The 144,179-nt window shown below is 43.1% G+C and overlaps 1 pseudogene; it reads right to left on the bottom strand.

Moving 5' to 3' along the window:
• Window positions 1-122,771: 122,771 nt before the first annotated feature.
• LOC118570200 lies at window positions 122,772-123,147 on the bottom strand (annotated as a pseudogene).
• Between the last annotated feature and the right edge of the window lie 21,032 nt (window positions 123,148-144,179).

Raw genomic sequence — 144,179 nt, 5'->3', positions numbered from 1 at the left:
AAGGAACAGCCCACATAGGGCCTTGAAGACTACCACAGGGTTGGGCTTTACCTGGAAGGTTTTGAGGGGTGGCATCATTTGAACTGCACTAGAGAAGATCACTGTAGTAGCTGTGGAAGAAGCTATGGAGTCCAAGAGCAAATGTACGAGGACCAGCCATGCTAATGTTGAAAGGAATTTAGAGAGCAAAGTTGAGGCTAAGCCTGAACCACTGGCAGACCAGGTTTCCAGAGGGTGGCATGAGGAAGCAAGCAGAAGGGGGTTGGCGAATGGGGGAGTTGAGATAACTGCTAATTTAGGCACAGTGTCAGAACTGGGGCCAGAGATCCAGGGAGCCAGGCTGAAGGCCTTTCAACACCCCAGGGCTGTCCCGGGGAAGTCCCCACGGCCACTTCTGCCATGGCTGTAGCTATCAGGCAGAGACAGCTCAGGCCCAAATCCAGATGCTGGACACCAGATACTGGATCCTTAGTCCATCTGTCAAAAGCTTCAGCTATCACTGTCACCCTCGATGGGAAAAATATATAAATAAATAAAGGATTCCCCTGAGCTCTGGATTTTCACTTGTGTCTTCCAGTGTGAGGCACTGACAGCCAGAGGCTGAATGCTGGCTATTGGAGAACCCAGAGAAAGTGCAAGAGCCCAAGCATGCTATTCAAAGAGACCTTGACCACAGCAAGGAGGCAAAGCTTCAGAGAGAGGCCTGAGACTCTTCTTTGCTTGTTTCTAAAGCAGTTAACAAACAAGTTGCTATTTTTTAAAGGATTTCATGTTTCCCCTGTTTCCAACTCTGGGCTAGGTTTCTTATGTATCCAGATTTATCATAGATGGGGTGAAGGCCTGAAATGAGGTGATGAAAACTATTTCCTTGTTTGAGAAATAGTTCTTGGGGAGAATGATATGTTTGGAACCTGAGCCATTTAGGCCTATAATCCAAGTGCCTTGGAGGTGAGGCAGAAGGATCAAGAGTTCAAGGCAAACTGAGCTACCTGAGGCCTTGATGATAAACACAACAAAACTCCAAAAGAATCAGCAATTGCCTCAAAGCATAGAGAATAATTGCCAAGTCCTATGTGGCTTTGGATTTGACCTGACTAGGGGTGTTGAGAGAATGAAGAAAGAATGGACACACAGACACACAGACATATGCATGGAAAAGCTCCATTAGACAGGTTATGCTCACTCTAGTGGAATCACTCAACTATTTAACAGCAACCAAGAACCCCAGTACTTTAATTATATACAGCACAGAACTGAAGAGTTAGCCCATCTTGATGAGAGTGTCTTTTTGTATGCTGTGAAAATATGTTGCTCTGACAGGTTGATAAATAAAGCTGTTTGGCCAATGGTGAGGCAGAACAGGGTTTGGCAGGACATTCTAAGGAGAGGAGGAAGGAGAGAGGCAGAACAGATAGGACGATGCCAGTTGCCACCATGAGAAGCAAGATGTAAATATACCAGTAAGCCAAGAGCCACGTGGCAAAGTATAGATTTATAGAAATGGGTTAATTTCAGATGTAAGATCTAGCTAGCAAGAAGCCTGAGCCATTAGGCCATACAGTTTTAATTAATATAAGCCTCTGTATGTTTATTTGGGTCTGAGCAGCTGCAGGCCCAGGCAGGACTAGAGAAGAGTCCGGCTACACCATCTGAGTAGGTGTCTGTAGTAGAGCAGTCCCAGGCTGTAGACATCCAGGAAGGAGAAACTGCAGTTGCTAGCTCTTGCACACACTTGTCCATCATTTGCAACCACTTGTACACACTGTTCACACTTACCCTTGGACCAGAGGAAGGCTTTGCCATTCTTATGAACCTTCCCCCAGGGAAGGGTTTTGGCACTCCCATGGGCCTGAGGCCTTAGGGTTCTTAACATGGCTGTGCTCATGTAAAATAGTACACATTCACTCAAGACTTTCTTATGCTCTTTATCCATTCATTCAGGGCATCCTTGGCTCCTCACAATAATGCAGACAAATGAAGGATAAATGAATAACTAAATTTTCTTACATCAATGTTTTAAGAACCTGGACATTTAAAAAATTATTATTTAGTGTTCCTTGAGAATAAACATTATTACCAGACAACCTCCATAAGAAATCCCTAACTATCTGTTGATTATCTATTGAGAGTTATCAGTTGCAATAGACTGAGTATTCATCCCCATCTCCCAACATTTGTATGTTCAAATCCTAACCCTAAGGTGATGATGTCAGGATGTGAAGCCTTGGCAGAAGATTAGGTCATGAGGACAGAGCCCTCTGGGCTGAGATCAGTGTCCTCATAAAAGGATGGTGACCAGAGAAACCTGTCATCCTTTAGCCACGTCAGGACACAGTAAGAAGGTGTCCATGCTGGGAGAGGGCAGTCACCAAACCCAGAGTCTGCCAGCACCTTGATCTTGGACTTGCCAGCCTCTAGAACTTCCCCAAACAGATAGTTATCATTTCTCAAGTCATTAAGTTTGAGTATTTTTATCCTAGCATGCCAATGAAGGAAGAGGCCAGTGCTAAGTGCTATTGCCTTGATTCCCCACCAGTCAGGACTAGCCTGGAGAATCAAAACAGCAGTAGTGATGGAGCTCCAGTGTCCTAAGCTCTTAGCTACTGAGTGTTATGTCCCAATTTAACCTCTAATGAGACATAAAATTCTAGCTGGAGAAATAGCTCAGCAGTTAAGAACCTTTGTGACTTTTGTTCAAGACCCAGCACACACATCCAGTGCCCTCCTCTGGCCTCCATGGGCACCTGCACACAGGTGGTATACACACATACACATAAAATAAAGTAAATGAAAACTGATCTTTTTTAAGAGATGAATTGTTAAGAAAGGAGAGGGAGGACCCAGCCAATCCACAGCTGATAGTCTGCCCTGAAGAGTCTCACTAAACATGTGTCCTAACTTTGACATACTAACGGACCTGCTTAGTCTTTGGTGCTAGCAACTGATTCTTACTTACATGCAAATTCACACAAAGGTATGTTTTCTAACTCTCTTTTTTAAGAAGGAAAAAAAAACAAACCAGGAAATTGAATGTCATCAATTAGAAGTTTATCAATACATCATGAAATTTTGTCTAATAGAATACCACCTGTCCTTTAAACATACAGGAATAGCTTCAAGACAGATTTTTTTTTTTTTAAGTTACAAATGTCTACGTGGAAGCCAGGTATACTCACCCGGGCCATCAATCCCAGCACTCAGGAGACCGAAGCTGGAGGGTTACAAGTTTGATGCTAGCCTGGGCTCCATGGGGTTACCCTGTCTTGAAAACAAACAAACAAAGGGAAAACTAGATGGAAGTGAGTGACTAGAGTGTGAGATTCCATTTGCAAAATGAACACATGTTCCTGAACGCATCTATCCATTCACAATTCCAGAAGGACACAAGAAGGAGGAGACGGACTGCTCCAAGGTGCAACGTTCCTTTTCAGTTTGTGTCTTTCTGTACTCTCTCAATTTTTCATGCTGCATACGGGTAACTTCTATATCTCTACACAATGGATGTTTTCAAACAGCTCCATCTGCGCAGTATCATTGACCCTTTTGATATGAAGTTTCTTGAGGCATTTCTACACGTGACTTTTAAATTATGAGGCTGTGTGGAACTTTGGTTTCATTGCTAGGTGCTTTTGGTACTGGATGCTGAATCTGTGCCCTTGTAAACTGTCACAATTTTTTATTTGATTAAGAAGCCCACAGAGCTGGTGCTCCATTGCATGAATTGTTGGATGGGAATTTAATCTCATAGCTGAGACTTATTTGATGCCTCCTCAGTGACAGCCTCCATGAAAAGCCCATCAAGAATGTAGTGGGTCTGTTCGTTTGTTTGTTTGTTTTGTTTTGTTTTGTCCCCCCCCCCCAAAAAAAAAAAACATTGTGGCTCTCTGCCCTTGGTAGTTGCCTTGATATTTTATAGAGAACTCCAAGAAAGAACAGATTTGCTCGGGGGCATGTGGCTGGCTAGAAGTGGAAGCAGAGGACCCATATGTTAGACATTATTCTTCACGCTCTCTCTAACTCAAATAACCTTGACCACTGGAAAATATTACTGTGATGATTCCAGAGAAATTTAACTTGCAGAGGCATTTGAGACTTAAGAACATTTAGCACTCCACAGTGGTGCATAGCCCAACTGTCAAGCAGTTGAGACAGGAGGATTGCTATAAATTTGAGGTGAGCCTGGGCTACAGAGTGAGATGTCATCCCAAAAGAACAATAGTAATAAAATGTCTAAAGATTATCTAGAGCTTATAGCACATTCTTGTAACCCCAACACTTAGGGGAGGAAACAGGGAGATTGGGCATTTGAGGTCATCCTCAGCTATATAGAGTCTGAAGCTGGACTGGATTTCTCGAGATTCTGTCTTTAAAACAAAACAAAACAAAACAAAAAAATGACAGGATGTAGGGATTTTAAGGCTGAGGAGCAGTTCCCCTTATCTGTGGAGGTTGTTACAAATCTCCTCAGTCGATGCTTAAACATGAGTTAGCACCCACCCTATCTGTCTTCACTGCTGACAATATTTTTGAAGTAGATACTAGTAGACTAATAAGGAAATCTCCTTTTGATGTAAGGATTTGTTTTGTTTTTGAGACAGGGTCTTGGTATGTGGCAAGGGCTGGCCTGTGAATCCACAACTCCAGCAAATGTCTCACTTCAGCCTCCCAGGGAGCTGGGACTGCAGGCACTCAGTACCACACCCAGCTTGATGACAGAGTCTCTTACGGGAACATTATAGTTAATCATTACTGCCCCAAATTCCTTGCATGGAATTTATATTGAACCTTCTGTATCCTGGAAATGTTCTGTTTTAAATCTAACTCATCAATATGGGTCTGTTTTAGACAATTTCCCCCATGCTTTCTAAAAAGTGGAATTTTCAGGGCAGTTTTGACTGACTGAATTCTAGTTAACAAGCTCTGGTGACATGCTGATGTTTTAACCAATTTGGCAAAAGCTTGCTTGGTGAATTGCTGGGCTTGGGTATGGAAGCTAAAGGCATTGCCCTCAAAGAAGGTGCTGGGCCTCTATAAAATGCATGGATCCAACAAATCCCAGCCCCTTCTGCCTGCCATCCAGGTCCTCTGCAAGCATACTTTTGGTCTTCCTGTTTATGATCATTCATTAGAGTGGGAGCAGTCTGGGACAAAAGAGGATCCTCATGCCAGAGATGCAGTCAAGTAGTTTGCCTCAAGCTGCTGGTGCCTTTTCTCAGCTTTCCTCAGAGACAAGCCCTCAGTCTGAGTGTTAGTTCTTTTTACTATACTGAATTCCTCATGTCACTCACTATATGTTCCTACCTCTGTCCATGTGAATCGCCACAATCATTCTGCAACCAAAATAGTCCGTTCTGGCACCTGGAGCAAGTCAATTTGTGAACACTCTTTCTTTGGTGAGCCGACATCTCAACTTAGGACCTTTCCTTACCCAGTCAGTGGATTATTTAGTACAACGACAGGTTGTTTAAATCTCCTTGATGCCTTTGGACAAAATAGCTCTTGAAATGTGTCCCCTTACATCCCAGACTAAATTCATACTTAACATGAACAGAAGGCATGCATTTCCATTATAAAATTGAAGGTAAGAATGATCTTCCCCCTCCCCCATCTCCTATATTCTGAGCCACAAACCAGGTCTGAAGGGAATGGTGCCCCTCCTCCTTGGTGCCTGGTAGACCCAAATCCTCTGCTCACAGGAGGAGTAAATGAAGACTGAATTATAATAATATAGACAGGGTGATCTGCGCATGGAGAGACAGCAGGGCGACAGGAGCCCGGGCATCACACACAGGTAAAATTGACATAATCAGGTCCCAGGATTGCTTTATTCATGAAATGTGTCTGAATCATTTGGTGATTTGAGGTGTGAGTTGCCAAATGCTCACCTCTCCGCTCTGCTGGGTATTATTATCCAGCCGGTTGGGCAGGAATGTTTTATTATTTTGCCCCTGATGCAATTTGCTTTCTGAGCTTGCTGAATAAACAGGTTAGGGAGGCATCCTAGGAAGAGCCCGGCTGGTGATCTTTGGAGAAGAAAAGAGATCTCTTCCAAGAAATGATGATTGTGTTTGTAATATCTGATGAGAAGAGAGTCTTTGATATCCACTTATCCCCAAGGCACAGGAAGCACCCCTCCCCCTCCTAGGAATGTGAGGCAGTTTCTCCTAGTGAACTTCTGCATTGAACACTTCCCAGGTGCTCACCTCCCTGGTGGACCTCTTCTTAACACGGGTGGAGATAGGGTAGAAATCTCAGGGAAGATCTTTGCTGTAAAGGTATCTGTTAAACTGAAGTCTGTCTGTCCATCTCCACTCCTACGCAAAGCCACATCTATGGTAAAGACTTTACAAGGCCGATGGCCTGATCAAAAATCTATTTGTGGCCAGTTGGACGATTACATATGCAGAACCCAATCATCTTGAGCTATCTTTACCCCATCACCCTCCATCCGCCGTTCATCTCGCACCTTGGTGTCTGACCTAACATCCCTTTGACTATCATATAAAACTCTTAGAATGTATTAACAGAACACTAGCTTCCACCAAACTGAAAGCTGAGAATGTCATCAGAGCCCACTCACAGCGTAGCAGCCTGTCCTGTGTTCCTGCAGCCAGCCCATCTGCAGGATATTGGGTTTCTTTACTTATAACTTCCTTTACTTTTATGACTATGAATGTTCATGAAATTGCCTCCATGTGGAATGTGTTATTCAGAACAATCGGAAGGCATGTTCCCAGGCCATAGCCACTCAGAATAAATGACTTCCTGTTCCTTCTGAAGTGAGAAGATTTGGAATGTTGAATTTGTGGGCAGAGAAATGAAGGAACATGATTGCCTTATGGGAAAACATCAGCTTGTCACACCTCGAATCAACTCCTCCTGGCTCTGTGGTCATTAGGTCCATGACCCCAGATTCTCTCTGTATCACAGTCTTGAACTGTCAAAGACAATCATAAGATGTACTAGCTTACAGAGACTTCTAGAGGAATGACAACTGATGTGGTCTCTGAACTGTGGCCCAGGACCAGCAGGACCAGCATCCCATAGAAGTTCATTACACATGCAGACTGCAGCCCCATCATAGACCCAGAGAATCAGGATGTGGAGAGGAGGAGGCAGGAGGTGGCAGCCTATCTTTAGGCTGTCAGTGGTTCTGATGCACAGAAGGAAGCGAGGACCGCTGTCCTGGGCACATGACCATCTCAGTAACTACAGTTGTTACAGTCTATTAGCAAAGAAGTGTGTCACTTATGAATTCCCTTTTCCATTCCCAATACCATTCACTTTGTTCAGGTTTGAAATTTCTTTGGCCCGGTGACTAGGGTGTGCAGAATGGAATCGGAGATGTCCAGTGAGATGGATTTGAAGGTTTGCTTGCTGGTGTAACACTAGCTTCATAAACTGGCCCATCTATCAGTACAACTTAGCAAGGGGCAGTGACTGAAAAATCATATTTTAGATGGGTGGTAACAAGCCCTGAAAAGCATTTTGGGCTGAGTCACCTCACGTACTTCCAAAAGTTCCTATCTGAGATTTTTGAATTGGGATCTCCAAGAGTAAGAGGCCTTCGAGGCTTTATTTTCCAAGTGAGCTACATGCATGCAAAAGCTTTAACGTAACATTTTTAATTCATAACAGCAAGAGTATCTGTGGTATTTCATGGGCTTGATAAAAATGTTTGGAAGTGATGCACATGTGCAGTATCTCATATATGTACCATAGCCATGTATGTAAGACCAAATTGCATGTGCTACCACACTGAGGGCCGGTAGCTGGGGCTCAAGAAGGTAATCCTGATGTTCACTCAATTGCTTATCTTCTAAACTTTCACCTTATTGGCCATGCTTGACTTTTCTGTGAGAAAAGCAACCCTGTTTCAAAACTCAGAGAATAGTTTTGAATGACGTGGATGAATTTAGGGAGTACAGATTTCATATAACAAAAGCTAGAAAATGGTGATCCAAGGTCCAGGGAGATGGGTCAGTGACTGAAAGTGCTTGCTTTATGAGCATGAGGGCTTGAGTTCAAACCCCCAGCACTCATGTAAAAAGCCGGGTCTGGCCATATACACCCGGAATCTCAGCAGTGAGAGGAGTTAGGGACAGGCCCCTCCCTGAGGTTTGCTTACTGCCAGCCTAGACTAGCTCTGAGTTTGCTGAGAGATCCTGTCTCAAGAGAATGAAGCAGAGGATCATAGAGTTGGATATCTGATATCTACTTCTGTCCTCCATAGGCATGCACACAGGGACGTGCTTGATAGTAAGCTTTCTCCCCTGACTTTCCTTTCAGCCTCCAGCCCCAAATTATGACATGGAGACTTATAATTAATTATGAAAGCTCAGCCTTAGCTGAGGCTCTTTCCCAACTAGCTCTTATAACTTAAATTAACCTGTTTTTATTAATCTATGTTTTGCCATGTGGCTCAGTTACCTCTCCTCTGTGCCATATGTCCGACTTCTTCGATATCTCACTGGCGTCTTCTGTGCACCTAGATTCATTCTGAGTTCCTCTTTTTGCCCAGAAGTCCCGCCTATTCTCTCCTGCCTAGCTATTGGCCATTCAGCCCTTTATTAAACCAATCACAGTGACACGTCTTCACCCAGTGTAAACAAATATTCCACAACAGTGTATCTTCACACACATGTGTGCACCAACACATATGTATATGTATATAAATAAATAAACAAACAAACAAACAAATGGAAAGGAAGAAAATACTGATACAGACAGATGTCAACAGGAAATAGAAAATAACAAATAGAATAAGGGAGTGAGTGAGCAGGAAAACAAATACAGCTGTGTCTCTAAAAGGGTTGTACTTCAGTTGGTTTGTGAAATTGGGGCCAGTATGAATTCAAGAGTAGGCTGGGAATATGATTCTTCACTCCCCTTCTTCAGCTTTGCTGTGTTGTTACAGAGATGGAGTCAGCCGTCTGGTGGGCGACACAGGTAACTGGGTATGCTGCTACCCCAGTGTCCCCTGTGGTCATCAAGGACAGAAAGGAAGGAAACAGAGTCATCAGTATTGCTCATAGCACAGAAGTGATGGAGCCTTTGGTGAATGTCATCCACCTCTCAGGAGTGAGGTTTAGGCAAATGAATGTCATGGCCGGCCTTCCACTTCCCATACTGTGTAAGCTGCCAGTGAGTAATAGGGAAAATGGTTCCTCACACAAATGGACTAGAACAAGTTGAATCCAAAACAATTTGAGTTAAAGAACTGCCCTCCCAGCTAGGGAGGTGATGTGCATCAGTCATCTTAGCACTTTGGGATTAGCAGCAGGAGAATCAGAGTTCAAGGCCAGCCTTGGCTACATAATGAGTTCAAGGCCATCCAGGGTTACCTGAGACCCTTGTTGAGAGAGGGGGCATGGAGGAGTAAGGTCAAGAAACTGCCTCCAGGAAATGTGCGTTTGCCATCCTCACCCTCAACTGGGTTTTTTAGAAGTTATAGGGAGTGAAGCCAGACCAGTAGCACCAGCATACCCAATACACTCAAGCTCCAGAATGGCTGTGCTTGGAACCCCATACTCTGTAGTTGCCGAATTACATTCTTTGTAATTTGATCTTTGAATTAATGTTTTGGTAAATAAAGGCCAAAGGGACACCAGAGCATGGAGTATGTGTGTATGTGTGTGTGTGGGGGGGGGGGGTACTTGCTCATATACCCCCAAGAGGCTATCAGCTTTCTGTTCCCTTTTAAAGACTACGGTTGTTTCACCAGGTGGGAGGCTGCCTGGACAGGGGTGCAGGGAGAGGCAAAGACTGGTGCTCACAGTTCATTCACCAGTGCCCTGGGCAGGAATGGAAGGTCAGAGTCTATACTCACCTTTCAAATGCTCTTGTACCCAAGGGAGCATGGCATTAAATCACAAATGAAAAAAAAAAAAAATGGAAACACAATGAGAGAGAGAGAAAGGCGTGAGGCGGGGGGGGGGGGTGGTGGTGGTGGTGGTGGTGGTGGTGGTGACCCTGTCCTGCTTTTGAACAAGGGATCATATAGGATCTCATGTTCTGAGCTCTGTAGATGAGGGACCAGGTCCAGATGAGGATGCTTATAAAGGAGAAGGGAAGACCTGTGAGAAGAGATGATTGCCTTGATGATTATTGTGGGTCTGTCTGAGAAGCTAATCCTTCCCAAAAGGGTGCACACACACCTCACCCCCAGACAATGCTCTGTAGCAGAGAGTATGGCTGAAGCAGAGCATTCTCATAGGAGAGACTCTAGTGAGTACAGACCATGGCACAGATGTGCTTAAAAGCCACGAGGCACAAACTATTATCCCAAACACACTTTTCCAACACATATATGTGAGTCCAGGGCCAATCCAAGAAAGTTTTAGGGGCAGCAGAAACAAATTCTTTCCTTTGCTCAGCAGTTCTCAATCTATGGGGTACAACTCTTTCATGGGGGCCACCTAAGACCATCAGGTATATCAGATATTTACGTTATGGTCCATAACAGTAGAAATACTACAGTTATGAAGTAGCGATGGAGATAATTTTATGGTTGGGGGTCACCACAACATGAGGAACTGTAGTAAAGGGTCACAGCACTAGGGAGATTGAGAACCACTGCTTTTGCCAAACAATGTTGCAGGAGAGAAATACTATGAAGAAATGATCTTTTGACCAACTTTCTTTTGTTCCCATTTTTGAAAAGAGTTCATTTTACTAATAGGAGAAAGAGTTTTGCTTTTTTAGAAAATGTCAGCACTTTGCTCCACAGAGACCTGGAAAGCACACACACACACACACACACACACACACACACACACACACACACCACCAAATTACAATATGAATGATTATTAGTGCAAAGCACACTACGGGCATGTTTATAAAAATCAATTACATTTCACAATGATTTCTAAATTATCCCCACAGAATTAAAAACTATTTTAGGATTTTAATGGATAAAAACTCATTTCATTGCTTAATAAAAATGAAAATAAAATCCATTAAGCTCCTGAGTCCCGCTGAGTGTTTTGGCGAGAGCCTGTAGGCGATTAGTAATGACTCAAGTGTGGAAGAAGGGAAATCGTATGCTGGAATGGGCCCTTTCAAGACCTGAATCTCAACCATGCTCACACCAAATCTCATTGACTTCTTGTCTTCCATATGGAAGAGAATTAGTCAGGATCCTCTGGTGTATTTGCACGCACACTAGAAAGCTGTGAGGCATGTGCCCTATGTTGCAGAGAAAGGGGTGTGGGATTTGGAAGAGCTTAAGACAGCTCTATTTCCTGTCAATTGAGACCTACCTCCATGCCTGGGCCTGCCAGAAAGGCTGGTGGCCCAAGATCTGCACACACAGTCCTTCCCACAGACCCAGAAAATGGTGCCGGGGCCTAAGTCCTGTGCTTTAGTTTGAGAGGAGAAAAATCACACAAGAAGCCAAAAAGCCTTCCCTCCTGGAACCCTCTGGCTCATGCTTTGGGTGTTTAGAACTCGTTCATTCTCGGTTTTCCCAGCTTGCTTCCAAGTTCCTAGAACTGGCTACTCTTCCAGGCCAAGCTTGATTGCTCTATGCTGTCCTAGGTGGAGGGGCCTGACAGGCATTGCTTTGAAAAGCCTCGTGTTTGCTGCGATGTCTACAAACTTAAGAATGTTCATGAGAGTCTTTAAATTATAGGGCAGTGCAGCTGTTTTTTTTTTTTTTTTTTTTTTTTTTTTTTTAAAAAAGACAAGCCATGAAGGGGGGTAAGTGGAGGTGCTCTTGCCCCTGTCTGTGACTGTCAGAACTGGACTGGCTAACAGAAAATCTGGTGTACATGCATCTACATAGACTCCTAGGTAGAACACGTTTTAAAGGAAGAAGTATGGAAGAGAAGGCTAACAGGACAATGGTTCCTCATTCTCCAGCTAGAGGAATGTGTGAGAAAACTGCATAGGATCTGCCCTTTAAATTTATCATTCATCAACTGGCAAGATGACTCCACCAAGTCCAATAACTGAGTTTCATCACTACTACCCACATGGGAAATGGTCCTCTGAGCCCCATGTGCGTGTTGCATCTGTACACATATGTGTGTATATGTGTGTATTGGGGGGATGATAAAAATGTAATTAAACATTTTTTGAAGGCTGGGGGTACAACCTGTGGTAGAGTGTTTGCCTAGCATGTGTAAGGACCTGGGTTTGGTTTCCAATACCAAAAATGTTTTTAGCACCGAGGAGACGTAGGCGGGTAGATGTCTGTGAGTTCAAGACTAGCCTGGTCTATACAGCAAGTTCTAGGACAGCGGGGACTGCATAGTGAGACCCTGTCTAGATATATGTATTGAGATCATTCATTGAAACTGGACAGGTGACTTAACTGGCTGCTCTTGCAGAGGACCTGTGTTTGGTTCCTAGCACGTGGCAGCTCACAAGCATCTACAATTCCAGTTTCAGGGGATCTGATGCCCTCCTCTAGATCCCCAGGGCACCAGACATGTGTGTGGTACCCATATATACATGCAAGCAAATACTTATATACATAAATAAAATTCATCTTTAAAAATTTACCATCTATGATTCTAAAACTTCTTGAATGACATTTTATTTGACATAGGAAAGGTTCCCAGAACTATCTGAAGTTTCTTGCACTTTTACATATAATTCAACTTCCTGGAGATAGCTTCTAACGGAACATGAGATGACCAACCATGTAAGATGGCAAACCGAGGCTGCTAGATACTCCGGAAGCAATGCTAAGTACTAAGAATGTGTCTTTCTCTTTGTCCCTTTGAACTTTCACTAATAGGCTCAAAGTGTCTGCTGCAGATCTGAGGCTAGCTCTCAGCTCCCTAGCCTGAGGACTCACCTTTGCAGATCTAAGAGGTTATTGTTTGGGCTCCATTGATAGCAGCTGAAATAGGAGATGGCTGAAAGCAGAGTCATTCTCAGAGGCAGTGGGATGCTAGCAGAGGCATGGAGAGCAGTGGATTTCCGAAGGTCACTCAAACTGAAGTTTAGGAAAACCCAGAAATGAGACAGATAGCACTCATTCAGCAGGCTCCCTCCATAGCTACGCCCTCTGTAGACCCTGTGATCTATGTACAGCATCTTATTTCACTTCTGGGTTTTTGAGGTAGGGTTTCACTATATAATCCAGGCTGGCCTGGAATTCACTATGTAGCCCAGGATAGCCTCAAACTCTCAATTCTCCTGCTCAGCCTCCTAAAGTCTAGTACTGTAGGTATTTACCAGTTCTGCTGTGTTGCTGTTTTTGTTTGTTTTTTGGAGATAGGGTCTCTTGCAGCTCAGGCTAGCCTTGAACTCCTGATCATCCTTACTCCCTTAAAATGTTAGAAACACAGCTGTGTACCCCCACATCCGGCACCACTACTGATTTTTTTTAAAAAGATTTCTTTATTTTACTTTATCTGACTATACATATGTCTGTGTGTTGCCCTCAGGGGCCAGAAGAAGGTATCAGGTAACCTGGAACTACAAACAGTTTTGAGCTACCATGTGGGTTCTGGGAATCAAATCTGAGTCCTCCAAGAGAGTTGCAAGTGCTCTTAGCTGCTGAGCCGTCTTTTCAGCTCCTTTTTGACTCTTTCTTTAGAAAAAGAATTCACATGTGTAAAACTCATGGCTCAGAGATATGCAAGTCTACAGATTAAGTAGATCCACCAAGTTGTGTAACTGCAATTACTATGTCTAATTCTGGAAAATGTATCATCTCATAAGAAAAAATCCTGTTATTGCTAAGCCTTCCCTGTCCATCCCCCATCTCCTCTCAGCCACTGGGCCATGCTTCTATTTTCTGTCTCCAGGCACTTATCAAATCTGGATGTCGTCTATAAGTGGCATCATACAGCATGTGGCCTTCTGTGCTGTGCATGCTCAGCATTGTGGTGGAAGTCAGCTTCTCTTCATTACACCCCATGATATTCCACTGGATGGATACACTTCATCACTAATCTATCAACTGATGGATATTTGGATTGTTGCCATAGTGCCACTGTCATGAATATGCTACTATGAATATTCATATGGGTTTGTGTGGGAATATGTTTTTAATTATCCTGGTTATACGCCTACCACTGAGATTTCTGGGTCATATTTATATCTTTTTGTGCTTCATTTTATTTTGATACTCTGAGGTAGGGTCTCTTACAGCCCATCCTGGCTTTGAATTTACTGTGCAGATTAACTGCTTTGTTCTGCTAAATGGATATGTTGTCAAAATATTTTTGTTTATACACGGTTTCCCTGTGTAACCCTGACAGTCCGGGAACTAGCTCTGTAGACCAGGCTGGCCTTGAAATCAGAGATCTGCTTGCCTGTGTCCAGCATGTTGGGATTAAAGGTGTGTGTCACCACCACCCAATGATGAGTGCTGCTCTCCACTGTAGCTAGAGAAGCCTCTTTCTCCCTGGGTAGCAATGACAGAACCTCGGCTCTGGTTCAAGTGCTGAGACTAAGTGACTACAGAGTGTGCTTAGTCCTAAATGGCATGTTTATGTCAGTGCTCCCAAGGCTCGGGGAACATTGTAGAAGAGAGGGTAGAAAAATACAGACAGACAGACAGACAGATGGGGGGGGAGAGAACAAAACAAAACAAAACGTAAGAGCTGGAGGATGAGGAAGAGCACTGTGAATTCCATCTTCTGAACATGAACAACCATTGTCCTCATGAACTTGCCCAAGCTATGGTTACCTGCACAGGGTCAAGCCAGCGGGATCGGTCAACATTCTAGCAGGTAGCACTAACTGGACTCTCTGCAGGTGATGGGGAGGACATGAGAATGGGAAGCAAGGAGTCAGGGGGCTATCCAGGAGGAGTTGGAGATGTAGGGGGTAGGTATGACCAAGACATATTGTAGAGATGTAGGAAATCATCAAAGAATAAATAAAAGACAATCTAAGAAGAAGAAGAAAAAGGAGGATCCTTCAAAATTTCTGAATTGAACAAAAAGAATGCTAAGTGTGGTAGTACATACCTTTAACCCTAGTATTTGGTAAACAGAGGCAAGAGGATCACCACAAAGCCAGCCTAGCCTAACTGGCAAGTTTTGAGGCAGCTGGAACTCTGTATCAAAAAAAAAAATTAATAAGTGGGAAAACATAAGCTACATAATATTGTATTTTTTATTTTTATCCATGGAAACAGCTGACCTGATTATATATCAAGTATCTGGAAGTAAAGAGTTAAGTCACGCCTACCATTAAGCATTAGTTCATTTCAAGAAAAGAATCCAGTACTCTTTGGGGTAGAGTTTTCTCCCCCGAGACTCACACTGTTTGTAGACACAGCTACCATCTGAAGAACAGAACGCATCCTTTGCAATGTGCCGCACTGATAAATTATGCCATGAAGACAGACGTGGAGTACATTTTTTACTTCCGTTTGACTGTTGTAACTTGCGTTTCTCACTTTTCCCCAGTGTCGCCAATGCTTTTCTGCTCGGTAGGTTTTCCAAATCTCTCTCCCCAAGCCTTCCTTGTTTATTCACTTTTGACCCCTGACTTCCTGAATCACCATTTCACCATTTGGGACTGTTTTCAAACTAATGCATTTCACACATACGGTTCAGGACTTCATCCATCAGGAGCAATCCACGAGAGTCAGTAAAAATCGTCTCTCTGATTTGTTAATGCATGTCTGAAAAAGATAGAAAGTGCCAGATGAGTGCAAAAATAACTTGAAACAGAAGGCTGGGGAGCAGCGAGGGGAGAAATACACATAATAACTAGTTTGTAGTTCTTTCCCTCATAAAGCAGCCCACATGTTGCTGCCTGTGATGGCCCTGCTGGTGCCAGAATTCAACACCCATCACAGGGGTTTCAGGCCATCAACTCCCACGATTCCTGCCTGTCTGTCTGTCTGGGTTCATGCCTGTCATACCTGCAGCATGTTACTTTCCTGGCAACTATGCCGGAAATGTCATAGCTCTCTCTCTCTCTCTCTCTCTCTCTCTTCTAATCACAAGCCCTTGGGAAAATATTTCGGACACTGTCTAAATGACTCTATTAATTTTTCAAAAGAGTTCACTGAAACCCACGGGGCCCACAACTGTGATTTCCATTCATGGCCCGGGGTGATTTGTTTGAACACCGAGCTTCTAAAGAGGCAGAAAGGGCTCGCTGCATACAGCGTGAAGGACACTAGAGCTGGGGGTGCATTTGGGCTGCACAGAGAACACTGAACATGCTGCTCAGCAGAGTCAAGAATAGCGACACAGTCTATAGTTTTAGCAGCTATGACTAGAATAGCATCATTCTGCTTTGGAGGAGGCACAAGAAAAACTCGTCTTGAGAAGCAGAGAGATAAGCGATGAAGAAGTGGGCCCACGATAGAGCTCTGGAGACGTGGACTCCTTCTGCGGTGGTGTGAACTGTGCACACGAATGACTAGAAATAAGGAGCATCACTGTGCTAAAGTAACCGGGCAGGACTTCCCTGTGAGGTTAACACTAAGCAGATCATGGAGGATCTGCAGTCTAGTGAAGTCCGGGGGACTCATCCCTGAGCTGAAGAGGATAGAAAGCTAAAAGCTCGGAAGGGTGGTCAGTCATGTGACTCATTCTGGCTAACCAGTCAGTGGAGGTCAGCTGGTCACTCAGGGTAAAGAGAGTCACTCTCAGGGCCTGCTGTGACTTGCCCTCATGTCTGCATTGAAGGTTTTCTCTGAAAGTGCAGCCATCTCCAATCTGAGGGAAAGACTGGACGCAAGGACAGCGCTCTTCCGTCCACCTCCGAGTCCTTTTCTTTCACTTGGAGTGAGGGTAGTGCTAACTGGTAGTGATGGGTCCACTGCATGAACTCTTGATTATTTGTTCCTAAGTAATACAGTCCCCAGATTTCTATCATATTAGATAGTGTAAGTAATCTAGAGATGACTCAAAGACTACTGGAGTATAAGCTTAAGTAATATGCAAATTCTATACTATCTTAGACAAGAGACGTGAGCACCCCCAGATTTGGGCCCTGGAACTAGTTCTTCACAGATGTCCAGGAATGGCTGTATTTGGTAAGGCATATATTTTTTTAAATAAAAATTCACACGATCGTAGAATTGTTTCATAAGAAAGTGATTTATAGCTTGCAAATGTATTCACTTGAAGAGAAATGCTTAAATAACTATTTCATAATTCGTAGCTAAAAGTACATTTCTTGATCTTCAGTCCTAGTTGGCACATTAAGCATCCCTGTCTCAGACCCTCACACCAGCCTCTCTACATGGCCACAGATTCAGGTCCAGCTGAGCTTTCAAAGGACACACACATTTACAATGTCATTTACTTCCCTTTGACTTCTCTTCCAGCCCTATAGTATAATCAATCTTCGCTAGTACTCTTTTTTTATATTTACAAGATTGTTGTACTCACTCCAAAAATCTAAGCTTTCAGAGTACCTTCTGGATGCCATGAAATAAAGATGGTTGAAAATCCATCATTCCCAGCCCCTCAAGAACTGCATTTCTGCCAACTTTAGCAACTGCCAGTAGAGTAATTGGGAAAGAATAAATATAGCGAAACTTTTCCTTTCTGAGCAGGGTCTCTGTGTGTCCCAGCCTGGCCTTGAACTCACAGTTATCCTGCATTAACCCCCCACACACTGGAATTCTAGGTATGTGGCACCAGATGCAGCTAGGGAGGCTTGTTTTGAAGGATGGGAACTTTGGTCAAGAAACCACAGATAGGAAGACAGTGTCGAAGCTAATGGATCCTATCACTGCTTAGTCCACAAAAACCTCTTGGGGCTCCTGAAAAATGAACAACTGAGAGGCATCCTCAGAACTCCTGACAGCCTGGCTGGAGAGATGGCTCAGCAGTCAAGGGCACTGGCTTCTCTTCCACTGGACTGACTGGATTCGATTCTAGCCCCCATGTGGCAGCTTGTAACCATCTATAACTCCAGTCTTAGCAAATTTCATGTTCTCTTCTGGTTTCTGTGGGCATCAGGCTCATAAATGGTGGATAGACGTACATGAAAGCAAAATATGCATACATGTAAAATAATAGAAATAATAGATAAATAAATAAAAAGGGAAGAAATACTGGCCCAGTGGATCCAAGAACTGTTTTTAAATCTTCCCAAGTGTCATATTCAGTCAGATTTGGTAACTACTAAGCTAATCTAATGATTATCCAACTGTGTACACGAAGCAGTTAGAGACCATGTTAAGATACAGATCCTGTCTCAGTAGACCTCAGGCTGTACTGAGACCCTGCTTCTTTAACAAGCTCCCAGGGGAGGCCCATGGCTACAGTTTCTGAACCACATTCTGAGTGATGAAGGTCTAAGTTACTCCCCCACCCCTGTTCCCCATGCCCTTGGACCACAGATAAGAACATGGAGACTGAGGGGTTACATGCACTGTCCATTTCATCTTCTCATGCAGAGATGACACTGTGACCAGCATCCATGTGCTCTGATGCCCACACAGAGCTGCTCTGTGATATTGTCCCCTTGACCTGCTAGTAAGAAGGATTGGAGGAGAGGATTCTCCTATGGTTCACTCCCCTTGATTGACAGAACATCAGTAGTTCAGGGTGTCAGTCTCTACCTCTCTTTAACTTTTCCTTTCCCATCCTGTCTGGTCATTGATGGACTGGTAAATGCCCCAATCCCTGTTCACTGAAGAAAAAACATCCTGCTTCGTAACAGTTGCTTTCTGTGAAACATCCTGCTTTATAACAGTTCCTTTTTGTGGATATTCCTGCTGTGACCCATTTCCAGCTACAGACACTATGGTCTGTTTTGCTTTGTTTGATTTTTTTTTTCTTTTTGAGATGGGGGCCCTGCCTCAGCCCCCCCCATGCTATGACTGTCTGCCATGCTAGGCTCCAACCTCACTTTTTTGTTTTTTTTTTTTTAAAGCACAGTCTGCTCTTGTGAACTGGTAGAAGCCAGGACACTGCCACCACACCACACCCCCACCTGCCACCACCCCAAGGAACTGAAGCCTAAAAATCAGAGCACAAGCCATGATGCCAGCTAGGCTGTAAGACACACCGTCCATTTGGAAGAAATAACAGTATCGCATTTTCATCAAGCCGCTCTCTGGTGTAACTGGTAAGAGACACAGGTTGCCTGTGTCTTAGAGAAGCTAATAGGAAGGAAGAAAGGTCATGGATAAAGTTTCTGATGAAGCTGAAAACAAGTAAAGGAAAAAAAAAAAAAACTGACTAATCCCAAAGAGAGCAAGTATAGATTGATGCAGCCAATACATAACCAAAAGCATTGGAGCAATTTGCTGATTTGGTCAACAGTATTGAGTGAGTCCCCTGAGCTAGGCTCTGACAGCATAGATATAGATACTGATCTTTTGTGACCTGTCTACCCTCTCTCCTCCTCCTTCTCTCCCCTCCCTCTTCCTCTCTCTTTCCTTCTCCCTCCTCTCTCCCTACCCTCCGTGTGTGTGTGTGTGTGTGTGTGTGTGTGTGTGTGTGTGTGTGTGTGTTTTCCTCTTCCTTGTACTAGGTTACACCTTCTACAGGGCTCAGAAGGAAAGACAAAACAAGACCAGTGGCACCCTATGCCAGTGTAGAAATAATTGCTTTCCATTCCAGACAAGCCACCAGGGGATCATTATTTCTTGAAGGAAAGGTTCTCCATTTTAAAAAGATTTATTATTTTGAGACAACAATATAGTTTTAGAGACAGACTTCACACAGGCCCCCAGAACAGATAGGGTTCAACTGAGCAATAGCTCCAGTCTAGAAAACAAAAACTATGCTCTGTGAAGCCATGCCATGTGAAATAGAGTAAACATATGACTCTTCTCCATGAAAAATCATTATAAATTGCATAGCAGTGTTATTTTCCCATATAATTAAGAAATAGTGAAAATAATGTATAAGGTGAAGAAAAAGTGATAAATGTACAATCCAACATGGAGAAAAATCCATATTTTATACTTAAGTTCTATCAAAAATGTTGTTTGTGATGATATGTGTGTATGAAAATATCATAAGTAAATCAAGTATTTTGTACATTTGCTTATAAAAATAAACTATTTTAAAATGAATCTGCTGTATTTTTTTCTGAAATTCATGTTCTCATCTGGTTTCTTACCCTAATAAAAATTCCTTTTACTATCAAACCTATTTTCCTGGTCATACTCCTAAACAATGTCACCACCCACTCACCCTCCTGAAGGAGAAGCGTCACTGTCTCTATCATGTTGAGTAAATGCCACTTATGATCAGAAATACCTGTGATTGAGTTGATTACTTTTCTTTTGTGAATAAGCCCTGCTGTTCTGGGTAATAAGCCAAAGGGGTAAATATAAATCCAAAGAGAAATTGTGCTTCAACTACAGTTAGTTAAAATGAAGCCAAAAAGGGTTAGAAGCAAAAGACCATTATGGAAATAACTTCAGCTATGCAAAACACATACACAGAAACAAACGTGAGTGAGTCCACATATCTTCACCTAAGATGATCTAGACAGCAAATTATTTGAAGGTTGCTCTCAGTTTCTGAGCACACATCCTACACAAAGGGCAGACGGAGTATCTGTCTGTCTGGAACTTTCTCTGTACTCATTTATGCCTACAGGGTTTCTTTCTTTTTTTAAGGTATACTTTACTTATTGGAGGGGAGGGGATGTGTGTGTGTCCTGCAGTTACAGGACAATTTGCAGGAGTGGGAGTTTGGGGGATCAAGCTCATGTCTTTTGGGCTTAGTGGTAGACACACTTATCTACTGAACTGTTTCATGGTCCATGTGCTAGGTTTATTATGAAGAGCAAAGTAAGTTAACATAAGGAAAATCTCCACCCTCTGAGCATCTTACAGGCATAACGTAGAGCAATTACTATCCTACATAGGGCTTTTTTAATTTGGCTAGGTTTGGTTGGTTTTGGAGAGAAGGTCTCTCTCTATGTAACCCAGGCTGGCTCCAAATAAGTTTCTATGTAACAATAGCCTCAGAGTCAACTTCTGAGACGCTCACACAACAGACATGTGTATTTTTCCTCCCAGAAAACGTCAAAATTGTTCAATATATGAAATTTTAATTTCCCACTGTTAATCTGAATGAGTAATAATGTCCCTCCATGATATAGGTTATAATTTCCTTTCATTCCTAGAGTCCCTCTGTTTGCCTTGATTCCTTGTTTCCCTCTACTCCAGTGTCTTCTGTGGACCTCTATTGCTTTGAAGAAATATCCTCCCAGCCACAGAAATGATGATGATAACAATACCATCTTTACCGTGGTGTCATATCTGGAAGGGACTGAACCTTGATTTCAACCAGTCATCTCTTCATGTTCAAATTGTTGCAGTCTTAGTGAGAAAGTTAGAGACCACCATGCATACGGGAGTAAAAAGAGCCCTTTGTTAGCTAGTGACTAAGAGCAGGCTCTTGCCACAAAGACCACTTGATATTGATAGTCCTCAAGGGTACAGAGTATATAAATGCATACTGTACAAAATCCACAATGACATCACTGTCAGGTATAGGTCAGGAGAACCTGGTAGCATTCGTTTTGGCCAAACACATTAATTGTTTTGGTTATGCATCTGGTTATAATGGTCAGGGGCATGGAACATCTCAAATGTGTTGCCAACGTGAATGTTACTGTTTAGGGGATTAGGGACTTGGAAAAAGTACCCAAGCAAACACAAAATGGAGTCAGGATAAAATCAGGACAAGATGGTGTTACTGCGGTCACTTTGCAAATGAAGATCCTGATGCAACATTCAACCATGAGGTAGATATATGAAGGAAATAAAATCATTATCTGAAAGAAATGTCTTAACTTTCACATTATTGCTGTATGGTTTATAGCAGCTAAAATATGAAACCAATATACCTATACACACCATGCACATACCCCTATACCTACACACACCATATATATAGATATATAGATACACGGATACAAAGATAGATGCATGGTACATAGATAGGTCCACAGATACATAGACAGATGTAAACAATTAACATTTTTCAAAGGGTACAGTATAATAAGAGGAACAAGTTCCAGAAGTCTATCACAGCTTGGCAGCTGTAGTTAATTACAATAAGCACAAACAAATGAAAGCCCTGAGGTCCACAGGTGTCCATGTCCATCTGAAACAGTACAGGAGGAGACAAAGCTCAGATTCCTAATTCCTCTAGTCTGTTTTCTCTGGAATGCTTGGCCCAAGAGAAAAGAAATGACAAGCTTTGGGTTCATGGAAGACAAGTACATTAATACAAGACGAAAATAATATGAATTATGTATTGAGTATTATTTATAATTTAGAAAGACCCTATAGTGAGAGGCGCACGAATAAAGTTTCTGTGCCAACTTTGAAACATACACTGTGTTTTGTATTAATAACATAATGGGGGTCACATGTTATTTGGCTAAAAACCCAATACAATTAATCTTCCATATCCACAGATTCCACAGTCATGGGTTTAACTGGCTGCAAATGGAAATTGTATCTGTATTGAACTCATACAGACATTTTTCTTATCATTATTCTCTTAAAAAATATAGCAACTCTCTGCCAAGCTATCTACTGTGTCAGGCACTGCATGGAACAGAGAGATGGTTCAAAGGATACACAAGAAGCTGGACACTATGGCACATGCCTGTGATGCCAGCACTCTGAAGGCTGTGACAAGAGGATGGCACGTTCCTTGCCAGGCTGGACTACCTACCAAGATCTTGTCTCAAATCAACAAATGACAATGACAACATATGAAAGTATGTATATGAGTTACACCAAACACTCCATCATTTTACAAGAAAGACTTGAGTATCTTCAGATCTTAGTATCCTTAGGAAACCTTGGAACAAATCCCTTATGGATACCAAGAAATGTAACAACTGTATTTCTCACTGACATTTTCCCCATGTTGCATCATTTAAGTGTCTCCCCAATCAAACCTGGAAAACTCCTGTATACTCACCAACCATTTACTAACTTCAGGTATTAAAATGTCAGATTATAAAGTTTACACTCTATTCTCTTAGGTAGCTCTTTGCCAAAAATTTTAATTGAGTCTTTTAATTCTTTAAGTATGTTCAGTATGACACTTCAGAATAAACATTGTGCTGGTGCATTATCCAGATTCATGGAGGTCTATCTGTCCTCAGGGAATGTCATTTATTTGGGGTTTGGGCTTTACTATCTGATTTCTGGTTTTAAGTGAATATTGGGCATTGCATATGAAGAGCTTTAGAACTAAATTTAAACTTCTGAATGGCATCCTCTTTCTCTAAGTCTGATGTCCTCTTGTTTCTAGGAGTAGCTAGGCCTGAGGTACCAGCCCTCTGATGTCCCTGAAAGCCAATGACAGATGTGGTGTGCAGAGCTGGAGTTGAGTCTCTCTAAGACCTCACATGGTTGGAAATGGTAGTCATCTCAGGCTTGAGTCACTATCTTCCTTCTGATCTTTGTACACAGTAACTTACCACATTGACATTGTTCCAGAGTAGAACCAAAACAATTGTGAAAATCTTCCAGATGCCCATAATTTCGTGTGCAGTCATGCATTGCTTAATGATGAGGATGTATTCTGGAAAGGCATCATGAGGAGTGTGTTAGAGAATGTGTCATCAGGAGATTTCATCATTTAAGCATACTTTCACAAGCTAAGGCAGCTATGACACTATTATATAATCTTATGGGACCATTGTCATGCATGCGGCCTGTCATTGACTTAAACATCATTATACGACCCATGACTACACTTAATGTACCATATGCCTAAGTATACATGACCTCTTACTTGAAGAGATTTAAGGTAATTTTTCTCAACATTATGAGCCATGGAGCCATGCAGCCAAAGGCTCATTTTATAAAGATCATAGTTTTCCTCTTTTCTCCCCCTAATAGTTTTCAACAATATTACATCTAAGACTTTTTAAGGTAGCCTTGTCCACAGGGGACCTCCTAAGATCTGTTCATTTGCTAGCCTGACTTTGTCTCCACTGCCCTCCATGCTCTTCTCTCTTGCCCAGCTCTTAGTTACAATTCTGTTAAGGTAGCATATTGAACCCAGACAAGGCTAATTCCCTGGATCTTTTAGGATGCAATTACCATGATACAATTATCATTCTCAAATGTAACTGCATTTTGTGCTACACTACAGGCTTTCTACAGGAAGGTCAAAGAGCAAATCCTAAAGTACAAATCAGAAGGCAGACAACATGCTTCTTCTACTCTTAGGAAAATACCAACGCAGAAGTAACAACATCTCACTGCATTGGCGATGCAAGACAGACCTCTGGGTTTTCTTTCAAGAAAATCTCTGGGTTCTTTGTTTGGAGAGAAACAATTAAGAAGTTGACTGAATATGCACATCTCCCTTTTTCCAGCTTTTTTTTTTTTTTTTTTTTTTTGTCTCTTTGTGCCAGTTTCTCTGGTGACTGACTTGTCCTATTTTTTTTTTTTTTCACACTTTCACTTTGTGGCTTGCTAGACAGTATCTGCATGAGGCCAAAAGGCAGAAATGTCAGCTTCCCTCTATGTCCCAAAGCCTTCCAGCAGAGCCTGGCAGCACCTTCAGCAATACGGGGAGAAGACACATTTCCTTGCTGAGTAAGTATCTGACCTCTTTTGATTGTAGTTTGTAATAGGACCATTACAAAGTCGCTCCAAAGATCCCTTTAAATGGGAATAATTGTGGTCTGTATTATTTTTTATTCATATATTTCTTTACAACAATGTGGATTCTCTAGTATTCTTTACCCATTCTCTCCGTCCTTGCTTTTGCAATCTAGGTACTCAAATTATAAGGTACCTCATATAGTCAAAGCCATTATAAGTAAGGAAAATTTCCTCAACATATTCCCCTCATTCTGGAGTGCACAGTGATGATGAGATGTTATTACAGCTGACAAATACCATGCATGTGTCTATAGGAGAAAAGCAAAGCCACAGGGCAGTAACACATATAGAGAAAGACCCACAAGGCGGAAGATTCCTAGTGTTCACACCACCCACAGCAGTGTGGAATGTAGAGGGGACACAGTGTCTGTCATATCTCACCAGTAAATGCCAGCTGTACTGCGGGTTCCAAAGTCACTCCATTCATAGCTAAGTGTGTGCCTGTTCTACTGATGTAAATAAAACTGTGTGGTGGACAGTATACCTTAGAGAGATGGGAAAGGAGCTAACAGGGCTAAATGCCAGCCTCCTCCTTCTTCCCAACTGCAGAGGTTCTTTGTAAACAGTACAAGGACATGGACTTCCTTCCCAGTAAATGCAAACACCCAAGATTACCAAATGCACTGACCTCAAGGAGTTTAAGTGGTTTAAAGAAACTCACAATCTCACAGTGACTAGGAGGTGTTTATATAACCCTGGAAAAGGACCTATCTCCATTACAGAAAGCAAGAATGTATCTAAACTCCAGAGAGTAATTAAAACCCTGCACCACTTTGCAATAGTTTTATGATTTGGAGTCAGCGTACAACGCATTAAAGCCTTAAATGTTAACACGTGGGGTCTTGAATTTCATTAAATCCATCATAAATGTTGTCACATTGACCCTTTCAGACACAGTATTTCATATATATATATATATATAATGTTTGATTAAAGAGAAAGAGGAAGATGTAGAGAAGAAATATTCACTCTAGTTGCCATCTGTTTTACATATAGTCAATCCTACAGGTACAATTAATGATTATGTCTGTTCTATCTGGCTTGGACGGTGAGGAGGGACTGCTTTTTGTTCATTATTTGTAATTTGAGTTTCTAGGGAATTGCTTCTCTTTCAGGCTCATGTTTACAACTAACAAATGTCACCCCTGCAACAGAAGGATAAGAGATATTTCAAAGGCAAGATTGTTATCTGAGGATGGGTGGAGCCTCCTTGCAAAGACATATTGGTTGGAAGCTCATTCTAGGGGAGTGCTGGGGAGGGTTAGTGTCCAGAGCTACTTAGGTGGACTGGAGCAGGGTGTAGACACTGTCACTGAGCACCAAGGGAAGAACGGCTAGGTGGAACAATGAATTCCTGTCTTTAAAACATCTCTGTGCTCTCAGAACTTGCCCAAGCAAAAGATTCAGCATAGTCTTCCCAGGCTGTTGTATCCAAGCCTGTGCTGCTCTTTAAATCAAGCCATTGCTGGCCCCTACCTCTGAGCAATGTGGAACTTACTGGAAAGGGCCTCATGTTTAGTCATAAGGCTAGCCCTCTCTGAATGTGCATTTCAGGGGTGTGTCTGCAGAAGATGGGCTGCTGAGTCACCACAGTCCCCACACTCTGAGCAATCGGCATAGGCTTGCTGGGAAGATGACAGTATCTCTCTTTGTGGTGGTACTCAGGGATGAGTAAACACTGAGATCTTGTTGTAGTTACAAATAAAAAGAAATGATTGCCATTTCTTCCTCTCCTTGAAGGTGTGTGTAAAAGGAGATTAAATCCTTGCCTCAACCCTGATAAAGACACACACACACACACACACACACTTAAGAAGGCTCAATGGAGCTTCCCTCTTCAGGTCTAAGAAGGAAAATCTAGCAGTTGCTAGACAACGTTCATCACCAAGGAAACAAAGGTGAAGTGTGTGAAAATCTGCCTTTGCTAATGATTTTGTGTGACTCTTAGTTGGCTCATTCCAATCAGAGGATGGCCATTAGCCTTGTGACCCTCTTCAATGATTCCGTGTAATTTTCTATGATACTGAAATGACAATGATATGTTAAAGAAGAAGAAGGAGGAGGACGAGAACGAGGAGGAGGAGGAGGAGGAGGAGGAGGAGAAGAAGAAGAAGAAGAAGAAGAAGAAGAAGAAGAAGAAGAAGAAGAAGAAGAAGAAGAAGAAGAAGAGAACCTGTATGGGATTTCCTGTTCAGAGGGTCATATACCCTCTTCCACTTCATCCTGTCACTCACTGCTATGTCTGCCAGTGTGAGCACGTGGATAACAATTTTTCCTTATAATCCAATAGAGCATCACTTGTGTCCTCTCTCAGGTTGCCTCAGTTCCTGCTATCGAAAGCATTTTCGGCTCCCTCCTGGATCCCTTTGACATCTTCACACCAGGGTCAGGGCAGTGTTCTTTGTTGCTGGGAGTACCTCTACATCCTGTAAGATGCTACAGAATCATCCTGTTCATTTCTGGCCTCAGTCCTAAAATTGGCTATTTCTCCAAATAGTGTCTGTTCTTTTTACTGGACAATGATATCAGAAATCAAGGAAACACATTCAAGAATTACATACACTTATCCACTAATACTGCCATATGCGTTTTGTTTGTGTCTATTTTAAACCAACCATGACAACATTGTGCTGTCTCCAACTCTAACCCAGTACCACCAGTATTGATCTAGCATTTGCCTTTTTGTGGTCTACAACCTTCCACTCCAATAGTGAAAACTGGCTTTAAATATCCCCCAGCAATTTGATTACTTTTCCAGTTCCAATATATATGTACAATGGCCTCAAAATCAAGCTGCACTCCTAAGGGATCTAATTACATCCACAGGGGTACAGTACTCCCTTGTCCTTTTAATCTTTTATTTTACATGCATATCCATGGTTATTAGGTTATTGACTTTCCCCCTACTCCTTTCCATAAAATTTTATAATGCATTTAGAGCATATTTAATAGCCTAGACTCCATCCTGAGATACCCAAATTAGTGATTAAAAAAAACAACAACAGCAAAATCTGTGTACATTAAGGTTTACAAAAATTCTCTCTCTCTCTCTCTCTCTCTCTCTCTCTCTCTCTCTCTCTCTCTCTGTCTGTGTGTGTGTGTGTGTGTGTGTGTGTGTGTGTGTGTGTGTGTGCTGTAAGTTTCTACACTCTGCTCAAGGAGCTGTAGGGAAACTCCTTTCAGAAAGCATAGCACATAGGGACTTGCTTCCAAAGAGTATAGTATGAAAGAAGCAGGAAGAACAGTAACTTTATGGTAGAGGAAGCAGGCAATTGATGGAGGCATCGGTCATGTTTGGCTTAATATAGATGCAAAGAAATACATATAGGCAAACTCTGCCTCATCCAGGAGATGGAGGGTCAGCACCCCAGCTGGGTCATACTCATAACAAGGAAGTTGCTATGGTGACAACTCTGTATCCTGCTCTCTGTCTCCCAAACCCATAACCCCAGAATAACCAGAAGAAAAGCACTACTCAAGAATTGCTCCCTGCCCCTCCCTGCACGCCCCCAAGGAACTTTCTACAATATACCTGACTGGTATTTTTTTTTAAGTGTCAAAGTTGCCAAAAACCAACCACCAATAAAGAACAAAAGATGCTAGCTAAGTCCGAGAAACGATCCCAGGCTAAGGGAGCCAAAGCAGACGAGATCACAAAATGTAAAGTAGCATCTTGAAGAAGACCCTGGAATAGAAAAGGGACAATAAGTTAAATCCGTGTGCATTTGGATACAGGCTAGTCTTGTGTTAACACTGTGATCAGTGTAACATGCTAGGAACAAGAGAAAAACCTGGACATGTGATCCATGGGGACTTCTATTGTTCTTACTTCTCTGTAAGTTTCAAGTTTCTCTAGAATAGTTTATTTAAAAAAAAAAAAAACAACTGAAAAATTGGATTTGATGCTTGAAGGGAAAAAAACTGGCAAACTTAAAAAGAAATTGGGGATTTTGCTCCATTTGAATTATAAGACATATTTTTCCTATTAAGACATCTTGTAGGGACTTTTGACTTTTTTTTTTTTTTTTTTTAATTTAAAAGTAGGGCACTTCCTAAGAATCTAGCAAGCAGAAAGGGCCCAGAGGAACTGTCTTTAACTATGTGTGTAGACTGGTTTTTTACATCAAGGATGGGATGTTGGCCCCAAAACCTTATTTTAAAGGTTATTGAGTATTCATGCAGCTGAAAACTGTTATATTCTGGAATACAGTTTGGGTTTCCTAACCAGTAACTAGAGTATGAGTTCACACCTATTTGTCTTGTTTTTGTTGTTTGTTTGTTTGTTTGTTTTTAATCTCTTTGGAATGTATTAGCCATAGCTGAAGGGAAAAATCTGTGGATTGTGTTCAAAACCTCGACAAAAAATTTCACTATTATGATTTTGTACAGTGTGTTGTACACATACGTAAATCATAAAACATGTGTATATATTGCATAAAATTTATGATTGGAACTATTTGCAGTGGCATTAAGTACACTTACAAGTGAACAGCCATCCCTGTAGAAAGTATAGGTATTCGCCTCTTGCATATGTACTGACAGATGGAGGTATTGTTTCTTATTTTTGACTACCCTACCCATTAGGTTTCCTAGGTGTGATTGTTTTAAGAAGAGAAAAATACATTGAACGTCCCTGGAGTTCACACTTGAGTTTGCTACCACTAGCCTCAGTGCCTGTCATTCAGCAAGCATATTAGAAATGAGTCAGGGAACTTTGTGGCTCTGGAGGTCCCAGATCTCCCAGAGAGGTGTGCTTGAGGTTTTTTGTTTGTTTGTTTGTTTGTGTTTGTGCAACTCTTTCAAATGTTATTCTCATGTCGTCGTCTTCTCCTTTCACCTATTGTTAGGGCTTTGTTCTCACTAATGAATTCTGGTAATTGGTATGTCGAATGACTTACGTTCATGATGCATGCCAGTCACTATCACAGTGCAGAAGTTCTGCTAGCTGACAAAATGAACCAAGCTGTATATGATAGGAATATGAGTTTGAGGAGTTGTGATTGGTGAACTTTCCTTGTTGCTGTGGTTAAAAAGCAACTTAAGGGGAAAGGGGCTTGGCTTGGCTTATGACTTTAGGCAATACAGTCCATCATGGTGTGGAAGGAGAATTGAAGATGCTGGTCACATTGTATATGCAATCAGGAAGCCGAGAGCCAACAGGGAATGGGGTCTTCTTTAAAACTTCCAGCCCTACTCCCACTAACTCACTTCCTCCAGCAAGGCCACACCTCCTATCCTCCCCAAACAGCACAAGAGCTGAGAACTAGTGTCCAAACACATGAACCTATGAGACACCTCACATTCAAACCATAACAGTAAGTATGGTAGCTCCATTTCTTCCCCTCAAGGGCTAAACTAGATTTTCTCCCTTACGTGGAATTTCTTTTCTTTTGATTTTTTTTTTAATTTTATGAACTTTATTATTAAAAAATTGTAAATAAATAAAAACATCATATACAAAATTGACCAGACCCAAAGTGTACATAACTCAACAAATTTCTATACAGCTAGAATAGACATTAGGGACTCAAGTTGTGGAATACCACACTAAATTATACACTTTCAGTAATGAATGTACTTTATGCACCAACCAAAAAAAAAAAAATATGACCAAGTTAGAACTAGAAAAAATACTTAGCTTATTATCCTCTTGCATAACTATGTCTGTTACCTGCATTCAGTCTTCTACATTCCCTTTATATTTATCCTCTCTTGTTATCTTTGCTTAATGTTTACTGTACCCATACTCTTCTCTTTCATATTTAAAATCTAGCCAAGAATACATGTATCTATGCAAACAAGTATACATGTGGTCATATGTAAGATATCACTTTTCATCTGATCACCTAAGATAAGCCTCAAGGAATCATTCTTGCCTACTTGCTCTTTTGCGCACCATTATGAGTCCCACATGTTTTGACTGTGTAAATATTTTCCACAATGTCAGCTTCTCTCTACTCTTCCACCCCCGCCTTCATAGCCATAACAGAACCCTTGTCATTCCTTGCAATAATTAGTAATTCCTGGAGTTTCATCTTCTTTCCCTGTGTTGATATGCTACAGTGGGAACTATGAATCACAAATACATACACACAAACATCTTTGGAAGGGCACCTGGATTTTCATGTCATTCAGGATCTGGTGTTCAATGGTGGAACAGCCAACCATGACACCAACCATTATCTACTCTCCTGACTGACATTGTTCAAGTCCTAGGAAAACACATTTCTGCATCTCTCCTATTGGGTCCCCGGAGCAAAAGGCAATTCTCTGAATGGTTAGTAATGGTTGGAAAGGCCACAGGTTGTCTCATTATGCATGCAAGAGTAAGTCTGCATCTTTACACTGTAGAGAAATATCAGTGTTGTGTGAAAGCAGATAAATCAATAAGCTTGCTCTATAACCCTCAATACCTTGGTATATGACTGTATTTGGAAAAATTTAAGTGAAGGGTAATGGTCATTGTAGAGGTGATGAAATTAGAGTGAGTTCATTAGGGAAGACCCTTATCCAAAAATGGTATCTGTTAAAGAGGACATCTTGGCATAGTCACATAGTGGGAAGACCGTGTGGAGGTCTACCAGGAGGGCAGCCATTCACAAACTAAGGAGAGAAGTCTCAGGAGACACCAACCCAGTTGACACCCTGATCTTGCTCTTCCAGTAGCAAGGAGGGAATATATCCTTGTTGTTTCAGCAGCCTGGTAATGAAAGGATTTTCCTGTCATCATAATACAGCATTGGCTCCCAATGATTGCACTTCCTGCTTCACATTGAATTCCCAGCAACACCTGGTCTCCTGCTAAAACAAGGTCTACTCTGCTCCTTATTTGCCATCATCATGTGATCCCTCACATGCTTCAGATTACAGGGGGTCGTAGCCCCAGCCCTCAACCCTGATGTCCACATCTAAATAGCCCTTGGTCCTGTGTTCATTCCTCCTCTCAATCATTCCTCTTCAACATACCCTATGGTACCACCATGCACATCCTTTAGCCTACAGGATGGCCCAGATGGATAGCCATGTGCTGGGTATATAGACATAGCTTGGACAGGTTGACTAAGAATGTCCACATGTAAATATGCAAGATTCCAAATGATGGGGTGGAGTTACAGGTGGTAAGAGAAGTGGGCAAAGTTTGGGACTTGTTTTATGCTCATTGTAATTTCTAAATTATAAATGTGAATCTGACCGTCTAAGTCTTCAAGAAGCTACATTCCAGCATCCCAGCACTGACATGTCGTTCAATCATAAAGTGTTTACTAAGTACTCACAGTGCCCTGAGTTTGATCCCCAGTACCACCAGAAGGTATATTCCTCGAGATGAGTTAATAAAACTTGTTTACTTTATGGATTGTTAATATGACAGATTTTGTTTGTTTGTTTTTTGTTGTGAGACAGGCTCTCACTATGTAGCCCAGGCTAACCTGGAACTCACTATGTAGACCAGGCCAGCCTTGAACTTACAGAGGTTGAGATTAAAGGCATGAACCACCACATCCACTTTACAGCTTTTACATATAATCATCCCTCAGTACAATGGGAAGGTGGTCCTACCACCTTCTTCAGATATGAAAATCTCATCCTTCGCAAGGCCTTTATACAAAGTGGTATGGTATTCACATATGACTCATACACATCCTCTGTGGTGCTTTAAATCCTCTCTAGATTATTTATGTAGTGCTATATGAATGCTACACACAAAATTATACTGTATTGTTTAGGAAAACATGTTCATGGTGAACAGATGAAATTACTGTTCTTGCCATCTGTAGTTGGCTGCATCCTAACGTAGAAGCTGTCAGTGTGGAAAGATGACCCTGTTTCAACATAGAGTATATGGGTCTTCTGTGCCTCTGGCCCACACACTAGGAGGAAGCTTTTTGGGTCCACAGAAAATTGTGACATACAACAGTATTTTCCATGGTTGCATGCTATTCTTAAATTTTCAGATGATCAAGATCTGGACATAATCATTTTTAATCTCAGTAAAACAAGGCAGATGTTAAAATTACAATTGAAAATAGACATTTTATTAACATTTAGTATGATTTCACTAAAGTTGCCAAGACAGAAATTTTGCTTTGCCTAAGCAATTTTGATTTAAATTTTTATTGTATTTCAGTTACAACTTGCAGTTTGCCTTTAATTTTGATAGATTATTTTAAATAAAGGCAAAAGTACTTCTTAAAGTATAGATAAAATTTAACTCTACTGGTTGTTTATATTTTTATCAAAAAAAATGTTATCTTAAAGAAATCACACTTTGGTTATAACTACATTTTCCTTTACAATAATCAAAAACTGAGATTATGATAGGCATAGAGAATGCCACAGTAGAACAGAGGAGATACAAAAGGAGGAGAAATAGGAAGTCCCTTCAGAGTCCCCCTAAATAAAAAAATTTTAAAAAACTGGAAATGGTCAAATTACACAGGTTTTTATCAAGCATGTCCCACATAAAACTTTCTAATTAAATGTTACAAATTCTTAAACCAATGAGGAATTAAAGATTGATCAAAAAGTTTAATTACTGAGCAAACATTCCCTTCCCATCTGCAGGTTGGGCTAGTCCAGGTGAAATCCCCGTTCACATTCTCACAAAGTGAAGACTTAATTACTACTGAGAACTGAAAGGCCGCCAAGCCCCTCCTTGCCATTGTTTCCTCACAAGCCCTGCTTTTCTTTTTCTCCAAGTAGTACAGACAATCTGACCCCTGAGCCTGGAAAGGGCCACCGTGACTGGCCACCGTGTGAAACTGAGTTACGGTGGGAGGTGGGTATGAGGAGCACCAGCCAGGCTCATGTGCTTAATCGTACCTAGCACAATAGATTCTGCAGTGACATGGTGTGCACTATGGGCCATGCAGCCCTCCCTTTTCTGGAAAGCTAATATAGCAATGCCTTTTATCATTCTGCAGGAGGGTTTCAAACTAGGCAGACCTCCCAGGCATTTCCACTGGGCAATTCCTAGAATTAGCATTCTTGAACAGGCCATCAAGCACTTGAAATGTGGCTGGTATGAACAGAGACATGTTCTAAGCATCAAGCATCCAAAGACAGGACAAAAAAGATGGCGGAGTCCAACATCATAATTTTATACTGAATACATGTTAAACTGAACTTATTTTGGATGTATTAGTATAACTAAAGGGAAATATTAATTTTACCTGTTTTCTGTAGTGGATAGCCATCCCAGCATTGGCCTGGAAGTTCCAACCCCCATTGAGGCTTCAGTAATGATCACGCCCACAAGGCGGGGCAGAAGACGGAGGATGAAGAGGAGGTGGCCCTCTTGGTTCTGGGACCCTGGACGCGGGAGGTAGACCGAGCAGACTTCTCCAGAGAACACCACCGGAATGCGTTATACCTTTGCCAGACCCTGCAATCTATCCCTTCATTTGTAAGTTAGCCCACAAAATAAACCTCCCTTTTAACTACGTGGAGTGGCCTTAATAATTTCACCAATAGTTTTCCTTTACTCTTTCATCTTTTTTTCATTATTATTGTTGTTGTTATTATTATTAATTTTGTCTTTTTGAGACAGGGTCACTATGTAGTCTGGTCTCAAATTTGAAATCTTTCTGCCTCAGATGTCCGACTGCTGAAATTACCCTGTCAATTTTTGCTCTATCGATGAAGCTACTAGTAAATTTAAAATTCCAACTGTAGTTTGCATTGTATTTCTGTTAGTCAGAAATAGAGCACAGAGTGGGACTTAAGAGCACCCCTGGCCTGGCATCCCATGATTGCTCAGTCCTTGTCTCAATGGCATATCACCTTAGGCTCCAGTCTCCCCAGACTCTTTAGAGACCACTTCCCTTACTGTGGTTAACCTTGTTTGTCAAAGTGACATGATTTAGAATCACCATGGAAATGAACCTCTGGGTGTATCTGTAAGGAATGTTCCAGATTAGGTTAACTGAGGTAGGAGGAATCATCCTAGATGTCAATGGCACCATTCCATTGGCTGGGGATCCAGGCTGAATAAAAAGGAGAAAGTGAGCTGAAAATGAGAATTCATCACACGTTGTTTCTTGATTTTTGCCAATGCTACGTGACAATCCAGCTTTCCACTCATGCCTGCATGCCCTCCTTGTCATGGTGAATGCATGCTTTTGAACTATAAAGTCAAATAAAACCACCCCCCCTCCCTCTCTGCCTTTCTTCCTTCCTTCCAGTACCTCTTCTTAGGAATGTGGTGGTATTGTGTTCCCCATAATATTGTGCACCCTAATAAATTTATCTGGGGTCAGAGAACAGACAGCCACTAGAAGAGAGCCAGAAATGGTGGCTAGAAAATGGGTAAGAGGAAGCCATAGCAGAAGTTGGGCGGTGGTGGTGAACGCCTTTAATCCCAGCACTTGGGAGGCAGAGACAGCCAGATCTCTGAGTTCAAGGCCACTTTAGAAACAGCTAGGCAAGGTGACATAGCCTTTAATCCCAGAAATCCAGCCTTTAATCCCAGGGAGTGATAGCAGAAAGCAGAAAGATATATAAGGCCTGAGGACCAGCAACTAAGTTAGTTAAGCATTTTGGCTGGATAAGCTTTTAGGCTTTGGAACAACACAGTTCAGCTGAGACCCATTCTGGATGAGGACTCAGAAGCTTTCAGTCTGAGGCAACAAGACCAGCTGAGGAACTGGTGAGGTGAGGTAGCTGTGGTCTGTTCTGCTTTTCTGATCTTCCAGCATTCACCCCAATAACTGGCCTCAGATTTGATTTTATTAATAAGAACTTTTAAGATTCCTGCTACACAGGAATTTTATCACCTACCCCCTCAACCACCAGCAGCAACAGCTTGATTTTTCCATTAGCTTTCCAACCCCTGGAATGACCTAAGTCAACCCTTTATGTATCAATCACCTATTGCAACAGGAAGATTATGGGCAAATCCAGACACACCCATTGCTTGACCAGGTTAGGTGACCTTCCTCCTCATACCTGAAATTTCCCTGTACCCCTGTAACTTGAATCATAACACACAGTTTAACAGGCATATGCTATCCAACTCTCTTTTGACATGTGAACACCTTGAAGACCTCTTACTCTTATGAACATAGCAGCACCTGGCCCATTAGGCCCTTAATAAACATTTTGTGAATGAGTAGATGCTTTCAGGACGAAGCAGACACAGTTTCTAATATAAGGCCAAGTAAGATGATGCCTGACTGAGCCATGGAGACAGAAGACAGGCCCTCAACACGAAGAACCAATGGGGTATGATGATCCTTAGGATGTGGGAGAGGAAAGAAGAAATCTGACTCAAAGATGCTCCAGATCCTAGTGAGGCAACGTGTTTTCAACACGTCGATTATTCTCTTCACGTCCTGTCTTCCACCATAGCACAAACTCCTAAATAATTAATTTTACTCTGAGCTATTGCACTGCTCAAAAAGAACCTCTGTTTCATCTCTAGAACTTCACTGCTTCTTATATCATCATCTGTGCCAGCATCTGAGCGAACGGGCTGGCTTTGCACTTTGGCTGTTATTGGGCAGACTGCAGGGAGCCTCTCTTCCGGAGGTGAGGTGAATACCCAGCAGGTGCCTCCTGCTCCTCACTTAACATCTCACAAGAGCATCTGCCAGGGCAATCAGTCGGCCTTATTTGGAGACAGGAAAACGATGAGTCATCCAGAGTCAAAGAAAATCCATAGAGAAGAAGAGATTCATTGCCAAGTTCTCTGACTTCATAGTCTATATTCCTTCCATGAGATGATGTTCGCCTCCAGGGACTGAACAGAGGAAAGCTGAACAAAGAGATTAGCTTCTCCTACTTTTTTTCTGAGCTCTCTGCCTTTGCCTATCATTTTTAGGACCTAAAGATGGCTGAAAAGAATAGCAGCAGTAAACACCGTGAGTAGGAGAGAGGATAACAGCAGGGTGGAAGGGCATAGTCATCAAATGATGACTGGAGAAGACACGGGGCAGGCTGACATTAATGGGGTGATGACGAAATCATCCACGATGAGTATATCATTTTGATCTCTCCCATCATGTCACCTTTGCCTGTTTTCTTGTCTTCATCTTTATGCCTCTTCATAGCATCATCTAAGATTATTCTGGTGATTCAGAAAGTATTGTTATAGAGTAACAACATCATCTAGTTCCTGTGTGAGATTATCAACTCCTTTGAAGCAAGGACCTTATAGAGAAAGGTCAGAAACACATTGGTATATAGTCACCACTAAGTATTCAACGAGTTAATGATGTCATTTTAAAAGCCAGACATCCAGAGGAACATAACTTTTTCACTAAATAGTATATATTTAAAGAAAAAATAAATGTAATTGCATTCATTAATTTTGACCCTGGAAGTCTGTATATAGCTAATACTTCAAGGGTAATTTTGCCATTTACTTTTTTTTACCGATAATGCCAAGACTCCTCATGAAAGGACACCTTGATGAGCCCTGAGACATACGTAACTAATTGTAGGGATGAAAAGAAGGATTATTGCATCTAAGACACTAACAAGGAGCCACATCAAGCCCCATTATTCTGTACTATCAGAGCAATGGTAAATGAATTATCTGGAGAATTCTTAAAGTGTGTATATGAGAACTCTCTCTCTCTCTCTCTCTCTCTCTCTCTCTCTCTCTCTCTCTCTCTTTTTTAAAGAATATCCTAACCATTAGGGCCAGCAAGATGGCTCAGTGGGCAAAGGAGCTTGCCACTAAGTCTGATGACCTGAGTTCAAGCCCTGGAACCAACTTGGTAGAAGGAAAAAACAGACTCCCACAAATTGTTGTCTGACCTCTATACACATGTGCCCATACACTCATATATGCATACACATACAATTAATTAAAGTACTGACCACTAATGCATTTTTTTCACCCCAAATTCAAGATTCTGTTAGTCAAATGGCAAACAAGACTACCTTTGTTTAAGGACAGGGAGCACCCCTCACTGACTCTCCAGTCTTTTATATATTTATGTATTTATTATCATGCAATTCTTACCAATTCATACACATCTCTTCTCCCTCTCCCACCCCAGACTGAATTAGTCACTCTCCTGCACTGAACTGAATGCATCACAGAATTAGGAAAGGACAGACTTGTGCCTTTTACATGCTAGACTTTTAAAAGAAAGGACAAGTGATGTGAATAAATGAATTGCCTCCAGCTGACAAAGAGGTTTGTGAGAGTGTCGCACAGTATGAACGGGGAACTGTCTGCGTCCACGGTGAGTGCACAGTGTCCAGTAAACAGTGTCTCTCAGCACACTCCAGCTGTCCGCCCAGCCATCAGTGTGTCCTTTCTGCTTCTTAGGAATTCCTTCTCACACTTACGTATTCACAAATTCCCTTGCTGGAGTCTCCAAGCAAATAAACGGCTATTATCTATCATAATTATCAAGGTCTTTTATTTTTCATAAGTTCTACTTTGTAGTTTAATAAAAACAGCCATTCTCTACCATGAAAATTGTCTTCTGAAACTATTTCCCTGGGGGGTTATTAAATGTCGACTATCAACCCTCTGCAACTTCGCACATCCATTTTGCATCACCTTTCACTTGTACAATACAGTCATCAGAAGAAGAACTATCAGTACAGGAACTGGGTGTGCAAGCCAACCTGGTTTCTTCCCCTTCTGCTCACCAGCATCACCCCTGCAGGTCTCCGCTGTAAACTTTAACCGCTTTTTCTCAGGGCCCCTTTCCTGTGCCTTCCCAACACCAGGATCGATAGCTCCACAGAAAAATACCAATCCCATTCCATCTTAGTTTCCCTGAGTCTGACACAGACAGCTGGACAACTGTCTCATCAAGTGAGTCACCTCACAGAATAGGTGCTAGCCGGTAAGTGTCGTAATCTAATTTATAGACCATGGAACATTCTGTCCATCTGGTCGGAGATATGACTAATTTGTTGGATACTTTTTTTTTCCTATAAAAGCAAACATTCTGTCTTGTTCATTCTGGAATGGAATGTGAAGCCTCAGCTGCCGAGAACTTTCGCCATGGCAGTGGAGGGAGTTTGCATCCGGTAAGACATTGAGGTCATGATGAAGAAGTGTTTAGCCATGGTTACTTGCATTTCTATGTTGTGTTTATAGCATTTGGAGGGTGACTCTCCTTGGGCTGGAACTGCTTTGAATTCCAAGCGTAAATGAGAAAGGAGATCAAAATCATAGGTAAAGATCTGGTTTTTCTTCAACCAATAATAACAATGAATAAGGAGGTAGAAGTTAAAGAAAAAAATACATTTTCCCTGAAAAAAAAATCACTGTCTGCTTTTATTGACATTATAGGACAGATTTATTAACCGTTGTTGTAACAAATAAAATCGGAGAATAAAAACAGATTAGTTTCACATTGTTTTAAAATTTCTATTTTTGCCCGGCAATGGTGGCACACACCTTTAATCCCCGCACTGGGGAGGCAGAGGCAGACTGATCTTTATGAGTTCGAGGCCAGCCTGGGCTACAGACTGAGTTCCAGGAAAGGTGTGAAGCTACACAGAGAAACCCTGTCTTGAAAAACCAAAAATAAATAAATAATAAATAAATGAATTAATGAGTGAATGAATAAACAAATAAGTAAAATTTCCATTTTAAGAGATTTTATTTTTATTATTTTTAATTATATATATGTATGTCTTGAGCATGGGTTTTACAATGCCCACAGAGGCCAGAAGAAAGTGTTGGATCCCCGGGAACTGGAGATGCAGATGACTGTGAGCTATCTGACATGGGTGCTGGGAATTGAACTTAGGTCCTCCACAAGAGGACTATGTGCTCTTTACCATTGAATTGTCTCCTCAGCCCTAGAAATTCCATTCTTTTAATCAAGAGCAAAGTTATATTATCACCTCATTCTGGCTAATCAACTGCTTTGATTTTTCCTGGTTGAATCTTGGACCTCTTTTCTATTGTTATAATATGGAAGAAATATATATCTGCATTTTATTTTTCTCTCCTTCTCTGGACCCTTCTATTTTAGGACAGCATAGCTTGTAAGCATTGAAAAGATCTAGGAGTACCATCATCACAAGACACCTGTCAATCACCTCTCCTCCTCCCCCACCCCCAACCAAATACCCTGTGAGGTACACTGAGGGCTACAAGGACCCCTGCCCATCAGAGCAGCACAAATGCATGAAAAACAAACTGTCAACAAGAGCATCCCTCGACACACCCACACTGAAATCACAGGTGATGTAAGTAACATGAAGGCAAAACCCCACACACCGTCTTTAGATCCGAGTTATTTGCTGATGCCAAGGGAGACACACTGTCTGTGCAGCTGTACTGATGGCGGCAGGGTTTGACTCTGAAAGGGGTGCAGGTATCTTCTCAAGGAGTAAATCTTTTCCTTGGGACACTTCTGGCCCTTTGTCCTACTACAGATTAGAAGAAAAATTCCAGAAAATGAGAGGCTTGAAGGCCAGTGGAAACTCATCAGAAGCAGCCAGTGACAGGCAAATCAGATGAGCAGCTGTAACCTATTAGCCCTGCCATACACAGGATCATGAGGATACAACACAGATGCAGGCTGAGCTCTCTTCATCCAAAATGTGCCAGAAGCTAGAAGTTTTTGAGCCCTGATGTGACTTTGCAAGTAGAACATTCCACACGTGACTTCATGTGACAGGTTGCAATCTAAACACAGGTGCACTGTATTTAATAGGACCTTCAGGCTTTGTGTAGAAGGTATATATGAAACACAAGGGGATTTCATGTTTAGAGGTATGTCCTATTGCCAAGATATTTCATATGCACATGCAAATAAGTATGAAACATTTCTGTTCCCAGTGATTTTGGATACAGGCTGTTCGACTTGAATCATCACTGAAATCCCTATCAACCCTGGGAGAAACGTGTTATACCTATTTCATGGATAGGAGAACAAAAGACTAGAGGCATTAAACTGTGGCTAGGAAGGATTTGAATCCAAGCCTGTTCAGCTAAAAGACCCATCACTTTTTATTCTGTAACCATAAATGAGCTGATCATCCATTTCTCAGTGATGGAGGAGAGTTGACTTATGATTTATGCTTTATGCTTTATATAAGCAGAGAAGGAAGGGAGAGTGGGAAGGGAAGAGGGGGGAGGGGAGAGGGGGAAAGGGAGAGGGGGGAAGTTTGTGAAGATTGAGAAAGATTTTCCAGGACTGAGTCACTAATCCATTCATTTGCCAAGCATAAGCTTATACTGAGTGCCAAAAATTGATGCTCCCTTGGTACACAAGTCACACAATGGAAAGGGTGCACCATGCTGCCCCCAGGAGTTCCCAGTCTCCTGGGAAAGACAGTCCAGTGGGACAGATAAGGAAGGAAACGGGGAGACAAGATGGGCAAGAATGAGGAGGAGTGGCCTCTTTGGAATATCATGATCACTAGTTACCTTCTGGCTTTCTCAAGCAATATGTCAGCCTAGCATGAAAAACAGGGAGCAACAGATGGGATGGGGAGCAGAGGACAGACAAGACTGATGGAGGAAGCTAACCAGAGGCCTTGCTGGCCCCAGGCTGATGGCATCACCAACCAGCTAGACCAGAGGCAGCAGGTTAGCAAGCATCTCTAGACCTTCTCCAAGGGCAACACCCTACCTACTGACCTTAGCCAAAGTCTGGCACAGAGCCTTGGTGCTTCAAGAGCCCATCATAGCCATGAAATGCAGGTCCACGTCGCTGATATTTTTTGATTGGGAAAAAGGACCTTTTTTGGTGGGAAAAGTGCCACTTTTGGGGGCTGCATCTCTGTGTTAGGAAGCAATTCTCTGTCTCCATAGCCATTGTTCCTGCTCCTTCCATAAAATAAGAGTAGTTGTGCAATGCCTTTGTTTTTTCCTTGAGAGTATAGCTGACATCTCTATGTACTCACTCAGTCATGCACACACAAGACTTTGCAACGTGGCCCTGCTGAGATTAACCTTCCATCTACTTACCGGCTGTGACCTGGGGTGAATCGCTAACTACTCTATGCCTCAGTTTAATCATTTGTCCGATGTTTTCCACTCTCAGTTTGCTGAAGAAATTCTTTCCATGAGGGGATGAGGGAAGAGGGAAGAGGGAGGGGGAGAGGATCAATTTAGAAAATTGATAGTCTCTAGCAACTTCAAAATGTTCATTATTAGCTGAATGTGGTAGCACAGGCCTATAATTCCCAGCACTCAGAAGGCAGGGGGATCTCCAGTGTAAGAGCAGCCTGGGCTGTATGCTGAAATCTTGCCTCAAAGAATCAAAATGAACACCAAAGGGGGAAAAAAATCTATTATTGTTATCACGTTGTAATTGTTTATACTTATTTACCCTAGGCTGTGGTATACTAAGACAAATCAGTATGTATGTAAAGGAAGAGGTAGACAGAGGCACGGGCTACCCTACAGAGTGAGAACAAAATTATATACCCAGGAAAATCCAACCCAAGTCTCTAACTACAGGAGAGATGTTGGACTGCCCTCCAGTTGGTCCAAATCAACATGAGGAATGCAAAGTAAAAGGGTATATGATGCGATGGAACCTGCACTAACTTCTGCAGGAGTTAAAAGGAGGGAAGGTAGAGGCAGAGAAAGCTTTCCAGGCATCTGTGTGCCCTACGTGAGGTAGGATGATGGGGGGAGTGGGGTAGGGCAGTGAGTTGGCGGGGGAGCACTATCATGGCGAAAGGGAAAGTTCAAGGGGAAATGGTATCAATAATCCTACATCAGAGTCATCTCTGGTCACCCAATCAGGGTCATTCCCACAAAGTGAAGAGAGCTACAGATCTCTATGCATAAAGAAATGGGGGGTGCTCTGAGGCTGGAGCAGGTGTCTGCAGCAATGGAAGAGTGGGATAACTCACTGGCAGGACCTCAGACAGTGGCTACTAAGTGAGAACTCAGTTCAGCTCTGTAACTGAGCTCAGCCTGGGGAGGACTCCATTGTGTGCATCACTGTTTCTATTGGGGGAAAATATATTACTTTTAATTTCAAAAAGACTTCAGGCAGGCAATCTTTTGAGAAACTTGTTGATAAAATGAGGTTTTTCCTGCAGTGCGTGAGGCTGTGAGCTTCTGAATTCTGGTGAAGAAAAAAAAAATAACAACAGAAACCCAAATCTAGAGGATTGAGAAGGTTGAAACGCAGCAAATTCAACTTCCTCTGGAAGGATTGGAAGATCAGTCAGAAAACTTGCCTCCAAATCTGCCCCATTAGGTTCATTGCTGCTCATCACCCTTAAGTAGTGAAAGTGGCATTCATTCATTCATTCTGAGAGCTATCTGTGCATGTTGGCTGTGCTCCTGAGCCAAGCACCACACAAGTTCCTCATGTATGGTATTTGGTCTTGACAACTCTTCCAAAAAGGTATCGCCACCCTCCCTCAGGTAAGGACACTGAGGCACAGGAGGCAGAGGTCAGCCCAACGCATCAGTGATACACAGCTGGCCACAGCAGAATCAGAAGCATTCCAAAACCAGGTCACATAGCCATTTCCCTAGATGCCTGGATGGATCAATGGACACTTAAGCCACTTAGACTCAGCCTTTAAAAACACATCTCTTAATGGAGCAGCAGCTGGTTCAGGTAGCAGGTGCACTTAATCTGTGCTGTTTGTCCACACACACCCCTCCCCTGAACACTGGTCTTGTTCAAGTACTGGAACACGGCAATATTTTCTGCATGCTTTTCAAGTGTATCATTTTACACGGCTGAAATCTCACAATACCAACACATCCATAAGTCAATATTTACACTCATTAGTTATAGGTTGATAAACGGAGCTGAAAACAGGATGAATGGTCAGCCCTGGCGTGGAGCAGGGGTGGGACGTACCTCAGTAAAACAGCCACTAGAGCCCATAAAAGTTGTACAGAGCTGTGAGTCAACAGGAAGACATTTCCTACATGCTGGTGGCAACCAGGATCCTGAGACCTCAAGAGGCTTGCCTGACTTCAGCTCTTCGCTACCTAGTTTTGCCACATGAATCACAAACGGATAAACTAGTCATATTTATGAGTCGTCGTCATCCCTTCCTGGGACTCCTCTGGAAACAAACACAGAACCATGAACAATGTGTTTTCGAAGTCAGAACACTACCCAATTAGCCTCAGCTAAGTTCCAGTCAGAATTCCATCCAGGCTGACTCAGGACTTCGCCTTGGTGACACCAAAGCAAATAGGGACCCTGGAGAGAGTGTGAACAACCCTGGTGAGGGGGCAGGTTGCATCCTTGGATGTTTTCCTGAATTCCTAGCCTAAGGTGCAGCCTTAGCAGTCAGCCCTGGAGAAGGCCTCAGGAGGTGGCGTGCTTGTCCTGGTACAGAACCACCACAATGAGGTATCATTTAAAGGAAAAAAGGACCACTTAAGTCATATCGACCCACACACATGGCAAATGGAAGCAGCCCTGGATTCCTTGCTATATGGCATTTTTTTCCCACATTCATTTTCAAGAAATTCATATCCTTCTGTCATATTTCCTGAACAGTTCAAATTGACCACACACTAATTTTATGTATGCATACATGTATATCCATATACAATGTGAGTGAAATAATTGCGGACAAAGATGTACAGTCTAACAGCATTCATCAGACATTGCCCTAAGTGCTAGAAACAGGCTAAACCTCAGAACTACATACTGGGATGCCTGCAGTCCATGGTCCCATTTTACGCATGAGGCTAATGAGGCAGAGGTGAGTTGCCCAAGGGCAGGCAGGAAATGGCAGGCATGGATTGAGTCTGACTCACTCTCATGGTGGTAGTTTCTGTGGAAAACACTGTTAAAATCTCTCTGCTGTAAAGGGAAGACTGACCTATGGTGTCAGCTGCCTTTATTGCCCAGGTTAGACCACTTCTGTGTCCTCTACAACTGCTTCTCCACAGACAGCACCATAGAGTGGAATACAGCAGGATAGACGTTTCCAGAGACACACTTCTCTACCTCCATGATCTTCAGTTTATCTACTGTCCAAATTCTACTGCTGCAATCCTTGTTCTATCTCTCTTTTTTTTCCTTTCCTTTAATTCTTTCTTTCTTTCTTTCTTTTTTTTTCTCTTTTTGTTGTTGTTGTTTTGGCTTGGTTTGGTTTGATTTTGGTTTTTGGTTTTTTGAGACAGGGTTTCTCTGAGTAACAACTCTGGCTGTCCTGGAACTCTCTTTGTAGACCAGGCTGGCCTCAAACTCACAGAGATCCACCTGCCTCTGCCTCTCATGTGTGCTAGAATTAAAGGCCTGCACCATCATGCCCGGCCCCTTGTATCTCAAGTCTTCCCTTTTTACCGAATAATACCAGAGACTACGTGTTACATAACTGATATCAAGTAAGTGCTAATGAAAGATCATGTGAGAAAAAAAAAATCTATCTTCCAACTATTTATCTGAAAATAAATGGCAATGCCTGGGGGAAAGCTAGTACCTTAGGGGCAATACACACTTTTTTTCATTTGTTTCTGCTTCTGCAATTGTTTCTGTCCTCTCTCTTCTTCAGAAGATTCCCCAGGCATCCAGCATTCCTAACTTTTCCACTCCTCCCCTTCTTCAAGGGTCTGCATGGCCAGAAGGTTCATAGGCCTTGAGAGCAGCCATCTTTGCTATGGTCTTTGGTTTGCCCAAAGACTGAGTGCAGTAGAAACTTTTTACGGTACAGAGCCAAAAGAACAGATGAAGAGGAGAGAAAAGCAGGCAAGAGAGAATCTTTTAAACTCACTTTTATGTTTCCTTCTGACGGGAGGTAGTACTCTTAGAAAGGTTTGGATGCCAACTCCAGCTCCCTCTGGAACAACCAGGCCCTAAATTTTCTCTTCCCAGATCTGTGTTTTCAAGATGAAAAAATCCCTAGTTCTCCAGGTTCCCTTAACAAGATGCCACCCAAGTGCACCATATAGGCCATTTCTAAGAGAACCAACTACTCTTAGCTCACTCAGAGAAAAGTCCTCCCCGAAAGAGGCAGAGCAATAAGCTGAGGTTGTGTCCTTTCTGCACAGGACAGAAGTAGACAGCATTCCTCATTGGGATGGACACGGGAGCAACACCCGTCTTCCCACATCCTATATCCAGTATGCTCTCTGGCTTTTGAATAGTGAATGGCTAACTTGGAGGACATCCCATAGATGCATCTGTCTGGTGAAGGATCATCTGCTTCCCCCCCTTAAGACTAGAAGATGAAACCTGCCACTGAGTCACATGGGACCCTCTACCCCAGAACACAGCTTTAATGCAACTCAACCAGAGGCTGAACCACTATGATCACCGAGGTTCCTGATTCGGTTGTGGCCCAGGCACCACCCCCAAGCCCAATCACGTGCAAGATTTTGTGAAAGGAAAGTTGAAGATGAAGGATGGGTGGAAACGAGGTCATGGAGGGTGGTACCCATCTTCTCTGCCTAACCAAGAGCAGCCTACCCAGGCAGCATGCCACGTGAAGCTAAAAGCTGTGCAGGCACCAGAACAAAAACACACAAACCTTCGAGAGAGGGGAGGGAGCAGGTGCCAGCAGGTGCAGGGAGATTAAAGGCACGACAGAGCCCACATTATGAACACAAAATGATCGTGTAGGCGGCTGCTTTATCTCTGCTATGGAACACTGTGATAAATTATTAATAAAATGGCTTGTGCTAGGGCTGATGAAAAAGAGATCACCCCACCCCCAAATGCTCCAGCAAATTAGAGGCAGGATTTGGGTGTTGTTTTTTTTTTTTTCTCTTACTTTCACTCTGAACTTTGAAAATAGATTAAAAAAACAAACGTGTAAACAATATCTGTGTTCTTTATAAATTCTAAGTACAACGGAGGAAAAAGTGAAGTTTGAGTCTGGAGAAGTATCTCTGAGAAAAGTCAGTTTGTGGAGCGTGGTGTTTGTGACCTCCAGCCGTTTGTCCTTAGTCCTGGGAGGTGAAGTTTGCACATGAGCTCTAAGGACAGTTTCATAGAATGAGTATCTTATTGAGTGATGGGTTTCCGTGCTTAGATCTCTCTCTTCTTCTTTTTCAACTTGATTTTTCTAGACAGGGTTTCTCTCTATAGCCCTGGGTGTCCTGGAACTCACTCTGTAGACCAGGCTGAGATCTCTGACTCTTAAGAATGAGATTTTATTTACTGTCTTTTTTTTTTTTTTTTAACTTCATTCAATTGCTATTTTAATGCACCTGACTTAGTGCATGGAGTTTTTGTTTTTAATGTGTCCTCGAGAAATGAGGAGCTAGGGATGGGCATAAAGCTCAGTAGGTGGAGTGTTTGCTGAGTGCACGGGAAACCCTGGGTTTGACCCCAGGCAAAGCATAACTGAGTACAGTAGCACGTACTGATAATCCCGCTACTCAAGAGGTGGGATCTGGAGGACTTGAAGTTCAACACCACCCTCAGATACACAGTTAAGTCTGAGGACACTGGGCTACATGAGGCCCTGTCTCCAAACAGAAGATGAAGATGGTGAAGATGATGATGATGAAGAGGAAGAAGAAGGAGAGAAAGGGAGAGAGAAAAGACAAGACAGGAGAGCAGAGAAAGCTGTATATTTCAAATTCTTGCTGTTTAAAAGAAACTCTAAAGATCGGGACGTTTTGGCCCGCATTGCTAAATAGCAATGAAGCAAGTCCCTTTAAAGCTAAGTTGCCCTACAATTAGCTAAGAGCTTCTTCCCCAGCACCCTGAACCTCCCCCAGGCCTGTGATCCTCAATCCTGCTCTCCACCCTCCCACCCCTCTTCACATGCCTCTCCCCTGCCTGCCTCCGGGAATCTGCTCTAGATCCCTCCCCTTTCCCCACTGAGAGGGGGGAGTCTGTCTTTTCCAGTTTGTCTCCACTCGCTGGGTTTTAGCTGTGTGGCACCAGAGTCACAGGCAGATGGCAGACACCCTGCTCAGTAGCGTGTGATGGAACTTCTTCTGCAGAAGTGCTTTTTTTTTTTTTTTTTTTTGAAAGTGTGTGCATCATGTTTAGCAAGTCAGTACTCAATGTTGCCTCTAAACCAACAAAAACTCACTAACAAAAACGGTCAGCTTTACAAGATTGTTCTTCAATTCTCTTACCTCTTCATTTCAGGGAAAAAAAAAACAAAGAATAGATAACATCTTCCATCCAAGACTGAGAAATTACCAAGTAACTGCAACATTTTAGGATATAATTTAGGTCATGTGTTTCCTGAGTCTCATCGTCTGTACTGTAACTGGCAAGGCCTGCCTGTGAGCTGGACCCATCATGGCCTTTGCTAAATAACAATTGACTGTTGCCCATGATGGCCAGATAGGCATACCCAGACTGAGCAGTAAAGATGGGAGAATAATCTACCAGGAAGAAATGCGGTGTACTGCATGCTAAGCCTATCTAGTATTTCTTGCAGATTCTGGGGGATGTAGATGCCTCCCCTTCGTGGCTGTGCTGGCAAGTGCTAAGCATTGGAAAGAAAGCTCTTTTCAAGGAAGCACAGCATCTCACGCCTCCTCCACCCTGTGTAAGCTCTGCACAAGCACAGGGATGAAGCTTTCCTCTGAGATGATGGACATTGGCAGGGTAGGTAAACAGAAGCCACCCAGTGGGCTTCCAAGCCCTTCAGGGAGCTTCCCTCCCTTTGGTCTAAACTGGGAGACCTATTGCTATCCAACCAATTTGTCAACAGAGTGGAGACTGGTTAAAAATCTCATAGCCTGCAATAGGGGAATAATAATTTCGCAGGATAACAGATAGGGAGGTCTGTGCTGCACTGCACAGCTCTGGGCTCAAACACAGAGCTGCCTGAACTATGCTATGGGAAAATAATTAATATGAAATGTGGGCATTGCTGCTACATGGCTTCCTAAGGGCTGTACCCATGGAGGGGAAAGAGGAAGAGGGAGAAGAAAGAGACCCTGATAACACACACACACACACACACACACACACACACACACACACACACACATACATACATACACAGCTTTCCCCTGCCTGGTAGCCGTGGCTGGCCACTTCTCACACAGGAGCTCATGACAGCCTTCTTCAAACACTCTTGTTGGTCTCCAGTAAGGATGGCCCCTCTTTCCAGGCCTAGAATCTTATGCCACCCTTTGTGATTTCTTCAAAATCCACCCACACTTTGTAAACACTGCCTTCATTGAAGTCTCTTCCAGTTGACCCAGTAGGAATGTGGACTCTCTACCAGGCTCTAGGGACACCTCTGGGCAATCAGGAGGGAGGCTCAGTCAGCAATGATGCTAACCATGGCGAGTCTTCACAATGTTGAGAGTTAGGAATTCTTGGTTCTTGTTTGGAAGAGGAAGTATTCTACAAAAATGTAATTCTGCATCTGTGTTTACAAATTGTTTTGGGAATGGAAGGCATGTACAAATTCAAATAACTATCACATAAAAACAACTTTTATTGGGCCAGCTATGACCTCATACACTGAGACAGAATTTGGGAAATTCAGAGGCCCTGAGACCATGAATCAGCCTTGTTTCCTAGTGGAGATGTGCATGTTGAGTTTCTGGATGGAAATACATAATTAGTTAGTGAGTGTCTTAGTCAAGGTTTCTATTGCTGTGAAGAGACACCATATCCAAGGCAACTCTTATAAAGGGAAATATTTAATTGGGGCTGGCTTACAGTTTAGAGATTTAGTCCATTATTGTCATGCGGGAAACATGATGGTCTGGCAAACATGGTACTGGAAAAGGAGTTGAGAGTTCTTCATCTTGATCCACAGGCAACAGGAAGTGAACTGTCCCCCACAGTGGGTATAGCTTGACCATAGGAGACCTCAAAGCTCACCCCCACAGTGATACAATTCCTACAAGACCACACCTATTCCAATAAAGCCACACCTCCTAATAGTGCCAGTCCCTGTGGGGGCCATTTCCTTTCAAACCACCACAGTGGGCTTGTTGTGATCACCAGAATTACCCATGAACCTGTCAGAAATGCATATTTGGCCTGAGGATAGAGCTCAGTGGTGGAGTGTTTACCTAACATCCTTAGGACTATAGGATGCATGCAAGAACAGAAGAGGCAGAAGAAAGAAAAATGACAAGGAAATCCTTTGGGTCCCCCACCCACATGGCAGCACTGAAGGCCAGAAACTTGACAAGAGGAGACACAGCATTCTGTTTTAACAGACCTTCCAGGGGACTCTGCTGGAGGCTGAAGTTTTGGGTCTCTGGAATTGAATGTCACTATATGCAAGGACAAGCCAACCTTTGAGAATCTAGTCAAGAATTCAGCATCACAAGGTATAAAAAGCTGTGAGAAACTCAATAACAGATGGGTAGGGAAAAGGAGAGGTTTGCTTGAAAGACTCTTTCATTAGGAAATTGGACCTGTTTGCAGCTAACAGAAGAATTCTGGTCCTGTAGGGTGTGATGAGATCACACACAACTGGAATAGTATGTCAATATCACAAAAGATGAGTACTAACAGGATGAGGAAGCAGGTACACCCTGAGGTGGGAATAGAAATGTGGGATCCTTATGAGGATAGGCTCTCTGGCTGGTCTGGAGGTCTGGAACAGCTGCCAGTGCCGTCATCACATCTGAAACTGGAATTGTCCCCAGCTGAGGTTGGGGACAAGAGAAGCATTTTGAGTGATGGGCTTGGGGTGTGAGTGCCTGACGGGCGCTTATTGAGACTCTTGTGCTTCAAATTAGTGCTGGTCTCAAGAGCCACATTATAGTTATTTTTTTCTAGTGGCTACTACAAGTGTTGGCTGTGGGGAAGGGTAGACATGACTACAGTCCCTTTACAGAAGCAACTTTCTGTCCCACTGGCTTCTTGATTCCACTGATTATTCCCAAGGCAGCTTATGTCTGTGGACCTGTAGCTCCCCACCTTCGGTGCATAGCAGGATGGTTTAATGAGGTGCCACATAGTGGTTTCTTCTTGCTTTGTCACTAGAAGTTGGCCTGTCTTTTGGTATAGGCCCGCCTCAGAGGGAAGACTGAGTCAGAAGCTTCTGGAAGATTCTAGCCTCACTGACATCTGGGAGAACTGAAGGTTGTTGAAGAACAGAGAGAAAGTGAGAGCACAGGCTGTTGTCAGAGAATCTACAGGCAACAAAAGAAGGAGGAAGGAGGAAAAGCCCCAGGCTGAGGACGTGGCAGAGTCAAGGGAACCACAGGCAGAGCTATCTAAGGGGGTAGGATGTGGAGAGGAAGCCCCAAGGCACTCCTGATTATCATTACATCATCAACCAGACCTTGAAAGAGCCCTGCCCCCATCGGTGGCCGGATGCTGGCCCTAAACCAGGACACTTCATTCTGTAATGACAGCATCTTAGATAAATCACAGCCTCCTTATGGACATAGCAGTTAAATGTCAGGAAGCCCTGAAGAGGCACAGGTGCCCATCCCATAATATTTCCTAAGCATGTGGTTTCCAGGATTGCTAAGAAACACTGGGAAGGGTAAAAATGGAACTTACAGTATTCCATTTCTTCATGTAAGAGTTTTTTCCTTGCAAGTAAACAAGACAGATCTGTCTCCCTAAAAACTAACACCAATCTTGTGCATCTCTGGTCCCAACTACTTATCTCTCTAGGAGCAAAGCTAAGAGACTTCTGTCACTCCTAGAACCCATAATTTCCTCTCTCTATGCATTATTAAGGCAAAAAGATTATAGCTTATGAAAGGCAGCCCAGCAATTTTATAGTCCGTTCAAACCACCCATCACCAACATAGCATCCTGATGAATGATGCTGTGAGCCCATCTGCATTATTTAATTTTCCCTCAGTCAAAGTGAGTTTTTATGCTGTATTTCCAAAAATTACAACTTTCCAATGGGGACATTATTTGGGAAAATCATTACAAGTGTGCCACTTTGCTGACTCCATGTGAATCTACAGCTCACTGTCACCATGGATACTGCCTAGCTTTGTGTCTTCACCATCTTGACATAATGATATCCACATCTCAGAAGAGGCTATATCCCTAACCCCATGGGTGACTTCTGTGAGCTTGTCAGGACCCCTAGTTCCACAGTCCACAACAGGAGAAATATGAACAACCTATGAGAAGGGCCAAAAAGCTGGAGCCAGGGGAGTAGATCTGCCATGTTCCAGGTTCTCATATGGTCTACAAGATAAGAAAGGTTTCTATAGTTTTTCGATGTTGAGAAAATGTCAAAACATATATCCCATGAACATAAACATTTAAATGATAGGAAATTAAAATGTCATCGTCATGTCAATGTGTGACTGGCACATCTTCACCCTGTTGGTTTGCCAGCTCCTGTTCACCCCTCCCCACCCCCACTGTGAAGACAGGAAGATATTCCAGAAATCACATGGCCTTCAAAGCCAAAACTTTGACTCTGTGACTCTTACAAGCAACAACAACAACACTTTCCTATCTTGGTCTATGCAGTTGGAATTTCCATCCCCTGAACTCTTTGTGTGAATAGAAATATTAGCAATGTGAAGTTTAATGACAACACTTGGGGAATTTGGTATTTCGTTTTCAACTAAGCACTGCAAAGTTTGTATACGGTAGATCAAGTGCAAGGTAGATGTGACAGAGAAGACTTCTCACTTTCTGAGGGTCAATAAATGGTGGCTCTCCTTCAGGGTTTTATTTTAACCTGCGTCTACTTTTTTTTTTTTTTTTGTAGTTTATATTGTAAGTGAAGAAAAGTCATGTAGATATTCCTTATGTTAACCATTTATTCATTTTATAATGGTGAATGTTTTCATGTCTGTAAACTTATTTGAAAATGTATGATAAAGCACTATAAGATCTAAAGGAGCATCCTGTGTTCTCTTTGAAGTAAGATAATCTCCATAAGAGACCAATCAGGAAAATGACCTGCCCTGGAGTTGGACCACAGATCTAAACCCATGGCTTAGGCAGGATATAAAGGTCAAAAGAGGGTCAAAAATCTGGACTCTTTACTTGATTAAAATACGTGCCCTTCTTGTGGTGAGTTTTCTTATTTTATGGAACTGTATAAAACCTTCATGTTTCTCAATTAAAAGAAAATCAATAGCCCAAGCACAATGTTTTTTAAAAAGGCGACTAATAGGACAACAGAGAGTGATGAGGACTGTGAGAAACTGGGTGGCACTTGTGATTTAAAATTATAGCTTATCTATAAGAAAACCCAGCACTCCTCAGTTATGTGTTGTTATCAGGAAGAATTTGAGCCCTTTAGTCCTGGTAAAATCTTCTTGCTTTAAATGCTGGCAACAGATTTTCTAAAAAGCAGACAGCATCCTTCCTGATTCCATAGACTAAATGTTTACAACCTTATGTGATGCTTGGAAGCATCAAGTTGCAAGCTACAAGCCACCAAAACTCTTAGGGACAAGTTGGGATGAGTGCCCATCCAGTTTCCCAGGCCTATCTCAGTGCTGAAAGTCTCCCTTTATTCTTTTAAAAATCTAGCCTATACACACACACACACACACACACACACACACACACACACACACACACACATACAGAGGTAGAGGACAGAGACAGAAATAGAGAAGACAGAGGGAGAAAGAGCTGGGGCAAGAGGAAAGAGAGACACAGAGAGAAATAAACACAGGGAAGAGAGAGGAAAGGAGAATGAAGAGAGGAGAGGAGAGGGGGAAGAAGGGGGGGAGAAGACAAAGGACAGAAAGGAGGGGGTGGCTTTTGTTTATAAATTTATACCAAATGATTGACTTCTTGGCTTTTCTACCATTTGAAACAATCCCATCCCCCCTCCCCCCCCCCTGCCCAGTCATCTTCGTTTTTTTTATCAGCTAATCAGAGGATCTGCCACAGAGGTCACATTCCATTTCTGTATCCACGTCCTCAGCAATACCTGCAAGTCACATTGACTGGCACATGGCAGAATCAGGAATGCAATTCCGCAGTGTATCAGGAAAATGGACAGCGTTTGCTCTGTGAACCCCCTATCCCAAGTGTTGGAAGAGAACAGAAATGCAGAAATGTAGGAGCGAGAGAGATGCTTAATCTCTTCAGAGGTTCCACTGAAATACAGTATAATCAGCTAAAAAGGCCAGCTCCATGAGAGTGGACCCAGGGTACTTGCTGAGGGTAAAGCAGAATCTGGTCATGTGTGTGTGTGTGTGTGTGTGTGTGTGTGTGTGTGTGTGTGTGTGTGTGTGCAAATGTATATGATGTGTGTGTATGTAAAATGTAAACATTTGTGGGGGGCACACATTTGTGTGTGCACACCAGTGTGCACATGAATGCACAGGGGCCTTAAGCTGATGGGAAGAGTCTTTCTCTGCAACTCTCTGCCCTATTCCTTGAGGCAGGGGCCCTCTTAAAACTACAGTTGGATGCTAGTCTAGCTAACCAGCTTGATCTGAGAATCTGTTTGTTTCTGCTTCAAAGTATTGGAATTACAGGCTGTTCACTATGCCCACCTAGCATGTCTGTGCTGCCTGGGGATCTAAACAGCAGTGCTTCCATGCTTTCATGGAGAATGTTTTACCCATAATGCCCTCTTTCCAAATCTGAGACTCTAGTCTTTAAGGGGGAGCCTGAGTTCAATGGATGGTCCTTGTTGGTCACTCTTGTGACAGATCTTGTGATTCCTTCCAGATCACTCTAGCTGTGCTGTGGCTAGTCTTGTATATGGTGAAATTCTCTGTGTAACTTGGGTCCATCCGACTACATGCACTCATAGGAGACTTAATTCAGAACAGAGTGTCACTAGGAAAAAGGCCGGATGCGGGCAGGAGCACAGAACTGGAGGTCTGCACTTGGCACATGGGGCAGCTTCTTGCTTCTGCAGCACTGGAGGTCTGCACTCAACATGTGAGGCTCTCTTACTTCTGCAGCACCAGTGGTCTGCACTTGGCACATGAGACTGTAGCCTCTTGCTTTGATCCACATAGAAGTGACCCTCACTTTCAAAGACCCGGTGCTGTGGTGTGCTTGGATTTCATTCTTGGCAGCTCAGCATAGATTTTTTTTTCTTAGTTTTCCCAACAGCCTCTGAATTATCTGTATACCCTAGCAAATTTCTTTCTGATTGTGCTACCCAGTAAATATTCTATTATCAAAATAAGAATGCTGATTAAAATACTGATTGGCTAACCGTGTGTCATGGCACACACCTTTGATCCCAGCACTCGGGAGGCAGAGGGAGATGGATCTCTGAGTTTGAGGCCAGCCTGGTCTACAGAGCAAGTTCCAGGACAGCCAGGGCTACACAGAGAAACCCTGTCTTGAAACAAACAAACAATATTGAATGGCTCACATTTAGTTGGTTGCTTTGGTGGGGTCTGGGGGAAGTTTTGGAGGCAGTGTCTTGATTTGTAGCCCTGGCTGGCTCAGAATTCTTGCTATGTAGATTGGGCTATCCTCATACATGAAGCAATCCTCCTCCCTCAGATTCTGGAGTGTTGGGATGATAAATGTGTGCCATCACTTTCCTTCAGGCCATAAAATTAAAAATAATTGTTACTATAAAATTTCTTCCATATGTTTCTGCTGGCATTTCCCTACCACCCCTAAGAAGGGAAACAGGGCAAAGCCAGAGGCACAATAAGAGGAATACATAAGGCTCAAATCGCTGCATCTCCCAGGGCTTTGCCCAGCTTCCAAATTTTCTGCCTAAGCATTTTGGTTAGATGCCTGTCTTCTCTCCTGGGATAGAAAGGCCATAAAAACAGGTGTCTCTTTGTCACTTGCCTAGCCAGTGCCCCATCGTGATAGCTAGCATATTTCTGGCTCACTGTAGATACACAATAAACAACTTGTGACTCTACAAAGCCATGGAGGTAATATGTAAACATCTCCAGGTTGAACATCTATCTATCCAATGATGGCGATGGTTGTCATTTACGGAGAAGCTACTGAAATTGTCATATATATTATCTTGCTCCTCTGTAGAATAGGGTTATCACCTATGTCTCCCAAATGTGAGAATATCATATATATTCTACATATATATGTAGAATAGCGTTATCACCTATGTCTCCCAAATGAGAAACTATGCCTCACAGAGAGCATTTAACAGTGATCTCCTGTCAGGGACCAAGATGTCAGGAACCAAACATGAACCATGGAAAAATACTAGCTAGGCCAGAGAACAAGTTATAAGACCAGTGTTCTTCCCCATATCATTAATACCTGTTTACTAACCAGAGGCTCCCAAAGTTAAGAAGACATTCCACAGTCAGGTGCCATGACAATCAAACATAAAGAGCATTCCATGGTCAGGTAGCCTAGCAACAGAACAAATGGCCCCTGACCAGTGACCTTAGCAGACTTCTTGCAGTTGCATGACCTGCATGTCTCCCACGTTCTGCACCCCTTCCACATCCCTTCCCCTTCCCTCCTTCCTGCCCCCTCCCCTCCAATGCTATGTAAGCCTTGTGGAGGAAAATAAAATTTGCAGCTTGATCAGAATCCTGTCTTGCTGTCGTCTCTCGTGTCCCCTGTCCCTTTCATTCGCTCCCATGGGTGGGTCACCCCTGTTGAAACCCTGCTGGCCGGGGCAATCTCCAGTGTTGGAAGTTTTTAATCGAACTAGAAGGACATTTTTGTTTGTTTGTTTTTTTGAGGCAGGGTCTCACTGTGCTGCTCTGCCTGTCCTAGATCTCACTCTGTAGACCACTCTGGCCTCCAACTCACAGATATCTACCTGACTCTGCCTTCCAAGTGCTGGGATTAAAGGTGTGTCTGGCCTAACTTTAAGGACTCTTATTTCAAAGCCTATGCTACACTTTCTATTGCACCTTACATATTCACTTTTATGGATTAAATGTCTCATCAGGTAACTGAATCTTCTCAGTGTTCCAAACATCTAAGAAATCCACAACTTCTATAATACCTTCCTCCCTCCATAGGACATCCTTCCAATGGGATTCCTGGAATTAAGCTGAATGTAAGGAAACACACCTTCCTCGGGGTGCCTCTCCTCTCTGCTCATAGCATCTCCTAGAAGCAGAAGAGGAAAGCTCCCGTATGCCCTACTAGAGACTCCGAGGCATGTAGTTTGGCCCCTGACAATGCCTGAATGTCACTGGCAATCAAATTCTAAGTAGATCCACAGGGATTCTCTACAGGAAATATTTCAGAGAAATCATTTTTACTAGGGGGCTGTTTTTGGTTCTAAAATCATAGCCACCTTGGAGGATTTCCTGACCCAACTTTAAAGTCCCTTGAGAAGCCACAATCCTCTCTCTGCTTCCTGATGGAGGACCCAATGTGACAAATGCATATTCTGCTGCATCTTCTGGTGGGTTTTATCCTGCTGATTGTAAGTCAAAATAAACCTACCCTTCCTCTCTTAAAAAAGAAAAAAAAAACTCTGTCTATCTATCTATCTATCTATCTATCTATCATCTATCTATTTATCTATCTATCACCTATCTATCTATATCTATCATCTGTCTGACATCTGTCTATCTATCTATCTATCTATCTATCTATCTATCTATCATCTATCATCTATCTATATCTGTCATCTATCTATCATCTATCTATCTATTTATCTATCACCTATCTATCTATATCTATCATTATCTGACATCTGTCTATCTATCTATCTATCTATCTATCTATTTATCTATCTATCACCTATCTATCTATATCTATCATTATCTGACATCTATCTATCTATCTATCTATCTACCATCTATCATCTATCTATCTAAGCCACTGAGGTCTGGTCTGGTAGCACATGCCAGCATTTGGGCAGAGAATATAGGGGGAGAAGGAGTTGAAGACCATCCTTAGCTAAACGACATCACCAGGTCTGCTGGGACTACATGAGACCCTGTCGCCAAAAGCAAAAACAAACAAATACAAAAAATAACAAAAGCCACTGTGGCATACAATAAACTTAACGGATTCTCTTTTCTCCAAGTAGAAATGATATCTTCTGCTAGGCGTCACTAATTCACACCTTTGACAATGACCATCAATTCATAGACTCTACCACATGTGTGAGATCCTGTACTAGGGGTTTCATTTAAATGTAGTAATTTTAGCCCTCTGGTCAGTTATGTTTTTAGTAAAAGCTTTTGGGTGCTTACAGCTTTGGAGCCCCGAGTCCTTATGAGATGGAGCCTATTTCTTGCGGAAACATTTGGATTAAGCTTAGTTATAGAAATACATATACCTCCAATTTGGCTATGACTCAGTAGCATCTTAACTGATATGCAGTATCCCTTGGCTACATATTAAGTCACATTAGTTAAAACAAAACATGCGAACAGTTTCTGACGTAGATCTTAATATTTCAAGTATCATAGATTCACTTTGTTTTCTGCAGATTCTTAAATCTGAGTCAGTTCAATCACTAAACTTTACTCCCGTCCTGCTCTGCTCATCAGAGTGCAGACACCATTGCAGAAAAGAAAGGAAAATGCTCACTTCCAGCAAATTTTAAGTGAGAGGTCTTTGCTGGGGTCACTTTTAAACAAAGACCGATTTTCCCTGACCTTCTGCCCAGCATCCTTTTGAAGTGGAATCAGACTCCAGCTGATGATTTAAGTCCAAATACAGAATAAACCCAAGCAAAGGCTCCAACCTCATTATAGTTACACCTGCAAGGAGAATTCCCTATGGTTCAAGTGGTTCAAGGCCGTGTAGAGAGGTTGCGATCACCCATCACATTTTAGTTTTGGGCTGATACACAGCACGAGAGTTTCCAGCGCACATGTACTTTAAGATCAGAAAGCTCAATTATGGTCTCCAAAGTTAAATGGCTGGTAAGTGGCAGAGGATTGGATTTTGATGGCTTAAAAATTCTTGCCAAAAGCCTAAGAGGCATTTAATGTTTAAAAATATAGTGAAAATAGAGTGTGGCAATTAGAGTCAAGTAACAATTTGAGACCTGGATTTCAATCCAGTTTCTCACCTACACTCCCCTACCACTTCCCTTAATGTGGGAGACACCCCATAATTGGTCTATGCTCTGGTTTCTCTCAACACATAACAGAGATATTTATTTCATACCAGAAAGTGCTAGGGGCCTACTGAATGTGTCTACTGCTCTTTGAGCTCAAACAAGGCACTCTTCCAACAAAATCTATTCTTCCATCTCTGGTCCTCTGTGGTGATGGAACATTAGCCCAGCCAGCCTGAGAGGAAGACAATGCCCCATACACCATGTGTTTCCACATGGCTAGTACCAAAGGGAATTCTCCAGTAGAGAGAGGTTTGTACTTCAAAAAAGTAAAGGATTGAGATTATCCAACCTTATAATTTATCTCACTGTCCCTATGGGTGTTCTGTCTTCTTTTTGGGGAAGTAGGAATTGTTATTTGGGAAGCATGAATGGAGAAAAAGATGGGAAGTGCCCATCACATGGCAGAGGGTGAGTGGTAGATTCATCAGTGACCACTCAGTGGCTGAGAACCCACAGGTCAGCCTTATGAGTCCCTGCTATGTGGCAGGGACAAACCCAACCAGAAAGGCCGAGTCCATGCAAGTTGGGGGTTTTGTCTCATACTCATGAAGAGAAGCAGAAGACTTGGTGTGGATTGGAAAAATAAACTCTGACATTGCTTTGGGGATGATACTCTGGGAGAAAACGGGCTATTTTTATATCCTCAGAATATAATGGCAGCTTTGCCCAGCCAGGAGCATCGCTTGCCTTTTCCTAAATAATTAGTTTCCATAATGACTTATAATATGAATTTGCCTGTTCAATGGAAATACAATGTGCAGTTCTGTGGTTCTTATTAGCGCTCTGAGGAGCAATAATAGTCAAAGCTTGCAAAGCTTATTAAGACTAATACTCAAATGTGGTTAAATGCACTAAAAAGCCTTAGTGAAGAATATGCACTATTGATCCCATTCACAGCCACAGCTTTGGCAGAGGGCCCATTAAGTTACAGCATGTTATCAATATAAATTAGTCCCCAACGAGTGACTTTCCGCCACTCAAAATGAGCAGACCTAGAACTGAAGCTCACATACACTGGAAATTGCTGAATAACAAAAGCCCTTCGTTCCTCTTCTTTCTATATTTCATATGATTTCAATAAATGCTTAGTATCTCATGTGCAAATCAAAATTTTTAAATTGGCTAGTAAGGATATCATGACTGATATTCTTCATATATCTTTAAAAATTATTTCATCCCCTTTGGGACCCCAAGATAGATGAGTAATAGATACAAGAAACATTATGTACAAATAAAATTTAAGTCGCCGAATTCTCCTGGTTGGACACTTTGCCAAGGAAAACAAAATGTCATATAGACAATTCACCTATACAAGAACCAGCCTTTCCCTCCAAGCGATGTGGCGACAACAGATGCGTGAGTCAAAATGATGAGATTAGGAACAGTAGGCATGAAAAATAAAAGGGCTTTAAGCTGGTGATGAGATAGTCAAGCTCAAATTCTGACAAAATGACAAAGCCAGTCTTGGTATGTTTTCACTGGTTCCTGTGACACCTCCTCTGAGGAACACGTCCAAAGCGCTGTTGTCCGACATAATTCGAACGCAATGCATCTAATTGCACCAAACTACATTTTAAATAAGGACAGCTTCTAAGTAAGCCTCAGCCTATTCCAGGAAGGAGACCACCCCCACACCACTGTAAGCAAGGCGAGTATGGAAGTAACCAAGAACAGCTAGGTCTGCATCTTATTAGCTGTGTCTGCAGATTCGTAGCTGTCCTTTGGAGACACACTCTTGAAGCTGCAGTTGGGTTGTCCCTGCCCCATAAGAAACTAAGGCACCAGGACATTCACCCACCCATGTTCTCTTATTGAGGATATAAATCTTCAAATGACCTGACCTCATTTGCATTGTGGTTTTGACAATGCTCTCCTTTCGTCGAGGTCATGGGAGAAATACCCTAAAAGAGTGATCCAGTCTGCAGGGGGTTAGGACAGAAAAGATCTCACCTTACCCCATGACTATGCCACCCACCTCAGAAACTTCATTAAAACTACTTTCAATTCCACAGTGCAGAATCCTCGAGGCAGCGAACTCCAGTCTCTCTCTAGAGTGCTTGCTTCGCTTAGCTGTATTGCACTTTGGCTTCTTCGATAAATACTTTTCTGCAGCTTTGCTAAATAAACCTCTGCTCAAACCGTCTTGGCTGAATTCATTCCTTTGAGAAGACAAAAGCCAGAAGACCCTCCACAGTATCTGCAACACAAGGGCTTACTCTGCTTGCACTGATGAGCAGCCAGACAGAAATATTTTCAAGTATTTTCTGCTAAAGACCTCTATCAAGGTCCATCTCTTTCTTACTGGTGTTTTTTAGTCAGGGCGACACTCTTGTAGCACAATGTTTACTGCGATGAAGTATGCGATTCACCAGTACTCGGCCACTCAGTGTTACATCATCACCGCCAGCTTTTCATCACCTCCAAAGATGTACCTGCACCCATGAAGCTGTTGCCTCAAACTGCCCCATCCCAGACTTTAGCATATGGAAACCATCCTGATTTGGTTGCTTGAAGCTCCTTACAACAAACATCTTTTTTTTTTTTTTTTTTTTTTAATGAAAGGTGTGTATTTGTCCCAATTGATTGAGTGATTCACGCTGGAAATTAGAATCTAGGACCTCATACGTTCAAGGCAATATATTCTATATTTCTATTCTATATTTTTGATCAAATGACAGAATCTCACTAAATTGTTGAGGGTGGCCTTGAACTTTCAGTCCTCCAACCTCAACCTCCAGAGTAGCTGAGATCACAGACCTGCACCATCCTAAATAACCTACCTATAAAACTTGATTGAGAATTTTCCATCCCTTATCCTGGGAACAGTAGCAGTGAACCAGATCTGGCAAACAGCCCAATATCCTCATTTCTGGAGGCCACTTTTCCAGAAGCCTCAACACCCTGAAGAGCTTCCTTTTGCCCTTCATTTTGATAGGCTGGCTGAGATAAGGAAGGAAGAGAGAGAGGGAGGCAGGGAGGGAAGGAGGGAGGGAGGAAGAGGAGATGGGAGGGGAGGTGCGGGCAGCATTCTGTGCACCTGTGAACAGCTTCTGACAGCTGGAGAGCCGGCTGTTCATATTCAACAGGGAGTGGGGGAGGGGGGCGGGGAGGCAGCAGATGCAAACACTCCTTTGGTGGATTTGGTGGGTAGGAAGGAAGGTGAGGTGCTTGCTAGCTGCTGCCTACAGCTGTGTCTCTGCAAGGTAAGTCGTGACTCCGTGCTCAGAGTGGGAGTGGGTGTGTGGGTGTGGGTGTGTGGGCGTGGGTGTGGCTCCTTACAAGAAAGTGACAGCACAAGGAGGTGCTGCCGAGAATGAACTTTCTAGACGAGCTGAGAGAGTTTGCAGGGTCCTGCTGAGGCATTGCTGTGAGTGTGTGTGGTGGTGGTGGGGTCACTGTGAGTGTGCAAGGGTTCGGGTGTCAGGTGTGCTCTTTCTCTGCAGGATCAGCAGGCTCGCTTCCTTGGTATAGTCTGCCCAGCAGTTGGGGTCCCCCACTGTGGGGTTGTGCCAGGAAGAACAAGTACAGGATTTCTGACTCCCCCAGGAACACAGAAACTTACAGAGCGATTTTCCACAAGGAGAATGCTGGGAACCTGTGCCGCTTTCCTCCGCTTTCCTCCAGTCCCACCTGTAGCTCCTCTGCTCTCAGCAATCCCAAAGATGCCCATCAGGAGGGTTAAAAGTTAATGCCTTGACAAAAAGGTACTTACTGTGGAAAGAGAGTGCCCATCAGACCTAAGACAGCTAGATAACAGGAACCAGAAGCGCCAGCCAAAGTGAGTGCCCAACAGCAAAGAAATTAAGATTGATTTTTGAAATACAAGTACTACTGTTTGGTTTTGTTTATAAAGGGAGTCAGTGGCTTTATCTCCATCTTCCTTTCCAGAACTGAACCCCTCTCCGTACACATACAGGAGGAGCCAGCCAGGCCTTTTCCATCATGTCTCCATTCTTAGTACTCTTGGAGTCCCAGAGATTTCTGATTATTTATTAACTATCTGCAAAAAAAGGCATAATTTGAAATGAATGGTACCAAAGAGTTAGCTGAGCCTGGTGCCACATGCTCATCATTCCAGCACTTGGGAGACAGAAGTAGGTGGCTGGAAGTGCCAATCATCTTTGCACAGAATGAGTTCGATGCCAGACTGGTCTACAGAAGACTCTGCCTCAAAAAACCAAAGCCAACTAACCAACCAACCAACCAACCAACCAACCAACTAAAAAACCCAAACCAAACCAAATAGAAGAAAAAGAAAAGAAAGAACAAACAAACTTAAGGTGTGTTTCTTTACTAGTTTGTAAGAGAACAAGGAATAGTTGGGGGCAGGGCAGAACTGGAGGAATGGTCTCTGAATAGGTTACTTTCTCTCATGGCTATAACAAGATGCTTGACAGAAAGCAGCCAAGGAAGAAGGGATTTGGTTTTGTTCGTGTATTGAAGGTGCATTCCACCATGGTGAGGAAGGCCCTTTGCTCAAATGTGACAGCAGAGAAAACTGAGTGTGCAAGTCCAGGACGGCTTTCTCCTCTTTTCGTGTTCATGCGGTCTGGCTCTTAGCCCACGGACGGTGCCGCCTGTGTTCAGGGCAGGCCTTTGGTTCTCATCAATCCACTCCAGAATCAGCTTCACAGACACACCCAACGATGTGACTCATCAGCTGTTTCTTAATGGAATCAAGCTGGCTGTGAAAACCAACCACCACCATCTCCCGGTCTCTACAGGCAAAGAAAACCTAGCTTAGTCGTCAGAGACAGTATTTCAGTTGTTTCTAGTTTTGTGAGCGAAGCTCTGGGGTAGGAAAAAGAGATGAAAGGGAAGATCGATCTTGCAGGACTCTAGCAATGTGCCCATGAGCTCTTCGAAATCCGAAAACACAGTATAACTTTGCAACAGTTTGTTCAAATTCCTACAGCATCCATGTAGAAATTTCGTCCATCGGAGCTGTAGCCAGGGTTATACACATTTGGGGAATCCGGGTGAGGGATGTCCAGTGATAAGTACAATGGACTAGTTTTACTGATATGACTCAGGACCACTATCACATTGTTTCTCCTGGCTTGGGAATGGTTTCCAGGTGTGTTCTTGCTGCCTGCCTACTAGACCAAGTCATGATATTGTCGATATGACAACAAACCCACAGGGCTGAGCTGTTCCCGTTGAATTATTATCACTCAACTTGTGCTGGCAAAAGCATTTGAAAGGGGAAGATGAAAAGGATCATGGGAGATGATGAGTAAGAAGTGGAGAGCTAGGGATGGGGTGATAGCAGCAGAGAATGGCAGGGGCAGAAAGCATAGTTGAAGCAGCAGATGTCAGAAGCTGGGAAGGGACCCTGGACAGCCAGCGCAGGGCCTGTGCCTAAGAGATGGTCATCTGGGTTCCCTACGCACCCAAGGAGAGCTACTTCACCATGCTGCAGCATCTGGAAAACCTCCCGAGGCTGAAACAGGGGCTGCCACCATGCTGTTCGACCAGGAGCTTTAATGACCCCACGTCCTCACTTCTCTTGAGAGTGGTCAAGGAACCATCGGGAAAGATGATGGCGTGCGAGTATCAACTGGACCCCAGCAAGGAGAGATAAGTGTTGGCAGCAGAAAAGGAGGAAACAAGCTGAACAGGCCCTGAGGGGAAGGAGGAAAGGGAGAATAAAAGAGGGCAACATGTTCAAAGCACCAGCCTTCTTAGGGCTCCCCCAAAGCCAGCCATCGGCAAAGCTGGCATCAGGACTTGTAAAGAGTTCTCTACTAGTATGAGAAAGAAAATTCTGTCTTTGTTTACACTTTACAAATTCACTTACTGTGGACACAATTCTTTGTTAAAATTTTGTTTCCAGTTCCCTGGGTTCAGAAGGAAAAGAATGGATGGGTGGAGGTGGCCTCCTGAACCTTGGCCACAGTCTGGCCATTCCCTAGAGCATTTCTAGAGTCACATACACAGACTGAGACGAGACCATCCCTAGCCCCACCATTTGCTGATTTGGCGTCAATTTTGGGGACCAATGGTTTATTTCATGATCATATGAAATTTGACTCAGGCAGGGGCAAAATCGATTTTTACCAGCAGGTTCTATGAAAGAGGATTTGAACTTTAATTTTCCTCAAGATGACACACAATAAGTCTTATGTGACCTCTGCAGTTTTATTCTGACTGTGCTCTCACAAAAGAAAAATTAATATGAAAAAAAGGAGGTTATTTTAAGATCAAAATCCTTCTGGTATTTGAATGAGTCATCCTGGTGTTTGTGCAATTAATTTAATTTGCCCCAAAGAAACTGCCTTTATTTACTTGTTGCCATGACGTTAGGCTAACTCTCGAATTGTAGCATCATTCATGGTCTCGTAGATACACCACCAAGTGCCCTTTCTATTTTGGGCTCTTTCGGCTTAAGCATCATGGCAATTGTGATGGATTTGTGTCTTTTCCTTGGATGGGAGCTGCAGTCCAGCCAAGGCTGTTTTCTTTCCTCTCTCCACTGACCAGTTCATAAACAGCCAGGCCTGGCCCCTCTGTGCCAATGCGAAATGCAAACAGCTTCACTCAGTTTCTAATGAAGAAGCTAACCTCTCCCACCACCCCACCACCCCCATGATGCTGCACTGTTGTTTTAGGATGCTGGTATTAGTCAGGGCCTTACCAAGATACCATTACCATCCTCAAAATTAGAACAACCAGAGAACACTTTAATAAAGGGAACCGTTTACAAGGACAAAGGAATCAGGATAATGACAAACCGTAGGATGAGGAGCAGGAGAGGTGTCATCATGTCTGTATCCACAGGGACAAGGGGAAGCAGGATCAGAGCCCAGGACAGAGTCACATACAGAGGGTGGCTTTGAGAGAAGCAGTAGCCTTCCATGAGGGAAGTGCTCAGCATAATGGGAGCTCCCAGGGCAGAAGTGGGGTGACTACGTACCCCAGCGTCCTGTTCATCTCTGTGTTCACAGAAAAGGGAGAGAAAGTTAGAGAGTGGATGTGATGGAAGAATGAACAGTGATCAGCAGACAGCCTCAGGTTCACTAGGAGAGGCAGCCCAGGCACAGATCTGGTGCTGTGGAGAGAGAGCTGAGACAGAAGAGCTGGGGGGCTGGGGGCAAACAAGGCTACATTCTGCCCTGTCTTGGAATTCCTGCAAAGTGAGATATGTTTCCATGTTGTTGAAATCAGCTCGACTCAGAACTGTGGCCTGGAACAAAACCGACCATAACTTTTAAATGCCTCTTAAACAGCTTGAGGTAACCCATCCGTGAGTAGTAAAATCACTTTAGTAGACTAAAACCAGCAACACTTTTTAATGAAAAAAGAACGGAATAAGAGAATAAGTATCTTTGCCTGAGATTTTGTTTCTATGTTGTGTTTTGTATAGAAACTACAATTCTCTCAATAGTAACAAAGTATCTCATATATATTTTTTCGAGACAGGGTTTCTCTGTGGAGCTTTGCGCACCTTTCCTGGGACTCACTTGGTAGCCCAGGCCGGCCTCGAACTCACAGAGATTCGCCTGGTTCTGCCTCCCGAGTGCTGGGATTAAAGGCGTGCACCACCACTGCCCCGCATCTCATATATTTTTAACATCTCCTCTATTTTCAGAGTTCTGCGCCTTTCTACGCAAACAAATGTCCCTGAATTCCTGAAGATATCCAAGGATCTGAGATCCAACCTTGGCTAACAGGAACTGACTTCTTTCATCTTGATTCTAGAGTTTTCTCTTCAGAAACTGATGAGTGTTTGCCTCACTGGGCCCATTCACAAGACCCTTCAACAGAAGGCTCCAGACAGACATGATCTGACAGTTTTAGCAAATACAGCGGTATCCTGTATCTACTAGTACAGTGGTTTTTCAACCTTCCTAATGCCGTGGCCCTTTAAGACAGTTCCTCATGTTCTGGTGACCTCCAACCATGAAATTATTTTCATTGCTATTTCATAACTGTAATTTTGTTACTGTTATGAATTGTAAGGTAAATATCTGTGATTTCTGATTATTTCTGATTTAGGCAACACCTATGAAAAGGTTGATTGACCCCCCAAATGGGCTGGGACCCATAGGTTGAGAACCATTACTAGTTAAACAACAAAAGACCATTACAGGAATGTCTCTTTTCCTTAAACCTTGTTGTGAGATAATAGTCTTATTATCTGGTGATATGCAGCATTTCAAATATGAAGGGATCTAGAGAAGGCTTCCAGCTGCCAGGTAATAAAGACATTTGATTATCTCAGCCAATAAATGGTCTGGAAGTATTGTATGGGGCGGGGGAGACCACAGCTCAATGACACACAAAGATCCCTATTCTTTTTACAAATTCTTATTACATTTGTTTTTTATATATGTGTGGGAAGGCACATGTGTGAGGCCAGAGAACAACTTTCAGGAGTCAGTTCTTTCTACCATGTGGGTCCCAGGGATGGAATTCCATAGGTCCTCAGGCTTGGCCACAAAAGCCATCTCTCCAGCCTCCATATTCTTTTTATACAATTATCTTTCTACCTCATAGTGAGATCAACATGGTCACCTCAAGTTATTCCTACTTTTAAGGTAAAGAGAAAGGTTTGGGGAGAAGTGGACTTCTCTACATTTTTAATCAGGAACTGCATCTTTCCTACGTGATGTCCCCAAAGCCCTGGACTTGTGGTGGGAACTGAGTTGCTGCAGCTGCCTAAGACCTATGGGATCCATTTTCTGGATTTTCTGCAAGGAACTCCCCACCTAAGGATTTGGGGATCTGAGTAAAAGCAGGATTCTCTTTCCTTGGAAGGGAGGATCGGGAGACAACAGCTGGTATTGCCTTTTATAAAGCCTTTCTCTTTTCATTGTGCCAGCAAAACTGGGTGGGCTGCCTTGGCAGAGCTGGCTCCAAGACTTCTGTGATGCCAGCTGTCAGCTTAAGAAGGTTGGGGGGCTGGGCAACGGTGGCACACACCTTTAATCTCAGCACTCAGGAGGCAGAGGCAGGCAGATCTCTGGGTTCAAGGCCAGCCTGGTCTACAAAGCAATTCTAGGACATCCAGGACAACACAGAGAAACTCTGGCCCTCACCAAAAAAGGAGGAGGAGGAGGAGGAGGAGGAGGAGGAGGAGGAAGGGAGGTGGTTCTGGAGGAAACAGGTCACCTTGCGCTTTCTACATGCTGGATAACAGAAACAAAACAAAACAAAAACCGCTGGATTTTGTGAAGTAGAAAAGGCTTTAACTAAAGAGTTTTTATGCCCAAAGCTGCCTAGAATGGGAGTAAAGATATACAAATCTCTGGAATCATCAATCAATTACAGCAAGTGGCCCAGGACACTTCAGAGTTGGTTTTAGTTTTCTGTATATCCATACTCATGGAGTCTCAGGAACGATTAATTACAAGAGGCTCCACAGTGTGCCTAAGCAGGCATCCTTGCTGACACATGTATAAAATGAGACTGAATTTGTGGAATCTTAGTTAAAGATGTGTTGCATTCATCTATGCTGTGGACTATTTGTTAAATGATGTAAGGATGTGTTGCATTCTTTTATGTTGTATTTGTTTAACTCTGTGAAGCTGTGTTACTTTGCCTGCCTGAAACACTTGATTGGTCTAATAAAGAGCTGAAAGGCCAATAGTTAGGCAGGAAAGTGTAACATGAATCTTAAATGGTTGTAATAATAAAAACAAACCTGGAGCCAGATATTGGGGTGAACGCTGGAAGATCAGAGAAGCAGAACAAGCCACAGCCACCTCACCTCACCAATTTCTCGGCTGATCCTATTTCCTCAGACTGGAAGCTTCTGTGTCCTCTTCCAAATGGATCTCAGCTGAACTGCTGCTCCAAAGCCTAAAAGCTTAACGAGCCAAATGCTTCTAGTTTCTGGTGTTCATACCTTATATATCTTTCTCTTTCTGCCATCACTCTGGGCATTAAAGGCTTGCTTTCCGGGATTAAAGGCTTGAGTCACCATGCTTGGCTGCATCCTTGAACAGATGGATTTCTGCCTCTGGAATGCTAGGATTAAAGGCATGTGCTACCACTGCCTATCCTCTATGTTTAATATAGTGGCTGTTCTGTCTTTGACCCCAGATAAGTATATTAGGGTGCACAATATTTTGGGGAACACAATATCACCACAGGAAGGAGAAATATGTGGGGCTGGCAGGGAGAGAGAATAAATAGGAGGAGAAATCTAGGCTTGGGAGAAGAGCAAGGAATGAGAAAAGGAGGAGAGGAGGATGCCAAGGGCCAGCCAAACAACCACACAGCCAGCCGTGGAGTAAGAGGGAAAGAAAGATATATGTAATAAAGAAAGGTAAAAGGCCCAGAGACAAAATGTAGTTAAAGAGAAATGGGATAATTTAAGTTAGAAAAGCTGGCTAGAAACAAGCCAAGCTAAGGCTGGGCATTAATAAATAAGAGTAAGTCTCCATGTATTTATTTGGCAGTTGGGTTGTGCATCCCCCAAAAGTTTAAAAAACAAACAAACAAAAAACAGCAACAAAAACAACTACATGCATTGGGTATCAAAGTGGGTAATACTCATTTGAATGTGCCTCACCACTAGATCACTTTGTTATTTTGAATGAAATGCAATAAGTTCCTGGAACTATCCAAAACGGTTCCCTTTTGAAAATGGAAATATCTCAGAAATATTTCCATGGATGCTAGCTCTTTTGTTCCTGGCAAGATCAAAGCTTTTTCATTAAAACTAAATACCAACTTGATCAGTGTTCCATTAAAATATCCAAACTTTCAGATAAGTTTTCAAGTCTAAATATAACTAAATATAAACAGCTAGCAAGTATTCCTGTGTTATCAAAAGTTCAGAAAAGTTGCTGTATGGCAGAATGTTAGCATATCTCAATGTGTGAATTTGCCTTAGAGTAAGAGGTTCATACTGATAGACATGTAGGATGATAGACATGTTGAATTACTCCAGGAGAGGGTGCCCTGGGTGTTGTTGGGCATGTTATCTTTTAATTCTCACAAGTCTGAGAAACAGGTATTGTTTCAAATTTTTACACATGCGTTAACTCTTCAGGAAGATTGAATAAATGTTCCACCATTATTTTTATCATCAAATTGAAATAGTAGACTTTGGGTGTGGAAGATGATTTACTCAGTAAAGTATGGGCTCCACAAGCATGAGAACCTGAGTTTGGATTCTCAGAACCCATGTAAAAACTGGCTGTGGGGGCACATATGGGTAACCCTAGTGCTGGGTCGGAGGCTCAGAGATCATTGGATCCCATCTCAAGAGTTCAATGGCCAGTCAGTCTAGCCAATCATAAGCTCTGAGTCAGTGAAAGAGCCTGGCTCAAAGAATAAGGTGACGAGCAATCAATATGATAAGACACTCAATAACAGTCTTATATCCACTCAAACTCTCACTAACACACAAGATTAAAAAATAACAACACTCAGAAAGGAGAGGCAGATGGATCTCTGTGAGTTCCAAACTAGCCTGCTCTATATAATGAGATCCAGGCCAGCCAGAGCTACATAGCTGAAACCCTGTCTCAATGATAATAATAATAATAATAATAATAATAATAATAGTAATAATACTAATAGTAATAAAACTTTTGAAAGTGAAATATTACAGAAGCATAATAGATTGAAGCAGATACCTCATACCTGTGGAGTCCGTGTCTGTCAGAAATACAATCCACTTGTTTGTTTACATGCCAGTTTCTTCGACTGTGGTCCATGCTATAACAAGAGATCACGTAACAGAACAAGTGGGTCATGATAATTTTGGCAATAGTAAAATGGATCTGAACACACAATAGCCAAGAATTTATTTATAAACCAAACACAATGAATTTGAAGTTATTCTGGCAGGTCTTACCTGTGTTGTACAGTACATTATCACCATAGTCATAATTCTGAACATGTCATGCATGCCATCACACCACAGAGCATCGACGGACACTGCCTGAGACTAGTTTATGTTATGAATAGCAATGATATTACTCTTTACATAACATACTCTGTTCTTACAGAAACATAATGGTTTAATTATGAGAGACCAAGGCTTTCGGTATTTTCCTACAGTCATTTCTCAGCATGTAAGTATCAAATTACTCTCTCTTTGGATTAGAGTATGTTAGACTGTTTGATTTTTAAAATTACTGTTTCCATTGCTGACTGGAGTCTCATAAAATTTCATTAAATGAATTTTGACTTGGGATTAGGACAGAATTTCTAACAGTTTCTCAAATGGTCTTAAATAATACTTTTGCTACATAGACATGCAAAGCAGCATTCTCAGTATTGATGGTAAAAACAAATCAAAATGTCAGTCAACTTAGAAAAATGTTAAAGACATTGTAAGTCCTGTAGTATCAAATAGTCACTCAAGATTGTGAACATAAATAAGCACACTCACCCCACTTGTATGCAAATTTGATTTTTGTCTTTAAAAATGGCAAAATTTTCCATATGTCAAATAGTTGTTTTAAAATAAAATTTTAAAGTGAACTTGGGGTTTATTAAGAACAACTTTTTAAGCACAAGTATGAAGAGAGAGAGAGGAGAGAGAGGGTTAAGAAGGCACACATCCAAACCATGGGTGCAAGCTTCTCAAGAGAGAATCGCCAAAACTGTCCTTATCTATTGAGCCACCTTGCCAACCCATAAACAATTTATGATTTATTATCCATAAATGTTTGATATGTGTTTCTGTTTTGTGTGCATATGTACATGTGTGTATGTATGTGCCTATGTGTATTTACTCCCTAGGTTCACATCTCTTCTTACTCTTCTGATGTCAACCACCTTGGGTTTTTGGTAGTATTCTGTTGGGTGGGTGGGTGGGTGAGTGGTTAGTTTTTGTGACAGGTTCTAGGTAGCTATGGCTGACCTGGAACTCACAGAGATCTATCTGCCTCTGCTTCCTCAAGATTAAAAGCATGTGCCACCACACCTGGTCTCACCTTGTTTTTAGAGACAGACTCTCCCAATGACCTGGGATTTGCTGATCAGGCTAGGACAGCTGGCCAGCAAGCCTCAACGATCTGCCTGTCTCTGCCTCTCAAGTGAGATTATAAGCACACCACCACCATCTTTTCATGTGAATCCTGGAGATCAAAGTCCCATCCTCATGCTTGTATGGCAAGTACTTTACTGACTGAGTCCTTCCCCCGCCCTCTCATTTCGTATACTTTTATACTCAGGGTCATGTAAAAAGTCCTTAGGCAAAATGGGGTTGGCTGTGAGTCAAAAGATGTTTAGGAGTCCCTGGTTTCGAGTATTAGTTCTTACAAACAAGAGAAGATTCTAGATAACATAAGTTAAATGTATCAGAGAAGTAGGAGGCAGTGCACACAGCCAAAGATGCACAGCTGGGTCAACACAAGAATGAGAAGCAGAATCTCTCCTCATGTGGAGTTTTCAGGAATGAATGGACCAGTTTCTTCAGAAAAACCACCCAAAGGATGATGGGCTCCAGCCACTTCCCATTCAAGTGACTCACAATTCCAGTCTGTGAAACTGAATCTCACTGTCCCAGCTTGGATTGCATGCCTTCCTGTCTCAGTGGAAGACAGGCATCTTGGTTGCTTCCCTTAGGGAAGAGGAAGATATTGTTTGCAGAAAATGGAGGATGGATGCTGGGCCAGGAAAAATCACCAGAATTCCACACAGCACAAACAGCTGAGATTCAGACCCAAGGCATTGTAACATCCCTTAGTCTTAATGATCTTTCTACTTTCTGATTCAGTCACTCATGAGTCATAGTAGAATCAAACAGGACAGATGATGGGAACTCTCACTGTGAGATTGTTGCTGCCATGTACAAATTCAATGAGGAAACCAGAAATCCCCAGAAAGTCTTGGAGAGAGATCCACGGAGGGTTTGGCTACTGGAAACCATTAACATCTTTGTTGCAGGTGACCACTGTGCCACGGCCCACTTGTTGGGCAGTCTCTTAGCAGCCAGACCTGAAAATTCACCCATCTGGGACCACTGAATTGCCTCAGTTCTCAGTGGGATGGCAGAAGTGTGTTCTTCCTGTTTTTAGCAGGCTGACGTCAGAGCATCCACATTCACGCTACTCTCGGTTTCGCCCAGCAATTTCAATAGTGCTTTGCTGTCTCACTATTAGCTCTGAGGAACAAAATACCAACTTGTGTTTGAAAAATTCCAAGTTCCTTCTTCAAGATTTATTTTTCCGTGATTTCAATGGATGTGCAGAGAGACAACTTAGGTTATAAAATTTTGCTTTTTAAGTTAAGATTGTGAGTTCAGAGATTAAAAATACTCACCGCTCTTCCAGAGGACTGAAGCTTAATTCCTAGGACCCACCTGGGGTGGCTCACAACTGTCCTTAAGTCCAGCCCCAGGAGAGTCCCCACCTCTGTCTTCTGCAGGCACCTATAATCATGCACACACACACACACACACACACACACACACACACACACACACTTTTTTTTGGTTTTTTTTGTTTTGTTTTGGGTTTTTTTTGGCTTTTTTTAAAGACAGGGTTCCTCTGAGGAGCCCTGGCTGTCATGTAGACCAGGCTGGGCTTTCGCTCAGAGATCTGACTGCCCCTGCTTCCAGAATGCTTGGGATTAAAGACATGCTCTACCACCAAGACCAGCTTCATAGTTAAAAAAAAAATTAAAAAAAAAAAATTGGCCAGGTGTTGGTGGCACACGCCTTTAATCCCAGCACTCAGGAGGCAGAGGCAGGTGGATCTCTGTGAGTTCGAGGCCAGCCTGGTCTACAAAGTGAGTCCCAGGAAAGGCGCAAAGCTACACAGAGAAACCCTGTCTTGGAAAAAAAAAAATTGAAGATATGTTTTAACTACAAAGTAGATACCTGAAAATCTTCTTGATATGTTCTTGTCATTTCATTTCTTCATCCCCTGAAGCTCTAAGGAGTCTTGAAGGCTTCGTTTGGAAACAAGAAACCAAGATTCCTTTTTTTTTCCCTCTTAAAATACTGTGTACATTTTAACTCACTGTGTAAATAAAGTAAAACGATACTTTTCTAGAAAAGGAAGGAAGGGAAGGAAAGATAGAAGGAAATGGGGGGAAGAAGGGGGATGGGAAGAACAAGAAGGAAGGAGGGAGGGAAGGAAGGATGATTGAGAATTGCCCCTTAACCATTCATTCATTCATTCATTCATTCATTCATTCACTAATACTCATGAGGACACTGAGAAAGGTGTACACCTCCACACACATTCTTCATCGACAGCAACAACAGCCACCACTAGCCGTACAGGAAATTGAAGGACGAAGGTGAGAATTGCTGTGTCAGTGTTTAAAGGCACAGATGCCGAGGTGGGGCATTGGAGAACGGAATGGGCACCCAGCCGTGATTTTTGGACCAGGTCCCTAAAGGTTCGGTTAGGCTTCCCAAGAGCAGGGGTAAAGCACGTTGCCCTGCATCTTGGTTGCAGACACTCAGACCTTAGTTCTGCCCCTCAACGACTTTCACCAAAATGAATAACATCACATTACTTCTGTGGGCTTCCGTCTTCTCCCAGGAAAAGCCACCTGTGACTGCTACACAGTATGTGTGAGGTGTGTGGGGGGGTACTCCTAAGGTCCCCAGAATGACACCTGGACTTTCTAGTATTGCATCTCAATATAGTATGCTATGGGAACATGAAGATCATGTTGCAGGAACAATATCTATCTGCGTATAGAAAGATCAGTTATAAAATGATATAAAGAATGTTAGTGTAAGTTTTAAAGTCCTACGTCTAAGATCTGGGAGTATAGTTCAGTGGTAGAAGTCTTACTGGTTCTGGGTTCAAGCCTAAGCATAAGAAAAGAAAGAAAGAAAGAAAGAGAGAGAGAGAGAGAGAGAGAGAGAGGGAGGGAGGGAGGGAGGGAGGGAGAGAAAGAGAGAAAGAGAGAAGGAGGGAAAAAGAAGGAAGAAAGGAAGGAGGACTGAGAGAGAGAAAGAGAAAGAGAGAGAGAGAGAGAGAGAGAGAGAGAGAGAGAGAGAGAAAGAAAGAAAGAAAGAAAGAAAGAAAGAAAGAAAGAAAGAAAGAAAGAAAGAAAGAAAAATTCGTATCTGTATTTTGTCTTTATATATTATCAAGTGCCCCGTGGGCAAACTAATGTTAAAAGTGATCTCTCAGAATAGTAGAGCTATGCACTGGACCATGAGTAACATTGGCTTTCCTGTGTTCTTTCTTATTTTCCAAACAAATCAAATAAATCTGACCTCATTCAACAGAACACACTACAAATACAGCCAGTCTTTCTAGAAATGGGTCTAACTAATAAATCTGCAATAAAGTAGATCCGAGACCAAAGAAAATGACCCAGTGTGTAGAGGAGCGAAAATCTCTCCGTCTCTATATCTGCAAGGGAAAGGAAACAATTTGGGATTGCATTCAGAATCATTGCATTAGCAACTTTTCCTCACTGTGATCCAAATATCTCACAACAATGTAAGAGAGGAACGATTTATTTTAGCCGAAGGTTTCAGAGGGTTTGGGCCATCACGGAAGAGAGGCTGAAGTCGCGGTGTCTGGAATGTGACAGACTGTTCATGTCATCAGAGAGCAGGAAGCAGAGAGAGAAGCAGGAACCGGGGGCCGGGTATGACCTCTAAAAGCCCACTGCTAGTGACCTTCTTCTGCCACGGAGGTCCCCATCTCCCAAAGGCTCCACAGCTTCCCAAAACTGCAGCTGGGAAAGAGCCTGTGGGGGAACATTCCAGATTCAAACTACGTGTGACCCTTCCTTAAGCAACTCAGCATAAGTAAGCAAGCTTCAGTTTCTTCCTGGACTCAGGCTGCCTGCCATTAAGGAAAATGAAGTCATGACATTTGCTGGAAAATGAAGATCACTGGAAATCATTAAATTAAGAAAAATAAGCCAGACTCAGAAAGACAAATGTTCACAGGTGGGGCCTAAAGTTATGTCTATGAATATATATGTGTATATTAGAAGTGTGTTCTGTAACATCATTGTGAGTGGGTCATGCCACTAGAAAGCAGAGCATGAGCCAGAGGAAGAGATCTTTTGGAGGGGAAGCAGAGACGGCCATGGGTATCTGCAGAAGGGGACCAACTTGGAGAAGAACCAGAGGCAGCTGGAAGAGGGGGATAGAGCAGGGGAGGGGTCAGTGAGAGGAAAATGACTGAGGTCAAGGCAGAATGACACATAGGGAGGAAGATGCCATGATGGAACCCAATTCTTGGCATGCCAACCTAAAAAAGTAGTGCAAAAAAACGTAAAACAAAGTCAATCCAGGCTGCCTGATGTGAGGGATGGATGAGGAGCACAGAAGCAAACAGGAAGCATTCAATAATTATACCTCTGCCTCGAAAACAATCCACTTATCACCTTCCTATGTCACTGTATGAAAAAATTAAGTCTTATGTTGCTTGCTGCTATAAAGTAGAAATTAAATACACTCATGAAAGTGATGGTTAACCTGATAATCATCACTTTTCTTAGTTTGTGAGTGCAAAGGGCAAGAGCGCATTCCACTTTTTGAAAGACTATTCCTAACTGATTCTTACTATGGCTACTCATACGATTAAAACATGTGTGCACGCTTGTGTGTTTGTTATATGCACGCATGTATGTACAGATGCATGCACCAACATAGGTCAAAGGATTATAGTGCTGTATCCTTCTCCACCTTCTACACTTGAGACAAGGTCTAGTATTGAACCTACAGCTACTATCTCCTTCCCCCCAAGCACTGGGGTTACAGGCCCTTGGGCAACCAACCCTGGCTTTTTACATGGATGCTAGGAATTTGAACTCGGGTCCTCATACTTGTTCAGCAAGTACACTTAACCCACTGAGTCATCTCTCCATCTCCGCTTTAAAAGTTTTAATTATAGGCAAACCAAGTCTCCGTTTATTTAGAAAAACGATAATTTAGTCTAGAAAATTAAGTAACAGCAATTCCATGATATATGATGGGCCACCCATCCCAACACGTTAGTTGCCTTTCCTGTTGATGTGACAGAATACTCTGGAAAAAGCAACCTAAGGAAGAAAGAAATTATTCTTCCTCACAGTTCAGGGCACAGTCCATCAGGGCAGGAAAGTCAATTTGGAAGGAGATTAAAGCAGCTAATCATGCCACCTCTGCAACCAGAAAACAGACAGGGATGGATGCGTACGTTGCTGGCTTTCTCCATTTTATACGGTCTGGGAGCCTCTCCCCAGGGAATGGTCTCACCTACAATTAAGTTGCGTTTTCCAACATCAAAGTAATTAAGATACCCCCCCCCATACACACATGCATACCCATTGGCCACCTCCTAGGAGATTCGAACCTTGTCAAGTTAACAATTAGCATCAATCATCATACATGTCAAGAATTATTTCCATTACTTTCTAGCCTCATATCAAAGTGGTCTCATTTCTGTAAAAAATAAAAGTAGGAAGGAAGAAATTGCTCTTGCATTATCTGGCCGCAACCTGGTTATTGGCAGAAGCCATACTTCTCAATGTTGTTGCCAGATGAAGCCCTCCTATGTGGCCTTCAGCCAGTCTGTAGCAGGGTCTGTTTCTCTAGCTTCTGTTGTGCTCTGAAACCCAGGGCCTCATGCTCTGCATCACCGAGCTTCACCCCCAGTTCCTGTGATTCTATATTTCTTTTCTTTCTCTCTTTCTTTCTCTCTTCCTTCCTTCCTTCCTTCCTTCCTTCCTTCCTTCCTTCCTTCCTTCCTTCCTTTCTTTCTTTCTTTGTTTCTTTCTTCCTTAATACTTTATAGACAGGCTCCCATGTATGTCAAGCTGTTCTCAAACTCACTGAGGATGACCTTGAACTTCTGAAGTCCCTGTCTCCACTTCTATAGTGCTAAGATTGTAAGTCTGTGCTGCTATGCCCCGTGTATGCCTTGCTAGCAGATGGAGTCTGGGGCTTCACGGTAGATGTTAGCCAGGCATCCATCAACTAAACCACATCCCCAGATGTAGCGTCAATCTTAAAGGTACTTATTAACAAAAACAAACCTGGAGCTAGGTATTTGGGTGAATGCTGGAAGATCAGAGAAGCAGAACAAGCCCAGCTACCTCACCTTGCTAATTCCTCAGCTGATCCTGTTTCCTCAGACTGGAAGCTTCTGTGTTATCATCCAAATGGATCTCAGCTGAACTGCTGCTCTAAAGCCTTAAAGTTTAACCAGGCTAGTTCCTAGTCCTCACACCTTCTATACCTTTTTGCTCCCTGCCATCATTTCCTGGGATTAAAGGCTCTTGTTACCACGCCTGGCTGTTTCCAGTGTGGCCTTGAACTCACAGAGATCCAGGCAAATCTCTGCCTCTGGAATGCTAGGATTAAAGGTGTGTGAGTCACCATTTTCTGGCCTCTATATCTAGTGACTGTTCTGTTCTCTGACCCTAAGTTTATTAGGGTGCACAATATATTGGGGAACACAATACCACCACACCCAGAACCTGGATTCTGTATTTTTAACAAGCTCCCAAATGATGATGGTGGTGGTGGTCCATGGGCCATGCTTTTTTGACATTTACTTATTTACTTTGGGTCTCATTGTGTGTGTACACATGCACAAGAACCACAGTGCCCATGTGGAGGTCAACTTACAGGAGTCAGTTCTCTCTTTCCACTATGTGTGTTCCAGAGAACAAACTCCTGTCATTCAGGCTTGGTAGCAAGGTCACTTTACCCACTGGGCCACCTCACCAGCTCTGGACCACTCTTTGAGTGGCTTTAAGAAATATGTATCTGACCTAAAAGTTTCAGTAGTCCAAGGTACATGTGTTGAGAACAGATGTTTCTGACGAGTTTTCTTCTCCCTGAACTCCACGCTACTGTTTTTAAGGCTTCCAAGCATTTGCTCATCTTGTTCTTGCTGACTGCTAAAGAGTCTTCCTTCAGCTGGTAAGCTGCTACCTCATCCTTTAAACTTCATCTTACAGCTGTGTCTGCTTGAAAAACACTTGTCTCATATCTGACTGCAGCCAGGTCCCTTTCAAATCTCTGCACTCTGAAAATGTAGGCTCTTCTCCCATCAGCTCCTCTCCTCAGCCTCCCTTGCTCAGCCTTCATCAAAGGACCACAGAGATTCTTGATTTTGCAAGGTGACCTTTAGGGTGTATCTCTTTCAGCTGAGTACTTCCCCCATACTGTAGCTACCCAGTGAGCAGGGTCAGTAAGTTTAACGTCTGCCTAATGCTTTGAGTTCATTGGGTGGAAGGTCTGTGTAAAAAGACAAGGTGAAATACACATAGTTAAATAACATGGTAATATGTCTGAGACTCATTTTCTTTAAAGTAAGGACAAGAGAAATACCTGTATGCTGTTGAATGAACCTCATCTCCATGTACCAAGTGCAAATGTAAAAGCACAGATGGATCACTTATATCAAATGAGTGAAGATGGTCAGTTGGGGACAGTGGCCCTACCAGTTCCTGACCTATCTAAACAGGGCAGTAGCCAAGCGTCCTCTCTTGTGAGAATGCTTCCCTGGGCCACCAGATCTCCTGGATGCCAGAAATCCAGATTTTTATATGCAATCTCCCTCATCAACAAACCCAATTTTTGGTGGTTGTTGTTCAAACACTGTTAGAGCCAAACCAAACACATCTACGGGCCAGATGCAGCTGGCTGGGGAAGGACAGGGTCAAATGTGGTAGTTTTTTCACTTGAGGAGCTGGAGAGATGGCTCAGCAGTTAAGAACACTGGCTGCTCTTCCAGAGGACCCAGGTTCGATTCCACACAATGGTTCCAGTTCCAGAAGATCTAATGCCCTCTTCAGAACAACATGGGTAAACAGGCATGCATATGGTGTATATGCATACATGCAGGCCAAACACTCATTCACATAAAATAAAATTAAAAATATTTAAAAAACAATTAATTAATCTTGGAATTAAAATATATTGAATAGGCTGGGCAATGGTGGCATATAGCTTTAATTCCAGCACTTGAGAGGCAGAGGAAGGCTGATTTCTGTGAATTCAAGGCCAGTTTTGTCTACAAAGTAAGTCTCAAGACAGCCAGAGATACACAGAGAAACTCTGTCTTGAAAAAACAAAACAAAACAACAGCAACAAGAACAACATACATACATACACACACACACACACACACACACACACACACACACACAACACACACATATATATATATATATATATATATATATATATATATATATATAATAAAAGTAACCCTGCTGTTGAGTTACAGTTTACTTCTGACTTGCAAAATCAATTAGAGGTGAGTATATAGTTCACCAGTGTCCAGTACAGTCTGGATTCACCTTTACTGTTAATGTGAGAGGGGGTCAGTTCTCTGACTCCAAGTACTCTTAGTCCTTATTTATATAATCTACACACACAGCAGAAACATGTGCAAAACATAGTTCCTGTGACTATATCAGCTGGCTATCTTTTCAGAAAACAGCTGCCTTGTGACATCAGGTTAGGTAAGTCCACCTGCCTCCGGTCTACATGAGCATCATCTAGTAACCATGGTGATGGCCCAGCATCTTGTCAAGTGGGAACAGGATGAAAAGTATTGTAGACTGGGCAGCTCCACAGCATCTTCTGACACTCTAAGAGTTAGTCCTGTGAGAGCGAGCTTCCGGCTCAGCTGTAGCTCAAGTCTTCTAAGTCCTGTGTCCAAAGTGTATGGTGTCTTCAGCAATGGGGATTTTACCTTCAAGTTCTAGGAGGCAACCACAGACAATGGCAGCAGCCCATGTTGTTTTGGGAGTCTCTTGCCAGCCCTTCCCCCTTACTAATAACTCAAAGGAAACCTTTTTTTTTTTTTTTTTTTTTGTTAGATTATCTATAGCAGTGGTTCTCAACCTGTGGGTCGTGACCCCTTTGGAGCCAGGGGTGAGGGGGCAGGTTGAACGACCCTTTCACAGAAATCGCCTTAGACCATCAGAAAACACAGATACTTACATTACAATTCATAACAATAGCACAATTACAGTTGTGCAGTAGCAATGAAAATAATTTTATGGCTGGGGGGGTCATTACAACATGAGGAACTGTATTAAAGGGCCACAGCATTAGAATGGTTGAGAACCGCTGTTCTATGGCTCTTGAGGGAGAAATGTCTCCCCATGTGGTCTAACTCTATTTAAACTATTGCATATTGACATATGTACACATGTGATGTTGTTAAGTAATCTGATAAAATAATGTTTCCCTGTGGCTTTTTCCAATGTCCCCGGTCTTCTTTATCTCTCCTTCCTCTCTGCTCCTCAGTTGGGTCCCCTTGACAGTATTTTCCCTTCACCATCTCAGCTCTCGTTTCCTGCAATCTCCCTTTCTCCAGCCCTTTCTCCCTGCCTCTCCCTGCCTCTCCCTGCCTCTCCCTGCCTCTCCCTGCCTCTCCCGCTCCCTTTCTGTTTTCCTGGCTTCTGCAGGTGCTCTAAGACTCACATATAGTCTCACATCTAAAGCTTTGGAATCAGGATCCACAAATAAGAGGGAACCTGTGGGATTTGTCTTGCTGGGTCTGTATCAGCTCTCAGGTATAATGTTTTCTAGTTCCATCCATTTTACCTGAAATTTTCATTTCATTTTCCTTTACATCTGAATAGAATTCCATTGTGCAAATGTACCACATTTTCATTATCCATCAGTCCACTGAAGGATGACTAGGTTGTTTCCATTTCCTAGCTATTGAGCAAATATCTCTCAAAAAATATTTTAAGTTAAAAAAAATAATTCTGCTGGGCGTGGTGGCACATGGCATTAATCTCAGTGGGTACAGGCAGATGGTTCTCTTTGAGTTAGAGACCAGCCTGGTCTACATAATGAGTTCCAGGCCAGCCAGCTAGAGTTATATAATGAGAACTCATCTGAGAGAGAGAGAGAGAGAGAGAGAGAGAGAGAGAGAGAGAGAGAGAGAAGAAGAAGAAGAAGAAGAAGAAGAAGAAGAAGAAGAAGAAGAAGAAGAAGAAGAAGAAGGGAATTCCATTCTCTTATATTTTTGGTTGTGAGCCTAGCCTTTAACGGCTGAGCCATCTCTCCAGCCCCCATTCTCTTATCATAGCACAGTATGGGTGGTAAGAGAGTCTCCCTTCTTTTTTTTTTTTTTTTTTTTTGAACTGAGGATTGAACCCAGGGCCTTGCACTTGCTAGGCAAGCACTCTACCACTGAGCTAAATCCCCAACCCTGAGAGTCTCCCTTCTTAAAGTTACCAGAATTCTCTCTGTTCAGTCAGCACACATGTGGAAAGAGGCACAGAGTGGTGGTGGGAGTTGGTAGGCCAAGCATGGAAGGAACACGCATCCATAGCTACAGTTACATGATTAGGCTACCTGCCAGGGAAGGTAGTCTCACTGCATGCATACCTACTCCAGATGAAGAGAAAACACTGGCTGTGGCTGAACATTGTCATCTCTGATGTAACTGTGGCTACTCTAGGGAAGCCATAAGCAGCAATGGATGAATCTGCCACTAAGCCTTCAATGGTATATTCAGGACTGAAGCCATCGAGCTGGTGACAGGGAAGCTGTGACCTTCCTCCCAAGGCTCTTCCCTACTTTGTTTTAGTCCGTGAAGCCCACTGTGGGGGAACCCACATGAACAGGGCGCTCCTCTTCCCTCAGATAAGATCTGTTTCATACACCCTCAGTCTAAACACTGGCAGCCTGAGATAGTTGCCGTTATTAAAGGAGATGGTGTCCTTGGAGACAGCAAGTGGCTCCTGGACTCGGTCTTCATTGATACTATGAAAGTGATCAATACTACTGCTGCTTTAAAAGGCCAATGTGGGGCTGGAGAGATGGCTCAGAGGTTAAGAACACTGACTGTTCTTCCAAAGGTCCTGAGTTCAATTCCCAGCACCCACATGGTGGCTCACAACCATCTGTAATGAGATATGGTGCCCTCTTCTGTGTACATAATAAATGATAGAGTTGCTCTTTATCACATCTACTTCAAAACCAAACCACACGTGAGTGGGAACACACCCATGCATGTGTGTGTTTGATAGATTTTTGTTGGCTTCAAACAGAGCTTTTCAAACTATAGGTCCCCACTTAGGAGCGGATCCTGAGTCAATTTAGTGAATGGCAGCCTTCATTTCTGTTGTGTGACAGAGGGTCTCATCCTACCACCCAAGCTGACCTGGAACTTACCAAGTAGCCCAGGCTGGCCCTGAACTTGTGATCTTCCTGCCCCTGAACCCCAAGTGCTGGCATTACAGGCATGTGCCACCATACCCTGTGATAGCTAACACTTTATTAAATAAAATGAACTTTTCATTCACTGCTGGAAAGAATAATTTTATTCAGGAAAACTCTTGTTCAGAGCCACAGAACAGGGATTAATGAGAACCAAGTGCTTCTTTTTGTGATATGGTCAAGGAGAGTTGAAAACCCCATCCTATAAAATATGTAGATACTCTGCTTCTCAATGCTGAACTTAAGGTAGCTTTGCCAGATATTTCCAGATACTTTTTAAAGCAACAATTAATCTGGGCATCAATCACCTCAATTGACTATTCATGTTCACCTCTGTTAGCAGCAAGGCTGTTTTTGAAGAGAAATATTTGGAAATACTCACCTGCTTATTCACATAGAAAATATGTTTCTTATATATCCGGTACATAACTAAAAACTACATTTATTGGGAAATCACTCCAAAGTTAAAAACATGAAGGAAAAAAAGAAAATCAAAATCAAATCCAATAGTAACCCACTGAAAACGTGCTCAGCTGGGAGACGATAGAACATGAACCCGTGGACATTCTTTATCAGCGGACTCTATTTCCTCTTCTGTGTGTAGTGACCCAGACCAATGTCATCAATTCAAGGGCCAGCCTGCCATTCCTGTCCCTGGGTAATAATTTTCAAATAACATTCCAATGACAGATAACTGGATTTTAGAGAAACAAAACAAGAACAGATTAAAACCTTTTCCTGTCCCACTTACCTGTGCCTTATTAATGTGGTTGTTAAACATGAATATGCACAGAAAGAGAGAGAGAGAGAGAGAGAGAGAGAGAGAGAGAGAGAGAGAGCCTATAGGGCTGCATGCATAATTAAAGGGCAGCAAGCAGATACTTGATATTTCTGTCCTCTCCAGGATCCAATTCGCATAACTCATCCAGGTCATAGCAGTTCCTAAAGATTTCACTTGTTTGTCTATTTGCTCAGTAATTAGAAAAAAAAATCTACCCATGTGGCTCACCAAGCTGTCATCGGTGACATTTTTCATTGTTTTGCACTGTATTCTCACTACCACCCTAGCATGGTAAAACCTGGGAACGACAGTTTGGTGGGTTCTTTTTGCAAAGGCAGGGCTGGGTGAGCCTGGTATATTTTGCTAATACGTTAGAATCACTATTATATGTGGTAGAGTTCGGGGGCTGGAAGGGACTGAAGTGTCCTTCAGTTTGGACTGTTCATGTTGCTGGTAAGAAAAATGGGGTCAAGGGGCACACACTACTGCACAGGCCACCCCAAAGGCAGAGAGGCAGGTGGACGAAGCAGCTGGTCCCCTGACACTCTCCACTTCCTGTGCCCATCCAAGGTCAGTCTGATTTACTCCACTGTTTGGACGCTAAGTTGCCTTTGCGTGGTGTGTGTCCATGTACTCACAGACTCCCAAAACATCTGTGATCTACTGGAAAGGTGTGTGCCTGACATGGTGCCAGACACTCTAGGATAAAGAACAGCCATGAGGAACAGGGAAGAGTGTTCGGAGATGGACTCTGATGGTTTAAACAGAGGATAATGATCCACAATTTAAAAGTATGAACTGAGGCCAGAGAGATGGCTCAGCAGTTAAGAACAATTGCTGCTCTTACAGAGGACCCAGGTTCAATTCCCAGCAGCCATATAGTGGCTCACAATAGCCTGTAACTCCAGTTCCAGAGGGTTCAACACTCTCTTCTGGCTTTCTGAGGCACTAGATAAACACATAGTGCATAGACATATATGCAGGCAGTCAGACATATAAAAATTCAAATAAATTTTTAAAATAGAGAAATAAATATAAGCTGGGTATTGTGATTCACCCCTATAATCTCAGCATGTTTAAAGCATAAGTAACTGGTTTTTTTGTTTGTTTGTTTGTTTTGTTTTGTTTTTCGAGACAGGGTTTCTCTCTGTAGCTTTGCGCCTTTCCTGGATCTCACTCTGTAGACCAGGCTGGCCTCGAACTCACAGAGGTCCACCTGCCTCTGCCTCCCGAGTGCTGTGATTAAAGGCAGGCACCACCACCACCCAGCAGTAACTAGTTTTGTTTTTTTTTTAACCCCTCCCCAAATAACTGGGTTTTTTTTCCTCTTCACATCATCAAAATTCATTCAGACAGTATTCAAACAAACTGGGTACCAAATGGCTATGTGGGTAGAAGAAATATAAATATGTTCCTGAAACTGACTCTCGTGCAGGAAGAGTCCATCGTATTTACAGCAAACTTCCAGCGCTCCTCAAAGCCAGACGGACTTGGACTGTAGTCGTCCAATTCTCAACAAGGCGTGTGTAAGAAGTGAGTGAGTGTCGGCGTTTAGCTTAAATCTGTGCAAAGAAAACAACCCCTTTTCCTTTTGAAGGAGTACGCGTCTGGTTTTTGAGAGATAGATAGAAGAAGAGGCAGAAGGCAACGGGCAGGAGGGACTATAACTTTGTCTCAAAGGAGACCTAAATGAAAACGGCAACGCCCGCACTGCCACGCAGCCCTTCTGGGCGTGTTGTGTATTTCAGGGCTGGTTGCCTTGACTTTCCCATTTTCTAAGTGCTGTTGTGACTCTGCTCTGTTGACCGAGTGCGTTCCGGGAACAGCTACATTTCTTGTGTAATATTGATGAACTTGAATGTGGAGCCTCTAGTGCCATATCTTTCTCTATGAATAACAGGGCACACATGAATGATTAAAGCAAAGCAACCAGAAACCTGACATTGCTCGTCTGCCCTGGGATCAGACTCATTCATCAGCCTACCCGAGGTCACTGGCCTCGGTTTCCCAGGGGCCCAGCCACAACCATGATTAATTGATCTCCTCTCTCATTTCACACGTTTAATTTGAAACAGGGAAAGAGTACAAACATCTGAAACAATTGGCCTGTAAATATCTGTGTCCAGCTTCCTGCATCCTCTAAAACATGTAATAACAGTAGTTGCTGTGAACTGGGAGAGTTGAGGGTTCACAAAGAAACCATACCTGTTCTTACACATCGTCTTCATATTACTTCTTATCCCAAGTTTAATCCTCTCCCTATGGTCCTCCATATTAATCTGACCTCAGCAAGCTATACCCACGTGTACATGTTCATGCATATGCCAAAGACATTGGTGGATTCAGACATCTATCTGGGTCTCTGTACAAGGACTAATGTTTTGAATATCACAGTCATCAGTGGAACAGAATATTGAGTGAAACATGGGTGCTGCTGTGGCATAGGGGGGCACATCTGTAATCCCATCACTTGGGGAACAGAGTTAGGAAAACAAAATAGTTCCAGGCCAGCCATGGCTACATAATAAGACCCTGCCTCAAAAATAAATGATAGATAGATGATTGACAGATAGATAGATAAATAGATGATAGATAGATAGATAGATAGATAGACAGATGAAAAATAGAAAAATAGATGAGAAATAGAAAGGTAGACAGATGATAGATAGATAGATGATAGATAGATGAGAAATAGAAAGGTAGACAGATAGATGATAGATAGATAGATGATAGATAGATGAGAAATAGAAAGGTAGACAGATAGATGATAGATAGACAGCTGTGAAAGAAAAAACTAGCTTCAAAACAAAACAAGCAAAATCTACAGCATTCAAGGCCACCCATTTGAAATTTCTTGCAAATAATAATGCACAATGATGGTGGTGTAGTGAATACATAGAGAATATAATCAGAGCATTATGGATAAGCTAATTTATTGTAGTAACCAGACAGCCAAAGAAGTAATCCATCCTAAGCATCTAGATTAAAGGTATATTTAACACTGTGAAAATGGTTAACATGAAATGCTCAAATAAATTCCTAATAACTGATAGAAGGCAAGAGCCCTGGTTTATGGCATGTATTCACTTCTCTGGAACAGATAGACCTGCTATCACTGACTTAAACTAACCAGTGTAACTTCACTGCGCACAGCACTAGGGAGAGATGTGTGGCAATATAGCATAATATAGTATTTCTTCCATGTAGAATCTTCTAGATTTCACAAACAAAAGTGCAGGATAAGTTTTCACAAGTATAAATACAGCTACATAAGAATTTAGATGAACAACAATTTTTTTTTGGGGGGGCAGCTGGACAATGGTGGCACACACCTTTAATCCCAGTACTAAGGAGGCAGAGGCAGGTGGATCTCTGTGAGTTCGAAGCCAGCATCATCTACAGAGTGAGTTCCAGGACTGCCAGGGCTACACAGAGAAACCTATATCCCCCTGCCCCCCAAAAAAGGTAAATAAATAAATAAATCAAACAAAAAACCACCCTCGAATTTCTAGTAAAAGTTTTCAACACAATGTTTTGAACATAATTATATTAAAATATTATTTACTATCTGAAATTCTAATTTAACTGGGCTTTCTAGATTTTATTTAGCAACCCCAAATATCGAGGAAACAGACATGAATAGTTTCAAGTACACAGATAGTAAAGTGTCATGGTGAAGTTTGAGAATGTATTGCCTTTCTTTAATGTAATTTAACGTTTATTATTATATAATTTCATTTTTAGTCACGGATGTTAGGCAACTGGGCTGCAATACTCATGGAAATCTAATAACCAACTTTGGTAGGATGGGTGATGACACACTTCAGCGCAACAGCCCGGCACTAAGGGTTAGTCTTTGGACAGACAGTGCCATTACAGAATTTTTATTGCACTTACTTATTACTTTTTATTATTATCACTTTGTGTGGATTTTGCTTCTGTGTGCTTGGAAGCCAGAGTACATCTCCCAGGAATGGTTTCTCTCTGGTTCTCATCTTCCTCCACATGGGTTCTGGAGGTCAAACTCAAGTCATGGGTCCTGATGGCAAGTGTTTTTATCCCCTGAGCCATCTCAACCAGGCCCCTGAATTTTCACAGTGGAACTCAGTGCATGAAATGAATGTGGTTTTAAGATACCACGTGAGCACAGTTTCGTTAGTTTTCACATAAACCGCAATTCATGTGGATCTGGCTTTCCCAACCCTTGCACCTTCGACCTCACATCTGAGGCGGTTTCTCTGTACCAGGGAAGAACACGTACTTACACATCTTGCTTTCTATCTGTAAGGATCGACAGGGGCGTTAGCCTTTACAGGATCGGGTGCCTTTGATGAAGGAGCTGCAACATTAAAGCTCTCCGTTTTCATGTGGGTTTCAGGTGTGGAAAGCTAAAGTAGAAAATCCTTTTGTTCTTGGGCTCAGCTGGGTGCTTTCATCAGATACTATCGATAATGAGAAGATAAGCCTAAAATTTTGTTTGGTGTAAACGTGGAAAATCTGCTCGGATTTATGAAGTAATGGGATTAGGAGTGTGCAGCGGGGAAGCTGGTTAAGACAGTTTGGAAGAGGCTGCAGAGGAGATACAAACAGGAGTCTGCTAAATTTTGAAAAATTCAATCAATACACAATTTTTTTTTTAAAGTGTTTGGGGCCCTGGGTGGGGAGATGGCCAGTGGGTAAAGGCACTTGCCACTAAGTCTGACAGCTTGAGAAGGACCCCAGGACCCACATAGTAGAGAAAAAGAACTGAGTCCTCAAAGTTCATGTCTAGTCTCTAAATCCACACCATACACACACACACACACACACACACACACACACACACATATACACACACCACAAACACACTCACATGAATACACAAATAAAGTGATAAATATAAAAACCAAACCAAACAAAAACATCTTTGAAGTGTCCCCCTGTTTAGGTTATTTGCTATTAGTCCCTCATTTTAGTTCAGCATTTTGTGCCAAATGATTTTCAAAATCAATTCTCTTCCTGACATTCGGGAGACCGGTCCATGGTAAAAAGGTTGCAGTGTGAATTAACCTATATACTTAATTTTATACTAGGTTGGGTTTTATTTGGGGATTTCTTCAGGTGAGTAACCTTCAATGCAAATTGGAGTTCACATTGTCTATTCATGCATGATCTCGTTTAATTCCCAGTGGACATCTGTACTAAATGTGAAGTCCAGTTCTCTCTGGGAACACAAAAACACTGCAAGAGTAGCATTTAACAGTGGTTATCTTTTACAAAGAGCCAGTCCTTTGCAAAGATTGCATGAAAACTGGGAAGTTTGGGTATTAATCCCGGTACCCAGTTCTGTAACTCATTTCCTTTTGCTAATTTCCTCATTCCTAATGTTAGAAAATTGTGTCATAAATCGGAACAGTTACTAAAATGTCTCTGAAGTTTCTCTTTCTCTTCATTGACCCTCCCTGTCTCTCTCTGTTCCCTCCTCTCCTCAAAGGCTTTCTTCACAGAACCTCACAAACTCTGTCTGAAGTATTCCTGTCGACCTCAGGCTGGTTTCTAAACCTAACTTTCCAAACTGAGTTCCAACCACACCAAAACCTGTTGTATTATTGAAAATAATTGAGCTACACAGAATTAAATCATTTTGCTATTATAACAAGGTCTTAAAAGCTCCCCGCTTCCAGATTAAACTGGTATTAAATACCTCAAAAGAACAACCTCAAATTAGCATTAAAGCTTTCCTCGTTCATCAAACTCTACTACCTACAATGCTTGGTGATGAAAATGAATCCTTCCAGGCCTCAGTTTTTATAAAGTGAAATTGAATTTATTTTCTTTTTTTTTCAGTGAAATGGAAGTTATTTGTGCAAATCAAAAAGAGAAATGGTGACTTTGTCCTTAGTAGAAATACAAAATTAACCTAAAACTTTAGACAAAATGTCTTATAGATGGTGTGGGAAAAATAAAATGCTAAAACTCCAAGAGATAAGTGGAAAGAAGTTACTACATTGGAATATGTATATATAAAATATGACGTTTGTTATTTTAATGTTGTTTCCTCCTCTCCACTTCTTTTTCTAATTGTTTTGATGTTTTGTTTTGTTTTGTTTTGTTTTGTTTTGTTTTGTTTTGTTTTAGACAAGGTCTCTCTATGCACCCCTGGTTGGGGGCATGGAACTTTGCAGCCCTGGAATTCATAAAGATCCACCTGCCTCTGCCTCCTCCGTCCTGGGATTGGAAGAAGAGACCACCACATCTGGAGCCCCCAATCATTATTTTTCTTGCAGCTAGCCAGATGCTGAGCAGAGTCTGAACCCTGTACCACGTAGCCCGACTCAGGTGAGTGCTGGCCTCCCTGGCCCTCTGTTGTTTCTCCTGGAGAATAAGAGGTTTCGAACTGATCTGCATGAAGTTTCCTTTTTCACTTCTCCAACTTCTTCCTAAAGCCCTGTGACCATGAACTCATGCTCTGAAGCAGAACACGTCCCTGAAATGACTCAGCGGCTTGCCTCAAAGATGGTGAGTGACAAGATGTCAGCAGCCCTCTGTCAGCTCTGGTTTGTTGGTTTTGTTTTGTTTTGTTTTTTAGAGGAAAATTTCATTACATTTTAGTGAGATGGGAATATTACTAAATGTTCATTAGATTGGGTTGTCAGGAAAAATGTTCCATTTTAACACCATAGACACTGTTTTGTTACCTGGTCACAAATGGTAGAAATTAGATCCTTTGCAGCTCTTTAATACTTTGATTTTAAGATAGTATAACAACTTAAGAAGGTTTAAGGGGAACTATAATTTTTCAAAATTACTCCAAAAATTAAAGAGGGCTATTCCAAAAAGTCCTGTATTCAATGTGCCATTTCTAATTCCATCTGTAATGCTAGGTACAGGGTAAATCCTTAATAAATGCATAAAGATAAAAGTAATATAGTACCTGATATTTGGAAAACATCAAAGATTTTAAAAACATACTTTGTGGTTGAATAAATAATAGATAAAATAGAAAATTAGGCAAATCAAAGTAGATTTATGTCGTTATATTTGTATTGCTTTTGTTTCTTTTCCTAAGTAGATTTGTTAATGAACAGAAAGTAGTATAAAGAAAAAAATAATAAATCAACAACTGCCTGATTCTTCAGAGGATGAGAATATACATAGCATATTATTAGAATAACTGGTAAGATATGAGGTATTTTAGTACACGAGGCAAATATGGATAATTTAGATTTTTTTTTTTAAACCTAATTTTAAAAGATAAATGGGAGCCTCCAGGCAGTGGTAGCACATGCCTTTAATCCCAGCACTTGGGAGGCAGAGGCAGGTGTTTCTCTGTGAGTTCAAGGCCAGCCTGGTCTATAGAGTGAGTTCCAGGACAGCCAAGGCTACATAGGGAAACCCTGTCTCAATAACAAACAAAAAAGATAAATGGGAGCCAGGAATTGTGACTCACACCTGTAATCCTAATACTTGGGAGGTAGAGGAAGGAAGTTCAAGGCTAGTCTATGCTACATAGCAAGTCGGAGGCTATCCTGGGCTGCACAGAACCTATCTCTGAAAATATGTTCACTTACAAGTAGGCTACTACACAAAAGCAGTATTCAACAAATACTTATTGATCACATACTTAGGGCTAAGCACAAAACTAGGAGCTAGTGATCCTGTAATCAATAAGCCAGGCCTGTTCCAGCCTGAGGAAGCTTTGTTCTGATAATTTTGTATAAAAGCCGATTATATGTATGTGAAAGAGAAGATGCAGTGTGTGGTGGCTTCTTCCTACCATGCCAGTGCGTGGGCACTTGGGCAGGAGGATTTCTGTGAATCTGAGGCCAGCCTGGGTGGCACAGTGAATTCCAGAGCAACTTAGACTAGAAAGCAAGGCTTTGTTTAAAAAAAACTAAAGGCTAGGGACAGAGCTGTTCTGGGTTTGACTAGCCTAGGGAGCCTAGGGCTGTGTCTTTACCCATTCCTCTGCCCTATGGAACTCTGTTCAGTAGTACAAAAGCAGCATCTTTGCAAACTTCAAACACTCTATCATCTCCCTGTGGCCACTGGAAAGGCTAGACTTCTCAAGAGCCTAGAAAAACACTTGCCCGTAATCCTCATTTAGAACCTTCAGCAGTGATTTACAAGGTTAAGTGTTGGAATTCTTTTGCTTTATCGTCCACCAACCCAACCACTGAGTGCTTTTTGTGTGCAGAGCACCCAGATCACAGAGGAGAGTAGACTCTAGTTGCTGCTCCTTTGCACTGTCCCATCTGGCCAGGAATGCAGGCTTCCAATCCCTCATGATACAGTGAGTTATATGATTACAGTTCTACGCCGCACTGTGAAAAGGAAAACACAGAATGGGGGGATTGGAGAGTTGGGGGAATGTGAGGGCTTCCTCCAGGAAGTGACATCTGTTCAGATCACCAGTTCATTAGTAGGAATTAATTAGTTGAGGGATTGTAATCCAAATTCCTTCAAGGGATCAGGTGGGTAACACAAATGTGTTCATCCAACAGGCCAGACTGCAAGAAATTTGACAGCCCAAGGCCAATTGGAGGGAACCCACTGGCCTTTAGACATTCAGTTCAAACTTAAAGAATTCTGGTCTAGCCAAACAAAAGACATGTGCAGCCAAGTGCAGCAGAGACGCTGGCACCAGGCTCTAATGATTCAGACAGGAGCAACAGCAGGAGCAGAGGCCCCAAGGCAGGATGGAGCTGGTCTGTTTGGGGTGGGGGGAGCTACTGTGGGTAGAGATGGAGTCCACAAGAGAGAGAGGGCTCCACAGGCAGACAGAGGCCAAAGAGCCTCCTCACCTGGGGTCTCATTGAGAAGTAAGGACTTTAGCCTTTGCCCCAAGTACCCTTGGATAAAGGAAGTGAATTACCTAGTGTTGTTTGGGATGCTAAGGGTGAGTGAGGAGGGTGAGATAGTTTCTATATGATCCTGGCTGGACTGGAGTTTGTTATGTAGAGCAGGCTGGTCTAGAATTTGCAAAGTTTCTTCCTCCCTTGCCTCCCCAGTGCTGGCAGCATGGGCAAGTGTGATACTATGGCCTGTTTTAATAAAGACAAAAAAATAACAACAACAAAAAAATCTCACTATATAACCAAGGTTGGCCTCCTATTATATATCCCAGGTTAGCCTCAACCTCTAGATCGTCCTGCCTGTGAAATAGTTGGAATTACAAGCACATCCCACTGGGCCAAACTCAAATCAGCCTCTTGAAAGGCTCACTGGTGACAATGTTAGTGAAGGACTGGAAAACCACAGGGATGGAAGTTGTCACAGTTCCCCATGGCTTCTCCAATTTTCACCTGCATTGTTAGACTAATTGGGCTTATCTCTCAGAGAGAAGGCTCTGTGTTTCCTGGGTCTGAGGAAGAAAACCCAGTGTCAGTACCCTGAAAAGGACTAGAACCCTAAAGCCCTGCCCCTCAGCCCAGACACACAAACTCTTCCATCTGCTTCTTTGATGTGACCTTTGGACCACTCACCCAAGCCGTGAATGGTTAGACAGTCTGGGTCTTCCATAAATCCGTGTAATTGGGAGGAGGAACATCTAAGGCAATAAATCCCAAGCATTGAGGTTCCACCAGGAAGCTATCAAAGCCGCAGCTGCAGGAGTTCTGAGACAGGTACCTAAACCGTCAGAGATGGGACTCCCGAGGCTCCAAGAGAAAAGCTAAGACGCTCCACTGAACTTAAGGTTTGGTTCCGGATCAAACAAGCAAGGAATGCCAAGAATCCCTCCATTTTCACAACACAGTTAATGTCGTTTAGAGATAGCCTCATACAAGTTCATGGCAATCAATATAAACGAATTCGATGACATATGAGCACATGAACAACCTATGTCATCAGCATGCCCACTCTCTTGGTGGCACCATTCTAGGTTCTTCTAGACAGAAAAAAAAAAAAAAAAAAGGAAGAGTGACCCTAGAGGCTGACTGACGTGAGTCAGCATATCTCTGTAAAGTCTATTTAAAGGTGAAAACCCTGGGTTAGGAAAAAAATGAAATAAGCTGGCACATTTACTTCTCCTAAATGGTAGAAATGACAGGCTCCAGTGACATTTAGACACCGGACATGTGTTTGTGCTTTTGTTGCTATTGTGAAAACATCCTGGGTGAGTGCTCACCCAGTTCAAATTAACTTCTTTCTTTCTCAACTTATTTATGCACCGTATATTTAGACTCAGAATTGACTTTTCCCCTCCTTTCCACCTTGTATAGAACATGCTCATTCACATGGTATTAATCCTAAAAATAAAACACTGAGATTAGAAGTCCTCACTTCCATTCACACTTCCCTTTATCATGTTTCTATAGCTAGGTCCCAAATGTGCCAGTTCTAACCAAGATTTCTTTTTGAAGCTGGTTTCCCCTGGGAGGCTATGGCATTGGAAAATGAGCCATCATACAAAGATCACTTCCTCGTGGTCATAAGGAAAAGAGGGATTTGTTTGTTTGTTTGTTTGTTTGTTTGTTTGTTTTTGTCCCCTGTAATCTCTAGAGGATGGAACTGAGTAGGCTGGCCACAAACTTACTATGTAGCCCAGGCTGACATAGAACTCATCATCTGTTTCCTCCCTGACTCAGCCTCCATGGTTGCTTTGGAAGTTTCTCTAGACCAAGAATGTGTACCCATGTTTTCCTAAACTATAGCAAAGTATAGCCTTGGCATGGTAGATCTATCTGGAAATCAATCAAACAGGATAGGTACCATCATGGTGACTAAATCCTTTTTAGAATGTTTTTTCTAATAACCTCAGACATAGGCCCAAACATCTGCCAAACTGCTTTTTCTCTCTCTAAATGACAAAAAGAAGAAAAGAAAGTGACAATTGTCACCAGCCCACTTTTTACCCTTATCTATGCAGTCCCTAGCAACCAGAGTTTGTAGTCTAGGGTGTGTTGGAATGATTGTCATATCTTTGAAGAAACTAAATCTCTAATCTTTTCCCGAAAGATATGACAACCTTTGATGGTAAAAAAGTATTCAAACTGCTAGATGGGGTGCACACTTGTACTTGCAGCACTTGGGGAGCTTTAGCAAAAGAATTGCTTTACCTTTGAGGAGAGGCTGAGTTACACAGAACCTTTCTGAACTTGTTTCCAAACAAACACACAAATCAAAGGACTGGTGAGCTAGCTCAGCTGCTGAGGATGCTTGCTGCTGAGCCGCATGACCCTGATCAGACCCTGATCCCAGCAGTCCACGTGGTAGGAGGAGAAAATCAACTGTCAAAAGTTGTCCTCTGACTTCAACACATGCAACATGGTGCGTTGCCCCACCCCCAACACACACACACACACACACACACACACACACACACACACACACACAAAATGAATAACTTCAAACTTTAACCAAGTTCATTCACGTGGTAGTAATCCTAAAAATAAAACACTGAGATTGGAAGTCCTCACTTCCATTCACACTTCCCTTTATCATGTTTCTATAGCTAGGTCCCAAATGGGCCACGTTCCACTAAAAACCTCTTGGAGCCAGATGCTTGGCTGTATACATGCAATCAATAAGAGTGGCAATAACTAGTGAGTCCTAGCTAATAATAGCTGCTGACTACTGTGTGGAATGTGTTAAGCCTCCTAAGCAATATTACATCATTTTTTTTAAATCCTTGCAACTGTAAGTGGTAATCGGAAGTGACTAGGCTTTATTTTGTAGATAAACATGCTACAGTTTTCCTACAAGAGAAGTTTAGGATGAGTAATGAGATATGGTGCTCAGTATAGTTTCTGTCATACAGGAAATGTTCAATACATTCATAAAAGTATTCATGAGTGAATGCCTGAAATGTGTCCTTCAAATGGGCTTTCTTCCACCATATTTAGTTGCCTACAAAACGAAGAGCAAGTTTTGAGAAATACCAACCAAAATAAAAGTCTTCCTTCCCTGCTCTTAATTTGACAGACATTTTGTTCCAAAAGTAAGCGGCAAGAAGCAGATGCAGTAGAGTGGGAAGACACAGAGCTTCGGCTCCTACACAGACCTCCTACTCGTGTGTCCTGCCCTGCAGCTGGCAGCTGGATGCAGAAGAGTGGGGTAAAAACTCCTCTTAAAGAGCCAGATGGAGTGCTAGAGACATACTGTCATTAATAATAGATTCATCATTATCTTCTTAGTTATTCATTATTACCTTATTATTTAGTTAGGGCTGAGGTTGAGGGCAAGGCTCTAACCCCCACAGAGGGTCTGAGGGTGTGGAGCTTGAGACATGTGACTCCAGACAGCCTGGTGTCAGGGGTTCATCAGATGTGCCCGATCTCACCCAGGGAGCACCAAGGCTACTACGGTAACCTCTGCTCTATGTAGACTTGGTTCAGTGTCCACTGACCCTGGGGGTCTAAACTAGAAAAAGAAAAAAAAAACAGCTTCTTAAGTTGATACCAACATACATTCAAGATCTTGCTTAATTGGTATGGTGGGTTGAATTGCATACCCCCCAAGTTCATGTCCATCCAGAACCGTCTATGGAAACAGGACCCTTAATAGTCTACCTGGTTAAGATGAGCTCATTTTAGATGAGAATAGGCCCCAATCTTCCATGCCTGGTATCCTTATAAGAAAAGGAGAGAGCGCAGATATACACAGATACACACATATAGAAGGTCATGTAAGTGAAATCAAAGGTCATGGGTACCAAGGACCACCTGGAGCCACCAGAAGCCAGGAGGAGGACATGGGTGAGTCTTCCTGAGAGCCTCAGCCATTGTCTGGCCCCAACCAAGGCCTTGATGCTGGGCTTTGAGGAGAATACGTTTCTGTTGTTTACGCCACCCTCACTATCATACTCGGGTAGAGCAGTCTTTAGAGGCTAATGCCAGTGGAAAAATTCAAGTCCATTAGCTTGGCTTCAAAGGACTCCCAGGACCTCGAGCCAGGCGATTTTACTTCTTCCACCTCTCAGCTATGTCTTCTATATCAACCCATGAACGGGCCCAGAAAGTGCTTCTCCCTTTCCTGGGGGCTCCAGCCTGCTCCCACTATTCCCACTGCCTCTCCAGTCCACTCATCAGTCCTTCCTTCATGACCCGAGTACAGAAAGCAAGCCCACCACACCCGCACACCCATACATCAGACATGATCTTACCATCTCCATGAGCCCCACAGAATGTCCTTCATACTCCCTCCTTGCCAGTTTCTGCTTTGAATGAGTTATCAGTATCTACAGTTTAACCTCTTGTTAGACTAGGAAGCCTTGGGAAAGTGAGCAAGCCTCCTGCATTTTTGTATAGACCGCAGTACCTGGGCTCAGTGCCTCCAATGAAGCAGTCACCCAATAAATGCCTGAGATAATTATCCCCGTCTGTATCGTTGTCTTGCCTGTTACTATTGAGAACAGATAGATAACAGGATGCCTCATCCATGTGTGCAAGTTTAATTGAGAACAATGGCAACCATGGAGAAAGTAGAATGTTCCTACAGAGTCTGCGTGGAGCTATGTGTGTTTCTGCAATATGTGTATGTGCTTAAAACGAGTAGAAAAATACAACCCCAAATAAGTCTGCACTTGACTAAAAGGTAACAATAAATCTATGATTAATAACAGTTTTCAGATAATCTTAAAGGAGTGGATGGATTGGGGTGAAAAACAAAAAGCCTAAAGAATAATTTCAGGCATGGAGGCCTGCTCCTCTCCCTCAGTGGTAATGTGTCTCTGCTATTTGCTCACGAGATTAATTGTTTCGGGGCTCTAATGGTCCTGTGCAAAGATCTGAGGAAGGAGAGATGACCTAGGGGTCTGCTGCCCACTTCACCCTTCTTCCCGGGCCTACACACATGCCCACGGAAGACATCTTCCTTCTGCCCAGCACTCCCTTGCCAGCACATGCAATGTTACCTTCCTACTTTCAATAGACAGAAACACCAGCGTAGCTGAACATTTTCCTGTGTCCCACCAGGTCCGCAGCCGCTCAGCTTATCCCACCTATACTTCCTGCCTGGCTACTGGCCAATCAGCGTTTTATTAAACCAGTGTACAAAAGCATTATCCCACAGCACACCAAAGCAAAGGGAGGTCCCGTGAGGGTTAAATGGGGGCCACTGTGTAGGTTGGCCTAGCTAACCATGAGCTTGAATGAGCAGTCTTTACTTACCTGGTTTTTTTTTTTTATTTTCAAAAAAATAAAATAAAGCCATGCTTGGCTGTGCAGGACTGATTTTCATTCTGTAGTGGAAAGATTTGATTCTTGCCTGATGGGCTGTCAAGACTCCCCAGGGCCTTTGCCCCTGGGAGGGAACACTGGATGTCCTTGAAAAGCCACTTCCTGCAGGCTCTGAAGGTGAAGATTCAGCACTGCTGCTGGAGAGAGCATCAGGCAGTGACAACTGAAGTCCCCAGAGGTGCTCTATCCATAGCCACCATGCAACATCAGGTTGGGGGGACCTGCGACAGTGGACCCTAGCTAGGAATGTGGGGGCGGGGAAGGGGTACTATGAAGGAAGGGTGAGCCACTCTCCATTGCTGCATACAAGGAACACTGAGCCCATTGAATAAGGGCAGGAGTCAAAATTGAAATGGAAACACAATTTGAATGAGATAACCTAAAGTATAGGTCTAATTAAGTTAAGTAAATCAAATCCCATGCACTTTCACTAGAAAGTTCTAAGCCCATTAAATCTAATTACTTTCCTCCAGGGATTTGGCTTTAAATGGATGTTAGCAAGGATCACACTGAATCCCTGCTCCTTGCCCACCTCTGAAAGCTTCCATGGGAAAGGCACAGGGATGACGTCTGTGAGTAGCTGACTGCAGCCACCTGAAAACAAAGCCTCCCGTTCTGTGGGACAAGGTCAAGGAAGACGCTGGCAGAGGACCCCATGGAAATAAATGCCTTCTGAGATTCTGAGTTTCTTTTCTTCTTTTTGCCTTCTGGCCCCCTCTCTCCAGCAAAATGGTATGCATATGTATTTTCCAAAAGGTTGCCAACCTATTTTCACAAACTCTTTGTCTCTTGATAGCAGGACCTACCAACTCTCCTCACAAAGCTCATCAGGGAGGGGTGGATGGAGCAGCAGTAATCACTAGGCTGGAAGGGCATCCTGCTACCCTCCTCCAGGAAGCCTGTGTGGGTGGTCTGTATACTTCCTCACTGAATGAACCCAATGGCATCATTAACCGAGGCAGCAACGATCCTCAGAGGCGGAACCATCTTGTCATCGTTGCCTGTCCTTGCTCCCCTGCACAATATTAACCTTGCTTAGGAAAGGAGATGAACAACTGTGGCCAGATGAAGTTTCCACAGCTTTGGCTGCATCTGGGGCATAGGTTAGCTCTAGACCGACGTCCCTAAGGTCAATGAGATGGGACTGAGCTGCACAAGCATCCTGGCTGATTTTGTTGGACAGAGCAGATTTGGAGATCAGATTCTATAAAGCTTTGAAGTTAGAAATTTCAGGACAAGGGGAGAAAATTCTATTTGCTTCTGCTTTTGATTGGTTTAAAATGGGAGTCTGGGACTTCTTCTTGCTATTTCACCAACACGTGGTGGAAAATCTTCTGTCTTTTGGGGACACCAAATCCCAGAATTCCTCTCATGATACTTAAACTGTACAGTGCAATCAAATTCCCAGGACTATCTCAATTCAAAAATAATGTCTAAGGGTGAGGATGTAGCTCAGTGGTACAGTGTCTTCCTAGCACACCCACTGTGCTGGGTTCCACAGCCAGTACAGACAACAACAATAATAACATCATAGCTGGCTGTTGTTAGCTTGGTATGGTGGCACTCACTTATAGGACCCCAGCACTCATTTAGCTAAGGAAGAAGACACTGAGCTCTAGGCCAGCCATGTGCCACAAGGGGAGACCCTGTCTTAAAAACAATAACAACAATCAAATAATTACTGGCAATGCATCTCAACTTTGGCTATTCTCGAAGTAATCTAGGAGCTTTGAAACTGGTACTTGGCTCATCCCCTCAGCCAGTTGTTGGCAGTCGATGTCTTCTGAAAAAATGGGAATCACTTTTCTTTGGGGATGTGGATGCAGGTAGGTTGCCCACGGACCTGTGGATGGCCTCATACCCATGGTCAGCACTAACGGACTTGGAGTTACATTATAACAACAACAACAATAATAAGAGGACATAAAATTAGGAGGGAGAATGGTTGGTGGGCCCTGCAGAGGAGTTGGAGGGAGGTAGTGGGGGGTAGGTAAGATAAATAAATTAATAAAAATAGTATTTTAAAAGAATCTACAGTCTGAAGGGGTAGTGAGAACGCTCAGTGGGTAAAGGCATTGGCCACCAAGACTGATGACCTGAGTTCAATATCCAGGACCCAAACTGTGGGAGAAGAGAGCTGGTTCTACAAGTTGTCCTCTGATCTCCACACACACACACAGGCTATGGCACGTGTTTGCACACACACACACACACACACACACACACACACACACACACACACAAATGATACAAACAAAATTCTGTAGCCTGAAATGAACATTTAAGAAAGGTTACATGTTAAAAAGAAACAAAGCATAATTAACTGAATCTACTTATGTCCCAGACATTTCAGATAAATTCTTAGATTAACGCTGTAGACTGAAAGTTCCTGAGCAGATTATAGAAGGGGCCAGAGTGTGGTTGAACCTCTCTAGTGGTGATATCCTCACAGGAAGCAACTGTTTGTGAGGTAGCCAGGAGGTAAATGGGGTGCTAAGGACACCGGAGAGACAAAGAAGGCAGTTCTCCATCATGAGAAGAGGACAGAACAAAGTCTGTGCAATCCTAAAGGTTACTCTCAGGACAAGCAGGGGCCTGTCCCTTATTACATCCTTCAAGAGATGGCTTGAAAAAAAAAAAGGTCTGTGATTTGGAGTTAGAGAGATACATATGTGACAGAGAATAGAAAGAAAGAAAGAAAGAAAGAGAAAGAAAGGAAAAAGAGAGAAAGAAAGAGAGAGAGAGAAAGAAAGAAAGGAAGGAAGGAAGGAAGGAAGGAAGGAAGGAAGGAAGAAAGAAAGAAGACAGATAAACAAGGCAGGAAGAGAAAGGGGAAGGATTGGGAGAGAGACAAAAACAAAAGGTGTTGAACTCTTACTACCCAAATTGTTAGGAGGCAGGACCTGAGGTAAGACACTACAGTCAGTGGAAGAAGTTGCCCACAGTCTTGCTGAGCTGAAATTCTAATGAGGCAGACAAGCTGACTCCAGAGCTGGCATGTTGAACTGGTCTCTGCTTTGGAACCCAGAAAATACAGCCCAGAGTAGGGACATTTCTGTGTATTTTATCATACCCCCAGCTACCAAATCTGTAATTATACCTAGGGTACAAATAAATGGGGAGAATTTAAAAATAGTGACAGGCTGGATTTTTAAATGTGCAGATTGGTAGGATCTGGCAGCTATTAATTTAACAAAACAAAAGAAAAGAAAACAAAAGGGCTGCTTACCACTTCCTGATAATTTAACATGGGGGAGCCAACATCAAAACAGGAATTGGGGATGTTTTGCTCACCCCAGCCATCATCAAGACAGTTACCACTGGCCCTGGCCTCTTGCATTCTGAGTGTTCCAATACAAGAACTGAATGCTAACAGATCTTGTTCCCTGGGTTTAAACCAGCCATCCATACCATTGATTCAAGATGGTTGCTTGGGTTTTACTTAATATGTCTTCATAGATATCAAACATCACAAAGTTGGGAAGCTTTTCCCATCAGCCTCGAGTCCCATATGCACTGTGACTGAGGTGATCAATGCCCACTACACTCTAGTAACAGACTCCCTGACTGGCCTCCGGCTTCTTCTCGGATTCATCATGCAGTGCCCAGCATGCTGTTTGTTATTAGTTGAGTCATTTGGATGGATGCTGGCAACTGGCTACATCTTAGGCAGAGATGAGAAGTGATGAGCAACTGATAAAGTGCAGACTTCAAAGGCGAAGAACAAAGCAGCCTCTGTGTGGTACCCAGCTTTTCACTAGTAAACTGTGCATACTTATGAGCAACATTGCTCAGTCGTCAAAGTTTGAAGAGACATCAAGAGTATGACATTTGCACACCAAGCTAAGAGCTTGCTGAGTTTTACTTTTTATTATTGTATATCAAACTGAACAAAACAATGGACTTCTATTATGACATTTACTTCTTTTCCATTTTTCTTAATTACTTGAGAATTTCACACAATGTATTTTGATCATGTTTACCCTCATTTCCTCCTCTTATGTCCTCCTACATCTACCCCTACATCCCTACCCCCTCAACTTCATGTGTCCTTTAGAAAAAAAATTAATAATTGAACAACCCATCAGCTCCAGTTTGTGTTGTCCGTGTTCTTCTGGGTGTGGGGCTGTTTACCGGAGCATGGTAGAACCTACCAAGAGCTACACCCTTAAAGAAAACTGACTGTCCCTCCACAGCCCCTCAGTGAGGGTTGGGGACTCATGAGCACCCCCTACTCCAGGCTAGAGGACTGACTGGCTTGATCTTGAACAGGTTTGTAGAGGCAACATGGCTGCCGTCAGTTCCCGTGTGGGGAAGCCCTATCGGGTCCACACGGTGTTGCTGCAGTCACCCCTGACCTGTGACTCTTACAAACTTCCCAGCCCTTCCCTACAGCAGTCTCTGAGCCCTGTGAAGGGAATACGGTAGAGACATCTCATTTGTAGCTGAGTAGTTCACAGTCACTTAGTCTCTGCCCTTTGACTACTTGTGACTTCCTGCATGCACCACCGTCCTCTGGCAAATCTGAGCGCTGCACTATGCAGCTCCAGGACCCTGGGGACACTGGCCTGGTGAGCTGTCTATTAAGACATTTTCATACATGTGTGAACATCCCATGACCAGAGTCATTCTCTCATTTTCCTGGCTTGTCCCCTCTTCCCTCCCTCAGACTACCTTCCTTTTCCTTAACTGTACTCTTCCTGCATTTATGACATTTTAAATTTTAGTTTTGTGGGGGGGTTCTTTTTGTTGTTGTTGTTTTGTGTTTTGTTTTGGTTTTTTGTTTTTTCAAGACAGGGTTTCTCTAACTCTAACAACTAGCTCTGTAGTCCAGGCTGGCCCCAAACTCAAGAGATCCATCCACCTGCCTCTGTCTCCTGAGTGTTGGGATCAAAAGTGTGCCATCACTGCCCGATAATTTCATTTGTTTTAAATTGAGATAGGATCTCTTCATGTAATACAGACTTGCTTTGGATTCTTTATCCTCCTGCCTCAGCCTCCTGAGTGCTGGGAGTACAGGCATACACTACCAAGCTCAGCTATTTCTTGAATGTCTGGCTTCCATAATGGAGAGATAATGTCTGTACTCCAAGGCACCAGGTTTGGAGACTTTTGCCAGAGCGCTCCAGTACATGCATGCTGGCAGCAGCTTATGGATGACTGTCTTTGAGAATCCTGGGTACAAGGCTGGAAGAAATGGTGAGGAAAAAGTTCATCAGAAAAAATCCAATTGAGCCAGGTGTGGTGGTTCACGGCTTTTATCCTAGCACTCAGGTATGTGGATCTCTGAATTCAAGGCCATCCTCATCTTCAGAGGGAGTTCCAGGACAGCCAGGAAGAAAGACACAGAGTCCACAGAGAAACCCTGCCTCAAAAAAGAAAGAAATAGAAGAAATCAAATGGTATAAACTTCCTTCTGACAGTCCATCATTCTGAAATATTAAAATATACATTTTGTTTTTACTTATTGCATGTATGTGTGTTACATGCTCATGTGTATATAGGTGAGGTCACTTGTCTGTACACTCAAGGTCAATCAATATTCAATATCTTTCTTTATTTCTCTCTACTTTACTGTTCTGACACAGAGTGTCTCACTGAACCTGGAGCTTGCTGTTTTGAGGAGGCCAGCTGGCCCATGAGCTCCACTTCCCACCCCACTACCATCCAACACTGGAATTAGAGACGCTACTGCCACGTCAGGCTATCCCCTCATGCTTGGGCAGCAAGCATTTTACTGAACCATTTCCAAACTTCCAAATTAACGTTTAAAATGAGTACTATGGACCATATCTGATTACAATGACTGTGCTAGCATTTTGACATTTGAATGCAATCTACTTTTTTCTTTATCTGAACATGTCAATGGGCAAAGTGTTCTCGTGAAGTAAAGAGAGTTAAAAGGGTAAATTCATGTAATACAGATGTGGACTAGATGGGATTCTTCCAGCTCAGTGATGTCACTGCTCCTTTTGGTTTTGTTATGGTTATTCAGGCTCTGCAGAGGATTTTGTAGGAAGTGATCCTCCTGCCTCTGCCTTCCATCCTGGAATTACAGGCATGGGCTCTAACACCAGCCTTGAATTTTGTTGTTGTTGTTGTTTTTTAAGATTTATTGATTTATTATGGGTATTATGTGTGCCTGCATGCTGTTTTAATGTGGACCACCTGCATTCAGGTGCCTGCAGAGGTCAGAGGATGCCAGATCCTATCTGAACCTATCTGTGAGCCACTTAAAATAGGTGTGTGGAACCAACTTGGTCCTCTGCAAGAGCAGTAAAAAGCCCTAAACTGCTAAGCCAAGTCTCCAGTGTGTGTGTGTGTGTGTGTGTGTGTGTGTGTGTGTGTGTGTGTGTGTAGGGGGGTTGTTTGTATGGTTTGGTTTAGTTGTTTTTTTGAGAAAACAACTCATACAGTCCAGCTAGCCTTGAACTCACTACTTAGACAAGGGTGATCTTGAACTCCTGATTCTCCTGACTTCACCTCCTAAATGTTAGAATTACAGGTAGGTACCACCATGCCAACTAGTCTTTAAATACTTAGCTGAGCATGGTGGGGCATGACCACTTCTAATCCTAGCAATCCTTCTTTGTGTGTATGCCCTGGCCCCAGCCCAGCAATCTTAGCATTATTTCTAGCTTTATCCATAAGATCCACAGAATGCACCATCTCCAAGCTCCTGCCAGCATCCCTGTATCAAAGTGTCATGGCTGCTATAAGAAAGCACTTCAGATGAAGGAGGCTGAGTCAGGCCGGAAGATCTCTGGGAGTTTGGGGCCAGCTTGGGTGGGTTTCAAAAACAACAATAACTAAATAAAAACAACAAAACCTGAGTGGCATATGAAAACAGAATTCTTCACCCCCCAAAATTTTCAGGTAATAGAGTCAGAGAGGTGGGCTCAGCAGTTTAGAACATTTGTTACTCTTTCCAAGGACCTGAATTGGATTCCCAGCACCTACATGGTGGCTCACAACCATCCCTAACTCCAGTTCCAGGCGATCAGACTCTGTCTTGTTGACCTCCATGGGCACAAGACACACATATGGTACACATACATGCATTCATATAAAGTAAGAAGTAAGTCTAAAAACATGATCTTAAATTTCAAGTGATAATAGAATACACCCCCAGCTTTGCCTCAACACTAAGCCAGAAACAAGAGGTGGCAACTGTGAGGGCCTGTCCCTTAGGATTCTGGGATCTCATGGTCTCTAATCACTACCCACCCATTCCGAGACACTTTGTGTCTCTGCTGCAGTTCAGCCTGTCTCCTCTTAATTCCCGGGCAACAGATGCTGGGACTGATTTCAAAGTCATTTGGTTTCTGAAACAGAAAGTGCCTCTAATTCTAGGTTACCAGGTTACCTAAGGATGACCAGAGTCCATTGTGGACAGCAGTTTTGGAGAAGGTCACTGCGGGGCTGAGGTCTTGGCAGCTGTCAAAACAAGGGCATGCCCTAGGAGCATGTCGGGGCCTCTGATCTCCTTCACTGAGGACACATCACACACATTGAGACCTACCCTGAAGCCTTTCATTCTCAAAGGATGCAGAAACTGGGTCAGAATTCGCCGACTAAGATTTTATTGACTTTTCTATGCCAGTGGAGATAATTTCAGTAGTTATTTGCTGTTTATTTTCAGTGGCTATAAAATCATGTTCCATTTTTGTGTGTATGTATGAACACATTTTACCTCTAAAAATAAAAGTAAGCTCAACATTGTGCTTTCAACTGCTGTGTGAGCATTATCAATAGATCAATAAATATTGATTCAGTCATGTAGCCAGCTGAGGGCTAGCCATGGTAGAGAATATAAAAAAGAATAAGGGAGATGGAGAGTTGGCTTAGTGGTCAAGAACATTTATTGCTCTTATAGAGGACCTGGGTTAAGTTCTTGGCACCTACATGGCAGCTCACAACTGTCTATACCTCCAGTTTCAGGGGACCCGACCCCCCTCTTCTGACCTCCACAGACACCAGGCATGCATTGTGATACACACACACACATACATGCAGGCAAAACACCCATACACATAAAATAAATAATCTAAAAGAATTTTAAAATATAAGAAATGGTCTCTGTCACAGAGGGTATCTTCATGCTAACAGAGCAGGTAAAATCCAGTTTTCATCATATTGTCAAAACCTATGGGAAGCCCTGCCTGGAAGTATTCACCAACATGTACTAGGAGAGCCAAAAAGAAGTTGGCTTGACTTCAACAGCCATCACGGGCATTGTCAAGGACATCAGCCATGAGCTGCTTTGTGTGAGCTTACTAAAGGACAGAGACTGGGTATTAAGTTGTGAAGAACTCAAGAGAGAGACACAAGGATGGGGAATGGGGTAGGAAATCTGAGTTAAGAGAGTTAATGTGCCTGATATCTTGGCATAAGAAGGTTCCAGATCTAGAGGCACACATCTAGGTAGTAAGGAGCAGGTGCCCCACAGGCACTCCCATTTTTTATGTCTTTATCTCTTTGGGCTGCTTTAAATAAGAGTCTCATGCAACCCAGGCTGCTATGTAACTAGTGATGACCTTGAACCTGATCCTACTGCTTCTACCTTAAATGTTGGGGTTACCAGTATGGGACACTGTGCCTGGTCACATGTTTTTGTCTTTCTTCACTTAAAACTGCATAGAGTAAGGACTGTTAGATGCTCAGCTCTCTTCTGGTGTTGTGAGTAGAATATAGCAACTTCTGGCCGACAGCTCACTTTCTAGCCACGTAGACAATAGCAAGTGTCTTTTGTCACTTTTGCTGTGAAGGAAAGGACAATTAGGGTAAGGGGATGGAGGCAGGTCTGTTGTTAGGCAGATGAAAAAGTGGAAGATGGTTTCTCTGAAGGAAAGACATCCAGGGGCTGAGTCACCCAGGGCTTCATGGGTCATAGCCAGCGTTTCAGGATTTGTTGACTGTGGTAGGAAAACATTAAAAGGTTTATTTGTTCATACATTAAAAAAATTGTTCTGGCTGTTTTTGTATAGAATTTATAGCCAGGAGTCATGATCCCCTCTTGTAACACTTGGGAGGTAGAAGCAGAAGGATCAAGAGTTCAAGGTTAGCCTTGGCTACTTTGTGAGTCTGATTCCAGCATGGGCTACTTACCATCCTCTCGCAAAAAAACAAAAGACAACTAAAAAAGATAAAACACTTTGTAGTAATTATCAAGGGCTCTGTTTGCATGGTTTTGAAAGGTCCAAGATATGGAGTTCGGTGTCACTGGTCTAGAGTGGCAGAGTCTAGAGGGTGATTGGGATTGTTGATAAATGGATGAAAGGAATAAAGAGGTGAAGGCTGGAGTCGTCTAAGTCCAGGGTTGAGCAAGTGGGTGAGCAGGATGCTGTTTACATGGACAGTGAAGCCCAAAGTGTGACCAAAGATGGGGCAACTAGGGATTTTGGTAGGGTAGGGGGCAGACTGTGTTGTACCAGATAGATCTCAAGCACAAAGTCAGCAAATATGGAGCTCAGGAAAAAAAAAAAAAAAAAAAAAAAAAAAAAAAAAAAAAAAAATCAAGTCCGAAGTTGTATATTTCACAGTCAGAAGCGTATGACTACAGCGGAAAGCCATGAGGTATACAGGGTTACATGAAGAGTAAGTTTCGAAAGAAAACAGCACTGATTAAAGCTAGGTGCTGAGAAAGTCCACTAAAGCACAGAAGAGTGGGACCATTGAAATGGTTCAGTGGATTCATCCTCCTGAATTCTACCCCTGGGATCCACATGATGGAAGGAAAGGACCAACTTCCCCAAGTAGTCCTTTAATCTCCACACAAAAGCCACAGTGTACAACTGTGTGCATCCACATACACTCATGTGTATACGATAGATAGATAGATAGATAGATAGATAGATAGATAGATAGATAGATAGATAGATAGATAATACATACATATTTTAGAAAAGAATACAAGAAAAAAAGAAAAAGAAAATCGATTGGCCAGGAGGGAAGATTGAGTCAGGAGTATGAATTTTCAGAAGCTCTAATAAGCAACATAAATTCAAGAAAGCAAGAGTTAGCCAATAGATCCATCAAGAGGGTGAATAATGAGAGGTGGGCTTGGCCAGGAGTTTGCTGGCAACGAGGCACCAGCCACAGTGGAATGGTAGAAGAAAGGCCCATTTAGAGTGGCATGAGATGATTTACAGTGGCACATGCACACTGTAATCCCAACACTTAGGAGGTAGAGGCAGGAGGATCAGGAGTTCAAGGATAGTCTGGGTTAGAGTGAGACTTTTTATCTCAAGAAAAGAATTAAATGATGAAGCCTGGCATGCTCTCCTAAAACCAAAGGAAGGATGATCATGAGGATAGCCTGAGCTACACAGAGGAAAGGGCTCAGAAAAACAAAACACCAAAAGAGACCGGCAAAGAAGATCAGGAGGTCAGTGAGGAGGAACAAAGGAAGAAGAGGTGAGGAAAACAAAGGAAGGAATAAACAACACTGACAGTAGGTCATTCTCAGAGGGAAATGATTTAAAATGTTCTGGCAGCCAGAGTCTGTAAGTCTAGAAAGTACTTATGGTTTCATGGGATTGGAGACTTCTATCATGTGTCTCTACTAATTGGTGATGTTAACAAAGAGAAATTCAGGATGTAAGGAAGCTAGAGAAGGTACTTGCTGGAAAAAAAATCATGAATAAGATTCTGAGAAAAAAATATAGGCAGCCTTAGGTGGGGCAAGGTCTCTCCCTCCATCTACTGAAAGGCAAGAGGGTGTGGATGGTTCTGTAATAGTCACACATTCAGAGGTGGAGCTGCTGTTTTCTTGATCAATAAGATATCAAGCTATTAACTGTAAAAGAGGTATGGGGGAAAAGGTGAGAAGGTCAAAAAGAAGGAAGACAAGAAGCAGGAGCATGGAAGTTCCCTGGGTTCTGGGCATTGCTAAGACCAACTTGAGATTTTCAGTCACAACCTTTCTGCAAATGAAAAGCAAAGGTTGGGCTGCTTTCCCTCATAGTAGGCTGTGGGCGAGGCCTTCAGGGTGAGAAAATCCAAGGAAAAGAAGCAAGGGCTCTTATGGAGGATATAGAAGAAAGGAAGGGCAGTAGTGAGGAGCAGCATGGTGGTATTTTTAGGCAGAGTTTCTCTGTGTCGCAGTAGCCACTCCCAAATAACCAGACTGAGACTTATTATTAATTATAAATGTTCAGCCAATAGCTCAGGCTTATTACTAGCTAACTCTTACATTTTAAATTAACCCATATTTCTTATCTATTCTCTGTAATATGGCTCAATACCCTTTCTCAGTGCAATTTCATCTCCTTCTCTCTGCATTTCCTCCCAATTCAGAGAATTGACTCCCCCTCCTCCTCTTCTTCTTTGGACTCTCCTTTCTCTGTGAGTCCCACTTATCCTCTACCTGTCCAGCTATTCTTTATTAACCCAACCACAGTGACACATTCACACAGTGTAAAGAAATATTCCACAGGTATTGAAGACTGATTGACTAGAGGCATCAACAGAGAGTTGGGAGGAAAGAAGTTGCAGTCAGGGCTCATGGAGATTGAGGGTGGGACATCGTGGTCATGGAAAGGATCCTGATCACAAAATGGGTAGGTGAGGGGGAAGTCAGGCTACCCCAAGAGACTAGAACCAAGTTTCCACTTCCTCACTGGTTTCTCTAGTCTCTTAGTTAATCAAGTTAATTTTGTTTACTTGATTATTTGTTCGTTTTTATAACTCAAGAATCCTTTTATTAGAATTTGATCAAAAAATAACAACAGGGCAGACAAGCCATGATAGTTGGTAGCTGCTTAGAGGAGGGATATGGATAAGTCGTGCCTTTTGAATTAGTGCCCAGCATCCAGTAGATTCAGCAATGGAGGTCAGTAAGCATGAATAGGAGTAGAAGTCTCTGGAGAAGGAATGAGAAATGTCAAGACAAGCATCCTTAGGATTGGGGCAGAATTAAAAGAAGAACTAGAAAGGTAGAAAGGAGGGCCAGTGGGATGACTCAGCAATAAAGGCACTTGCTGCCAAGCATGGTGACCTGATTTCCATCCCCAGGATCCACAGGGTAAAAGATGGGGACAAGAACTGACTCCTAAAACATTGTTTAGAAAAGATGGAAAAGGAAAGGTTATAGAACTCATAAAAGCAGGCTTGATTAGCAGAGAAACCTGTAAGCAATTGCTTGGTGGGAGGAACTCCTTGGGGTAGACAAACACTTTATCTCATTAGGGAGATAATTATTCCTCCCATCTACTTGGCATGTCTTCAGGTGCATTAGCTTTCCTGAGGGTTGGTCTCCTGGCAGAATCTGAGAGGCCCAGTTGGATTAACTCCAAAGGGTGGGGAACAATCTTAGGTGTTTGTAATCTTATGCTTTGGGTACATGCTCTAGAGTGTCATGGCTCCACCCAGGGCTGGAGAGAGAAATCTGATTCTAGTCTTTTTGGCCAGAAGGAAGGAGCTTTCCCTTAAAGGGTTTTAATAAAACCCACATACCTCTACCCTATAGTTGGACTTTCTTGTGGGACACCAGCCCCCAAATTATGACACTGACACTTATTAATTTGAAAGCTTGACCTTTGGCTTAGGCTTGTTCCCAACTAGCTCTTATAACTTAAATTAACCTGCCTCTGTTAATCTACACTCTGCCACATGGCTTTTATCTCTCTTACATTTGCATGTCTGACTTGCTCCATGTCTTGCTGGTGTCTCCTGTGCACCTAGATTCATCCTAAGTTCCTCCCTCTGCCAGAAGTCCTACCTAGTCTCTCCTGCCCAGCTATTGACCGTTCAGTTCTTATTAAACCAATCAGGTGCCTTAAGCAGGTGAGGCAAAACATAGACACATCTTCACACAGAGTAGTGGATGGCTGTTCAGTCTATGACCTTGAGCCACCACCCTTAGAGATGCAGCAGGTAACTGTTCCACCTGCCTGTGACCTTGAAGTACGTGACCCTGGGGCGTGACCCTTAAGACCTGAGATGCACATAGGCATTTCTCTCTTCACTCCCTCATGGGTCTTAGATTCAGGACTGATTCAGGAGGCCTGAACAGTGTTCCAGAACCTGTGTCAATTCTGTTCTATACAGTAAGTTTTCCCCTTAATAAATTACTTTGCCCACTAAACAGGCTCCATCAATTTCTCATTATATCTGGCTCCACTGTGGCAATGTAAACAAATACCCTGAAACACTACCTCCCTCCCTTTCATATACTATTTTAAATACTAAATAGGGACGCAACTGATTATGAGAGAGGATTCCATTAACAATTCTCTTTAAGGCTGATGGTACCTATCTAGCTATTTAATATTCTCCTCTTTGGAGTTGAGATCTTAAAACCACTTAGAAAATAGGCATAGAATCAATTTGGTTACTTCTGGCTAAAATGGGACATGACGTAGAAACACTTAGGGTCTCCATTCTTGTTGACTTCCAGGCCATGAAGTACTATGAAAAAGACCCAGAAAGATGAAATTAAATTGCTGCAGGATCATCTGAAGATGGGTCCACTGTAAAGGAGAGGAGATTAAAGATAGTTGTAACCCAAATTGCTAAACAGTCTTATTAATAAAAGTAACAAACCAGAGCCAGATATTGGAGTGAAAGCTGAAAGATCAGAGAAACAGAACAAGCCACAGCCAACCTCATCTCACCAACTTCTCAACTGAAAGCCTCTGAGTCCTCACCCCTGAGATCTCAGTTAAACTGTTGCTAAAAACCTCTAGTTCCTGTTTCTCGTGCCTTATATACCTTTCTCTGCCCTGCCGTATTACTTCCTGGGATTAAAGGTGTGTGTCCTTCCCAAGCAAAGACATGAGATCTCAAGTGCTGGGATTAAAGACATGTGACACCATGCCTGGCTCTGTTCCTAGTGTGGCCTTGAACTCACAGAGTTCCAGATGGATCTCTGCCTCCCGAGTGATAGGATTAAAGGCGTGTGCTACCACTGTCTAACATAGTGGCTGGCTGTCCTCTGATCCCCAGATAAGCTTTATTGGGGTGCACATTGTATTGGGGGACACAGTGTATCACCACAGATAGTAATTAAGCACACAAGATCTAAAGAGTAATAGGATCATTACCAAGGTCATAATAGATATAACCGCTCTCTACCACAAAAATCAAATGTTAAAGCTGTTCACCAAAAGGGATGGGGTGCCTGGCACAGTCTCAATGTGATTTTGTAGATACTGTAAAGGAAACGGAGACATTAGAGGAATTGTCAGGAATATGCAGATAGCATTTGTTTGGGGTTAGGATAAGCATGAGAGCCCCTTAATCTTATTATAGCTGGGGTAGCTTTGACTCCCCTATCTGGCATGCCAGTGGGGAAGCCTGGGAGGCCTTCCTCTGTATTTGTCTCTTTTAAAAGCCTGGTCTAACTCTTTTTGTCTGGCACGGCCCATTGGCTCCATTTTCCTCCTTTCTTATTTAAAACCTGCTAAGTAGCCAAGCCTTAACTATTTTCTATTTTTTAACTGTCAAGATCAGTTAAATGTCCTTCGGGGTTGTTTTCAGGGACTGGGAGAAAGAAACCTGTGTCCTTCTGTCTTTTCTCTACCAGTGTTCCATCTGTCGAGATGGCTTGGGTGGGGTCTTGCTGATTTAACCCCCCATGGCTTAGGGGTTAAATCACAGTGGGTAATGTTTCCTTCCACTCTAATGTCCTCTCATCAAAGTTGACTTCCCAGTGGCCAACTGTGAGCCTTTTTAGGGGCCATTTAGCAAAGAGTTTACTTGAGGTTGTATGTAGTTTTATTGTGGTTTAATATCGTGTTAGAATATTACACTTCTTAGAAGCATTGGTAGCATGGGCTTTGAAAGACAGGCCTCCAACCCCCTCTTCACTCACCTTCCTTACACTAACTTCTCTGACTTCCTCCTGCACATGCTATAAGGCCACAGCCCATCCTTCAGGACCCAACCCAGGAGTCACTGGGCAGTGGGGAATCGGGGAAGGATCAGGTTTGTACTGGTTGTTCATTCTGCTCTTTATAGAAAGTATTAGACAACAGGTAATCATTGTCTTTATTGTACAAAAAGAAATGTGTTATCTAAACATGGAATGTTACAGAAATGTGAAGACGGAGGCATGGTGGTACACACAAGATTCCTCCTGCCCTTGGGAAGCTAAGGCAAGAAGAATAAGTGAGCTACCTACCTAGAACCTATCTAAAAAAAAAAAAAAAAAAAAAAAGCAAGAGAGGGGTGAAATGGGCATAGCCAACTGAAGAGTATATAGTTTAAAAACACAGAAAAGGAGTGCTGAGCCTTACAGAACAGAATGCCGTGTTGTAGGTCCAAGCACTCATAAAGCTGAGACAGGAGGATTACAAGTTCCCGGCCAGACTTGGCTATCTAGTGAGAGAAAAAGAAAAAACCAATGAAACAAACAAACAAACAAAGTTGCCTTGCCTTGTGTATTGTTTCAGTCTGGTAGATTTTGTTAATGTATCTGCCAGCAGCTCTTGAGGGTGACACCATCTTCTGCATCTTTTCTCATTGTAATTATTCACGTACATCACTTTCCTACCACATTTCGATGGGGGTTTGGTTTTGTTTCTGTTCTTTTCAGGAAGACCACCTTCAGATTGCATCAGCCTTCACCACACCTGCTCAAAAACCTAAGCTTGTCACCTACTTGTAGCCTGAGGAAACTACAACCTCTCATGACCCAGCCCTTTTACAGGGCACCAGAGCCAGAAGGCACAGTAGAAAATGACCAGTGGTAAATTCCACTAGGGGCAGGTTTTATGTTTCTTTCCTGATAACTTACCCATGTTGAACATTTTCATGCCATGAAAAGATTGAGGAATTTTCCCAGACCTCCACCCCAGTAGTTTTCCCTTTCCCACATGCCTCTTCATTTCCTGATTCTGGCCTGGACTTGAAGCAGAGGTACCTGGGTGCAGCCAGGAAAGCTATTATTTCAACAGTTTGGGCCTAATAGGGGCAGGAAATACCAATGACCTTTGGTGAGCTCTTTTGCAGAGGCTGGCCAACCTTGGTGCATAGACCTGGTGCCTTCCATAACGATTCCAGTGATGCTCAAACATGACCCCAACATTTGAAAACACCTTTCATTCTTGTCTTGTGTGACCATGGGGTAAGTAAAAATTCCCACAATGCAACACTGATATGGAAATTGTAGTGACATATGCATGTATATACAAGTCCCTGAAGAGTAAGATATTCAGAAAAACAAGCAACAAAACTCAAAATTAGCCTTATTCCTTGGGAAAGGAAATTGCCAAATATATTGCTTCATCTCTGGCTCCCATGTTAAGCAAACAACAGTTCCTTTTCCCAGAGCGTTATAAGGAAGAAAAGAAATGGGAAGTAGACAAGAGAGAAAAGTGAGTTACTTTTGCGAACTATCTGATCCACCCCAAAACCGCAAGGCAATCCATAAAATACGTAAAGCACATAAATGACCTCATCTATATACATCATTCTCTAGTCAACCAAGTTATTCTCAAATATCTGCCTGCTCTTACGATCACCTTTCTCTCTTGTTTCTCTGCCTTGGGCAATTTTGAAATCTTTATTGACATAATTGTTTTTGTAGTGATGTTTACTATGCCAGCGAAACAAACAACATTAGCCCTGAAATTGGCCTTGTTGTGACCTGCCTGGTGAGTCACGCTAGGCCTACCAGCCCTTAGGTTCCCAACACTGACCCAAGGCTGTTTTCCTGCCTTGGTTGGGAGATCTGTTTACACTCATTCCCAGGCAAGCCTGGACTGAGCTGTTAGCACAGCTCCAGGGTGCAGCACCCAGGCCAGTAGGCCCTCTCTCCCAGAACTTTGAGTGGCAACAGATTTTCAAAACACTTCCCTCCATAGGAGGCCCTGATGATTTCTCTGTAGTTGGTTTTGAGCACAATTCCAGGACTTGCACAAATCAGAGATTTTGGAGCTGATGCCTCAACCATTGGGCATAGAACAAAAACAGCAGACTTGCCTAGTAGGGTGATGATGGCTAGAAATGTCCCACCTGCTGTAAATCTCCTGATAAGGTCTTCATGCAGAAGAAGCCAGGTCTAATGTTTGTCGTTAGGTGGTAGATTGAATAAATGGACAGACGCAGGATGTAAGGGGTCAAACCTGGAAAATGAGGCCCTGCCAACTTCACGGGCCCATATAGTCAGGAGCCAGCTAATCCTAATGGCATCTTGTTTTGAGATAGGCTCCTTCAAACAACTCAGGTCAGAGACAAAGATGGGCAAGCCGCTTCTTGCTCATACTATTACTTAATTAATGTAACTACCCCCTGACTATCCATTCTACTAAACTCTCTATTATCCACTCGGGGGCTGTTGCACCTCCACCCACCCATTACTGACCTTTTAGCCTTCTGATTATTCCTGCCGAACTCCTCCCAAATTAAAAGGATTAGGGAGTGGTTTTCAAACGAGTTTTTCTCTTAATTAGAAACTTCAGGAAATAGGAGGTAGGGTGGGTCAAGGTGAAGAGCAGGGGATGAAAGCAGTTTTGATATTGCTGTAAATTGCAGGCTGTCATGGGAAACTTTCTCTCCAGAGACCAGGTCACAGCAGAGGTAAGGTACACAAAGGACAGCTTCCTTTATTCCTTGGCCAGGACCACTCAGGGTCATAATCCCCACCCTGCTAAGCCTGGTGATGGGGGAGGGGGGCAAAATGGAAAAGCAGCGGTAATGACTGGACCTCACCATGTCAAAGTGAACGAGAGAATCATACCAGGGCAGGGCAGAAACTCTAAGTGTGAGAAATAGAACCCTGTCTACAAACGCAAAGACAAGCACAAATCCTACACTCAAGTTGGTTTTCTTGTGGGTACCAATGAGGGGTTCTAGAACAGTTACATATGTGCTAAGATTGAAGAGAAAGTAGATACGCTGTAGACAGACAGCGAGCAACCAGGGTTTTCAGCATCAGAGAAAGGAATTACAAATTAGGAAAGTGGATGGAGGCTACATGAAGCCCATGGATCAAAGAGGCAAAGAGGTGCGAAAATGTTTGTGTGTGTGTTTATGAGCTACTTTTAAACGTCTGGGGGTTGTTTGTTTTGTTTAAGTTTACCCTGAGTCCTCAGAGAAATGAAAGACAGATTTTTGTACTATGTTTTTTTAAAAGGTAGATTGTGTGGTACATGTCTGTAATCCCAACACTCTAGAGGCTGAGGCAGGAGGGTCAGGCCAATTCAAGGCCAGCCCCGAACTTCCATCCCCCTAACAGACAGAGATGACTACTGGACTTTTAGTTCATACTTTTGATCCACAGAACTTATTCAAAACTTATTCCTGCTTAAAACCTGTAGAGAAAGAGCCAAGCTCTACTTTGGGGGAGTCCTTGGAGCCGTGTCTGAGTTAATGAATGACTCACAGGTAAAACACAGCTATTGCAAAGCAGCTCTCAGAGACTCCCCACAGAGGAGACACACCAGTAACCAAGTGACTTTCTCCAGTGAGTCTTTCCATCTATTAGTCACTCAAATGTCTTCAATGAGAGATTAGTCAAAGAGGTTTGGTGTACGGGATGACTCACTCTCCCTTCAGCTGGGTGAAAGGCTCTGAGGAGTATGGACAAGCGACTCACCCCTCCATTTCCACAGGAAATGTTTATGCATGGATTCAAGGGGGAAAAGAGGTAATGTATTGATTTCTCATTTAGTGGAGCCATGGGTTGAAAAAGGAAAAGAGACAATTTCTCATTAAGCGTAGCCTTGCGTCAGAGCATCAGTAAATTCCAAGGACCACATAGCTACAGATGCCCTCTGCAAAGCAAGCTCCAGGACTACACTGACAGGGATTTCCTGTTTCTCTTACTACTCTTCAGGGGTTTAATCCTGTTGAGTCCTCTTGTCATGTGACTTCTCTCTTAATGTGATTGACAGCTCCACTGGACCACAAGGGTGAAATTAGACTTCAGTGGATTTATTTCTTTTGCCCAATTGTGGCAAAGCTGTCTTAAAATTTGACGATAGGAAAGCAGTAGGAATTCAACAGATAGAATCAACCCTAAATTATAGGGTCAAGGCCTTCCAGGAGCTGCAATGTGCACAACCCTGTTTGGGATCTGAAAGGGATGGATTTAGAAGAACATCTCTATTTACAAAGTTTACTCTACAATACACGACTCGCAGTTCAGAGTTGGTGATTTGTTTCTTTTTGTTGTTGTTTTTTGTTTTTGTTTGCCTTTTGAGACAGGGTCTTATGAATCCCAGCTGGCCTCTAGCTAGTTTTGTAGATGAGCATTACTTCAAACTTCTAATCCTTCTGCCTCCATTTCCCAAGTACTGGGTGTAGCATGAACCTTAAAGAGTCTTATTAAAAACCAACCTGGAGCCAGGTATTGGGGTGAATGCTGGAAGATCAGAGATGCAGAACAAGCCACAGCTACCTCATCTCGCCAGTTCTTCAGCTGATCTTGTTTCCTCAGACTGGAAGCCTCTGAGTCCTTATCCAAATGAATCTCAGCTGAACTGTGCTGCTCCAAAGCTTAAAAGCTTAACCAGCCAAATGCTTCTAGTTTCTAGTCCTCACGCTTTATATACCTTTCTGCTTCTGTCATCACTTCCTGGGATTAAAGGCATGTGTCACCATGCCTGGCTGTTTCCAATGTGGCCTTGAACTCACAGAGATCCAGAGGGATTTCTGCCTCTGGAATGCTAGGATTAAAGATGTGAGTGCCACCATTTTCTAGCCTCTGTATCTAGTGGCTGTTCTGTACCCTGACCCCAGATAAGTTTATTAGGGGGAACACAATACCACCACAGCTAGGGTGAGAGACATATCACCAATGCCTAGTTTATATGGGGATGGAGACCTCATGCATACTAGCCATGCACTGTACCAACTGAGCTATATATCCCTGGCCCAAGAATTTATTATTCATGACAGAATTTACATCAATGGAAGACACTTAAATTTATTGAATACTGAATGAATAAGTATTAAACATGAAATCTAGGATTCATCTATCAAACAAATTTTGGATATTTGTTTTTGAGACAAGATCTTGCTAAGCCTCAAACTTGGGAGTTCAAGTCAAGCCTCCCACCTCCAACTCAAGAGCGGCTGGACTACTACACTGGTCTGCCTGACTACTGATGCTGATGTACCAGAGTCTGTCTAGTGGAATGGAAAATAGAAACAGACAAACAAGTAAAATAAAACAGAAATGAAGGGCCTGGCTCATGCACGGGAAGAGGAAAGACGGACAAATAAATGAAGCAACATAGCAGGGGAGGAGCATGTGGAAAGGACAAAGGGGAGAGTTTCTAACCCTGTGGGGAACGAGGGCCTGAGGTGGCAAGGCCTGAGCAGGAAGGAGAAAGAGGGGGTCACAGACAGCTTTTGAAGGAAGGAAAGTACAGTGCAGTGGGAGGGAGAAATAGCCTTCCCAGAGGCCATGAGAACAGTTCCCGGGGCAATGGAGGAATGAAATAGCATCTTATTCTGTGACAGTTGAAGTCAGGCTTCCCAGGCAGTCCAAAGACAAGGTAACAGGTAGTCACCTGCCGTGGAGCCAGCAGGTGCACCAGGGCCGCCACACGCTCGTGTTCCTGTCTTGATCCAGAGGGCAGCTGGTGCCTAGGGCGAATTTTCCAGAAGAACGCAGTCAGGTGTGCATTCTGGAGAGAGAGGTCGCCAGGTAATATCAAAATGGAAGTCTGGGAACAGGAATCGCATGGTGATTTACATAGTCTGCTTAGAAACGTTTCTCACCAAGCCAGGCATGGGCAGCATGTCGGTAATCCCAGCACTAGAGACATGCAGGCAAAAGGATCTTGAGTTCTGGTCTAGCCTGGGCTACAAAGAAAAACTGTCTCAAAACAAGAAAGTGAAGAAGGGGGCTGGAGAGATGGCTCAGAGGTTAAGAGCACCGACTGCTCTTCCAGAGGTCCCGAGTTCAATTCCCAGCAACCACATGGTGGCTCACAACCATCTGTAATAAGATCTGGCACCCTCTTCTGTGTATATAATAAATAAATAAATCTTTAAAAAAAAAAAAACAGAAACAAGGGGGAAGAAGTATAGTTTAAAAAAAAAGAAAGAGAAGAGGGAGAAGAAGAGATGAAGAAAAAGGAAATAGAGGCCTAAGAAAGAAGGAGAGAGGGGGGAAGGGAGGACTCAGATTTTCTTCCTTCTGGGGTGGTTGTTTGTTTGGGACAGGGTCTCTTGATGTAGTCTTTGCTGTAGGCTTTGCTGTAAGCCAGGTGAACTCCGAGGTCCAGCTTCTGCCTCCTGAGTGCTGGAATCAAAGAAAGTTATGTACCACCACAGAATGGAGGATTCTTCTGAGTGTCTTTTCCAGCTTCTAAGTCAGTGGCTCACAACCCTCCTAACGCTGCGACCCTTTAATACAGCCCCTCATGTTGTGGTGCTACTTCATATCTGTAATTTTGCTGCTGTTATGAATCGTAATGTAAGTGTCTGATATACAGTCACCTCAAAGAGGTGCGCCCCGTAGGTTGAGAGCCGCTGCTCTTTACATCAACAGTAATAGCCTATCTACTGTGCTTCTTCACACCCATGCTAACTGCCACTGTCTTTTAGCCCTCCAGTCAGCAGGAGTGCAGAGAGGCAGGAGGAAGGTTGTAGATTGCCGTCACCTTCCAGCGTGTGACCCTTTCACATGCTGCTTCGGCGTCCCCAATAAACATCTCATCTCACGACAATGGCTTCACTTGCTCTCCACGGACAGCCTCCAAGTGCAGCTCCCCGCCCTCATTGTTTGTACACACCTTAGCTCATCAGGTAATTATCAGCCAATGACTGTTAGACTCAGAGGGACTCCTGGTGTGGGAGAGATGGCTCAGTGGTTAAGAGTGTATACCGTCCATGCTGAGGGCTGAGCTCAGTTCCCAGCACCCATGTTGAGTAGCTTACAACCACCTATAAACGCTTTGGGAGTCTGACTCTTACTTCTGGCCTCTATGGTAAACACACACACACACACACACACACACACACACACACACACACACGAGCACATCTTTTAAAAAAAGACTTATGTCCCTGGAAACCTTCTGTAAGGTGCCATGGAACAATCTTTTTGTAGACTTTTTCATTGGCTGATAAAGAGCTCACTAGCCTATAGCTGGGCAGGAGGAGGTTAAGCGGAAATACCAGACTAAGAGGATGCTGAGATAAGGAAGGGTGGAGTCAGAGGAGTCACCAGCCAGATGGAGAACGAGCAGAACACACAAGATGGGATAGAGGGAAAAGCCATGTGGCAGAACGTAGATGAATAGAAATGGGTTAGTTCAAGTTGTAAGAGCTAGTTAGTAATGAGCCTGAGCTATCAATCAAGCATTTGTAATTAATACAAGCCTCAGTGTGCTTGTTAGAGAACAGCTGTGAGACAGGAAAACTCCAGATCCCACTGGTTTACGATGTTTGGGAGAGGCCTCTGCAGGTGTCCCCACTAGTAAGTCTCCATTCCAGCGCCAGTGGAAGGTTTGGCCACTGGCTGAACCCTCAGCGACTTTCCCAAGAGACCTTCAGGTAGGGAGTGTCTATAACCACCTCCTATCTGGAGGCTGAAGGCTCAGAAGAGTCCCATAAAACTCCTGGTCATCACCTGCAAACTCGGGGAGAATTTCCTGTAGGACTTCCAAGTGGGAAAATGGACAGCTGCTCATTTAAAAAAAAAATGTATTTGAAGTGACTTTTACATATAATGTGATTACTTCATTCTCTTTGTTGGAGACTGCAAATACCTTGGGCCTACCTCCCTTTTCTCTCCTTACATTTTTTTTTCCTCTATGACTTCCCACCTACTTGTTACCAACTGGTAGATTGTGATTAAGAAGTTAAAAACTTAAACTGGGTGTGGTGGCACACACCTTCAATCCCATCACTTAGGGAGGCAGAGGCAGTCAGAGCTCTGTGAGTTCCAGGCCAGCCTGGTCTACAGAGAGAGTTCCAGGACAGCCAGAGCTGTTACTGATAGAATTCCTAGCCACGCCCCCAGCTACAAGACTGCACATGCGCTGGCAAGATGCTTAGCCCTCCCAGGGCCTTAAATCCTTCATAATCCATGTGCTGCTACATGATCACGTTATCTATGCACATGCACATGCATGGTGTAGCTATATAAGCCCATATGTGCATGTGTGTGTGGGGTAACCTATAAAAGCGGGTTCTACATATTCCTCCCCTCTCTTCCTGTACACTCATTCCATAGACCGATGCACATCTTGAATAAGTCTTTTTTTTTTTTTTATTTTGAGCTGAGGATCGAACCCAGGGCCTTGCGCTTGCTAGGCAATGGCTCTACCACTGTGCTAAATCCCCAACCCTTGAATAAGTCTTATCGTGGGTTTTGTTGTACCTTGTGGCTTTTCTCGCACCATAGACAGTGCCGCTTAATAAATAATAGTTGCAAAGAGAAACCTCAGAAAAAATTAAAAGAAATTAAAATAAAAATCAGCAATCATGAAGCAAGTTATTTTAAATATATCTCTCTCCCTTTACTTGCCCCACTTACAGGGTGGGCTGTACACCAAAGACATGCCAGTGGACTGTGAACTACAAATAAATAACAAATAATATTTCATTGTAAATATAGCCCATGCAACATTTCATATATGTTCGCAGTTTTCAAAAGCTTATCTGAAGCTAATCGGAAGCTTGGGTTTAACTAAGAAATCTATATTTATTTGACAACTCTGTCAAAAACAAGAAAAAAGGTCGTAATTTGTTTAATGGTACTTTAATTAGGGTATTGGGCTTGAAATCAGAAACAAAAAGACTTCCATCAAGTTTTTTGTTGTTGTTTTTGTTGTTGTTGTTGTTGTTGTTGTTGATTGTTTATTTTTTATTTTTTCTGAGACAGGGTTTCTCTGTGTAGCTTTGGACCCTGTCCTGGAATTCACTCTGTAGACCAAGCTGGCCTCAGACTCACAGAGATCCGCCTGGCTCTGCCTCCCAAGTGCTGGGGTTAAAGGCATGTGCTACCACCGCTATACTCATGCAGTTGTATGAGATGAAATATAACTGGATTTGGGGCTAGCAGGTCTAGACACAATACTTGAGAGGCTGAGATGGGATGATTCTCATGTGTTCAAGGCCAGCCTGGGCTACAGAGTGAGACTCTGTCATACAAAGAAAGAGAGAGAGAGACTAGAACTTGGACACAAGCATTTTGTTTATTTGGTGTTTAATTTCTCTGAAACAGAACCTGACACTATAACCCTGACTGGCACTAAACTCCCAGCAAACCCTGCTACCTCAGCTTCCAGAGTGCTGGGATCACCCAGGCTAAGCCTTTTTGATTTAACAGAAGGGCTATGTAAATCCAGCATGGTGGAGACAGCTGGCAGAGGGAAACAGGAAACCCAGACCTGGCCCCCCTGTCAGACTGGTTAGTGACTACCTTCAGGTGGGAACCCCAACGTGATGGTTGCACTCAACTTCCAGATGCCAACCGGACCCTTCCAGATGACGTCTGAGCTGTGTCTGATCGCATGGAGAAGCAGAACAACAATGGGGACCTTCAGGTCACCTCCATGTTCTCTAACAGGAGCATGAGTGTCCTTGGAACCTGGGAGCAGGGCACATAGTTCTTGGCTGACTGTGGTGGGCTCCCTGTGACCAAGTCCAGTGTGGTTATGCCAGTCTGTCAGTGCTAGTCAAAGGCCACTGCTTGCACAAGACAGCCAGATTATGTCTTCCGGGATATAGGGCTGGCACTTGTGTTAACAGAAATTGGGGGGAGCCTCATTAAGATTGACACAGGTAACTAGAGAAACCAGGGTCCCTACTTGGGAGTCTTAGTTTCATTACTAAAAGAACCAAAAGCAAACTGAAAATAAAACCCAAGCCAGGCGTTAATCCCAGTAGTTGGGAGGCAGAGCCAGATGGATCTCTGTGAGTTCGAGGCCAGCCTGGTCTACAGATTGAACTTCAGGACAGGCACCAAAACTACACAGAGAAACCCTGTCTTGAAAAAACAAAAAAGAAAATCCAAAGACAATTTTATTAGCGTTTAAAAGAAAAAAAAAAAAATCCAGGACAGGCAAGCTGTAAATCTTGGCAGCTACCTGGAAGGGAAGATGGAGAAATGAAAAAAAAGATCAGGCCATTTAAGTTAAACCAACATGGAGGTCAGCCACATGATGGACAAGCATCCACATGGCAGGAAGGGAAAGTTTGGAAAGAGATGAAAAGGCCCAAGTATCAGTGGAAGCATACTTAGGACCTGGCCAGAATCCAACAGAAAGAAGGGAAGTCAGACCTTACTGAGTCAGGACTCAGAAGGGCAGGCAGGCCCAACAGAACCTCACACACTCAGGAGCAACGGCATTCGAGGTGGGAATTCTGGGAAGGAAAAGTAAATTATCTCATTGAAGGGAAAATGAGTCCTCTAGTAGAGCTTAAGGTGAACCTATCTTCCCGAGGGGTGGTTCCTTGGCCAAGTAATGGACTTAGTTCTTTTTTTTTTTTTTTTTTTTGGTAGTTTTCCAACTTTATTTGACACTCAGCAGCTTAGTTCTCATCCACATTGACTGTCTGTAGATTTTTGAATGTGGTAACAGGTACATAGTTACCAATGTGTAGAGCTTGTTTGGTGAGTCCTCATCCTCATTACGTTTTCTGAACAACTGTACATGGACACAGTATGGAACATTCCTTATTCCTTTGGCCCAGACGGCTTTAGTAAGCCTGGCATCAATGTGCACATCTGGTTCCCCATCTCCTTCACGGCAATTTTCCGGGATTTTTTGAGTGCCCTACGGGCACACTTCCTGAAGCCCACTCCATGGATGCGCTTGTGAATGTTGATGGTGCATTCTCCTGTCACCACCTCGTTGATGTCAGAACGGCCCCTCTTCTTCTCCAAACCCTTCTTTGCAGAAGCCATTCTGCTGGGCCCAAGTTCCAACTTAGTTCTTAAGGGAGTAGAAAATGGCATGTCTCCACCCTGGGTAGATTCCATGATTGTACTTCCCTGGCCCTTGGAACTCTGGGATTCTATTAGGCTGTGTTTTCAGATTCTGGAAATCACTGGAATTGTAAGACCTACCTATCACTATTGCTTTTGAGGGAAAGGTGCATGCCTGGTGACATACCAGTCTTAGAGAGACCACTTCCTCACAAACTGCCTTTGGTCCATCTCAATCTCTCTCCACCTAGTCCTGAACAATGTCCTCCTCCTTATATCCCAGACTGGCCTCAACCTCCATGTGTAGATGGGGATGGCCTTGAACTGCTGATCTTCCAGCCTCTGCCTTCCAAGTGCTGGGATTACAGGTATGCACAATCATACTGTTTAATGTAGTCCTGGAGACTGAACCAAGGGCTTGATGCACGCTGGGCAAGCACTCTACCATCTGAACTAAATCACAATCACCCTGACCTTGGCCTCTTTGGGGAATGTCCTGTTCCTTTCCCACTTTCATCTGAACCTACAATTGCACCTTTAGGGCTGGCACAATTCCAGATGCTCTGGGTGGCATGTTTACCACCTCCTGAGGCTTCTGAATCTACAGGACTGTAGTCAACTCAGGTAAGTCTGTCCACAAAGCCACCTCCGAAAAATGAAGAACTGTCTTGAGCCCAGCCTTAGTTTTCAAGGACCTCTGTAACTGTATTATTTGTATGTACTTTTTTTCCATTTTTAGACAGTGAGAGAATAGTAATTGTCAATATTTGCTGCCAAATGCATTATAATTAATCTATTATTTTATCTAAATAAATCAGATCTTGTGGCTTTCTAGGTGGAGGCAGCATGGTCAATCAGTTCAGGGTAATCCTCAGCAGTATATTGTTAGGTTTCACGCTGGGACAAACTGTTGAGGTGCCTATTTAACATATCAAAGAGGCCATTAGCTGCCAGGTTCTCCCAGCATCCTTCAGTCCCAACTTGTTACAGGGCCCTCCTGACTGGCATACCCCACCCCTACCCAAAACTTCTCCAGCCCTTGGCTGAGCTGCCCTTCCCCCTGTAGCCGGACTTTCTTTGGACTACCAGCTCCCACATAATTACACAGATACTTCTTATTAATTATAAAAGGTTGGCCTTAGCTTAGGCTTGTTTCCAACTAGCTCTTATAACTTAACCTGTTTATGTTAATCTACATTCTGCTACATGGCTCGTTGTCTCTCCTCTGTACTGTATGTCTGACATCCTCTCAGATTCTCCCCCAAGTTTCTCTCTCCCCGGAAGTCCCGCCTATCCTCTCCTGCCTACCTATTGACCATTCAGCTCTCTATTAAACCATTCAGAAGGTGCCTTAGGCAGGTGAGGCTAAAAAGCATCACATATTCACACAGTGTGATCAAATATCCCCCAACATCTCTCAACTGCCCTTCCCTCTATAATCCAGCCATTTTCTTTTCCTCTGCTCTCTTTTGGATCTCCTAGCTGCTGCACCTGGTCCCCCCCCACCCCCACCACGTCTCCCTTCCCCTTCTCTTCTTTTCACATGGCTCAGGGTCACGTCCACTCTGGACTCTCCCAGATGTCCCTATCTCTGGCTATGCTTTCCCACATATCTATAATAAACTTTCTCTCCACCATACCTAGGAGCAGTCAAGTCCTTTCTTTTCCTTTTGGTTTATATTTCCTTTATATTTACATTTTTCATTCACATATAAAGTCCAGTTTGGTTATAGGAGGCCTTGTCTCAAACCAAACAAAATAAACAAGTGGTAAATAAAGGAATATCACATTGTTGAAAGAAATTAGTATCACTCAGTGGCAAGAGAGGACTCTGAAGTATTGACCTATATAGGAAAATGCACATATATTAAACAAAAATGAAAGATACACAGCCATAGCTGACCATTATAGAATGGAAGTTATGTAACAAATATAACATTTTTTTCCTTGCTTAAACCTTCAAAAACTATTCTATTATTTTTCTGGTATTTTCTTAGCCAGTGTTCTGTTGCTGTGAAGAGAGGGCATGACCAAGGCAACTATTATGGAGGAAAGCACTTGGTAGGTGGCTTGCTCACAGTTTCAGAGGTTTAGTCCGTTTTCGTCCTGACAGGGAGCATGCCAGCACACATGGCGTTAGAGCTGTAGCCGACAGCTACATCTTGGTCCCTGAGACACTGGCCTGGCTTGAGCTTCTGAAACCTCAAAGCCCATTCCCAGTGACACGCTTCCTCTAACAAGGCCCTACCTCCTAACCCTTGTAATCCTTTTAAACAGTTCCCTCCCGGTGACCAAGCATGCCGGTACATGAGCCTATGGGGGCCATTGTCATTCAAACTGCCACAGGTATAAAGATGAAAACTCAGAGCTTCCAAAGGGCTTCTGTGTCTACTAAACATTGTTTACTCATGTATGCACATAATGTGTTATCAGAAAGCAGAGTGGTGGTAGCAAGAGAATAGGAGACAGGAGAAGCCAGAACACTCATCAGTTTTCACAAGAATGTAGTAATTTCCCAAGTCTTCTCCCTGTGTTTGCTACGTGTTCCATAGAAGCATACAATGTTTCTCAAATAAGACAGTAATACATCTAAGTATGAAAAACTTACCTGATTGAAGAAAGTTATCATTTTAATGCCCACGGCACTTTCCCACAGCATATATTATGAAGTGAATTTAGGGGAGTGATATCATTCCAAGTTTTACCTACCTGCAAGTTCCCTAGGCAGCTATGATCTTGGCTATTTATTTACGTATTTTCATTTGTGCATGTGAGCATGTTATCTGTAGGAATTCCTATAAGCACATGTGTGTGGAGACCAGACACTGACATTCAGTACTTTCTGTGGTGACTCTTCTATCTTATTCTTTGAGATAGGCTTTCTCACTCAGTCTGGAGCTCAGCGCTTGGGCTAGGCTCCCTGGCTAATGAGCGCCAGAGATATGCTTGTCTCCACTTTCTAGCTCTCATCCTCACATGAGGGTTATAGACATGCAGCACAGTGCCTGGTGTTTACTCGGGGCTGGGTGCTCCCCTCGGGTCCTCATGCTTGCACAGATGGCAATGTACTGACTGACCCATGTCCCCAGCCCCATGGGTCTGCCTTTTTGAGAATCTCTCTTCAAAATCAACTGGCTAATTAGATTCTGTGATCTCAGCCATCACAGCACTGCATATTTTAAAAAAAAAAAAAAAAAAAAAAAAACCCTTTCAAACAAGATGAAATAGGAAATTTATTAGCCTAGAAAACTAAATCATTAAAAGCAGAGTTCCTGGAGCTTTTGGTAGCCATTTGAATGGATGGAGAAATATTGGCTTTACAGCTAGCAAGGAAAAGAACATGCAATTTCAATATGTTTCCAACTTGTCCCCTCAGTGTGTCCTGAAAAATCAGCCACCCTTCAGAGAATTACAGACTCTTCTGCACTGAGGTCACCATGCTGGAGATTAAGGAACAGGTTTTTCCACTGCATATCAAAGAAAGGGCCTCTGAAGGGCATGGGGCAGGGCCCCACGTGGACGGTGAACTAATATGGTTTCAATGGCTCTTATATCATCACTAATAAGAGTTATTTTTACAGGAAGCTGCCTCTAGCCAAACATATGCTCCTGGCCTTTGCTGTAAAAGAGTGACGCCAGTCCCTGAGCTTATCCTTTAATTGCCTTATACGTAATAGAAAGGATTTTCTATGTAAAGGGCAAGCCTGAACAACAACTTGGAAGCCCAAAGTTCCTATGAAAGTTCACTGGGAGGTGGGGCCTAGAGCCTCTCAAAGAATGCAAGAGGTTGGAGGAGAGGTCCCTTCCAGAAGAGGAGGTCTGAGGTCCACAAAAAAAGGTCTACCTTCCTTGGCAGAAGAATTCTAGGTGCTTCTCAGATAGAGGCTACAAACGTGGCAGCCTCTAGTGGGAATGAGTCACCATTTGTACAACTCCGTTGTGTTGGCAGCCCACCCCTGCTCCAGCTCACAGTTTTTGTTTTCTTGGTATGATAATTAGTTGCTGGCACTGTGAGTGCATCTCCTGAGTAAAGAGAAAAGAAAAATATGGGCACCTGTTATTTCTAGAATGAGTAGTGTTCTACGCATGGTATTGAGGTAAGCCATCTGCTCGGAGTCCAAGTGTTGGCCAGCCCTGGGCCATGCAGCTCAGAGCTCTCTAGTGCTCTCCTGTTACTCTTATACTAGTAATGGAACATGAATGGTATATCCACTCTCCTGCTTTCTGCTGGGTTAAACAGATATGAAGCATCCTGCAAGGGGAAAAAAAAAAAAACCAAAAACAACAACAACAACAAAACAGTAGTTCCTCAGAGCTAGAAAAACTTGAAGGTTATTACTTGGTGGCTTCCATCTTGGGCTTGGGCTATACATGAGAATCTCTCTAAGACCTTTCAAGAAGTTTCCCTGGTACAGCAAGGCTCCCCAATAGCACTGACATTGTTCTGAAGCTCCTGTGAGCAATCAAGATGGACAACCACTGATCTTGCCCATCAAGACCCATCCAGGTGATACTGAGGCTCTGAGATGGTTCTGACCCTGAGGCTGACAGATGGTTCTGGAGCCCTACAATGCCTTAGTAATTTGATCTGCATGTAGGTCTTCTAGACCATAGAATCCAACAACCATCCCTCTCTGTCTGTTTTATTTTTTTTTTTTTTTTTTTTTTACAAACCGGTATCACTATTTTTCACAGGCTAGATTGAAATGTGGGTCCCTTCTCCTTTGGCAGATCCAGCCAGGATAGTATGGTACAAGAGCTCATACTTGGACCCCAAACTGTGCAGCAGCTATTTCTGTGCCTGACCCATGACCCCTGACCCTGGCCACTTGGTGCATGGCCAGCCTTCCAGTTAGCTGCATCTCCACAGCCAACTTTTTCCTTCTTCTGCTTATTTTCTCTGTGCCTGATGCCCGGGTTGTACATGTTCACCAGGACTCCGACACACCAGAAGCCCCAGAAACAGAATAATCTGCTTCTGTTCTGTCTCCATTCCCACACTGACAGGAATTGGAGGTTCTAGTTTCTAGCCCCTCAGACCTGCTAGACACTTCCCCTTAGTCGTACCCACCTCACTAACTCACCTTTTACTAATGACCCTTTCTTCCTCCTTCCTTTCCTACCTCCTATCTAATCTTCCTAAGCTTATTCTCCAGAATACTGATGCCCTGTGCCCTGGTCTGACTCTGTCAGTTTATAGCCTGTGTGTATGTGTGTGTGTGTGTGTGTGTGTGTGTGTGTGTGTGTGTGTGTACATGTGCATGCAAACGTGCCAACACTTGAGCATATGCCAAGGGGAGCGTGTGGAAGCCAATGAATAAACATACTGGAGGTCAACTCTCTCCTTCCACCATGTGATCAAACTCAGGTCCTCAGGCTTAGCAGCAAGTGCTTTTAGCCACGGAGCCATCTTGCTGAGCCTAGCCAATGCAATGTTAAGAAAATCATTTTACCTCTCCGCTGGGGCTTGTTCGCAAAAGCACAGTAAGGATTTTAGAGTCTCCTGTGGTCAACACCATCTGCATAGGGGCTGCTCCATGTATCCACCAAGGCCTTCCCTGCCCCAGCCTGCATCTGCTCACTCCCAGACCTCACCTCTCAGCTTGCTCCTCCTCCACAATGTTCTCCAACCGTAGTTTCTGAATTCTTGCAACAAACCGTGTTCTCACTTGCTTTGGGCCTCTTACTCACGCTGCCGCTTCTGCCTGGAACATTCTCCTTCCTTCTGTTGGTTTGGCTTCCTGGTAGAGTCCTCCCACTTTGCATTTAAATATCATTTCCTGTAGAGATGCCTTGTGTGACTCCTGGTCGAGGCTTAGGATCCTATTATTTGCTGTGGAGAATAATGCCTGCAATGCTTGGCGGCACCTCTTATGGGAACTCCCTTTTGTGTCCACGAGCCCACCTCACTCTCTATCCCAGACCATCATTGCTCTTCTTTACATTCTTATTTTGGTTTTTCAAGACAGGGTTTCTCTGTCTGTTTCTCAATTCTGACTGTCCTGGAACTCCCTCTGAGACCAGGCTGGCCTCGAACTTACACATATCCACTTGCCTCTGCCTCCTGAGTGCTGGGATTAAAGGTGTGTGCCACCACTGTCCCTAGTCTTTCCATTCTTTGAGGGCAGGCCCTCAATCCATCTGCCTCTCTGCTGTAACCCTGGGATCGAGGTGAGGGCCTGTCATGAGTCCGTAATGAACAAACGTCAACCGAAACGTATACTTGTTTACTGAGCATCAAATTTGGAGACTAAGAGAACCTTGCAGTAAACTTAAAACCAAGTTTTCCAATACAGGTTCTGCTTGTACTGTGGCAAGGCACAGACATCCCTTCCCCAACAACCCAGTACTTCTTCTTGAAACCTGGGGAGAAGAGTTTCTGTCAAAGATGGCGTTTCCTGCAACTGGGAAGGGGGGTATATTTTCTCACCCATGTGAGAGGCATCATTATTAACCTGAAAAATATTAAAACTGGGCACAACTGTGTTAAAATAATCCAGCCCCATACTTAAACTATACAAGATTGAAACGAGGAAAAGAACTTGGGCCGGGTGGTGGTGGCGCACGCCTTTAATCCCAGCACTCGGCAGGCGGATCTCTGTGAGTTCGAGGCCAGCCTGGTCTACAGAGCTAGTCTAGGACAGGCTCCAAAGCTACAGAGGAACCCTGTCTTGAAAAAAAAAAAAAAAAAAAAAAAAAAAAGAACTAAAAGAAGCACAGTCACTAAATGTTAATGACTTTGGAAAAAGAGAACTGGGGATATAGCTCAAATTAGCTTACTTTATGGCCCAGGGTTTGATCCTCAGTACCAAGAAATATGGTGGAGAAGGGGGTTCTGGGAGAAAAAAAGGCGAAAGGAAGAGACTTGGTAAAGTTAGCAGCCCACATTGCTCATGGGCAAGGTGTTCCTATGGCAGCCACAGAGTGACCATCAGCCGTGGAGTCTTCCTAGGAAGCACCTTTCTCCATATTCCTTTACCTTAGATGCCTGGTGGGCTTTACCTTAACAATCCCTGGGTCCACCAGAGATAGGGCTGTGTTTGAAGAATCAACTTTCATCAGTTTCACATGGAAATTCAAATGTTTTAGCATGGTATAGACATTTCTTAGGAGTCACGTTGGCCTACTTTTCCCTCCTGACTCATCTTCCATATTCTACCTCATACTTTGCTTTTGCTTTATTTGTTTCTCCGACAAGATCCCATGGCGTTCATACCAGCCACAGACTTGCCATGTAGCCAAGGCTGGCCTTGAACAGCCAATCTTCCTACCTCCATTTGTCCAGTGCTGACTGCTGGCATGTGCCACCACACCTGGTTTATATACCCATAGCCTTGGGCATACCCGTATCTCTACCAGTTGAGATCCACGCATGGTCCCTCACATGTTTCTTCTCTATTGCTCACAGGTATAATACTCTTCCACATTTCAGTCATCAGATACTCTTCACCTGATCCCAGAACTCCCTGACCCTTACATCAGTTTGGCTTGCCAACTGTTCTTCATCCTCTGAGGCTCAGCCCCTCCCCAGCATAGGCTCCTTTCCATGCTCGGCCTGGATTCCACTCTGCTCTCACTGGTCCCTGATGTCCCCTCCAATATGGTTATAGTTTGATGTTATTGTTGTTTGAGATGTGTCCTCCTTGGGATTAGAAGTGTGAGCCATGATGGCTGGCTAGCCTTTATTCTTTGAAAGAATTTGTTGGCTACCCTCTGCCAGCCAGAATCACTTAAGGAACAGTCTGAGGACAAGCCCCATGTCCCCAGAATATCTGTCCCCTTTTGTGATGAGCATGGTACTTTTACTAGTCAGCAAATCTTTGCTCAAATACACTAAAGACTGTAATCAGCGCCGGGCAGTGGTGGTGGCACACGCCTTTAATCCCAGCACTTGGGAGGCAGAGGCATGTGGATCTCTGTGAGTTCGAGACCAGCCTGGTCTACAAAGCCAGGACAGACTCCAAAGCTACACAGAGAAACCCTGTCTCCAAAACCAAACCAAAACAAAACTTATAATCAGGTTTGTGTAACCTGACCCCTGCTTGAATACTAGAAGACACATTTTAACAACCAGCTGATGACTGGCTTGCTACCAAATTCTGACTTTAAAACATGTTTTTACCATAGAACCTTTAAGTGCATTCAATAAATTGGCATAGTTTAGGAAGAAAAAAAAAAGAGTGCCCCAGTGTCTCCTTCTCGGGACTGTTACCACAGATAGCCATTCTGGTACCACGAACCCGGGCAGCTGGACTCTGGAGGAAAAGAAAGCACTACAAATGTTGCATATAAACCTTGTTGATCCTAGAGTGCTCATCTGGGGGAGGGGGAGGGGGAGGGCGCTATTCGATGACAAGAATGACAAAAAGTGGTAAACAATTCTTAAGAAGCTCGCTTCCCCATCTAAGTGCTAACCAGCTAACCAGGCCGACCTTCCTTAGCCTCTGATATCAGGCAAGAAGGCTTTTTTTTTTTTTTCTATTTGAGTCGGGCTGAATAGGGGCCGTCCTTTGTTGAGATGAATGAAATCTGCTTGGGCACTGGAATTTGTTTCTGAGGGAGGAGTCCTCCAAGAAGCCCTTCTCCTGCTCCACCCTGGCGCCTGCCCTAGGCGCACAGAGGCCAGCAAGTCTGCACCCGGCCAGGAAAGGGCAGGGCAGCCAGCACCAGCTCGGGACAGCAGCAGGATGCTCAGCCTGTTCCAGGCCCTGCCGCAGTCCCTAGGGACCAGAGGCGGTGAAACCACTGTGCTTGTCCCAGGCCTTGGGCTTGACTTGTGGTCTCTCAAAGTTGGTTCTGGATGTAACCTTGCATAAACCTGGCACACTGCCCACACCTCCTGTGCACTCTAATAGCTCTAGGGATTGTTCTGGGACAACATGCTGCACAGCAGTAGTGTGCCTGCTTCTCTTACTCTGTGTGGAGTGCCTGGAATGGGTTTGAAACCAGGCCTCCAATCTGGTGTGCAGCTCAGCTGTGTGGCTGTTTCTCCTGAGTCGGACATGGCTGTTGCCATCTTGAATTGGAGCAGTTCTCATTGGCAGGGAGCTCTCAGGAGATCAGGCCCACCGACTTTCTGTCCATCAGAGGGAGGGGAGAGGTTCGCGGGGATCCCAGCCTTTATGGGATCTGCAGGAGGCCCCTCTGGTCCCCGTGGTTTTACGTGAGGTAAATAGCTGATTGACTGGGACTGGTTAGTGACATGGCTACCTATAAGTTTCTTAAGGGAGGCTTCGCTAGAGTAGCTAGCTTGTCCTAAGTCCATGCTAGGGGAGGGACTCGGCTGTGCTGTAGCTGCCTTGAGCTGCCCATGTTTCTCTAAGTAACCCCAATAATGTCATCGGTTTACCAAGATGGACTTGTATGAAATCATTCCTTGGTCTATCAGTACCCTCCCTAATCGGAGTTTTCCAGGAAAAATCACAACACAAGCTGCATTGGATGAATACCTTTGACTCAAAACTTGAGTGCTTCATAAACCATGATAAGAGCTTGACATGTGGCGTGGTTGGCGGAAAGCTTTCTTGGCATGTATAAGACTGTGGGTTCAGTCCCTAGCACCTCATAAAGCCAGGAGTTATGGTAATACATGCCTATAATCCCAGCACTCAAGAGTAAGAAACAGAAAGGTCAGAAGTTCAAGGTCATCCTTGGCTACATACCAAGTTTGAGTGTAGTACAGGCTACCAGATGATGTCGTAAAATAAATAAAGAATACGATGGTAATAGCTTTTACGATTTTCACAAAGACCAACTCCTTTATCCCCAACAAAGACTTTTAAAGAAAAAGTTACCCTCCTCCTGCTGATGAGGAAATTGAGATGCAGAGCGAATTGCAGAGGGGATGTCTTTTCTCCGTCCTGTTGTTTAGATCTGTCCAGGACACACAGACATACAGAGAAGACTTCTGGGTGAGGCAGGTGAGAAAAGAATTCCTGAGGAGCCCACTACGTGATTTATCCAAGTTTCTAAATAAACATACTAGACAGCACGATTGTTCTTGTAGCAGAAAGATAAAAAACTGGTTTGCAAAAGGGGTCAGGGAGGTCAGAGGGGGTTATAGAATGAAATTGGATTATGGTAAGGGTGACAGTGCTTGGTTTTCTTTATTTTGCTCTGAGTACAGACTCAATTCCCTAATAGTACCAGGAATATGAAGACTTGCTGTCTGCTTTTATTTCTGCTTGTTTATGCCTTCCCCCACCCCCCCCCCCCACCCCAGAACCTTGGTATGCAGTCAAGGCTGACCAGGAAGTCACCATAGTCCTGATGCAGCCTCCTAAATTCTGGGATGACAAATGTGAGTTCGGTCCATGATCGGTAAATGTAGAATGGATGCAGCCTCATCTGGTGTCATCCACTGCCCCGATGCCACCAGCTTTTACCTCCTGTAGATCAGCTCAGCCTTTGATCTGCCATTCTTTCCCCCAGCTGTCCACGTGACTCCTTCCGTTGTCTTCTTCAGGCTTTCACTCCAAGCCACCTCTCCAGAGAAACCTTCTCCGACCATTCCACTTAAAGTGCGTGTCCCCGCTGTCTGCAGGACCGCCATCCCAACTCCTGTCCACTTCCTTCACCTCTACCATCAACTGTATTTCATATCTTCGTATCCTGTTCTGTGTCTTTACAATAAACAGCCCATATAACCCACGTGAATGCAAAGACATTCATATATAGCACAAATAATGTACTCAAAAGGGAAAGTAAAACCAAAATCGGAAGAGAGTTACCTTTTCAATTAGTAGCATTTTCCTATTAAAGTATTTTTTTAAATTTTATGTTCTATTCTATTTTATGTGCACGAATGTTTTGCCAGCATGTATGCCTGTGCACCATGTGCATATCTGGTACCTGTAAAGGTCAGAAAAGGGCATTAGATCCCCTGGAACTGGAGTTACAAATGATTGTGAGCTACCATGCAGGTGCAGGGAACTGAACTCGGATCCTCTTCAAGAGTAGCCAGTGCTCCTAATTGCTGAGCCATCTCTCCAGCTCCCTATCAAAAGTCCTCCAAGAAAGCAGCATAGTGCATGATATTAAAGAATTTCCATGCCGGGTGGTGGTGGCATACGCCTTTAATCCCAACACTCGGGAGGCAGAGGCAGGCGGATCTCTGTGAGTTCGGGGCTCGCCTGGTCTACAAAGCAAGTTCCAGGAAAGGCGCAAAGCTACACAGAGAAACCCTGTCTCAAAAAACCAAAATAAAATAAAATAAAGTGTTTCCATTTTTGTAGTGGTCCAGAGTTCTCCATTACCAAGAAAACTGATTTCCTACCAATTAAGTCACAAAGAAGAGGACTGTGCAGTTACAGGTGACCATTAGGAGTGGATGTGGGTGACCAGACTCAGGGCCTCTGCAAGAATAGCAAGTGCTCTCAACCTCTACGCCAGTGGTTCTCAACCTTCCCAATGCTGCGACCCACGTTAATACAGTTCCTCATGTTGTGGAGACCCCAACCAAATTCTTTCATTGCTACTTCATAACTGTAATTTTGCTGCTGTTATGAATCGTAATGTAAATATCTGATATGCAACTAGTGACAATTTTATATTTAGTCACATTATTTCATTTTCCAGATGAGGCCCTTGCTGACTAGCTCATGCAAGAAAGGTGTGGAGGTTTGGACCAAACTGCACATCCGAACATCCCTGCAAACCCCCCTTACCCTTCACTGCTGCTCATCACACCCACGCATCCCCACTGCCTGTGACCAACCAGAATGACCCCGTGAAAGGTCAGCAGCAGCGCAGCGCGTAGCTTGACCAACAGTTGCTGAGTGAATGTTTGTTGAAACCACAGCCTCAACTGTTTTGTTTGGCAGCTGTTATTGATCACTGTCATTGCCTTATAAACTAAAATTGGCTCTTTTGGATCGTGGAATATGTATATGAAACAATAAGAATCTGAATGATTCCAAAATAGTATCATTCACATGGGGGAACAGCTCTGAACTGTCCCATGACATTTGAAATGTGGTAAATGTCACCATCTGTGAGACTTTCACTTTGTTCCCCACACATGCTTGTGCACACGGGTTTCCAGGTCTGAGGACACCCCAATCCAGGCTATGTTACATAGCAAAGCTGCCACTGTTCATCATTCAAGAGGCCTAGACTTGTTGAAACTATAACTTACCTGAAATTGGCTTCACAAACTCCAAGCTATTTCTTTCTTTTATCTTTTTTGATGAGGAATGTGGGGGGTAAAAAAAAAGCTCCTTGTCAATACCCTAGAGTTAGTAGAAAGTCCAGGAGACAACTTGAAAGAATAATTCAACCTATAAATACACCCTTTGGTTAATCTTAGAGCTCTAAAAGTTGGGAAATTTTTTGCAGCTTCTCTTGGAATGGCAGGGACCTGGTACCAGTACAGTAACTGGCTAGAGATGAGTGACAGGCTCCTTTACAGATGGCCACCCTCACCTGGGTTCCTTCCCTTTGACAACCTAGCTGAAGCCTTAATGAAGCAAAGGTTAAGAATAAAAAACCTATCAAGTGAGCCAAACCTCGAAATATCAATCACTTGGGTCTGCAGAGCTGGCCGGTGGTTGAGAGTGTGGTGTGGTGTTCTCCCAGAGGACCTCAGTTTAGTTCCGGCACCCATGTCAGCTTTCCACAACTGCCTGGAACTCAAACTCCAGAAGAATGTGATGCCTTAGGCCTTGAGGGCATCTGCACTCATGTACCCATACTCTCTCTCTCTCTCTCTCTCTCTCTCTCTCTCTCTCTCTCTCTCTCTCACACACACACACACACACACACACACACACACACACACATAGGAAGAGATAACAACAACAACAAAATACCAATTACTTGGTCACTGAGGTTGTTGTTAAAATCGACTCTTACAGTGTTTCATATATTAGCACTCACAACTACGTTCTCTTTCTAGTTCCTACATCAATAAGCAAATGATTACATTGGGCTTACTATAGGTGGTCATTGCCTCAGTATTCATACACTAATTCATTTTCATCGTTATTGCAATGCTCTGAGATAGAAAGGTTTTTCAGCTTTCCACCGCTGTGGCCTAGGCCTGAGAGAAACAACTTCAAAGGAGGAAGGATTTTACTTCAGCTGGCATCTCAGAGATTTCACTCTAAAGTTGGCTGGAGTCATTTTGGGACCTGGGGGGCTGCAGATCATCATGGAAGCATGAGTGTGTGGTAGAGGTTGCTTACCTGGTATTGAGGGAACAGGAAAAGTGGCAGGGAGGTGTCTACTTCCTCTAGACTCTACCTCCAAACCTGTCCATCAATCCCAATAATGCCATGAAGTTATGAGATCCACAGGAGATTAATCCATTGGTTAGGTTAGAATCTGCATGGCGGAAGCATAGGCCTTTAACACATGAGACTTTGTTTGTTTTGTAGGAGGGAAACTTTATATCTAAATCATAATAGGTAGAAACTATTTAACTATTTCTAGTTCCTTTTTCAGAAGAGAAAAATCCACAGGACAGAGTTTCAGGCACTTTCCCACATAACATTGTTAGCAGGCAGCAGGGCCAGGAGCTGAACTGTCAAACGCCAGAGCCTGACTTCCAGGCACAATGGAGTTCTTCTCTACCTCCACAGTTAAAATTTCTGTTTTTGCTGGGCACAGTGTCATGCATCTCTAGTTCCAGCTCCATAGGAGGCTGAGGTAGGAAGATTACTTAAGTCTGTGTTTGAGATCAGCTGGGGCAACATAGTGAGACTCATGGGTGACACAGAGAAACCCTGACTCAAAAAAAAAAAAAAAATCAAAAACCAAAACCAAACAAAGAAATTGATGTCCGGTAAAAAGTACTCTGCATCCCCAAAGCAGAAGATCTGAATGCCTCTGGGCTCCAAACACCCTGTGTTTACTGCTCCCGCAGTCATTGTTATCACCCAGCCCTGAAATTTCTAGGTAAATGTCCTGTCTGCTTCTGAAGCAAGGAAGTGTATCATTTGCCAGCATTTGGTGCACAGCACACCCCCAGGTAACTGTTGCATAAAAAATAAAACAGGTGCTTTAGACCTTTGTATCTATATCCTCAGGCCAGAGGGTTATCTTGTCAAAACGGGAGACGGCAGCAGCCTATTGAAGGGCCTTGTTGCCTCTGGACTTGCCTTTCCATGGCAACACTCCCCTCTACAAGTGCAGATAACATTCTGCTCTCCAACGCAAGAATTCAATGAAAAAAGTTCTTATGAAGTGCCTGACACTGAAGAGCTTACTATAGAGGATGTGCTATTTTGACACTTGAATATTTCACCTAATATCACTCTTCCCAAGGCACTCCCAGACCCAACTTAAACTCCAGCATCCTCCAGCCATGAGCACGTGGCTCTTTGCTCATCGTCAACTTGTGTCGCTCCATCTGGCATAAATGGGAGCGTGCCAGAAGCCATGGAATAATGAACAGGTCTCAGCTCTCAAGAGCAGAAACCAGACTTGATGCTTTGGAGTAAAGGTGTAAGAGGCATGATGCGCTGATGTGAACATGCAAGAGTGTACATTTGGAGGCTTTGAAATTGGCACCAACTTTTCAAAAGATAGAACAAGACTGAAAGCAATTCTGACTTGCAGATGGCTACCTTACTTCAACATCCTCACATCCCCGTGGAAACTAGGACAACTGCCCCATGACCATTCTGTCCAGCATCCAAAAGTTATTCAAAGACCATCCTGCCTTCTAAACTTTGAGGGCTACTTTGGAGCCACTGGTCAACTAACAACTCCTACAGATGTTTTCAAATCAGGAACAGCAACAGCCATACAGAGTCCCATGGACCCTTGTTCATTCTGTCTTCTAACTTTCTCTTTTGTACAGAGTTTTGTGTTGTCTGGCCTGGCCTCAAGTTTACTATGATGGCCTCAAACCTTTGATCTTCATACCCCTACCTTCCAAGAGCTGAGATTATGGACACGTGGCTCCATGCTTGGTTTATTCGAGGTCGGGAATTGAACCCCATGCTTCATGTGTGGGAAGCAAGCCATTGTCTCCTCTCTAAAGATGGAGAACACACCTGGGAGGCTTAAGTAATGTGCTGCGTACTTGGAAGTCTTCTAGTGAAGACACTGTCAGACTCAGGGATTATTACACTTGGCCATTAAACTATATGCATGGCCCCTAGCATGATAATAATTATGGGGCTGGCTTAAATCTGCATATATTGAATCATTGAGATGAAGAGATAAAATTCTTGTCTCTTATTTAGACTATTCCTCCTTCCTCAAAACACACAGTAGTGGTATATTTCTACCCAACTGAATAAATACAGCTTGGCTTATGTGCCATTAAAGATAAAGGGAAGTTTTATTTTAGACCTTTTCTTTTTTCTGAAGACCTCATGTTTCTTCATATAGAATGGCTTCCGATGAAATATAAATGCATGTTAAACTTTGAAAACTTTTCACTGGTCAAATTCATTATAGAAATAGTACATACACATTCGGGGGCTCAAGAGATGACTCAGAGATTAAGAGCACTTGCTGCTTTTCCAGAGGACCAAAGTTTGGTTCCCAGCACGCACCCATGTTGGGTGGCTCACAACTGCCTATATCTCCAGCATCAAGGGACCCAATACCCTCTTCTGGTTTCTGTAGGTACCTGCACACATGTGCCTTTCCTGAGGCCCTAGACACTAAATAAACTTTAAAATAAATACATAAGGTAAATAAATTGAAGTAATTTAAAAAAAAAAAAGAGCACACTTGATAAAAATGAGAGTTTTAGGATCAGGAGAGATGTGTCCATGGGTACAGGCTCTTGCTGCATAAGCCTGGCAACCTGAATTCAGTCCCCAGAAGGCAGAAGGAGAGAATGGACCCCCACAAGTTTTCCTCTGACTCCCACACATACAATTGTACAGTCAAGTGTGCATGAGCATGCTCTCACACATGCACACGTGCACACAAATAATAAACAAAAATTTAAAAAGAGTATTTTACCCTAAATGTATTTTAAACTTTTTTGTTCAGCTAAATCTGAGAAGGAATTCTAGACAAAACTCCTCTCTAGTAAAATGCTGTATTAAAATTAAAAATAAAAATGACAGGCCTCATAAGCAGCCAGTGTCTTTAAATGTGAATGAATAAACAGGAGAATTGTAGAAGAGTATGCTGGTCTTCCTGCTGCCATGTCTTGTCACGACAGCATGGAGGCGGGTCACAACGGAAAAGCAGAACTGCAGACATGCACTCAACCCTTTTCAGGGCTGACCTTTTGCAATGCAGATGTTTTGGGATCACACAAAAATTTCCAAAGAGCTTCCCTCTCTTCAGAAAGTTAATATAGATATAGAGTTGATTTACGTTTTGTTTTGCCGAGGTTGAATACAAGGCCCTGTGCATCCTAAGCAAATTCTTCACTGGTGAGCTGTATTCCTAGCCCCATTATTATACTTTTAACAGAAAATAGTGCTTGTTTCTCTGGCAGAAGACCTGGATTTGGTTCTGGCCATCACATGGTGGCTCACAGCCATCTGAAACTTCAGTTCCAGGGCATCCAATGTTTCCTCAGACCTCCCCAGGCTCTTGGGTGGACATAGTACACATTTATACACTCAGGCACACATGTATACACATAAATTAAATAGATATAGAAATATGTATTTTTGTCATTTGGAACACACACACGGAGCAGAATGAAGTTTCATACATAATAAGCATCTCTAAGTACATATTCTATGCTTATGAATGCTCAACTAAAATATTTAATTAAATATCCTGTTTATTATACTATAAAGACATACATTTAGTTTCAAAACTTCCAAAAATCTCATGAAAATCTTGAAGTATGGTGGCAGGAGCCTGTCACCTAGCACTGAGGAGGCAGACACAGAAGGGAGGTCACCCTCTACTACAGTCTCTGTCCCTGCCACCTACACAGTGAGGGGTGTAGTTTGAAGATCGGGAAGTTCAGTTCCAGCACTGTTAATTCTAGGTGCCCGCTGTTGTTTTTATTTTTTATTTTTTAATTTTTTTTTCTTTTGTTTTTTGAGACAGGGTTTCTCTGTGTAGTTTTGGTGCCTGCTCTGGATCTCGCTCTGTAGACCAGGCTGGCCTCTGATCTCACAGAGATCCGCCAGGCTCTGCCTCCCCAGTCCTGGGATTAAAGGCGTGTGCCACCACCACCCCGGACAGCTGTTGTTAAATGCTAATCTGTGAATGTCCTGGCACCATACTTGTTGCCTAAGATTCACAAAAACATGATTGGGGGTGAATGAATGGGAACTTTGAAACAGGGGAAGCGGGTTGGGGATTTAGCTCAGTGGTAGAGCGCTTGCCGGGCAAGTGCAAGCGCAAGGCCCTGGGTTCAGTCCTCAGCTCTGGAAAAAAGGAACTACTAAAAAAAAGAAAAAGAAAAGAAACAGGGGAAGCAGACGGGGCATCGGTGTTGCAAGCCTTTAAACTCAGCACTTGGGAGGCAGAGCCAGGTGGATCTCTGCGAGTTTGAGGCCAGCCTGGGCTACAGAGTGAGTTCCAGGAAAGGCTCCAAAGCTACACAGAGAAACCCTGTCTCAAAAAAAGAAGAAAAAATAAAAATAAATAAAATTTTAAAAAAGGTACTTATTGAGTCAGGTGCAGAGGTGCAAGCCTATGTAATTCTAGCGTGTGGGTGCGAGGATCAGGAATTCAAGACCATCCTGAGCAAGTTTGAAATCAACATGTGCTATGTGATATTCTCTCTCCCTGCATGTATAGAAATACAGATAGATAGGATCATTTTAGTATGGTTGCACAACTAACTTCACCACACACACATTTTTGCTGTGTAACCAATTCTGCAGTAAGTATCCTTACATGGAGTGTCAAACTTATGAGCGTTTATCTTTTTGAAGGTTGATTCTGAAAGTTAGGGTACTTTGCTTTGCTTTGTTTTGCTTTGCTTTGCTTTTGTTCATTGATATGAGGTCTTACACTAGAGCCCAGGCTGGCCTGGACCTCTTGGCCATCCTGTGTCAGCCTCCTGAGGGTTAGGATTATTTGTATGCTCCACCACGCCTAGCTTATAAAGTAAGACTGCTGAGCCAGTAGACAATGGTATTTTCATTTTGCATAAATATTGCTCAGTTATTTTCATAAATATTCATATTCCTCTGAACTATATAAAAGCAACTATTTCTTCAGAGTCTTGCTTGTTTTGAGTGTATCCCGTGTATATATGTTTATTTGAATGTATTTCTGTTCTTCTGATTTTTTTTAAATCCTGTAAGCTTTGTGTATTATGTTGTTTGTCAATTGGGCAAAGAAAGGCACTCTGTAATCCTAACATTCAGGAGGATGAGTCAGGAGAATCATGAGTTCAAGGCTAGCCAGGGCTATACAGCAATGTTGAGGACAGCCTGGGTTACAAATGTTTTCTTTATTGATTATTTTTCTTCTTACATTTTTCTAAGCATTTTTGGGTGGAACTTCTATCAGCTTAGTCAAAAGGATTGACATGAACTTTGGAAAGGTTCCCACCTATTAAGCCAGCAAGTAATATAACAATATTCATTTTTTTTTTTTTTTATCTTTTCAAGACAGGTTTTCTCCATGTAGTTTTGGTGCCTGTCCTGGATCTCACTCTCTAGACCAGGCTGGCCTCACACTCACAGAGATCCACCTGGCTCTGCCTCTGGAGTGCTGGGATTATAGGTGTGCACCACCACTGCCTGACAACAATATTAATTTTCATATGGACATTGAGAGTGCATCAGTATCAGAAATAGTGTCACAGGAGGAAATAACTGCTATGAACTGAGTCATATCTCATCCAGCTCACATGTTGCAGCCTTGCCCCTGATGTAGTGGTGTGTTGAGATTAAACTCTAGAAGGTAATATTTCAATCAGAATGAGAAGTCCGTCATCTTGGATCAGTTCTGCTGTAAGAAGAGTCTCACCCTGTTATGTGAAGATACAAGAAGGAGTTGGTCATCTACATACCTGGAAAACACTCTTCACTGGAAACCATCCACACATGCCAGCACCTTAAAATTGGATTTCTAGGCTTCAAAACAGTGAGGAAATGCATTTCTGTCATTTAGGCATCCTAGTCTACAGTATTTTGTTATAGCATCTTGAACTGGCTGAGAGAGCAATGAACAAATTGAAAGGTTACACTGCCTAAAAGAGCTAGGTAGTGGAGTGTGGTGGTACACTCTTACAATGCTCTGGAAACTGAGGCAGCAGGTTCCAGCCTGAACTGCATAATGAGACCCTGTCTCAACAGAAAGAGGGGACAGGGAGACAGAGACAGACAGAAAGACACACAGAGACAGAAAGACACTCGGAGAGATATTGAGACATCACGATCACTCGGCTTCATCAATTACTGATAGACTGATTACCAACATTTGGTCATTGCCTTTCAGAACTGTTACTACATTTTCCCATTCACGTCTTTGATGTCTGGGCTAGGATACCCCAAAAGCCAGGTGTAGCCAAAACCATCGACCATAGTGCCTGCTCCTGGCTCCTTCAGGTGGCAGGGTCTTTCTCACATCTTTGTAGCCCCTGGGAAGCCAAACTTTTACACAGTGGCTCAGGACTCCAGCTGAGAAAGTCTCAGTGAAGGAGGCTGGAGCATCATGCTGCCTTAACCGCGGAAGTTAAATGACACCACTTCAGCTACTACGCTAAAGGGTGCGGATCCAACCAAACCCTTATACAATCAAGTGGAGCGAGATGCTCCTACCTGTCAGCCAGAACATAACTGAAGAACTTCGTGTTTTAAAATTGTCACACTCAAATACATACGCATAAGTAGAGAGATATGTGTACGTGTGTGTGTGTGTGTGTGTGTGTGTGTGTGTGTGTGTGTGTGTGTGTTTTAAATCTGTCTTTAATTCCCTGTAATTCTTACAACAAACCAATTGCTAGGAAGCATGTTGTTAGGCAACTTTGGCTTGCCCAGCATCACATAACTGCTAAGAAGCAGAGGCAGGATTCAAGTCCTAAATAGCAATAACTCTCAGGCTAGTCCTACTAAGTCACTTAAAAGGATACTCCATTTGTCTTAACATTCACTATTGTCATCCCAACCGTTTTGAGTTGATATCACTATGTATGATTTCCTGGGGGGCAGGGGACCCAGAAGAAATAGAATTGTGTTCCATTTAAATAAACACAATTTACAAAACGGAACAATCCCAGGTAGAGTTTCAAATTGAAAGCAATCATGCTCAGGGATTGATTCATCCTAAGGCATATTTTTCTAGAATAATAGGATGGAAACTCGTGGCTGGTTCTTTGCGGTTTTTTTTTTTTCCCCTGGGGCTGTTCCTGTTGCTGGCCATGTCTGCCCAGCTCACTCTTCCTTCTCTGGAAGCAGCAGCTGATTCAAATTATCTGAGAAATTACCTCAGCTCTGTGTTCTGTGGCACACATAGAGACATGGCCAAAGGTCCTGTCTGCAGAGTAGAGAAGGCAAGACTAGGTTTTCTCATTTCCTTCTCCTGTCTTTCAGTCAATGCACATGGCAACAGGCCATTCCACGCCCCGCACAGAGCAACCCTCTCACGCCATGATTCATTTATGCAGAACACAGAAGAGCTAATGTACACCTTTGGACAAGTCAAGTTGAAAATGCAGCTTCCTGTCCTGTTAGCCAAGAGGTCATCTGAACCTGATCTCAAGGGTTAAATCATTGAGTGCAAATAAAGAAACATAATGACCAGTTTTGAAAAAGCATCTCATTAAAAGGCTATATAAATCCATTACCATTTGTAATTCCTATTTTACTTCTCAAAGTCACAAGGCCATCCCATTCATAAATGATAATGACCTTCTCAGGATGTCACGGGAACCTGCTCCACTGATATCCGCTGAGAATGTCCGTAGGCAGTACTTCTGAAGAGGAAAGCATGCCAGCGATGTTTCCCAGGTCTCTACTGATTGGATTCACACACTGACAAAGTCTTCCTGTAACTGTGAGGAGACAGAAAATGTTATAACAAGGAGGGTCAGATCCAAAAGGAGCCTCCCAAAACAAATTTTCTTTCAAATGAACAATCATTGCAGGTTCTAAATCCTTTGTATGACTTTTGAAAGA

Source organism: Onychomys torridus, chromosome 19, assembly GCF_903995425.1.
Source record: "Onychomys torridus chromosome 19, mOncTor1.1, whole genome shotgun sequence".
Classification (NCBI taxonomy): domain Eukaryota; kingdom Metazoa; phylum Chordata; class Mammalia; order Rodentia; family Cricetidae; genus Onychomys; species Onychomys torridus.
Note: the sequence above shows the minus strand (reverse complement) of the source record. Positions and strands in the feature narration are given on the sequence as shown.